The sequence below is a fragment of the Diplotaxodon limnothrissa genome, linkage group LG9, assembly GCF_057381915.1.
Source record: "Diplotaxodon limnothrissa isolate DT_005_m linkage group LG9, D_limnothrissa_male_GT1.1, whole genome shotgun sequence".
In the NCBI taxonomy this organism is placed as follows: domain Eukaryota; kingdom Metazoa; phylum Chordata; class Actinopteri; order Cichliformes; family Cichlidae; genus Diplotaxodon; species Diplotaxodon limnothrissa.
The window spans coordinates 24,165,023-24,309,201 of record NC_140604.1 but is presented as its reverse complement, the minus strand read 5'-3'; the positions used below and the strand labels follow the sequence as shown (position 1 = coordinate 24,309,201).

At 39.4% G+C, this 144,179-nt stretch overlaps 2 protein-coding genes across 3 annotated transcripts; both read left to right on the top strand.

Annotated features, from left to right (window-relative positions):
- Positions 1-60,678: 60,678 nt before the first annotated feature.
- Positions 60,679-65,776, top strand: LOC146625586 (phospholipid scramblase 1). 2 transcript variants are annotated; one of them, XM_085362307.1, is made up of 7 exons: positions 60,679-60,720; positions 61,367-61,460; positions 63,785-63,827; positions 63,923-64,143; positions 64,316-64,477; positions 64,986-65,147; positions 65,540-65,776. In XM_085362307.1, exons 2-7 carry the CDS (start codon positions 61,392-61,394, stop codon positions 65,567-65,569), a joined length of 687 nt encoding a protein of 228 aa, XP_085218433.1. In that variant the 5' UTR covers positions 60,679-60,720; positions 61,367-61,391; the 3' UTR covers positions 65,570-65,776. The 2 variants fall into 2 exon arrangements, with proteins under 2 accessions (XP_085218433.1, XP_085218432.1); XM_085362306.1 differs by lacking the exon at positions 60,679-60,720 and adding an exon at positions 60,929-61,111.
- Positions 65,777-78,084: 12,308 nt separating this feature from the next.
- Positions 78,085-114,196, top strand: plod2 (procollagen-lysine, 2-oxoglutarate 5-dioxygenase 2). Its single transcript, XM_085362303.1, has 20 exons — positions 78,085-78,376; positions 91,291-91,382; positions 92,619-92,755; positions 96,182-96,345; positions 99,733-99,845; positions 100,170-100,233; positions 100,513-100,610; positions 101,580-101,681; positions 103,697-103,822; positions 103,937-104,058; positions 105,572-105,676; positions 106,465-106,590; positions 107,115-107,256; positions 107,981-108,043; positions 109,146-109,259; positions 109,555-109,620; positions 109,843-109,947; positions 111,945-112,091; positions 113,702-113,827; positions 113,995-114,196. Exons 1-20 carry the CDS (start codon positions 78,277-78,279, stop codon positions 114,148-114,150), a joined length of 2,268 nt encoding a protein of 755 aa, XP_085218429.1. The 5' UTR covers positions 78,085-78,276; the 3' UTR covers positions 114,151-114,196.
- Positions 114,197-144,179: the final 29,983 nt, after the last annotated feature.

The following is a 144,179-nucleotide window of genomic DNA, read 5'->3' as shown; positions in this document are numbered from 1 at the left end:
ACAGGCAATTAAATCCAACCTTACCCCTTTCCACCGTTAATAACAGCAATCTCGCCCGACCTAGTGCCTAATTAATATGTGCTATTTGTCACTTTGCCTTGACACATGTATATCAAAGTGGGGGTGGGGAGAGAGGCCTGGAGGGGTGAAGAGGTGGCTTCATAGGGGAGAGTGGGAGGTGGCGGGCAGTGGTGAAAGAGTGGTATGGTGAGCTTTCATTAGGTGGCAAGGTACCGCTTCTCTCTCCATCTTCTCGCTGCTAAGTGAGAGGCAGGTGTACCGTCATTTGATTTCATAAGAGGGGAAAAAGGATATTTAGTGTGGGAAAGACGCTTCACAAAATGCGGAGAGGGTAAAAAGGCAGGAGGTGAAGAAAATATTTGGCCACAAAGAAGAAGAAATAATGATAAAAATGAGAGAGCTGTGAATGCAGCCATGATTTATTCCTTCGCTTCTGATGGTGATTATTTTGCATGTAATGACACATTTTCACATGGTGGATGCTTAATTTTGGAATGAAAATCTTCATATTGTTTATTTGTACGTAATTTTGTGCCTTTTAGGATATCATCATCCTTCACTGGAGTTTGACTGTGGCAAAGTGGTGCTTATAATTAGGCATGTGTTTGTTTGTGTATGTGCATGCATGTGTATTGTGCATTGTGCATGTGTACATGCCTTGTCATTGCCAGTTTCCACTATGGCTCGGCGGGTGGTAGGGCAGCACTGCAACGCTGCAATGAAATCAATGATCCATGGTTCTTTAGATGTGACCAACAAACTAAGTTGTCATCTAGCTCTAAAACAAAAGGGTTAATGGGGGGAAAGCGGAAAGGAAAAATAAGAAGCCAGCGCACCGACGCCGCTAAGATTACATCGCGAATGTGCAGGGTATCATGCCAGTGCAGTTCTCAGTGGGGTCAGCAGACAAACACCAAAAATTCACAAATACATCCACACTGTACATCTCTCTCTCCTAGCCCCCCACCCCATCCATCCTCCCCTCACTTTCCGCCTGAAACCCTCTGCCAAATGCTGCCAGACTCTCACATCTGTGCCGAAAATGAATTGTATCCCAGAGCCCTCTGAGTCAAGGATTCACTTGTAAAGAATGCAGTTTTATTGGATGAACAGACTAATGTACCATGCAATGTAGTTGCACTAGCATTTTATGCCACATTGAAAGAGTCAATTAATTTGCATAATTTAAACGAGCATGTACAGCCACTTTGAAGGCATGGCTAGGCAACTTGGCTAGTCACGTCAGCCCTTCCATTTCTGATAAATTAATCATTCTTGCCATACAATTAATTACATTTATGACAATTTGAACCTTTGTCCCACCCACCGGCCTGACAATTTTACAACCAGGCTGCAATATCAGAGCATCCTGATGAAACCTCGGTGATTTAGTGAACACCTTAACAGAGAGCCTATGCCTAGGGCTGAATAAAATTAATATTTTGTTTCCCATCTGGTGGAATCAGCAAAATTAATGAGGGAAGGAGGCCCGTAGCTACGCAGAATCCAGGGATCAATCTGCCTCTCTCCGCTGGTTGCTACTCTTTGCTGGAGGTGTGTGTGTGAAGCCGGGGGCGTGGGGGGAGATATGAGAGGCGGGTGAGATGGAAGGAAGATAGCGCGTTGTGCACTTCCACAGTTTGAGCATTCACCCACAATGCACTATGGTGATCACTACTGTAAATGAGTGATTACAGCAGTGCCAGTCACTCCTCCTTTCAGCCCTGACAGACAGCACAGTTCCTTACCCACCACCACCACCCTACTGATTAATTTCCAGTTGTGGCTGCCCGTCTGTCTGTCTTTGCCTTTGACACTTGTTTACAGCCTCTAATTGAATTGCAGTAGGGCAAATGTCTATGAGCTCGCTGGCGTGGAGCGCTGGCAATAAAGTGACTACGTTCTGTGGCAGAGCGAGACTAGTTTAGAGCGAAAAGCTCAGCATCCGGGCTGCGTGTGGTTCTTGTCGCCATGGGAATGGCTGGGAGTCAGAGGGGTTTTTGATGCTGTCACAACAGAAACAAGGAATTTTCAAACTCCCTTGTTTTGGGATATTTTACATCGCCGATTCCTCTACACTTTAGCAGATCATTTTTAAAAATATGATTTCTTTGTTTTTTAATATTTTCTAAATTGAAGATTTATTTCTGTTTTTTTTAGAAATTCTTAGAATGTGATTTAAAAGGTTAGTTTTGGCCATTGATCTTGTTTTGGGGATTTTTTGCATTAAAATGCTTTTCAGTCTGTCAAAGCAGATGAGAGACATTTAGGAGTCTAAATGCAATGCAGATTTTTATGGACATATGTTTTGTTGGGGTTTTAATACTGCTGCGACAAGTAGGGAGACTTTATGCACAAATTTAATGCTCGGGATTTGTTACAAATAATGTTTTATAATGTTATTTTTTTGATTCTGTGGGATTTTGATGCTGCCAAAATGGGAAAACTTGGAAATTGAATGAATGAAAAATGTAAATGGCAGTGCACATTTGCAAAATAACACCACACAAACATTTTTTTTTTTTTTTAGACACTGGACACGATAGATACAAATCTTTTCAAAAGTTTTTTGTCCTCTTGGAAACGCGTCCAGACAACCCATTAAACACTTTCCCCATTTTTCAAATGTTTTCAGTTCATTGCAGCTGTACACATCCACTGTTACACTCATCTGTAAGAAGAAATAATGAAGACAACACATGTTCATTTCATGTATTCATTCATTGTCGCTGGACTACAATGAACATTTTAGTCATCCATTTACCAGAGATGGCAAAGAAAGAGAGACAGAGAAAGCACTTGTATGACAGAATAGGCACTCCCACAGTGTCATCCAATCTGGGCACCCCATTACCTCCTTCTCTTGCCCTGTGTGTGTCTGTGTGTGTTTATGAATATGTGTGTGTGTGAACCGGCCCCCCCTGTCTGCCTTGCTTGCTCCATGCAGCGTTTTGCCGCCTAGAGAAGGTGCTAGTCGTCTCTTTGAAGTATCACTTCAATTACAGGGTTTAACCCCACAGGTCAGCCCTTGATTATTTACACAAAGCTGGTGTAATTCTGCTGGAAAGACTCGCCTTTGCCATGAATACAAAGCCAGGTTTCACTCTAATGGAGTGAATTTCACATCAACACTCGTCCTGTTTTGACCTGCATCTGATAGGGTTAGTATGTGACAGAAGTCATCTTGTAAAAAGTAGACACACATATGCAAAGTGGGGAAATATGACAGGGATGCTTCAAACCAAGCATCTGATAAAGGTGAGATCTAATATCTTCTTGTACCCATTTGAAATAATTCCTGTTGGGCATTAAATGTTTTTTTTCCTGTGTTGTTCTGATGGTTACAAGCAACATGAGGTTATCAAAATGTGCCTCAATGATGTTTTTTTTTCCCCTCTGTCTTTTTGTTTTAGCTACACTGAAAGCTTGGTGGCGTGTTTCATCTGCTTGGCTTGTCTGATAAATTGGGGCCATGTAAAAACTGATCTTGCCAAAAATGGCATTGAATAATAGATTGTTTTGTTGATCAGGTTGCTGTTTACTTACCCTTTTAAATCCCTATTCTGTCTCCTCTCAGCTGGTGGCCTTCAATTGACTTCTTGTTATTTTTTCATGAAGTGAAGAGAGCGCAATACCAAGTGCTGCTATCACTCCTTCTTAAATAATATAAACAAGAGAACAACAAAAAAGGTAAAGTCTAAGTCATCTTCCCTGTTAGTTCATTTCAGCCTAGATGGCCCTCGTTCGCTGGAGCATGATGCGTGCAATGAAAATACGAGGGTCCTCTTCTCTCCGTGTCCCTGTGTGCACCACCCCCATAAAAGTTGCAACTGCCAGCTCAGGTGGAAAAATGTTGCAGAGTAAAAGATGTATTCAATAAATAGAGAGGGACAGCATGGGGCCTGGGGAAAGTGTGCATGAGACGGAGGTTTGGAGAGTGGAATAATGGAAGAGAGGGTAGATGGGGCATGAGTGTACATTAAACAGCGGTGCTTGACGCCTGTGAAAGAAAGCATACCGCTGGGAATATAACTCTTAACTAGTATTGTCTCCTTTCAATTTAAAGGAAGAACAAGTGCTGTCATCTATATAATTCTTTCTTTTCAAAGGTGGTTATCAACATTCATTACTATACATTATATCGCTAATTAGAATATCAGCGTTAAAATGTATGTTATGTGCCCCAGGATATTTAAGCACATCAGTACATATAGCTACAGAGTTGCTCAGGCTTTTTTTATAACCACAATAATGCTTTAAGCAAAATGTAAAAGAAGAAAAAGGGGGGAAAAATGTATCAGCACAGAATGAAATGTAGCTCATCAGACACAACAACCTTTTTGGGTATTTTATCTTTAGCGAATATACAGAATATATAAATACACTATGTTTATATGCTGTGTGTGTGTGCGTTTTTGCATATAGCTGAGGTCATTAATACACACATAAAACATTTAAGGGCTAGGGACCGGGGGCAGTTTTGTAAAACATTAGAAAAGCTGGTGGAACATCTCAAAAGTAATTTTGTTAATTGGCAACAGGGGTTTAAAATTGGGTATAAAAATTCCAGCGAGTATGAGTATCTTACATGTAAGGGTAGAGGGGGTGGGGGTTCCATCGCAAAGAAAAAGACTTTGTTAACAAATAGTTCAGCTATTTAAGACGTTTCTAAAATGTAAAATCGAAAACAATTTGGGTATCTTATCACCTGTGGAACATGAAGACAAATTCTTGTAGCATTGCTGAAAGCCAATGTGTAATGGCCATGGTCCTAGGACCCTCAGTCAGTACTGCAATAAAAACAGACATGATTCGGTAGTGGAAATCACTGCATGGGCTCAGGAACACTTTATAAAACCATTTTCAGTGAACACAGTTCATAACTGCATCAACGAACTGCAAGTTAAAATTCTACCATGCGCGGAAAGTAACCGTATAAAACAAGACCCAGAAACACAACCACCTTCCGGCCCTGAGCTTATTTTAGACTGGCTATGGCAAATTGGAAATCTGCCCTGTGGTGTGACAAGTCAGAATCTGAAACTCTTCGAAAATGACTGGCATCACATCCTCCTCCCCAACCTCTGCTATCATCTTTTTCATGGTTTGACTTCATGTATTCCTATTTCAGAGCTGGGCTTACCTTAAACATAAGTACAAGTGGTTTTGCTGCTTTGATGGCATCACAATTCACAAGAGCAATGACCACTGCATAAGAAAGGGACAATTTGGCTTGCACTCATGATGCCATGGGTTTCTTGCACATCTGATGTGACCTCCATTAAGGTGTATAGAGGTTTGGGATAAGGTCAGAGTAGTAAGATGGTCTAAAACACCCAGAGAGCAATAAAAATTCAGCACAATGTATGTGATGGTAAACATCTGCCCAAAATACTTTAAATATTTGAAACTCTTTGTTAATCAAATTGTGTATTAATATCACTAAAATGTGTGGCACTGTGCTTTGTGTGCCCAGTCTCCATAGTACAAATGCTAACAGCCATCCCTCCTTTAAGGCCTATATCTCCATACACCATACATGTGTGCATTGCTCCAACTGAGTGATTATATACCAGTGTACTCTAATACAGCTGAAATATTGTACAAAATACTATAGGTGTTCACTTTCTAGATCAGGACAGGAGGACTACACTGGCTTGCAGGGATTGTATACCTTCTTACTTTGAACTTTGCTTGTTTACAACTTCACATCACAAAGGGAGGGGTGCTGCCATCTGCTGGGTCTCAAGACGCAGCTAGTGCAGGCTATGTAACATCTTACATTGCAGTTAGCTGACATTGTACTGGAGGTGGGTAATATAACCTTAAAATTTTATAAAGATATTTCACGAAAATTTGCAACAAATTTTATTCCTGACAATAGAAAAAAAGGTGAACAATAATTTATCGCAAATTGCGGCATGCAGAGAGCAGCATTTGTCAGTGCAAACAAAACAAACAGCTGCCATCACTGATTACAGACTCTCGACCTGTACTATGTTATTTTACATTTTTTAGCCGCCACCTGTGGTTTTCACATGTACTGTATTCATATATTCTCCATTTCTTTTAGTCAGGCGAATGTACATCACAGCGCTCCTTGGCTAGCACATTTGTGCTGCACTGCACGGTGCAAACAATACACAAGAATGGGTGTCAGAGGGCAGTGCAGGGCTTGCTGTTTTTAAGTTGTTGTGAAACTATAAGCTCTATAGTTTAAAATTAAACATTTTAATTTGTTACATTTAAAAAAAATGTTGGATGTTGTACTTGTTGCTACTTTAAAAGCCTTTCTTCACCATCATGCATTGCATATTTTGCAAAGTATTGTGATTATTATGAAATCCTCTGGAGCAGCTAAATCCTCAGCAGAGGCCAACCCTCAGCTCTTACCTTCAGACATGTCTGTCTCACTGTTGTGCAGAGATGGGCACTAACGCGTAATCCGATTACTTTTTTCAAGTAATGAGTAATGTAAGGGATTACTATTGCAAAAAAGAAATTACATTACTCTTACTTTTCTGTAAGCACACTGCGATACTGCGTTACTAAACCATCATGATTTTGTTTGTGAGAATGTCTCATGACAATGATGTAAGCACTTGCGACGTCCGTGGCAGCAACAGACGTGTGTAGATCAACAATGGATAATATGGAGTGCGGGAGAGAGTATGACCATGCAGGGTTTAAAGCGTGAACGTACTGACATTACTTTGAGTTTGATTATGTGAAAAATTAAACTTCAAATCTGAGCAAGCACCTAGCAAGCCGCCACGAGAATGTGAAATTCACAGAGATCCCCCGGATCCCCCCACTGACATGACCGCTGTGGCACCGGGCAAACCTCCACCCACCCCACTCCTGCTAAACAGGTGAAAATAGATTTAAGAGCGACAGGACGTAGTGCTTTGATTATATTTATTTTTTTGCTGTGTCTACTTGCATCTACTTGAAAGAGTGAGTGTAAACACAAAACATTATTTTATTTCATATGCTGGAATATGCAGAAAATAAGTTTAAATGTTAAAGAATTTCTTTAAGTCAAAGACTATTGCATATCATTTAAGTTTTCCTTAATGCAACGTGTATAAAATTAAAACTAATAAAACAATTTTTAAAAAGAGACTTTTTCATTTGATTCAATTTTATATGATGCATAAAAAATAGAATTGGGCTGAAAGGTGTATTGCTTTATTACGTATTCAGGTTGTGTATAATGTTTTTAAAAAGTAACTAAGTAACTAAATAACTACTTACTTTTGAAAATAAGTAATCAGTAAAGTAATGGGATTATTTTTTGGTAGACGTAATCAGTAAATAGTTACTAATTACTTTTTTAAGGTAACTTGACCAACACTGCTGTTGTGTATGCTAAGGAGCATAAACACGTGGTGTTGCTCTATCATTGATGCATTGTGGCGATCTTGGCTCAAGAGTTGGGAGTTCGCCTTGTAATCGGAAGTTTGCCGGTTCGAGCCCCGGCTTGGACAGTCTCAGTCGTTGTGTCCTTGGGCAAGACACTTCACCCGTTGCCTACTGGTGGTGGTCAGAGGGCCCGGTGGCGCCAGTGTCCGGCAGCCTCGCCTCTGTCAGTGCGCCCCAGGGTGGCTGTGGCTACAATGTATCTTACCATCACCAGTGTGGGTGGATGACTGGATGTGTAAAGCGCTTTGGGCTCCTTAGGGTATAGTAAAGCCATTTACCATTCACCTGATGATGTGACACATTTATATGATGTAAAAATTTAAAGAAGGATTACAATATGATATGAGAATGTCCTACTTTTTTTTTTTAATTAGCTAATTAACGAGTATTTCTGGCACTAGCTAGAGACGACAACATTTAATTATCTAATTTACTAGGTATTACATTGTGGCTTATTAGGAAAAGACTAGCTGATAAACTGGCCTGCCTGCATACCAGACCTATCAGTGGGTGAAAATATTTGGTGCACTGTGAAACAAAACAGAACCAACAACCCTTGAAAAAAATTAAATGAACATGATGCCAAAGAATGGTTGCTTGAGTTAAGATTTATAAAGCTGTAGGGACATATGAGACAAAGAAGGCTGAAAACCACTGATATAAATACATACAGTGTGCGGCTTTAAGAAGACAATGGCTTCCTTGATGGCACTTGAACCCATAAGAGAGCATCTGCCTGCCTTCATGTTTCACAATGAGGCTCATTACAAAGAATATTTGGGTCTTCATGAAAGATTTTCGTTGATGTCAATCCATCAAGCTGATACATACCTGTCAAAAAAAGAACAGAAATGTGCCATTGTAGTCATGTGTTCGTCACAAGATTCGACGCTGCGCGGCTGGTGATGGAGCTGTGATGGGGCTATGAGTGACAGCCGGTCGCTTGATTGTCAGCTCAGCCCTCCCATGACCTCCAATGAGTCTGTTTGTAAGCCACACATACAGTTACATGGTGTCCTACCAGTGAAGGATTTCACACAAAGCACAAATGATTCAGCTGCTATGCAGAGACGGCAGTGTGACTGCAACTACTAGAAAATGACAATCATTATATTCTTTTATCCAAGTTTCTGATGTACACACTGAGAAACTCAAGCAGTGTCATTGAATTTAATTTTAATGTGGTTTGATTGACTAAAATAGCATAAAGAGCAGTTTTAGAAATGCCTGCTCTTGTGCAAACTATTATCCCCGCAACAATCGCAACAGTAGATGGACACAAATTTTCTCCAACCTCTCTTAATTTGAAAAATATAAACATCTGGCTCTCCGTGCTTTAAAAAAACAAGAAAGAAAAAGCAAACCAGTTGGTATGCTTCAGAGCTGAAACCCCACAATGCCCTGATAGCTTGTCTTTGTGCCACAGAAGCACATTCATTACCTCCTTCTGTCTATTTTAGACAAGGCATCAATTTGAAGATGTGAGGTGTCACGGTGTGGAAAATGTTGCATTTTCCTTGTCAGCCAAGCCTATGTTTCTCTTTCTATGGCCCGGATAAAAGGAGTGGCCTCGGCATGCATCTCTGCCATCTTTCCATTCCCCACGGAGATATTTGAGTGCGAGATGAGTCTCCCTCCATGCTGTGTACACACAGAGAAAAGAGAATTGGTGCAGATGCATACTTAGGACGAATAGCAAGTTTTTCCTCACCAATACAACCAGAGCAAAAGTATTCAATTTTCGACATCTGCTTCACTTCAATAATTCAATGCATTTGAATGTTTTATAAGTAAACTATGTAATCTTTAGAAGGAAGGAAGTGGTGTTGTACTGGAAGCTGCCTTCGCTGTTGTCTTTCATAGGATGGCATAACGTATGCTTTAACCCTTCTTGGCTTGATGATTTAGCTTGACATGCTCTGTGTTCTTTAGATTTGACTGATTTGGGCTTTGATGAAACTGAATCATGACAATTTCTCGCTGCATTATAGCTGTTGTCATTCCAGCCTGAAGACAACAGCCTAATAGGATCAAAAATGAGGCAACAATGAATTCAGCCATACAGCCTTGCTTTATTAACATGCCTTTATCTCTGATATCATCAAAAGGCTATCATCAACTAAAAGTTAACAGCATAAACCCTGAGCTCCTCTATCTCCTGAATGCGACGCACGATCATTTGCTGGTTTTTTTTCTGCCCCCTTGACTGATTATCATTACCTTTTCTTGCAAATACCATGCTCATTACGTTAGTGTACAGCCAAAACATTAGTAGAGGGAGCCTATCTCTCTCCCATGAAGGGAGAGGAGAGGAAGAGCTATGGAGGCAGATTTTCCCCTAGCCTCAGCAGCCAGCCCTGGCGTACTTGGCTATTAACCACAATGAACATGGGCTTTGTTATTAACATCTGTTCATCAGGGATCGGGCCCAGGCCTAATCACCCCTCACACCTTCTGTTTCTGCACAAGAAGAGAGGCAATCAAGGGCATCATTTGGCAGCTGGCTGGAACTACTAATGCTTTTCTCCTGCTCTGCTCTGCCTCCCCCCCCCCACCTCTCTCCTTTCATTGCCTTTTCTCTTTTCACCGCCATCATTTTTTCCTCTCTTTTCTGCCCTTATCCTCAAAAATGTCTCTTTCCCCTCTTATGGGATTATGTTATTTGAGAAGAACACACACATACAGACAGACAGACAGACGAGAAACACATAGAGAAAAAACATGGACACACTCGCACACACATCAACAGACAGAGGCAGAGAGTGAACCTTTGATAGCAGTGAGATGGTAGATTTACTGATGGCCGTAACAGTCCGGCGCCATGGGTGGTTCACATGAACTCAACCTCATCTCAGCCTCTACGGTCCGCTCCTCCCACTGTATCGCGGGCAGATGTTCACAGGTTCATATAAGCCCCTGAAACAACATTCAGACTGGGTGTGAGAGAAAAGACAGTCACAGGAAAAGACAGAAAGCCGTGAGAACCAACACTGGCAAGAAAGTAAGAGATAATAGCAAGACTGACAGATTACCAGCGGGAGATACTATATTTCAAAAAGAAAAAAAAATCACTACTACAGATTCGCTCACAGTGCAGAAATAGTTCTTCTGAAGGTTATGTTGGTGCTAAAATATGTGACACTCATATCCATCTAGAGATGTGAGCTATTATTTTGCGGTTTTTCATTCTTTTCATTTTTTTGGAAGTCTCTGGCGCTCGATGCATGTTTGTCTGTGTCAGTTCTGTTGTGACCATATGATATGTGTTTTTCTGCTGCGATTTATGCCAGAAATTTCAGCATTTGTTGTCATCGGATTAATCCCTTTGTCAGCCCTGGCCTCTTGAACACATTGTGTCTCCTTCTGTTACCCACAGGAAGGAAGGACTGGGGCATCTGTGTTTGGGTTGGCTATGTCTAAATCAGCACTCCTTGTCCTATCGTGGTAAAGACATAGACACACACACACATGCACGCACACACGCACACAAACATATACCCCCTTCCCTCTCTCTCTTTTCCAGTCTCTGAATGTCTGTTTCTAGCCGAGAACAACATGTCCTCTTCTGTCTCAGTAGTGGGGCTTCTCGACACAAAGCCCTTTTCATGTGTGGATGCGGGTCTGTGATGGCTGTCACATTTTGGCTAAGTTCTCTGGGGCTGTCAGCTTGATATTATGTTTACCAGGATGCTGCTGTCACTCAGAAAAAGTTGCTATTACTGACAGTGCTATTACTTCCTTGCAGTATTTCTTGACTGTTAAAGGGTTCAGTGTACCCAGTGCACTGAGATGGGTATGATCAATGGCTCATACCCATGAGCCATGGATCATGCACAGTTAGATAGTTAGATACTATCTTTAAATTAGTTTAATTTAGTAAAGCTAAACCAATATATATTGTTAGTTTAAAATCAGGCCAGTATAAACTGTCAAGCTTAACATTCAAACCCCTTTTAAAAGTTCTGTATCATAACTAAATATCCAACTAACTGCTTGTGCACTTGCGGCTTAGCTCTATATCAGTGGGAAGGTCACTGGATCGATCCCTGACTCCTTCAGTCTGCATGCAAAGTGTCCTTGGGCAAGGTACTGAACTCAGAGTTGCCCCTGATTCATCCATTGGACTGTGTGTGTGTATGTGTATACATGTTTAGACATCATGTGAGGACAGAAAATTGGCATGCTACTATAGTTGTAGGGACCAACAGTCACAGTCACGGGGACAAAATGCCCGTCCCCCACGAGTTTGAAGGCTTGTTTTAGACTCAAAATGTAGTTTTAGTGTCAGGGTTATGGTTAGGTTCAGGCTGATGGTTAGAATTAGGTATTCATTTTTGATGCTTAGGATTACGGTAAGCGGCTAGGGAAACCATTATATCAATGAGATGTCCTCACTAAGATAAGAAAATGAATGTGTGTGTGTGTATGCGTGTGTAAGTTTAAGAAAGTTTTTAGGTATAGATAAAAGTGCTGTAGGATCGTGCATGGTTGGAAGACGGAGACTTGTAGTAAGAAAGTTCTTTGAGTGCTCTACTGAGTAGAAAGGAGCTATACAAATAGTGGTCCATTTAATTTGTGAATGATTTTATTGTTTATAAACCCTTTATCACCAATATCTATTCTAACGACAGATTTCAAAGTCATTGCCACAGATTCTAAAGTAGACACATATGCAGGTAGATATGCAGGCTACAGTGATACAAAGCCTGACTGCTCATCACTGCCTTCGATACCTTTTGAAGAACAGGCTCTGGCTGCTGGGCTGGAGTCAGCATGCACTCACTGAAACGCTCTCCTTTGCTAACTTTGTGTTACCGTGCTGTCTGTGCAGATGCTTGCAAAGAGCTGATGCTGTGTTAGCAGGTGTTTCTGTCCTAGACGCAGCTGAAATCAGCGGATTACAATGCAAGTGCAGGGAGAAAACGCAAAAAATGTAATGTGATTACAGTAATGCCTTACATTGGAATGAAACAGATTACACCCACTGTATACACACTGCAGTACAGTAAGCTAGCAGGAAAAATTAAACTCAGAAACATTATTTTAAACCAACTCAACTAAAGTTAACTTAATTAGCTAGCAAGATAAAAGCTGGTATGCTGACTTAGAATAACTAATGAGCAAAATAATCAGATTCATTCAGCATCATTTCACTAACACAGTCATTTTTTAAACGATTTGACAACCAGATGGTATTTTTAAAATGTAAATAGTGAAAGAACTTTTTTATTTTCATTTGGACTGACTTTAACTATTTAAACTCATCTTGTGTCTGTTGCATTGAAAGTCCTACATCTGAAAATGTCAAACCATAAACATTATGAGATTGAAAAGGCGTGGAAACACAACAAACACAAACTTAATTTACTTGTTCCAGCATATGGAGTTACAGTTGCTTCTCCTTCAATGAGAGAGGTCATCATCCAACCATATCCAAAACATAGTGCATCCATATGTCCGTGTGCATGTGGTAGCATGTTAATTCAATGCATCTCTATAACAGTTTGCCACCGTGTTTAACAGGCCTAATTGACTTCAGATATTTGCACTAGAATCTAAAACAAGTTTTTTACAACATTTAACAAACACGCAAACACGATAACATCTCTTGCACCCCCTGCCATGTGTACCGGTGCTATAGTGTGAGCAGGAATTGTCTAATTAGCCTGTTTGCAGGCTTGGAGCATCACTTTTAATGAGGTATCATTTCCTCAAGGTCATTTCCGTGTTCCCAGGTTGTGTGTACGTCTTTGCGTGCATATGTGAGTGTGTGTTTTTTCTTCCCCTCTGTTTGTTTGCATTCTCTTTTTTAATTGAAAATGTTGACTCAGGTTGTCTCCATCTGTTAAGTGAGGAGCAGCATGACAGCAAATAATTATGACCTTTGCAGCCTGTCTTCTCCCAGAATGCTGTTCTTTCTTCGATAGCACAGCTTATGAGAAAAAAAACAAAACTGTTGTTGCACTTCCTTTATGAATAAATATATTACCTGAGGATACTTACTACTGTGCTGCCATTTAGAGAATTGACTCAGAATGTGTAAAGACTCATTTCTTTTCCTTCCATTGTCATACCACCACATGTTCTTCTGTAATTCTTATTTGCTTCCTCTTTTCAACCTCTTTTTCCATTTCTAGCCACAGGGGTCAACGACAACGCACTCGGTTGACAGTAGTCAACAATAGCTTTTTGGTCATGGCTCACAACGTCCACACTTTGCCTCTAAAGACAAGGGTCGTCAATTTTATTGTTTAAAAGTCATTCTGCCTAACCTCTATGACTCCATTTTCTTTCATTTCTTGACCTAACTACCCGTTCAGTTCTCGTCTCCTTCTCACTCGATGGCTTCAGTGCGTATGTATTCACCACGCAACAGCTCTCTCATTTCCAGTGTTCCCTTCATTTTCGTCTCATTCTTCACGGACACTTCTATTTCTGTAATGGTGCATGGTCAACCATTATGTCTCTATCACACAATTGTCTGTCTGAGACATTTGCCCATATACAGATTGAGCTTTTCACCTTCGTGTCACCTAAGCTTACCTTGTCAGGAGCATTTGTACCTTTCTGAAACCTTGAACCAAGCCAGAGCTTGTAGCGCTAGCACAGCTAGCCAAGCTATGCTGCCACCCACCTAAATACCTGTGATTCAATGGGAGGAAGCGTGCCCACAGTGGAAATGATAATAGTGGAACTGGTCTAGGCCTCTATAACCAGGGGAGTTCTAGTGTCCCTCCTCTGTCAAAGTAAAAACAGTGAGGTGCTAAACACCTTCCATCCCAGCAGTGGCAGGGGGCTCACAATGCCATTAGAAAAAGTGTGGAGAAACACTTGGAGTGTCAATTCCTCAGGCTGGTTACACCGCAAGACTCTGTGTGTCCAGGTATGCTGTAGTCATGCCAGTAGGACAGAGTGATGTGGGGGTGGGGTAGGTGCACTAGGAATTACATATGGCGGCTCAAGAGGGATAGGGGGTACGGGCGGGATGTGAAGGATGTAGTGTGCGACTGTATATGTGGTCTGACGCCTGGAATGCTATTTAACTACTTACTGGCAGGTGTGGTGTCCAAAACATACACACATACACAGTTGTGTGTAATCGCAAAAAGAAAAAGAAAAGTAGACTGGGCCTTGATGGGTTAAATGGCCATGTCCCCCCTGTGTTGAGGGGGAATGTGCTCCTGTGCTGTGAGCGATCACTTCCTCTCTCAGGGGCTCCAGCATGGGGCCAGACTGGTGGCTGTTAGCTGGAGATGGATGACTTCTCATCCTGCCTCTTCCGACAAGTAGAGCGCACAGGCAGAAAAACAACACAGGAAACATGAACATGCAGCCAGGAGTAGCATTTTTATATATACAGTAGACAATGCACAGTGCTGCATGACTTTTGTAGAGGTGGGGGAAACTGTTTAATGGAAAAACAGTATTGCACTGGTTTGCCAAGACTAAGATACAGAATTACCTAAGATAACATATTAGTTTACCTAGATAAATTTAGCTAATAGCCAAATTATTGTGATCCTGAATTTTCAGCTGTGACGGATTTAACAGAAGCTCCTAAAACAACAACTAGACAAAATACACAGTAAAAACACGTATAAGCACATACTGTACATATATTGCACGCTCCATATTCTATTGGAATTTTCTTTAGTAGAATAAAATTGAGAAAACTAGCAAACCATGCTGAAAGTATACTCATTATACCATCTCTTTTACAGATGGAGGTATTAAAGACATGGCTATGAATCTATAAACAGGAGAGCTTCCACCCTCAGAACTTTCATTTCATAGGGGGAGGTTTCAAAATGGACCAGAATGAATGTGAAGGTTTAGTCCAAACATCTTGTAACTCATAAAAAAGGCTTTAAAAAAAGACAGAAAATATTGTGTATTTTTTTTATGTATTTATTTATGTGCTGTCTGTAAGAAGGGGATCATAGATCTTATGTCTGAACAAAATTTCTTTTGCCTCACATCATAAAATGTACTGGTCTATAACAGCGACTTTAAAAGACTGAAAACCCATTTTCCTCGGTTCATGTGTAACCACATGAGCTATCGCACTTACACTTGTAGTCTACATGGTCCAAGAATGGAGGTCACCCTCAAAGCCCAGTACAAAGAGTGGACTGATCCTGTGGTGTTGACTTTAACATAATGTCCTGACTCCCCTCCACAGTGTTCAAATAGTCCTGAACAATGTATCTGAAGTGAAGTTCTCTCAGCAGGTGGAGGTTCAAACGGGTCCCAAACCAGAGGCACCTCGGGAGGGATCGTATGGCTGGTGCCGTTAGGCCTGGCCAAAGTTTGACCCGCACTAAAAAACATGCCTGTTCCAGACCATTTCTGCTAACCCCCTACTAAAACAACACCAGGGAAAGTGTGCGCCAGTATAGGTACAGCTTTGGGTGTAAATGATGTGTGTGTGTGTGTATCCATGGTGAAAAGGGGCAGGTGTATATGCAGCTGAAAATACTGACCCAAACATGGGTAAACACACAAATGACAACCTCATGGGTTTTCTTCTTTGAACTCATGTGACATGCGGCTGAATGTGTCAGCGCATGAACATATGATGCATATGTGTGAAGCATTCTTCATGAGGTCAAATGTGAGTATATTTATACAGCACTGCATCAAAGTGCAATACTCCAGTCATCTTTTACGTTGAAGTTCATCATTAAGGGGTTTTATTATAAACACGAAGTTTAAACTTTATTGAGGAAGTTAAACTTCTTGGTTATTTTTCTTTTTCCCAGATGTTCCTAAAGCTAAGAAGGTGCAAGCTTTCTTTTTGGTTAATTAAGGATCCAATTTCTATTCTCACACATCTGTACTTTATTTTTACTTTTAGCTATAATACAAAAAAAAAAGTAAAACACTGACAATAGGGATGAGTCAACATCTTAACAGGCGTTGATGGCCACCAACTGATAGGCCCCGCCCTTTGGTCAGTGAGTGATGGGCCAAACTTGACCTTCTCTCTGAACGGCAAGGGGTATGGGGCTGGAGATTGAAAACATCCTCTCAGAATGATGGCTGTTTCAGGGCCTGCAGACATGGGAAACATGTCCTGCCAGTCACACGCACTCTGTGGTGTAAAAAAGAGCCAAGAGTGGAATGCCAGATATGTCACCCATGCGCCAGACCGACTTTGCAGGCCAAGCTGAGCCAGCGGGATGCCACTGGTCACTAACTTCACCAGACAGACATGGGATGTGTTTACAAATAGAAAAAAGATAAGTATGTCTGTTGCATATTGCACTGCCACGCACTGTAGCTGCAATGAGACTGTGGATTTTTCTCTCATGGATTTCCATCCAATAGTCAGGAGAAAATCTGTTCTATTGACAGAAATGTCTGGTAACTGACAAAAAGACAGAGAAAACATGCATACTATTTAGCCACATGAATTCCGGTCTGCATATTCTATAAGAAACTATGAGCGAAGATATGCAAATGTATCTTATAGCATGTGATTGCTGAATTGTCTCTAAAAAAAATGCCTTTTTAGCTTGGGAAAGCTAAATATTACCAAATATCTCTGTGCTCACAAAGGAGGCAAATACGTCTGGTAAATGTATATGCAGACACAAAGTCAAAATTTTAAAAAGTAAAAGAAAAAGTAGTTATTAAACTGTTCGGGATGCATGAATTTCTATTGAGGATCCAGTAGTATGCACTATTCTGTGATTTTAGAAGGTGCATTAAAAAAGGAAAGGGAGAAAGAAAGAGAAAGACAACAGCAAGTGCCTCTGATTGTAAGTGACAAAGAGACCTTTTTGGGGATATGGGGGTGGGTTTATGTGGGCTGGATGTTTGATTTGCCGTTGATTTGTAGAGCCCCCAATTTAAATCAGCAACACAAACTCTAAAAGGCATCTAGAGGTGATTTGCTCCTTCCCCCCCCCCCCCCTCTTTTGGAACCATGAGGCTGGGGCATGAAGTGTCACAAGTGACATTTTTCTTTTGGAGTTATGACTTTATATTTAGGTGTGATAATTTATATCACATTTGAAAAGTGTGCTATGTGGTAAAGTAGTCGATCCACTGCTGATTACAAGCAGTTGTGCGAACAACATCTCAAAAAGTCCTTCCATCTTCTCCTTTCAGTTTTCAAATATGCATCTCAATCGATAAAATAGTGACTGTGCTTAGTAGTGACCTAACAATTAAAGTAACATGTAAAGGTGTGTTACCCAGGATGCCAGTGAGTTATCTCGCCATAAAAACAGGCGGCGCATCGTCAACACAAGAGAATACAAGATGCTTCATACGACTTGGAGACTTGGGTTGACGTTGCCACGTATAAAAGTTGAAGCGAACATCTCTTGATAGTCATGCTTGAGATATGACATGAGAAAATGATGCGCACCCAGGTGGTCAAATGCTCTTTTTGTCTCTCAGCAGAAAACAAGTGCTGCTTTTGTTGCTGTTCATCACTTTGAAGGAGGACCCATGGTGGGTGTTTACGGTTCCTCGCTTCCTCTTGGTACCACATGCTTCCATGCTCCCCTCACCAAACAAGCAGGAGCTTTTGTTGTAGGAGGGGAAGTGGAAACTTGTAAGAGCTTATAATATATGGTGTGAATATATGGGGGGTGAGTAATAAACCATACATCTATTCAACTTAAACTACTCGGTGGCCATATTCCCTCACAGTCTCCACACTTCTCACGAGGACCCCATATCGGCACCCGTTTAAACTACACAATAAAAAAAAAAATCACTTCATTGTATGCCAAGTTATATTATATATATACAGTTGTAATCCTATTGGGCACACAGGCTAGAACATATTGTTACCAGTCATTAGGCCCAGATTAATACTTGAATACATATATATAAAACCCAACAGAATGATATTACTCTGACTTGCCATCCATAAATTGTGGAGATATAGTGTCGCCAGATAGAAGGCATATGGCCATGGTAGGACACTGCTCCTTGTAATTGAGCAGCAGAGCAAGCAGTCCATAAAGATGCCAAGACATAGTTAAATATTTATGTAGATGAATGGAGTAATAAATAAATGGTTAAATGAATAATGGCTTGAGTAACGTGATCGCAATAGATAAGTCATGTTTTATTCAGGACCTCTAACCCGTTTAGAGAGAAAAGAAGATGTTATTTTAATGAGTCGTTTGTTTAAATTGCCTCTGAGTGAGGGTGGTATTTCAACAAAGTGAGATGTTCAGTGTTAAGTTTAAATAATCTTAATAAAATGCAGGTATGCTGGGTTATTCTACAAAAGGTGCCTACAGAGATCTGAGGCAGTATTTCATTGTTTTAAATCAAATGCAGTTTCCAAAGTCAATGCAAAATGATTGTGCTGTTAAATCTAAGTTAATCAGTGCTGGAATAATACTTTCGCTCTCATCTGGGTAACAAAACCATATCTTCCCTTTACACACAGATAAAAGTCGGACTGTGCTTTTCTCCTATTGGGGATATTGTATGTCTGTGGACTCCCCACTGAGCTTGACCAGATTGCTGTTCAGGCATGCCCTCTACAGGCAGAATCTGGAACTGAGACCACTATCTTCTGATGTCATCTTTTTAAAAATGAGTATGAACAGACATACTGATATTTAAAAGGAAATATTGGGATATTTTACAACCAAATAAACAACTTTATTCCTGCAATGTAAAAAATATCATTTGTTTTTGCTGAAAATTCACCTTCAGTCAGATAACTGAAAGTGGACAGTGCCGTTGTTTTATCACATCCAGAACCATTGAGATAGTTTCTTGAGTGGACACAAGGGAAAAACTGTCAACAACACTGACACAGATTCCCACTGTGAAGTCAGGACCACATAAGATGTAAAGCTGTCCACAGCATGCCATCAGGATTTCCCTCTTTGTCCTTCAGATTGTTTTTTTTCTCTCTTCTCCCTCTGGATGAAAAACGATCCCATTATACTATTTAATAGCCACAAATGTAGTCGTTCATAACCTACCACTCTTGTTCATTTTCATCCTAAACAGATCCACATTAGTCCAGAGTCACAATAATATTTATGTATGTTTTACGGTATGGTTTTCCATCGTATGTTTATTGATTAATTTATTTCTTTTTGTAGTTATGAGACAGAAACAAATTCAGTAAATGTAATGATTTGTGAATAAAACCTCTGTTACAGAATAATGTCCCAACAATTAAATTAGCTGTTTCGCATGTGGCTTGTGGCCATCTCAAATCTCCCTGGCACCCTTGCGTTCTTTTGACGGCCCACATTTTGAGTCGCCTCTTTGAAACCTGCTACTGTAAATAAAATATTTACACAGAAACCATTAGCAATTAGTTAGTTCAGTGTTACTTAAAAAAATCCAGGAAACACACAGAAATTAGGCAAAAGAAAGATGAAGAAAGAGCATAAAACCAGCGTGATTTCATGATCTGTCTGCAGAAACTGCGTGATGTTTTGGTTTGTGAAAATAATTTTCAAGGGACATTGTTTTGTGTTCGTGTGGTGTGCGTTCATAAGTGTGTGTATTTGACTGCATATAACCGAGCGTGTGTATTTGTCTAGTCTTTGAAGGCACTGCCTTCCCCTGTGTGTCTTTATTGTGGTGCAGCTGAGGCCCTGCCTGTAGCTCTGTCCAGCAAAGAGAATCAGACACCAGCTGCATTCAACGTCACAAACCTCCACTGGCCTTTGATGTCTGCTCTGCTGCCCAGCCCCTGACCACAGAAACACAGTGCATCCACCAACCATCTTGAGCAAAAAAGACAGAAACACCTCAGTCCTATTTACATGTTTTTATTATCTAACGGGAGAGGAGAAGTTGTTTGATATCCGTGGACAAAAAACAAGCTGTTCGGGTCTGGGCACTCTGGGGTGTCGGACTGATTGACTGCATGGGCAAAGTTCCCAGGGTCTGTCTTTGTGTCCGACTGCTTTTCAAACAGCCTCGGGCATGAGAGAGTTTTGCCTTGGGCAGAAAAATGATAAATTAGAATTACATTTTACCAAATCAGAGTGTCTAGTTTTGGACTATGAAGGTGCAAGAATGAGATAGGCTTTTATCATGTGGAATCAAAGTACAATCACGTTGACGTGAATGCAGTTGTCCTATGAATATGCAAAAGAAGAAACGGGGCTTCCCGCTGCTGTGTTGATGCAATTGATAGAGCACTATTTGGTTTGTAGTTTACATTTTTGCATATTAGCATTGAGATGCACAACCTAAGACACTAAACAGAGGTATGCTTGATGAGGTGCATTTTGCCTACTGAATGAAATCTGCATGAATAAGAGCAATTATGTGTTTGTACATGTTTTAATTAGTATAAATGCTATCATCTGATTTGCATCTATTAGAATCTATTGTGAAATGCACCTTAGCAAAGAACACATTAGATTCAAAGTTTTAAAGACTGAATTAAAAGTCAGATCAGTATCCTCACACTGCTGTCACTGCAGTATATTTTCTAATTCAAGTGCTCAAACTGGAGCATGCCACCCTCTCCCTTGCCTCTTGCTTCTGTAGTCAGCTACTCAGAGTATATACTCTTCTTTAACACAGTAAGGTGAATACAGAGTTGTCCAGCCTGTGGCTGTGATACTGCCTGTGACAAGTAGAGTCTACGGGGCAAACGGGAACGAGACAATAAATAAAAGGGAAAAATAGGGTAGGGGAGGTGGGGGGAATCAAAGATAACAATGCATTTTTCCTACTGTCTTTCGTGGTTTTACGGCAGAAGCTTTAGACGCAACGTTTGTATCATTGCCTCTCAAAAAATTTCTAAGCAGTGGCATTTCCCTGAAAGGCTAGACAGATGACACGGCACCCGATGTACCCCCGGATAGTGCCTTGTTTCACGATCGTTGTTAGCCTTAAAGCCCCTGCGCAAGCATCTCACAAATACCTAATGGTCTTTATCATAAATATCAGTGCTGCAAAGGTTATAGTTAGATAGATATGTCCCTGCGCTCCATTTAGTTGCATAGTAGACACTTTTGACTGATGCTGCTTTCAAGTAGCTAGAAGCACATTGATAGAGGAGGCTTAGAGCTAAATAACAAGTAGGTTACACTCGGGGTAATCTTAATGCAGGTGAAATATCTGCTCTTGTGTAAAGGTTATCTCAATATAACTTCTACGTTGTTTTCTCAAATCTCAGCAACATCCGCTGTTAAACTAATGGAGGACCTTGCCATTTTGGAATAGCGTGACTTCGAGGCAGAACAGTGAACTCAGAAAACAGTCTGCATCAACGTAGAACCTTTACAGAGAATCTGCAGCTTTCTCCTCTGTACTGGGAGCACTGGAGACAGACTATAAAGGCTATTATAGCTTTGACTAATAGTTTACTTGACTGAATTATAATCACATGATAATATCTATTGACCATCATTGATTTGCTATTAGAGGGCTAGTTTAACCTTGATTTATGGTAGCAGACCTGTCGAGTTCAAGGCCATAAAGGGATCATTGACAAGCAACAATAGCCCTTGGTAACATGCCCCTAAGGTCCCCTTCAGCAGCAGATCGATACCTGACCTCTATAACCATTACTTACCAGCAATAGCTTTTCAGCTTTTACTAAAAATGATGTACAGTATCTGTCTGGAGGGAAAGGGGATACATTGTTCTTAACCTTGTGCTAATAGGCTTTTCCTGTGACTGATGTATCAAGGCAAAACAGAAACAAAAATGAAAACCTGCAAAGAACACTATCATATGTCCCCCCCCCCCCCACCCATTATAATCAACGCTGGGTATTGCTGACTGTTTAACCTCTATGCATGTGTTATATTATGAATTTATAATCCACACTGCAAACAACAGAATTTATTTTTCTCAGAGGAAGTAGGAGGTGTTGCAAATTGTTGTGCTGAATTGGTGTAAACCTTCTAAACATGTCTTAAATTTCATACTGACATAAAGTAGGATATTTGTTTTTTTAAGTATTACTTTGGGGAAAGAGATAAGGAGATATGTCTAGATATGTCTGAATTCAGGATGTGTTGTTGGAAAATAATGTTTCTAAACCTTTATGGAGTATTTAAGAAATGATTCGGTTGATTTAAGAAAAGCATCAGTTAGTTGATTCTGCTGGTTATCTGTATTGTGTAATATTAAACGTATTCTTCTGCGTCACAGGGGCACAGTAAAACACAACTGAGCAACGCTGCACAAAAACTCTTGATTCCTCTTCACAAAAAAGTGAAAATCACTGCAATGTTGTTTCTGGACAGCGAGAGTGGAAAGAGTCAGGTGAGTGCTACTTATCCGTGGGACCTTTCTGAACCAACTTCAGGATCTGCAGGGTAGTTTTCAGAAGATCTTTTTTACAATGAAGTGTTTCACCCAATCAAATTTTCAGTTCACTAATGTGATGGTATTTTCTTAAGACGAAAGTACATACAAATATATTAAAATCAGGCTTTCTAAACACGTGTGATGGAGTAGGATCAATCAGTTGATGGTCTTAGTCTATATTTAGAACGATACAGACTATTACATGATTTTAGATTGTCCTATAATAACAGCTAAGATTTGTTTACAGTGAGTTTACATTCTTGCCATAATATTCAAGTCAGTAGCGTGCACTTGGTAATAAAAGCAACGGTGGCTCCCCATTAAGAAGGACCTTGGGGGACAGAGTATCTCTCACAGAGTGACCTTTATTATGAACAGAGCCAATGGGTCGTTGGATGTGACACATATGTATTAGGCTGATTAGGAGCACAGCCTTGACTGGGGTCTGCAGGTGTCCAGCAGCACGACACCAGCAGCCTTTCTCTGTCCGAATTAAGAGGAAATAGTGAAGGCATGTGACCTTTTTAGATAGGAAAGAACTTCACTTTACAAGCTATCCCATATGAAGAAAAGCAAATCTATTGTGTAGTGTTTCTTCGTGACAAAGAGCGAAATGTCTGTTTTTCATTATTACACCAAAAAAAGCCAATGATGCTGCTCATATTGCACTTTATGGTTGATTTGATAAAGGATTTTCTTTTCTACAATATCAATCTTCCAACTTTCCTTAGAGGTTATAGTGCACGATTACATGTCTGTATGCAGCATGTGTCTGTCGGTCAACAGAATCCACTCAGACAGGTGATGTGGGTGAGTAATCCATTATAAGGATACAGAATCCCTTCCTCAGCAGTGCACAGTTTGAGTGCACTCAGCAAGACCTTGATGGGCCCCAGAGCCAGGGCCTGTCAAGCCAGGAGGCAGAGTGATGGAGAGCCCCCACCATGGTGCAGTGGACCCTGGCTTTCACCCACGCACTGCCACTGAGGCTGCACACTCAGGGGCCTACGGTCACTGCAACACAATCCAGATGTAATCTACTGTGTGTGCAGGTATGCACGCGTTGGGCGTACGTGCACATGTTCTTCTCACTAAGAGTATGTGAGAGTGCCAGCAAAGGGTCAATGCAGATTGAGATATTTCCTGCCAGTCTCCTGTCTGTCTGTCTCAAGGGCTTGGGATATTTCCATTATTGAAGGAAAATTCACTCAAATCCCTCAACCTTGTCAGCCAATGACATGCACTCCCAGAGGACATTGGGCTTTAACTCTGAGGGACATTAATGAAAAGGCTACCAGCTCCCTGAGGAAACACCGCACCACAGCACATAGTGCTGCACCAGATAATGGCCAAGAGAGACACTAAAAAGGAGAAGTGTTACTTATATGGAAACTTATAAAAAAAATATTTGTCTTTTTTCTTTAGTTAGTTTTGATCCAGTATATATATAAAAAAAAACAAAAAAAACCAAACCAAAGACGATTTTGTTCACTAGATTTCATGAAAACTACTTTTGACAATGTGTTGGACAGACTGCTGTGAAGACTTTGTTTATGCAGACGGAATCCAGACAGAAAACCAATGCCCCTCCTGTGGTGATCATGGTTATTGTCAAACCATTAATGATTAAACATAGAAGTTTGTTGTAGTTATGTCTTTCTTTCTTTGTGTGTTTCCCTGGCTTTATACACTTGCAATTCTGTGCAAGTATGCCTGTGTACATAACTGACATACCTAATATATTTCCTGAATGTTTGGTTATATAGTAAATGACTTTAAATTTGTAATACAGCAACACCATGGTGAGCATAACACAGTTTTTATTATAAATCAAATCTTACAAGAGTTATTAAAGCAAAAGGCCTCAACTTCACTAATTGGTGCAATGATTTAAAAAAAAAAAAACGCACGTGTGATTTCTTCTCAACCAACTGCAGTGAATAAAGACATTCCATGTTGTTATGAAACTGAATCAATAATGTAGAGCACTGCTGTGTCTTTATTGCCTATCTGGGGAGCTACCGATTCATTAAAAAAAAAAGAAAAAAAATACAATATGGGATTTGCTTGCCCAGGGGTTTAGGTTATTGCAATTAGAAAAAAAAACATGCCATCAAAGTCTTCTGTAAATATGTCTGTTAATTTATTGATGCATGCATCTGCAGTAATGACTCATTAAAGAGTGAAAGTATAAAGTTATTGAGAAATGATTCTTAGTTGCTGACACACTGCAAATCGCAGAACTGTCTACATAAAAATATGATAAGAGGTAAAGAAATAACTGCACAGTTGTGTGTGACCGATTATGTGACATACTGGCATAACTTCAAAAAATAGAAAAACATAAACAAATTTTCACCCCAGCACCATGTCATGATATATATTTGTCTGTGTTTTTTGATATGGACTCGAGGGTGTGTGTGTGTGCGCGCATGTGTGTGTCTCTGTGTGTGAATCCCGCCAGCCTGAAAATCAGTTTGGGCTGTGAAATCCCTGTCAGTGCCCAGGGCTTATGCATTCTGATCTGCTTGGGAAAGCTGCTACACTAATATGTGGCATTAAGCTGGAACGGTCACATTGTCTCACTGTAAACGTTCTATTCATTTTTCATACCTCTTTGTGCAGCAGTCTAGTGTGTGAATACCTGCATGTCTATTGGATTGAAATATAGCAATAAAAAATAAGTTGTGAAAAGAGCCAAAGACATGCTTCTTTTACTAAAATATTGTAAAATAGCTTGGATTAAATCATTGATACCCCTCAGAAGGGGCAATAAATATGGATTGTAGTGACATTTCAAGCAGACTATTGTCTTCAATTAGTACCGCAGGAGGCTTCTATCAAATATATTAGTCATTATCTTATTTAAATGAATAAAAGTACCCATGGTGCTTTGGCATCACTGTGTGCACCACACTGAATGTGGGAGAGTGAAAGAATACGATTGTCTGAGGAGATAAGTAAGAAAATAATTACAAATTATGTTCAAGGTTAAGACTACAAGACCATCTCGAAGGAGCTTGGTGTTCCTGTGACCACAGCTGGTAATATTATTAGATAGGAACGTCTGAATGGTGGGAAAAGAACCAAGAAAACTTCAAAATAGATACAAGCTGACAAATTGACAGTATCCAGTTGCACCATTTGTTGCTTTCCGAATGAAAGTCAGCTCCTTGGAAGACCCAACTTTTGAAAAAGGAAATAAAAGAGGAAGAACTGGGATTTGCTAACATGAATGCTGATAAGAACCAATGCTTATGGGATGATATTTTGGATGAAGTTAATTAGAGCTTTTGGAGAAGTCACATAAGCTCTGTGCTCACAAAACAAAAAAACAAAACAAAAAAAAGAAGCTTTCAAAGAAACACCATGCCCACTGTGAAGCACGGAGGTGGCTTGGTATCATGGCGCTGCTTGCTGCATCTGGCACAGGCTGCTTTGACTCTGTTTGAGGTCCAATGAAATCAAAAGCTAATTAAGGCATTCTGGAGCAAACCATAGTACCCTGACTACACTGGCATTGTCAGGGAGCTCCATCTCAGTCACAGGTCACAGCCACTTCAGGAGCATAATGATCTGAATCATGCATAAACAGTGGAGAAGAAACAAAACATCAGCTCTTTCTGATCTTAATCCAATTGAATACTAATGGAAAGAACTAAAACTTGTTTTCCTTCGACTAAGCTTGTCAAAGGAAAACAAAACTATAAATTCAAAGGTGGTTGTAGAGATTTCCTCAAGGGCGCCTATAATTAAATATCAGGATTATTGTAATATAGTTTTTATACATTGCATTTTCCTTTATGTTTTTAAAATCTTAATAGCAATGCCATTTCAGTTAAATATGGAAGAGAAAATGATAAATGCCAGTTAATTGTGTCAGTTTCAAGTCACATGAGGAAAAAAAACGTGCTCTATAATTTTTTAAGCAGAAGGGAACCAAAGATTTAGCCACATCTTGGTGGTGAATATAAATCATGGTCAAAAATGATTTATATTCATATTGTAAGTTAATATAGAGGCACATAACGAAACCTTAATACACAATGGTGCTTATTAGTTGTTAGGTTTACAATCTCTACTCTATCACATAAGTAGATGTTCTAGTAATTAGTATCTTAAAAGATTAAAGTAGCTTGAGCGCTGATCTACTTCTTAACTGAAGTTGTTTGAAGGGCTACTTTCCTTGATTTTACTTCACAAGCTGTGTTTTATTTGTCATAAAGTGCTTTGTGATTTTTTACGTCTTTGAAAAACTCTACATAAATAAACTTTACTTACTTTACTTAGTGACTTCCATACTTAAATTTCCCTTGAACTGTTTTCTGTCTGATCACAGGCATTACCAAAATATTGGATTGTGCCTTTAAACCTTTAAGGCTTTATACCCACATATCCACATATTGTAGATTTTGAATGTTTCACTATCAAATATTTGTACAGCTGTATACTGATGGTTGCATAAGTTAACCGGCTACCATCAAAATATCATTAACAGTAATTGAAACTCTCTGTGGATCTCTGCCCTCTAGGTGTTAGGACCGTCAGAGTTGGTTATGCAAAGGAGGACACGATGACAGTCGATGATATGTGTGTTTTTGTGTGTGTATATGTATACGCGAGTGTGTGTGAAAGGTGATTGTTGGTGGTAGCTCGGACAGTTCGCGGCCCAGCGGGGACATTGGCACTCCGGCTGGGTAGGTAATGATATCAGATGCCACGCTCGACAACAACAGGTGCCTTGGCACTGCCACCTTCTAACTCCACGCTGTGTCAATGACATCAACACCAACTCACTGGTTAATTATAGATCACCAATCCCCTGCTCTTCACTGTTCAGCAGTGACAGGAGCATGAGGTTATGGGGAGATGTTCTGTTGAAGCGGGATGACAGGCTTTGCAAAGAACATGACACAACAAGTCGTTTCTTTCTACCATGGGCTGTTTAAAATTAATCTCGCAATGTGCTGCATACACATAAAAATGCACAACTAATGTGGTTGTTTTGACTGATTTTTAAGAGGCTGCAAATGTTATTAACTGATGTCATAGCCTGCTCAGCATTCATGGTTATCCATTAACTGTCACTGGTGACACAAACCCAACTGGGTTGCGAACATGCTACTTTTTTCTTATTAATAACAGGCAATATCATAGGTATTATGAGTACATCTAAAATATACCTAGATCCTAAAGGGTATGTTTCAAGAAACAACTAAATAGAAATTATTTTTTTCATTCACTACTTTCTCATCTTTTTTCATGAAGGGCATATGCTTTTTGTTGTCTTGTACCTCATATGCTCAGAAGCCCTTGTGACTAATTCAGTAGAAGTGCTCAGCTCCAGGGTGGAGATTGGGAGCAGATTTAGGTGGAGCATTTGGATGACCATATGGAACTCTTTGTGGCGCCAAGAGACCATGCAGCTTGGAAACCTGATCACCATCTCCCTGGTGACAGCTGGAGCCTTTACACCATCAGAACATTTGTAGACTTCTAATTTGTCATAACCACCTCCTGTGGCAAAGAAATATGCTGCAAAAATTAGGTAAGCAAAGTTTGGAATTTCTGGGACGGAGCAAGATTTCGGGAGCAGCGCCAAGGAAGAAACCGGGGAGAGGGTTAAGAGATTTGGGGGGGGGGGTTGCAGCATGTACAGGAGACGTATCTTATGCTTACATAATCCCGCCGTGTTATTAACTGAGTCACTAGAGGTCTTGCTTTAAATTATGAAGATGTTTTCACTGCAGTGCATGCACAGGTTGCTCTCAGTGTCTGCTGTAGGTATGAAAGTAGGTATGAAATGGGGTTTCCTTGTTCCTGCCCAGTCATAATTTCCAGTCACAAGTACACATATGAGTGTGCTTCTGTGTTTGTGCTCGCAGGTCATGCACATGTACCTCATGTATATAGTGGCTGTCAGTCAAGCACAAACTCCCTCTCCCTGAAGTCCCTAAAGAGGGAGAGCTGCTGGTTATTGTAGCTTGTCAGTAAACATATCCCATTAATATTTCATGGAGCTGTACGTGTGTGTGTGTGTGTGTGTGTGTGTGTTATTCTTTTTTCAGCTTTCTCTCAGTGTACCTTGTTGTTTCTCCCCATTTGTCTGAATGAACCGTGTACCTTATGCTCATCAACCAGAAAATCCTCCCCCTCCGTCCATTCTCCATCTCCAGTGTGTAAAGTGTTTTCTGCCTGAAGGCACAATTCTCTTGTCATTGTTGTACACTCAGGGCCTTGTTGTAGTGTGATGTAATTGTTTTGCTCCGAGACCCTACACATTGCAAACTGAAAACAAAGAATAGTTTCATGATCTGTGCTGCTTTGAACCTTTTAAACTCACAGTTTGAGCGCTTGAACCATTATTGTTTAGCTAACAAATTAATGACTCTTTAACAAAGCCTCACACTAACAGAACAGTAATTGCCTGCATACAACTCCCATATCTGCAGTCAAATTGGTGTTGTGGGCCTGTAACGCCGGCATGAAACCGAGACTCAAACTCTCATTGCACTTAGAAGAGCTCTGGGAAAGGCTTGTAGGCTAGCATTTTCTAGTGGGAAATAGCCTGAGTGTTTTTTTCATTGCACAGTAGTAATGCTCTCTAATGCTGATGGTTGACTCTCGGCAGGCAGTCTCACAATTCTCAGGTGGGTCTTTCTAAAGCAATAGCTGAATTAAGTGGATATGGCTGCGAGATTTTTAAAGTGCGTCACAGCGTACAGACTGCTGGTCTACCGTGACATTAGTTGGTTGTTAAGTGTTCTTTAGCGGATTACAGCAGGCTTTGGCATGTTTCTGACAAAGCAAAATGGGGCTATCAAATCCAGTTGGCCTGATTGTGGACAGAGAGGTGATAGAGTCTGTTTCTGTTAATTTGGTTCAAGCTGGCACCTCTGGGAGAACAGCAGACAGAGGACTGTCCAAGAGAGCATTAGGGATGGTTTTAAAAACAATAGATGGGAATCCAGGCATTAGAAAACATAAAATGGAATATATGTTGTTGGGTTTGATGCACAATTAAAGGAACTGCTGCACACATAAAGCCCTAAGGCTTGCTACTGTATATCTGAATGGTACAGTTTGTCAAGAAGAGAAAGCTGTATGTGTGACAGTGACCACTGCAAAAGGCAAGCTGTTTCAAAGCTTGAAATAAAACATTCTTGTTTATGGTTAAATTTGCTCCATGTGATGAAACGCCTCAGACACCAGCTGGGTAATTCTTTATTTATCCTGAATGAATACAGTTAAGCAGTTGTCTTAGTGAGTAAATTCCTGCAAAAATAATAAAAAATAAATACATAAATAGTTCAGTGTTAGCAGCCAGGTACAAAAGTCGGGGTGAGCATGAAAGAATAAAGGGTAAGAAAAGGAATGGCTTTAGAAATGCTCGCCTTCAGCAGAAAGCTATCTGGACTGTAAGTTACATGTAGTTTGGAGAGTGAGAGAGAAATACAGAGAGAGCGAGGGTGAGAGGGAGCTAGAGAGAGGGGGCTATGGATTTTAATCCGTCAGTCGATAAAGGTCAGTGCTCGAAAGGGCTTTATTCCTCAGCTCCACATCAAAGTGTAAATCCGCTGATTGCAGGCCCTGAATGGGGAGACAACAAGGCTCCATTTGTGGTCCGTTTCTATGGCTCAGTGTGTGTAAGACCCCGCGTGCGCAGACCCATAATACGGGGGGTTTCTATCAGGGGCCCCCTAGATCAATGGGCTGCATGACCTTTGTATTGTGCTGCCAGTTTGGCCCGTGATGTCATGCCATCTATCCGGTGCTCCACTTAAAGGGGTGAAAGAAAAGCAAGGCAAAGTCCCACACCTTCCTCCCACTGAGCCACAGAAAAGACAGCATGAAAGGCATCATCTGCAAATGTATCCACCTGAAACAGGATTTATTCCCTTCAAAACACACCTTTACAGATTAGGGTGCTTTCTGAGAAGGTGCGTAGGCGTTCAGAATGACATGTCTGCTGGTTAAATTCTGACTGTTACAATGACAGTTGTAGGTTATTGCTCAGTCACTGTTTGAATGCATGTTTGCGCATGCTAACAAAAGTCTTGTTGGCTGATTCAGATAGCCCCGTCTCTTCTGGAGTGGTGTTCAGCATTGATCTATGGTAACTGAAATTAAACATGGTGCAGCAGAGATTCTGGGCCAAGAGAAAAGAGAAGCCCTCTCATTGTTCCCAAGTGAAAGGTCCTCTTTATAGTGAGGAGAGACGATGGCAGCTGGTAGGTTCTTCCCTCTATAGAAGATAGAGCACTTCCACAGAGTTGTGGAGTGCATTTGAATGGAAATCTAAAGAGGTAGGCGTGAACCATTTGTTTTGCTATGTTTGTGTTTGCTGTCAACATGTCTGTCTGTGTTGTGGGGCGGCCCCTTTTTACTGAACAAAGTGGCTAACCCTCCACCCCTGCCCCAACTCCAAGGCACACACAAACATGACCTAGACATAATCACAGGGGAGGAAGAGTTACCCCAAAGGAGAGTGCCGGAGCCATCTTTGAGGGGCAGCTTTGTCATAGTGACAGATGTTGTAATTGCCAACTGATAGATCACTTGTCAAGGACGTCATTAGGACTTTGGTGGTTGGGGCCTTTGGAAGAAGAGAAGTGGTTAAAGGAAGAACTGGGAGGAGGCGGAGCTAGCACAGACGGGAATGGATGCAGACCAGGTCACATATATTAGCCTTTTGACTGGAGCCATGGAGATTAATAATGTGATTGGCCACGCATTAGAGGAGACACCATTGAGAATAAAAGACTCTCCACTCCTGCCTTCTTGCTACAGCATGAAAAGTTTAAAGGATGGGGCGTATAAACAAAACAAACCCTCTATGGTTCAAACTATAAAGCACTATGGCCCACTAGCATTGTGCTGAAACGGACAGTCTTTGGGTGATAAATGGCATGCACATGTACATCCTCCCACACATCCTGAACTTTTCAGAATTCTGTGATGAGATCCAAAAAATACGCCGTTTTAAAAAATCTTACCTATATCTCTCTAAATCCGAACAGTGATGCCTTAATGTAAAAGATAGCTGGGGTCCTCCATAAGAGCGTGATGAGGCTTCTGAGGGGCCCAAACCAGAGAGAAGGCTCTATTCTCTGGTGGCACATTCAAGGTCATTTAAGCAAGTGTCCCCGCGTTCTACAAAGTGTCACTCTACACCAAAGTAAATTGTCAGTTTGTTTATACTTGCCAGTTGATTGTGTAAGGCACCCCTCAATGCACACACACACACACCCACACATACACACACAAATGCATACACCAAAGGCTCCCCAGAGGTCAATTAGGACAGACAAGGGGCTTTCAAACAAAGGGTGCTAGTGGCCCAGAGCAGCCAAGGGAACCACATAATTAACAGTTATAAAGTACTTTACTCTGTTAATTTAATTAGTTAATCCTTTTATCAGTGATGCTTTGTTGAAGAGAGTCATTACAGGGCTCCTCTTCCAGTGTAAGGGCTGAATGGGTGGTAATAGCGCTACACAACTGATCTGATCTCCAATGGCCACAAAGACACTCAGGGGGCTGAGAATGGAGGTCTCTGGACTTCCATCAAGAAAATGTGGTCATATGTTATTTCTCCTCATTAATCTTGGCAAGGTGGTGGGTTGTTATATCAAACGTGTGTCTGTGACGGTTCGATTATTTTACTTCTGGTTGTAGAAAGAGTCAACGAGAAAAGAGACAGATCAAATACATTTGAACGCACAGGTTTGTCATCTCTGATTGAATGTGGATGTTTGAAGTCAAATGATTGTTTTCAAATAAATAAATAAATAATAAATAATGTAAAAAAAAAATTGCTTCTTCTTCTTCTCCCCCAAAACCCATATCTACCTTTGCACTCTGGAAATTATTTAAATGAGCTGATCTTGCCATTACATTTATTTTGCAGCACCAATTGAAGAGGTAACAATAACGGGCGTGTAATTGTACATGATGTAGTTGCATGCAGTGTCACTTCTTTGCATGTGCAGCACCTTTGAACATCAAATCATGTTTGAAAATGTTTTAATAATCAGTTCCGCTGCCCCCTGTTGGGCAGTGAACCTGGCTTCCCAGATTTGGACGGAGCTAGAAAGGCGCCCTCTGGCCCTTGCCTTCCTGTACTCACACAAGCATTTAACTTGGACTTAAACATGGAAATGCTACTGTTTAACTTCATATAACATCTTTAAATGTGTGGTGAAAAAAAAATCATCAACTGGCTCTGTGTGTGCCGTTACGCCCATTCCACATTAAAGTGGAACACAGGGTCCTGCTGATTGCTACAAGCCCAGCATAACACCATTACAAATGCATGTGCTGGGCTGAGAATAGATTTCATAGCTACTGTATGCAAATACTCTAACACAATTAGCAACACCATCATGTACATTATATTAATAAAACACAGGCAGTAAGTGTGTGCTGAAATGAACAGCTAGTTCTTTCTGATGTACATAATTCATCTAATTCTATTCAAACAATGCGTTTCTTCAGTATCTTTATCAAGAGTGCCTATAATTACTTTTCAATCTTTTAATTGTGGTAGGCCAGTGCCAAGAAAATTGGTATGGAAGTCACAATCAAACAAAAGTCTTAATCTGACCAGATGGCTAATTCTATACTTGTGGGTGGGTTTGACAGAAAAAAAAACCCATATCTCTGATTGCAATCATTCTCAAACATCAGAGCTTCATTAGGGAGACTAGAGGAATTGTGATGATGCAGATGTGAAACACCTGTTAGTAACCATGTTAACGTCAGCCCGGACCATGGGCATCTTACAGACATATCAAGATGTAGTCTGGAGACATGTCATTCTTACACTGTAACAGAACACTGTGGAGAATTAGCCCCTGGTTAATTAACTGCACCTGCTGGAGCATCCCCCAATGCCCGGCAGCCCTCTAGCCTCTGCTTAACAAAATTGATGAACCCCTCCCCTCCTCACACACACACAGACACAAAAATCCTCTGGCTTCCTTCCTTTAGCTAGCTTCCTGTTTTATCAGTGTCGTTGTGTAGTTTAAACAATGCCCAAAGAGATAAAGAAAAACAAAAGTACTAACAAGGTAAAGTTCTGAATTTTTTAAAAAGGTAGCATCAGTCTTTAAAGCCTGAATATTTCATATTCACTTTGTGAGGAAACAAAAAAAAGAAAAAAAGAAAACTCTTCAGTCTGTCACACACATGCAAGTACAACTCCCACTCAATGATGAAATCATAAGAAAAGAGCACGTACTTTAACTGTCAAAGCTGCTATGACCGAAAAGTTGTACTTGTACTAAAGTGAAATTTTGAGGTATTTGTAATTTGTGTAACTGCCTTCATTTTGTGAGTAATATTTTCACTTTGCTGTACTTGGAAATATTGGATTTTTTTAAATTCTGTACATTTATTTGACAGCTGATGTTATGATTTATTTACATGATTAAAGTCTGTAAATTATGGCAACTTAACCACAAATGAGGTTATGTAGCTGCACTTTACATTTGACACAATATACAAAAAGATGAGCAAGAAGTGAGGAGGAGTAAGTTTGGCAAAGGGTTCACAAATCCCCAACAAAAGCACACTGGCAAATCGTTTAGCAAGCAGATAATTTCTTAGCATAAAATTGCAAATTTTGGTGATTCTTTACCATCATCTTCATCATCTGGAACACGGTATCACTGAAAGATTCAGAGAATGAAAAAGGTTTCGTCAAAAGACAATTACAAACAAACAAACAAAACACAGATCCAAATATGCAGTCCTTTTTCTCAGCCCTCTCTCCTTTCCAGTAAGATGGACAGAGGTAAAGCTGAAAACTGATGGCAATGGATCAGAGTTGTGATAGCACACAGTTCAAAAGCCAGCATCGATGATACTACACAGAACATTAGTGCATATAGTATGAGCATGTTACAGATCGCTGATGAATACTAACCATTATATAAGGGATGAGGTGTCTAAAGGAAGGCCTTGCTTATTTCATCAAGACTGGGCTAAACTACATTGAGTATATATTACCTACATGCTAAAGGAATTTGGGTGTTTCATAAAAACTGACACCTAATAACATTGGTCAAGCTGTTAATATGTCAAAAGAAGGCCCAACTAGTTGAGGTCCTAAAATCCAACCAAGAAAGAATGGGGAAACGTTTTACTTTAAAAACTGCAACTACTGGTCTCCTCAGCTTAAAAATAATTTTTAAAATGTGGAAGTAAATATACCTCTATCCCAGCTTTACTGAAATGTGGTTCTGGTATCAAATTCCAAATCAGCACATACTGTTCTTTTGAATTTTCAATGCTTCCTTAACTCTACTAAACATGTGCTTCCCATTATGTGTAAATTGTTACATTCTGTTTTATTCATTTTGAAAAGTTTTGTACTTTTACTTGAGACTTTGAATACACGACTATTATTGTGATATTTAATCTTGCATTTCATCTTTTACCTAAAATCAGCGATGATATTTCTTCCTTATCTGGATCTTAATGTGTATTAAACCTATTTTTCAATATATGAACTGTATTAGACAAAGTCAAACTAGAGACCGCATAACTGTATGCTCTATTAGTAAGTTTACAAACTCCCCCAACTGTTAAAAAAATGGCTCCTTTATAATTTCTGGCAGTCTTTGTGGGGATTTGTGCCCAAATGAAAATGCATTCGAAATGAGCAGCCCTCTGTGGCCCCCACAGTGTGCAAAGATGGCATACAGCAATAATCTTAAAAAAATGTAATTAAACACAGATAAGATTAATACAATCAGGGAGAGATGATTGAAAGATGCTGTTGTTGTGTAGGAGGGTGGTCAGGCCCCCGGGCCCCTGGGCCCCAAAACGAGGCAGCTAGCTGTGGGGAAGGGGGCCCTTCGCATTGGGATTAGCTTACCCAGGTGGGGGAGCTTCGTGGTTGGAGCATTTAAATTAGCGGTGAGATGACAACCCCCATTAGGAGGGATTAAAGGCCTGCTGGCAGGCAGAAATGCACTGGCACTGGCAGGGGCATCCGTCACACAAAACCCAAGGCGATGTGGCACAAGTCAGTCACTCAACAGCCACTGTCATTCTTCTCATTACAATTGCACAAAACAGTGTAAATTCATTTCATAAAATTTGCTTGTCCAGGAATTGCTTTTTACCGTAACTTTAACAAAAAAAATAAAAGTACAGGTGGCTCCCTGAAACATTTTATCACAAAGGTGACATCAGTGCAAAGTTTTGTTCTTACAATGCAGCAGCTTTGTTCTTGAACCTTTTGCTTCTGTTCTGAAAACACATTTTATGTTACAGTTTTTATTCCTTTAATGATTATAGCTGCGCTTTTTATAATTCCATTTGAAATGTAAAAAGTATAGTAACCTGAGTATGCGGTCTCTCTTTAAATTTAATTCAAAAGGACAGCGTCCAGGTTCAGGGCTGCATGCAAAGAAGCCCAATCACCATGGAGGTCCCCGCAGAGACTCTGTCTGTCAGTGGGATTGTGGTAACGTCAAAAAGCTGCAAGAGGAATTACTGGCTTACTGCCACCTGACAAGGGCACTTTTTTGTTCCTGATGCATTCCTAAGTTCTCAAGACAGAGGAAAACAAAAAAAAAACAAAAAACAAAAAAAAACAGCAATCCGATTAAAACAATCTCCTTGCGTGTTGATTAGCATGCATTTACATGAGAATAGCTCTCTGTGATCAAACAGTAGTAGGTGAGTGCAGCACCCTATGTGGTGTTATGGCCCCTCAGAAGGAAGTCCACAATGCACGCCACGAGCGCAGAATCTTCCCTGCCTAGACTGTATTCAGCCTGTTTGGCCTGCGCTGCTCATCGTAAATGTGTCATCTCTCCCACGGCAGCTTACAAACAAGAACTTTTAAAGTCCACCACCTGCTGAACTAAGAACTGGGATCAGTATAGGATGAGAGGATTGTATCTCCATGCAAACTAACTGATGACAAGTTCCAGATAGACACAATAACAGCTGAGGGTAGAAACAGGAACATCATGCAGAGTAGCAGCATAATTTAGCAATATACAGGCTTTTGTGTGATGAACACACAAATATTAATGCTATACTCTTACCTTAATAGTGAGGTAAGGCTACGAAACAAACATTGACAAGCACTGCAAGGGTGGCGGTAACAGTTGTGATGGTGTAGGGGGAAAAAGGGAGATGATAAAAAAAGAACTGTAGACAGACAACATCAGATGTCACCGTTTGGTATTTCTAGGAAGCTCCAGAGAGAAAGGGTAGCCTGGAGCCATTGCAGTATATGAGACAAATGAAGTGAGTGTGTGCAAGCTCCTGTGCCAACCTGGGCCTTCTTTCTTCCTCCCTTACTGTAGGCTGAGCTCTCCAGCGGCAACAGGAAATCAAACAATTAGCAGGAGGGAAATGAAAGGTCCTTTTTTGCCCTGTGGCACTTGTAAACATGGAATGAGTGTTTGGAAAATGATGCCATCATCATGCAAACTTCTGTGTCCTGCTGTATCTCTCATGCCGTCAAACAATACAACCTGATAAAGGCAAAAAAAAAAAAAACTGTTCTGAGATAAGGGAAACATATTAGGAGTTAATAAAATGATTATTATTTATAAATATTTAAAGTAAAGTTGAACTTTAAAAATTTAATTCCCAGATCTGTAAAGGCATTTCACAATTTGTATATTAGCACACATAAATAATGTTGAAATTACGTAAAACATGTTGAATATGCAGTTGTATATGCACAATACCCATTTAGCACAATTTGACAATAAAATGTGAAAGATGAAAAGAGAAAGAACTTGTGCTACTAATTAAAAAAAAGATACAAATATAAAAAAAATGTATTTCTTGATGCCACACACCCCAGAATTGTAAAATAATAGTATATATAAATATGAAACAGGTTTTTCACGTGTCTTCTAATGTACACACATATTTATTTACCTTATAAATAAAAACATTGATCAAACATAATAAATGGATATGACCCTAAAAGAGAAAGGAGTTTGTGACTTAACCTAAAGTGTTTATTGTACTTTCACTCAGCCAACTGGGTATTACGGCTACACTTAGAGCTACATGAAGTAGCTTTAAAGAGTAAAGCAACGACATGACTCGCCCCATATTGCAACAGAGTTCAGTGTGCTCTCTAAGTGGAATTCTTAACTATGGGACCCCTTCACAGCAAGGAGTTTCTGTTTACATAAAAGAGCCAACCAAGGTCTGGGACATTGCACTCGGGACTGGGGCATCCCAGTCCTCTGTCGAGGTGGAATGGAGAAAACATGGATGTTAATGTAAAAGGAGAAAACAAGGAACATGTGTTTTTCTTTCAGAGATGAAAGTTTCCAAGCTGGCTTGTTTTAAGTTAACCAAATGTTGGATGATGAGTAGGATGCTTTCTTGTTTTGTTTTTTTCTTTTAATTTAGCTAGATAAAGGAACATCTATATAACATTTATTTTCACATTTTTTTCTTACTCCAAAATGCATTTTTTCTTCGAAATAATCTTCTGTACTTTTTTTTTTTTTTTTTTGCGAAATGTTGCAAGTAACATTTGTAAAAAAAACAAAACAAACAAAAACAAAAAAGACAAAAACAAAAAGCAAATGTGTAAAATGTGTAAAAGAAACGAAGAAGAGACATAAGATATGAGTGCAATATTATGGATAACCAGGGATATTTATATTAAAGTAAGTTAGGAAGAACAATAGTAAACAAACAGATTTTTTAATATTTAGGAGTATCATCATTAAATGCTTTACTAGAGAACAAAAATATGTCAATACTGCAAAAATACACAGCCAAGGTTCATGGGATCGATATCTCTTATTCTAAATATAGCATATCTGAGAAACATTTCTTTGTTATTGTTGTTATTAATTTGGACGTCATGCTTTGTACTGCAATTTTCTGTGATATGCCATATCACAAGGTGGTAATGGTTTTAAGTAACTTACACTTTTGCTTAAGTTTAAGAAATCTATCATTTATTTGTCTTGATGCATAATAGTTATGTTATAATCTGAAAAGCACATTTAGACCTCAACATGTCCATGGTACTACTGCAAAAAAATACAAATGAGGAAATTTAAATTAAACATAAATTAGTGAAGCTAATGGCTCCATATCCTTACACTTTTGACCTGAGAAAAAGGATTAAAGGGTATATGTCCAAAAATTACCGAAATACAGCCAAGCCCCCCCCCAAAGGTCCCTTAAAAGATGGCATTGAAAAGCACTGACTAATGCTGTATGAACAGTGCTGACCTTAGATGTCCTCCTGGAAAAATGATTCAGAGTTTTTATTCAAAGTATAGAGCCTATAGCTTTAAGTTTAGGGAGGATTAACTGTAAAATCCTAACATAAACAACATCTAATCAGATAACATAAAATATAATCACATTTGTGGCAGGTCTGTAAATGTGTATTTTGTTTTGCACTCACTTGTAAGGGATATAGAGTAAACCAAATAATTTGCAGTTTTAATCCGTGTAGTTCTATAACAGGTGACTACAAATAATGGGATGCACAATGATTATATTAATATGACTGTTAAGATGCGATCACTGCTAAATGTAAAAACTGAATGTCATATTTTGTTTATTACCATGTAGCACTGACTGCAACCGTTTCCTTTCTTTGCAGCATTACTACCCCCTTCTCCGCACACTTGTTTCTGTCTATCTCTTTATATGAAACTGAGCATGCATACTGCACACATTCCATAGAGCCACTGGAGTCCAATGTTGGCCTGACCTGTCCACATTTTCCCCAGCCTGTCTCTGTGCTCCCAACATCCCTCTAAGTAGTGCTTTACACTAGGGCACCCTCTGGGGCTACTGGGGCCACTTTGATAGAGATGGATGCGCTGGTGCTCTACTGCCCTCCAATGGCAGCTGCTACACACACGTACACATACATACACAAACACACACATACAGACTCCGCACCGCTCTGCTCCACTCTGTTTGGCAGTGTTGGGCACTTAGCACTCAGTACTGAGAGGATGGACTGGAGACCAGGAGACTGACCAAAGTGAGGCCAAAGGAGAAGGCCCTCCACATAGGAAAACTAGTTCAAGCAGATGATGCCATGCAGGAGAAGCATGTAATGGAAGGCTGTGAACAGGTGTAAAGAAGCGTGCTTGTATGATGGATGCTAAGACCTGCCACTGCTTCCTCCAGCATTCACAACTGGTGATTGTTATGGTTTAGAAAGCAATACAGTATGCCTTTTGCTTCTACTTTCCACTTATCTTTCTGTAAAGGCAGCTACACAAACACACAAATGTATTGCACACATTCATGCATACACACTGTTACAGTCAAAAATACAGAAAAAAAACCACAGTATACGTATAGTTCATAGAGATAAATGTACACAGTGTGCTGAGGCCCAGATGGCTTAGTCACAATGGCGGTGCAGGGCAGCCTTTGATGGGTGTGAGTGATTGATTTCAGGCTTGACTGGCTCTGATAGAGTCACCTCAGGAGGCGCCTGGCAACCACAGGCCCACGCCAGAGCCTTTCGGCAAGAAACAAGATGGAGCTGAAATTCGCTGGATGCCCAGCAGCTTCATTCCCGTCCCCATAGAAGTCCAATACATTCTGGGTACTTACAACCAGTGGAATTGGATAGATTTTGGAACTGTCTTCAGCTTTCAATGGAAAAGCAGTTTACAGTAGAGTAATTGGTCATTCAATATGTCACAGCATGTTACTTTCAACACAAAATATTTTTAAGTAATTCTTATTCGGATTTTTAAACTCTTTTTCTGCTTCAGCCTATGAAAAAAAGTACATGCAACTGTGAAGTCCTGATTGACTATCAAATCCAGAGATGACATAAAATTTGTGGTAGCTATAAAGCCCTCACAAAAAATAAATCTAGTTTATTTTATATCCATATGGCTTTTCCTTTGTTACTTTATGCTCTGTTGAAACGCTGTAATTTGCCCTGCATGAAGATATTGAGCGATAGCTGTAATGGAATATGACTGTCATCTTGGGGTGACATTTTCAGCACTGCCACTGTGCTGCGACTGACTCCGCTGAGCTCACTGGGCAGGAGGGCACCGTGTTCACGAAGACATATTTGCCCCGGAGTCATCTCAGTTACCCGCTACAGTATGACATGATTCGACAATCAATTAACCGTCCCCTTACTAAACAAGACCTCTTGATTAGAGTCAGTTCATGACACCAACAGCAAAAGATTTTCTTCCGCTGTCTGCTGTAAGGATGAAATAGGAGCATCTGACTTAGAAAATAACAAATCCACAATTGCAGATGCCATTAGTGTTGTGCTGGGATATAAACTGCTAAGCCAAAATAGGGTTTTATTCTTATTTCCGGTGCTTTAATTTCCTTTAAATGTACAAGCATTTACACATACACACATATAAATAAACATAACACCTGAATGTGATTATTCCATCCTTTATCTACACTGTACTACACCCTAAATATTTAGTGAAAAATGTAGAGGTTTCAAAAAAGGTGTCTGGAAAGAATAAACGGGACAAAACACAAAAACAGCCCACATACAAGAAAAATCTCATTTGCAATTATGTTTGTATTTCTAATCACAACCTAACTAAATAAATCACACTCTGATTCACCATGGCAATGCTATGGTAATAATTACTACTGTGATGACACCAGCATCAGGCAGGTAGACTTTGCCTCATTTAAATAATTAACATCTTAAAACGCTATGCCTTTTTCTCCTTTTGCCTCTTTCCCCCCCATTCATCCTCCATCCCTGCCCCTAATTGTGAGTTTATTAAAGAAGGGGATTGATGAGGCCTATGCATAATTTACCAATTAATTTTACACATTTGTAAAATTGCATCTTCAAACAACACGTCACATTTGTTTAGGATTAAAGTTTAATGCGTCTTGTTGCTTATGACTAAAAAATTAATTTGTATAAATATGTCCCCCAGCTATTCTGCAAGAATATAAATCATTGGTTGGTTTATAGAGAAAACATTCTGCAGCTTTACCCAAATTCACATATTTATGAGGAGTGCGTTAGAAATGTCTGTAGACATAAATGGAATCTCGATGCCTTTTCTGAAATAGAGGTCAATAAGAAAAAACACCCCAAGGTTTTTAACTAAATTTCTGAAAATCACTGGAAACCTCTTGAGTTTTAGGCTTACTTACGATAGAAATAATGCTTTTCAAATATGTACCATAAATAATACAGTCAAAAAATATGTCGAAGAATCCATTTCAAAAGACAACATTAATATCCAAATATTGTTTTAGCTGAGACACACTGTCTAAATCCAGATATGTAAGAAAACAGAAAGGGGGTATCGTTGCCAGTCATGCAGCCCTAGCTCCAAACACATATATCTAACTGGAGACAGAGGGGCGGGCAGAGAGGTGAGAGAAAGGGCAGGGCAGCTCTGCCCACCTGGGGAGTTTGGCATGTGCCCTCCCTGGGCCTCCTGCAGACCTGGGGTCAAAGTAAATAAAGGGGAGATGTGGACCGCCTCCAACAACCCCCTTACCAACCGCTTTTCCGCCTTTCATCCCACACCCCAGTAACAGGAATCATTCTCTTTATCCAGTGACCACGCCCTTCTGAAGCCATCCATACCTCCACTGCCACACATACCATTTCAAACATTCTCAAACTTCAAGTCCAGACATCAGGCCACAGTCCAATCTCAGTTTGTGACAGTCTAGTGCTGAAACATGGCAGAATGGCCAAAATATACATACAAGCTATTCTTTATGCATGTAATGCAAACTCATATCAGGCAAGGTATATACTTTTGCATCTGCACAAATACTTATAAAGTGTGTTGACGACTCCATCTTGGACACACAAATCAATGTGCACACACACACACACACCTTAAGCGTTAATGAATTCCAGAGCTGCATTTCACTGAAACACGGGTGGAAGAACAAAAAAAAAAAAGTGTCTCTGAATTGAGGAAATGGTGGACAAAGAGTTCAGATACTCCTGCAGATTTAAAAGTGTAAAAATGCTTTGCACGTAATTAAAAAAAAAATAAAAAAAAAAAAAACGTAGCCATGGAGCTAGCTGAGCTCATAGCAGGAAGCACAGGATTTGCTGTGTGTATGAGCAGGGTCTACAAGAGCTTACCAGGCTTGGAACCACATGTTAATTGTGTATTAGTCTTCAATTGTTTCAGAGGTTAACACATTCACACGTTGCTCCCCTAACAGGTTTAATGTACCAGTACCGAAATCATGTAGCCATTCCAACAAGACACTTTTGCCATGTTTGACAGAAGGACAATATTCCAACATCATCTCCAAGTTAATGTTAGGGCAGAGTAGACACATGGAGACAGGCTCTCTTTCGCCTCCTCCTCCACGTCGTCCATGTCTCCATCCCCTCATCCCTCCTGCTGCAGGAATTCCCAACCCTCTCTGCAGGTAGCCAGCCAGCCAAGACCAGCAGAACATGTGTTTTCCTCCCTTGGTCGGGTCAACATGAGGTCGTTCATTCACTCCCAGTGATACAGCGGCCCGATTCGCCTGCTTGTATGCTTATCATGTGCCGCGTCCTCACAACAGATGATGAATTCCACTCAACCGATAGATAGATAGAGGAAGGGAAAGGGATGGAAGAGAAAGATGGAGAGGGACCCCCCTCTGGTGCCTCCAGACGCAACTCATCCCAGCCAGTTTGCAACTCAATCAGTGACATGTGTGATTTTTAGAGAGGAATAGTATGTTATGCCTTTTTTTCAGATGTTCAAGCAGGAGATGGTTTTGAACTTTGACCACACTGTTATGAATTTTCTTTTAAGGCTCAAAGGAACTTAAGGAAAACATTTCTGGGATAGTGTACACAGGATATTCAGGTTTCAAAGCAAGTTTTGATTTCAATAATGTCTAGCTTTTAACCATGCTGTTTCCACAAGTTTGTTTTCTTCATTCTTTTGAACATTCATAATATTGGTGCAAGGAGTTTGAACACTTAAAAAAATATTGTTATATGACGTTTATTACCCTATTTACTCCGTAAACAAAAGAATGTGGTTCAAGATTATTTTTGTGAATTTTATGTAGACAAAATCACAGCAAACAGAAGAACTTAGAGGCTTATTATTGATCAGATAGTCTTTGATGTACTTACCACATCCCCGTGGCCTGTGATCATGCCAGAGGCAGTGACTCAGGGGGTATGGCAATGATAGAAACACAGTAACAGAGTTCATTTTTGTTTGTTTTTTTATATATATACACTTACCGCCCCTTGTATTTCATACACCTTGTTATCACCAGATTGAACCGCCTTTTGCGTTGGCAGAAATTCAAGGTTTCAAGGTGCTGGAGACATTTGTCAGAGAACTTGGACCAAACTGATATCAGAGCATTATACAGTTGCTAAAAAAATTGTCCATCCATGATCCAATGTCCCATTCCACAACATGTGGAAGCCATTTGAATACTGTGAACTCATTGTCGTGCTCAAGAAGCCAGTTTAACGATTTGAGCTTGTGACATGGTCCCTTATCCTGCTGGAAGCAGCAGAAGTACTCAGGTATGCTCAGTTGCTACTAAGAGGTCCAGAGTGTACCAAGAAAACATCCCCCACACAATTACACCAGAACCAGCCTGACCTGCTTCTACAAGGCATAATGGATCCATGCTTTCCTGTTGTTGATGCAATGCTCTGCCTGTACCATCTGAATGCTGCTTTTCCCATCATCTATTCACCAGTTTGGTGAGCTTGCATGAACTGTTGCCTCAGATTCCTGTTCTTAGCTGGCAGGAGTGACACTCGGTGTGGTCTTCTGCTGCTGTAGCCCATTCGCTTCAAGGTTTGAAATACTATGTGTTCAGAGATTCTCGTCTGCATACCTTGGTTGTAACGAGCGCTTGTTTGAGTTACTGCCTTCTGTTAAGCTCAAAGCAGTCAGACCATTCTTCTTTGACCTCTAGAATCAACTAGACATTTTCACCTAAGAACTGCCACTCGCTGGGTATTTTATTTTCAGACAATTCCTTGTAAACTGTAGAGATCAGCAGTAGATCAGCAGTTTCTGAAATACTCTGAGCAGCCAGTCTCACCTTTCTTCCCCACTCACATATTATTTACAGGATATATTTATCCTGTGTCTCCAGTGCCCTCCTTCCTGTCCATTTCACTCGCACAACACTGTGACATAAATTAAACACGTCCTGTAATTTTATGTATTTCCATGTAAAAACAGCTTTATGACAAGAGCAGTGTCTCTTATAGTTTTGCCTTCTGATGGGAGAAATGGAGAGTTATCGAGTGAGAGGGGTAAGAAAAAAAAGAGCGCATTTCATTTTTCTTGTACCTAGAGAGCCAAGCAGTATTTTTTGTATCCTAAATTACAGGAACATATATTTTATATTTTGAAGAAAAAAAATAAGAAGTTACTTTTAACCTGGTGGAGGACACATATTTAACACTAAAATCCCTAAAATAGTACACACAACATAGTAAAGAAGTTATCTGGCTTAATGAGTTACGTTAAATCTGGAACCTGGGATAAGAAATACAGTTTTCCTGCTTTTCTGGTCTAGAAAAAAAGTTACCTTAAAAACATCTATCTTTCCCTTTTCTTACTAGAAAAAAAAGACAAGCTGAGGACACTGTAATACTAAGGAGATATAAAATAAATAAACAAAAATAATAACACTTAGGTATCACAGCCTGTACTTAATGTTTATCAGGTGTTGTGGCGGCCATGACACCGTGCTGAGTAAGATTCTCAACAGGAGGCATCCTTTTGGCCCCATCACCAGCATGTGGGCACCGACGGGAGCTGAAAAGGCGAGACAAGAGATTAAGGAGGCAAGAAGCTTTGTCTGTGCACCCTCCCCGACTCAAGCACAACCACCTCTCTATACACCCGCCTCCTCTCTGTGACACACATACGCATACACACGTTCTGCTCCCATTTTTTCTTATTACTGTAAGCACAAAGGGAAAAAGGACAAAAAAAAGTACTTACTAATGGAGCAAAAATGTTCCCAACTCCCTACCTTTTCACTCCCCCAAAGCCAGAAAAACCACTCACCAAATCTGTTCTGTGTCCCACTGTTGAGAACTACATTTAGTCAATCATATAGTGCCCTATAAGGAATGAATTTTGGGACATCTTGTGAGACTGGGTGAAATGTGAGTTAATGGGAAGAGAGTCAGTGGTTGAGTGAAGAAGCCAGGCAGAGTAGGTAGTTAAAGAGCAGAACAGTGCCTTAGGGGTACTCAGTGTATCCGGACTCACACTGGGAAAAGTGTATTTATCAACTTAATAGCAGGTGTCTGATTGAACATGACTATGATTACAGTAAGTTGTTCCTTCTTTTGGCTCCTCTTCCCCTGTTCCTCCTCATCATACTCCCCTTCTCTGCTTCCTCCTGTTTTCCACCTTACCATCCTCTACCTTCATTTTAAAAATACAGGAAGGTGTTATGGTGGCATCGCTGTCAATGCAAATTAATTTAATTATGTTATAGGAGGATAATATATTAAAGGAATGGATTGTTTAAAATTCATGTAAATATGTCGTAAGTATACAACAGCAGTCTTCTCCACATTCCTATATATTTGTTTTTGTTTCTTTAAATCAAAGAATAATATATGAGAAGACAAAGTTTAGCAGATCTAGAGCTCTAGAAATATAAGTAGAAACAAGATTCTGAGAAAGAGAGACACGTGAATAAACAAGAAGTAAAATCTGACTTGTGGAATAGGGGGAGTGAGAGCCATTTAGCTGATAAGGCAGGGAAGGCCCTTCAGGTGTCTCCTGCTCCACTGCTGTGTAAATGAGCTCCAATTAAACAGGCGGCCGCTAGCTCTGGGTCTCCCTGCAGCCCTCCCCAGCCTCCTCAGCCTCTTCCATCCCCTAAGCTTCCCTCAGCCCCTTGCTGCTCGCCGTAAGGCCCAACCCACCCCATGGCTCCTGCAGCTGCTCGCTCACTCCCACTCTCTGTTTTTCGCTCACACTGCGTGACCCAAAGGCCTGCTTAACTTGTGTGTGTGTACACAGTTGTCTGTCGATGTGTGTGCGCTTCTCTTTGTGTTTCTGTGTGTTCGCTAGCCCCACAGCATTTCAGCTTATTGTAAACTCTCGATAAGTGACAGCATGGTGGAAAAGCTGCGTCCCAGTGTCGCGTTGATTTGTGTGCATTGCAGTAATTGCTCTGAAACTCAAAAACTTATTCTCGCAGTCAAATTTCAAACATAAAAACTGAGAAAAAAAATGTAGTTTTACTCTAGAACTTGAGACCCTTGTGTTTCAGACTACTGGAAGAGTCTCTGAACACTGACCAAACACAACGCTAACAGTTTGCAAACATCATCTGAATCCTCAGAAGGCCTTTGCCACATAGCAATGAGGGTTTGTGAACAGCGGGTGATTTAGCCAATTAGATGAGGTGGTGATTTAGGTGGCCAGATTGGAAAGGCCACAGTTGGCTGCTGGCCAGGATACTGGGGTTGCCACCCCTGATCCTCAAGGAGTCATGTCACGAGTTCCTATATGACCACAGTGAGAGCAGAGGAGGGAATGAACATTGGATAAACAGTGCTGCGCTGTTTCTTCTTAAGTTAACCCTTGTAGACATCAAGGCTGATTGATCTTTAAGTAAATTAGTTAACTGCTTAAGGAGTAATATGGTTCGAAATGCCTAATAGTCTCCGAGTTCTTTAAATAGCAGTCCAAAATGTGGAAAAAAGGCTCAAGCTAGCCTATGTTGACTTCAATTATTATCAAAAATGTGGGCATCACGCCAACTTCAGCTAATTGTTTAAGCACTAAATTCTCCAGTCAGCAATTGCACAGCTTATTAAAAGGACATATTTTTGTTACACATTAAATATGCTCAGTCCCTTATATCATGGTTGTTGAAATTCAATCTAAGTCGTCTGAAAGGTGCCATTGTTTACGACGGATGGGTCAGAGCTGCAAGTCAGCCTGTTACACAGCTCACTCTGTGCCTCCCACTGTAAGAGGAAAGCACAATTACCTGTTCTTGTCGAGGTATACAGGCCCTGCCAGCAGCGCCTCGTGCATAATGCATACCTGACATTCTGCTAACGTTACCTGCCACATGTAACCAGTCACACTGTAAAAGGTGTTTGTCTGCTCCCCCGCCACTCCAAATGCTAGATATTTAAAATTAATGGACGTGATTAAGATACTTTAAATCCCGCAAATGGTATATTTAAATATTAAGTCACATGTAATTAAGCAGGGAGAAATATTCATCCCCGTTGTTAGGGCAATTATAACAATTTCCATCAAGGGATTTCTCAGCTTGACTTTTGTTCTGAGCAATAGTGATTAACATTATGGTTAATTGAAGTCATTTTCCAAGACTAGGGGTATTTCTTATTTCGTGGCCTTAGAGAAAAAGGAAACCGGACAGAGAGGAGGCAGCGTGTCTGGTGTAGAGTCTTAACAATGTGATTTTCTCCTCCCTGGTTCCCTTCTGTGAGCATATTTAACAGTGTGTAGGGGGGTCTTCCCCAGGTGGCTGAGGAGGTCAGTATCCCCTGTGGGAGCGTCGAGTCAGTGGACAGTCGGAGATGAGGGCTCAGTGGGGAAACGCCACTTGGGTTAGCAGCCATTTCCTTACATCGCTTAGAGGAAGGAGGGGATTGGATGGTGTGATGTCCACCTTGTTTGGTGATAGCAGCTTTTCCTAACTGAATGTGTAATGTTGTTCTACTTATCAGACAGTCCAATTAAAAGTTGTATAAAGCTATTAACTGAGCGGTAAGGGAAATACTACATGACATAGAAATAGCACAGTGGGTTTAATAACTTAAAGTCAAACATACAATCAAAATGTGTTTAGCTCATTTTATTCACTTTGACTTTCTCTGTGCAGGAGGAACTAAAGACAATTTAAATTTATCACTTTTGATGCATTTAGGGGGTTTGATTTTGTGCCATCACAACCAGTTTGAGAGCAAACCAGTGCGAGACGAACTAAAAATGGATGAAAAATTTCAAAAATACTTTTGCATGCGCATAAAATGTCTGTGTGGGGATTTAATTGAGCCACTGGAATATTGTATTTAAAGGAAAATTCAACTTCCACACAATTCATGTCATTAAAAGTCTATCACTGCCTCACGTGGTAATACTGCAGGTGATATCATTAAGTTTTAGCAGTTACATGAGGCATAAAACGGGGTAAAAGTAAGCAAAGCTGATGCTGTCAATCAAGCGAACAAATTGTTGCGCTGCATTTCTCACCTGTTTGTGCGACAAGTTCACCTCGACTGTTCATCATTTCCCAAAATTGCCGCTTCGTTACTCTGAATCTGTTTACGTGACGATCTGATGTTGTGCCTCGATATCAGCTAATTGCTCTCGCACAGAAAGCGAGCAGTCAAACAGTGGCCCCTCTGTTAAGATTCCCAAATCAAGACATAATTGTCACCCAGCATACAGAGAGTACAGCTCCATTACCAACTCTGTCTTAGTGTAAGTAATATGCCTGCATACTGTCATGAGTGACACGGGCCTCTTCTCTTCAGCTCCGTGACCCGTTTTAAAGATCAGCGCCAACCCATGAGCATGCACCCAGCAGTTGTCCTCCCTCTGAATGTTATTACAGAGGGAAGCAAGGTCAGATTGCAGAGATGATGATACATGGGAAGCACTTTTGAAATAAGAAATTCTTCTTTTTTTTTCGCCGCTGTGTCGCATATTGACCTTGGCATTTTTGACAATAGCATCCATCACACACATGAAACCCTTCCAACAGGCAACACTGGTCTGCTGAGCAGCCAAGTGAATCAGATTAAGGAATAACACCAGTAGATGGATGCCGGATGTCAAAGCGGCAGAGGGATCAACCTCCCTGTTCCTCGTGCATTCAGCTTCCTTCGCTCTCCCGCACACACTGCGTGGTTGGGTCATGTTTCTCTGATTTTGACACAAATGATTAACGGCCGCAGGTTTACTGAGTTTTTGATCGATGCTACAGCAATATGGCGGTATTTAATACAGAGGACAATTGAAAGGTTGTCGATTGAATCATCTGCTGACACGAATCCATCAGTGTAGAAAAAGCGAAAGCTTCGAGAGAGTCGAGTCAATTACTCGTGCATAATTGAATCAATCCCTCCATACATTCTGTTTGTTTTGGTTAAACATTATTTTCACTGCAACTTATTTCTGTTATTGCCATAATGTGAAAAGTCTGCCCTGTAATAAAGTAAACTTTTGTGCCTTTATAGGGTTTCCAGCTAATCACTGCAGGGCATCTCTTACAAGACTAATGAAATACCATTTCTCTCCGCAAGCCTTATTTTCAAATACGTTGTATATCTGCTTTTAATTTCTCTGAACTTTAATAGTTCCACTTATGTGAAATAAAAATAAAATGGATCTCACAAAGAAGTGACTCATTTTATAGCGATGGCAAAGTAAGATTCCAGGCTGACGGCAGCTTTGCTATGGGGTCGAAAGCACGCGGTATCTGATCACAGTGCTGCGCTAGTTTTAACACAGAATATCCTTCCAGCCCATGTACAGTCGGAGAATATCATGGAGAATGACTCGATCTCATTACATTTTGATTAAATTTAGAAAGCAAGAACTCTTTTCTTGCTTTTTTCCCCTCATACACAAAACAAAGTCTTCAATAAAATTTATGGATGATTTGCTGAGAGGCACCATTAAAAACAATTAACTGCCATGGTTATTCTTTTTTAGCACTGAAGGAGCCAGAATTACCTCAAGTGTAAGAATGCATTTGTGAAACAGTTGTTCCTGATTAGAAAATGAATAATAATAATAATAATAACAGTAATAATTGGGGTTTTTAAAAAAACTAACAAAAAAACCATCCAATTAATGGTAGCTTTTGTGAGAGAAAAGCAAACTACGACACCACTGAAGCTTTGTATGGGGTGCCTGCATGGAAAAAGACATTAACAGAATGTGTGTGTGTGTGTGTGTGTGTGCGCGCATATGTGTATGTCTCAGAGAAGAGCTGCACTGAAGTACTCAGGCGGGAGCATCCAGTCAGTGACCCCTGTCTTTCCAACTGTGTGGAGAGAACTCTTCAGTGTGCATGCAAGTGTGTGTGTGTGCGTGTGCGTGCATGTGTGTCTGCAGCACAGAAAGAGCAAGACAGGGAGGCAGTGAGATAGAAGTACAGCACAAAGAACAGAGGAGCATTGTGCAGCGCCGAGCCTCCTCAGGTCCACTCCGTGCACGTCGTCCACATGCTGTAGCTCACAGTGCACAGCCTGAGGAGGAGTCCTGAACCGCACTGGCCTTTGCACTTTGCACTGACACTGACTCACACAGGGCAATGTGGCCACCTCGCTGTATCTGTCTGGCCTGACCAGGTTCAACACGCTCCCTAAGCCGTGCAGGAACAGTAGACTCACTGTAGGCACGGAGCTGTTTCTCATTTAGCAATAAGCACTGGCATGTTAACCTTAGCATATTAACCCTTATAAGTTGTTGTTTTTTAATTTTTATTCAGCAAAGATATAATAATTGATATTTATTTCAATTTTTCAAATTTAATATAAAACTTCACCAACAATGTTTTTATATTAAAAAAATTTGCAAAATGTAAAACATGAAACCTTTAAAATACTAGTTACAAAATGTAATTCAAATTAAAAGTTGGTTTGTTTTTGTTTTTTTGCTAAGCATTCCTTCAAAAATGAACTTTTATTTTTCTTAAACAGTAAGTATTATCATTAACAATATTAAGATTATTTTTCTGATAGTTTTTTTTTTGCAAAACTAAATTGCTTTTTTTAAATGTAAAAAATATTTAAACCTTGACTAAAGTTTACACATTTATGTGCAAAGTTTTTTTTAAGACTGACAGAAAGAAACAATAATTTAAAGTATATGTTTTGTATTTAGAAAAAAATGTATATTTGTTATTAGCAAGCCTTAAGTTATACTGTAAGAAAATGGTTAATGTTTTATAAAAGTTTTTACATGTCAAAATTCAACAAGGGTTAGGGGAGAAAAAAAACAAACCTAAAATAATAACTATATTTGCAAAACAATTTATTTCCCTGTCTGCTGTTACAACCAAAATTTGAAAATAAAAACATGCGCTATTTTTTTCTTTTATCAGCCTCAGCGTGAGGGTGTTTTCCACAATCAAGTTTTACGGTGTGCCAGCAGGAAACCATGTCCACAGGGACTCTCTGGAGAAAGAGGTGAGTACCAGGTGCTGTGAACCCTCTCATGCTATTACCACCATACTGTCATGGCTTTCTGTCCCATTTCTACCTTGCATACACCCTCCCCCAACCCGCCAGACAACAGGATGGCATCACAATAGCTGCACGTTCGGCAGCTTTGTCCATTTACAGCATATTTCATAGTCTATACGCATGTTTTTCCTCCCTTAGTTTTGTGAAGTGGACACTGCTGTGTGGCCCAAAACACAGCAGACTCATTTTATGTTGACAACTTTTAAGCACATGGGCACAGAAATAAAACGGTGAGGATGATTTAATTTTTATTTTTTATTTTTTTTGCAAGGGGAAGCCGGTAGTGAAAGGTTTGCAATGCGCTGAACAATATTCTGGTGAAATATGGACTTGGAGCACCCTCTACCCATCATGAGTTAAAATGCAGGCCGACTTTGCTCCAGAGTCCTCCCATTCCTATGTCTGTAATTGTCTGGGAGCCAGGCCTTGGTCCTGCTCTCCAGAATTTTAACAGAAACCATGAGAGGGGAGGCTGCTTTAAAGGCTTCATCAACTGTGACCAACCGCCGTCAGCAGTAACCCATGTTATACAGGCTGCAGTTATGACACCCTCAAAGGGCTGCCCATGAGGAGGCAGGCGACAGGGAGGGGGAAACAAGGGGAACAGGGCCTCAGAAGTTTCCCACCTTCTCTTGAACCGCAGCCGCACACCCTCAGCAGGAGGTGGACAGGGCCAGCTTTGAAAAATAACACCTTTGTGATCCCCAGTGTTTGGGGATGGATCGTGGTCTGCAGATGGCTCCGGATACTCTCTGTGTGGATGGTTGGGAATGAGAGCGAGCGAGAGAGGGCTGAGCTCTTTTGTATCCATTTTTGTACCTGAGGTTTAACGATTGAAGTCTGAAGTTTCCAGTTATTCACAAGTTACCTTAATGGGTCATTTAGTCAATGTTCTATTATTTTTGATCAACGGAAAGTCACAAATGAAAGTGCCGCTAGATACAATTTTACAATATGCCTCCCCCAACAACATCATAATGATGAATACGGCCTGCAATTAAGTTATACAAAAAGCTGCCATCTTCCAGAAAGTTCACACGCGGCCTGCATATGGCTAGTTAATGGGTGCGAGTGGAAAACTAAGAAGCAGACGTGGGAACTGGGAGCCAACTGAGTTTTGGACAGGGGAGAATAAATTATTATAGGCCAAGCAATAGTGACAGCATTTTCCCCTCAGTCAAGGGAAGAAAACAGTATGCTGAACTTCTAACCCCTGAATCCAAAATCATTTTTAGCTGCAGTTGACAGTCAGTAACCGGCACTTGACAGCAAGCTCACGAAAGCTGGTGACACTTTCCTGGGGCTCAGCGGGGTCCCCCAGTGGTCCAGCCCTCTGTAAAGATGATCGGCTGTTGTGGTGTTTTTCTTTCCTTCGTCTTGGCTGTTTCAATGTGCAATAAAATATAGAGTGTGTTTCATTCCTCTCTCCACTTTATTTACATTTCGCTCCTTTGCTCTGTTTGCTCAGTTGCTAGCACCACATTAAGAGCCAGTATGGGAAATGCCAGTTCAACGCAAATAATCATTTCAAAAAAGGGGGAAAAAAGATGGGTTTTACATTTAAACAAAATAGTCTTTTGATCAAATTTTTTGCCAGCGTTTAAACTTTAAATTTCACATGCACATCATCTTGTAAGGTTTATTCTCCACAGACATAACGTTACAGTATTGGGACAGAGCTTTCAAAGTCAGCATGAGTGCCAGTCTCGGAGCTCAGTAGAGAAGACAGTGCCTCACGAAGGCTTGTGTTGCCTCCAAACAGCTGTGGTGCCTCTTTTGTATTATTTGGAGGGCCTGTTGCCCCTGCTCTATTCAAGGCTTTCACACCAGTCTCACTCACTTCTCACTCCCTGGGTTCCTCCTCACAGGTCATAAATTAAGCGGAGGGAAGAGAGGCCTGAGATCAGAGAAAAAAGATCAGTCAGGGCCTTATTTCAGTTGGTTTTTGCCACATATTCTGTGCTACAACAGCACAGAGAGAGTCTGTTTCATAAGCAAGTGTAAGAAGCAAACCTGCTGCTTGGTGAGAGGTTCCCTAATGTACAGACAAGTCGGTGGATTTGTGAGTTGGGATGGTGCATTTTGGGTTCATCCACTTGGGGCCACACTGCTGTTGACACTATATGTTATTTTAATGAGTGTTGCAGCGCAGTGGTTAATGTGGCCACGGCTCGTGGCTCAGAGGTGCTGCGAGGAAGCGTGTGTGTGTGCGTATGAGGGAGACAGAGTTGGTGGGGGATGGGGGTGGAGGGGTCACAATATGGTTAAGGTGACAAGCGCTGGAATAACTCATACACCTCTCCTGTCAAAACAAAGACTACTTGAAGTGAATGAGGCCAGCAGTGACATATTTTATGGTAACCGGAAAAGCTTTTCTTGGCACCGATTTTTCTTTTTCTTTCACGAGTTCAGTTAGTTCTCATTTTCACAATTCAAATTTTAAAAAAGAAAATCAACATCGTGATGGACATATTGTATTCAGTAAGGTCACCAAACTCAACCCAGTTGTGCATACTGCGACAATGACTTAATGACATGAATGGGGTAAATACTGCACAGTTCAGTGGGTTGCATTGCGTGCTATTATTCCTTTGTGATACAGGGAGATCAAAATTATGAAATATCATGCGACACATGTGGGATCTATTCAGTGATATCACAAAACTCCCATTGAAAAACGGGTAAATGGCTTTGCATGAGGCTGTGTACAGAACCATATGGACGCCTCCACATCTCCTCATTTCATACATGTTTCTTTTGACATCAATAATGCCTCGGTATCCAGTCGCGTTTGGAACACATCCAAAACAATTATAAAGTTGCCGTGGAAACTGAGGTCCTGTGCCAGGGTGAGGCATACTGTCTCCGCTCAGATAACCACATGGAAAGTCACAGCAAACAAAGCACTTGACAGGGGTGCAGAAATGGGAGAAATAAAGAGAGGGAGGGAGGTGAGGGATGGGCAGAGGTGAAGAGACAGCGATGGAATAACAAAAGCAGCGTTCTTGGACAATAAACGTACAAAATAAATCTGTATTTTTGGGAGGTTTGTTTGTTTCAGGGTGTGAATTATAGACATTTCATGCTAGACAAAAAAAAAAAACCTTGTTGTGACCAATTTAAAGGCCAGTGTTCAGAACATAATAAGGCAAAAAAAGAAAAAGAGATTTAGAGATCGAGGTTCAGCAAAGGTCTTAGTTTAAGTGCGGAACAATGCACGTGTATGTGCTCTTGTGTGCCTGAATGAACATTATCATGGCAAACTAAAACACAGCCTCTTCGGTGACACATGCAATTTTGTGTGCGGAACATTGGGACTGGAGTAATGTATTGTAACCTTATGCTAACCTAATGAACAAGAGGATGAAAGCGGTGTAATGGAGGCATTTTTACATTTATCTTTAGGCTCCTCATTATGCGGTGAATCTGACAACCTCGTTAGGAGTGCACGAAAGATTACCCATGCGGATAAAGAGCACCACCTTCACATAAAAAAAAACAAAACAAAAACACACAGAAGAATTCTAGAACAGGTAGGAATGTCAAGAGCAAAGGGTGTACAACTGGTACGCACACACACACACACACACACACTCGTACACAAACGTGCAGATCATTCCCTGGTGGAAGTAACTCGGCTCTGGAAGTCAGAAGGACAATCTGACTGGCTTTCAAAGACCCCTGACGGTCTGTTTATTTAAATGGGAGTAAAGAATGCCACCATTTCAGAGGCAAAGCATTAGTATGTTTTGATCACACTGATGAAGACATTTCAGTGCTCTGTTTGGGCAGCTGGGATGATAAATGGGATCACCGATGCTACAAATAAGTCTGCTTTATTTCACATTAGATCCAGGGTCTACAAACTCATGCTACGTGTATAGCTGTTGGAGAGAGAGGGGGGGGGGGGGGGGGGGGGGGGGGGTGAATATTTAGGTTTTATAGCAAAACATTTATTTACAGAACAGAGAAAACACAAAGCAGCCTGTAGATTCAGCGCTTTTTAGGTTACATCAGGTCAGCAATCGCCGTAACGTGAATCAATTAAAACATGTTTTTAGGTGTTTGCGCCTGAAGTGTCAGCAGATCTGTGTGTGAGTCATCATTTGTTCTCATTAGTGTTTCTTGGAGAAATCAGTAGCGCTTGAGGAAATCAGGTAATTTGTATTCACAAATAAGCATACTCGACCCAACGACGTCATGTCATTTGTAACAGAGAAAATGTTTTTTGCGCGTGTGTGTGTTTGTAAGGACAAAAATATCTTCTTTTTTTTCACAATGAAAAAGCAATTTCTACATTGGTCTTCTTACGAACGCCAATGAGGCCGGGCATCATTAGCTCAATACTGCTCTCCAGTGGATGCAAGGTACATTGATACTCTCGAAGTTCAAGCGCACAGGGAGGGTTTTCTACTATATTTGTAGAAATTGAGTCTCAAGGTTTTGAAATGCCAGTGCTTTGCAGCTTAAGATTGTATAAGTGAACCTAAACCTAAACCTAGTTTTAAAGGACGATTAAAAACATGACTAAGAAAAAGCTTTTAATAATTTAGGTCTGGGATTAATCCATGTCTAAGAAATCAAGCCAATTTTTTTTTCCTGCATGTCTTGGATTATTGAGTTTCACTGTAAGGATGACATATGTTCAGAGTTTGACAAAACAAGACATGACTAAAACAAAGGTCTCTACATCAGAACAGTATCTTAAAATCATATCCTTAAGAGATAGGAAGAAAACAAGGAGAAAAGAAGATTACATGGGAACTGGACTGAGAATTTATGAAAAAAAACAAACAGATTTTAAGTGTGTGAATCCAAATTTGAAACTGTCGGTTCAAATTGCTGTCAGTATGTACATTACAGGTCAGGAGAGAGGTGCAACAGTGAGTGTATAGCCATGAAACCACACTGTAAAAGACAGAGGTGTTCGATGTTCGGAATATTAAGAAATGATCAACACAGAAAAGAACCATCAGATTTTGATACACCATGCAATACTATCTGTAAAGGATGACTGTGATCCCAGACTCAGTGCCAATTAAGTAAAAGCACAGACAATTAAACACTGCCAGTGATGGATTACCCTCTACAAAACTCAACATTATTGAAGCAGTGTGAGATCATCTTGACAGAGAACAGAACAAAAGGAAGAAACATCCAAAGAAGAGCTTTGAATGTCCTCCAGTAAGCCTGGCGAACTATTCCTGAAGACTACTTAAAGAAATTACAACAAATCTTGCTTAACAGATTGCAGGCTGTGCTGATGAATAAAGGCGGCCATACTAAATATTGACTTGCAAAATTATTAGAACTGTATAAAGTCTGTTTTGTCCTTATATACTGTATTTTCATCAATACTGCACATATTTCAAAACAGTGCACCCATCATAGTAAAATACAGTATAAGGAAATGAAGGCTGACTTATTTGGACTTAACAAATTCATGCATAGTAGTTTGATATTCTAATAGAGCTTAAATCAGGGAGATCAAATCAACTCACACAACTGTTATAAGTCAATTCATCTTTCTCCTGTGTGAAGGACCTCAGTCTGAGACCTATAGTCTGACCCTATTCAATCTATAAAAGTTGTGCTCCACTGTCAGGAGAGGACATTTTGGGCCTTCTATGGATGCCAAGAGCACATGGACTTTCGTGAAAATGACAAAAATGATGCAGTTTCCACATTTTATGGCCTCTAGGGAGATTAAATAATAATTTTCTGGAGACATTATAATTTTTATTGCTAACAATCACATTACTTTTCAATTTAACAGAATTTCAGAAGTTCTATGCCCCTTTGAGCAAGCACTTGGCAACTGTGGAAACAAAAAACTCCCTATAAACAGGAAGAAAATCTCAGGCAGAACCAGGCTCAGGGAGTGGCAGCCATGACTGATTGTGTGTGTGTGTGTGTATGCTAAAAGTGTACTAACTCTTCTGTCGTGTTGACAACCCAACCATCCATCCATCCAACATACAGATATTGATTACATCACACAGAAAACAAGCAACCAGGTTTTCAGAAAAAACGTCAGACCAAACAAATCAGAGGCAAGTGCTCATCCCTGAAGGTAGCATTAAAACTGAAAATATTCGGGAGCCAAAACCATTCTTTAGCATATCTGTGTTCATGTTTGACACTGATAACCTTGGATCCACATTTATTGGTTCATAGTTATAGTCAAGACAGATTCTTCAAGATTGGCCATGAAAGGAACACATTATCTTGATGTAAGGGAGGTCTCTGTAAGGTGAGACCTCCCTTAAACAGAATGCAATGAGGCTGCTTCAATCTGCTGAGACGGTGTAAAGATGATTCCCTTCACAGGTCGGTGTCTCGTATACCAGTTGTGAAACAAAATCCCACAACTTCAGAGCTCTAGTGGTGTCAACACACCATCCCTCTGTCATACTATCCATGATCATTGTTAGTGCCTTGGGTGACATGACCATACAACCCAGCTTTATGTGCCTATTGCCAGTGTTGGGGTTGGCACTCAATAAAAAAGTGATGAATTACAAACTAACCATTACTTTCCCTAAAAGCAGTTCAGTATGTTACTTAATTACTGTCACATGATTACCAGTTAGCAATATAAACCTTGTGCTTCAGTCCCACACACCAACACAAATCCCCAAAATACATAGAATCTTTCTTTTAGTGTTTACATATGAACACAAAACCCACAACAAAAAGCAAAGATGAAACCAGCTCAAAGAAACAAATGCCACAGTATTTAAGTGTTACTGTAGAAACATGAACAGGCACAAACAGGCTTCAAGCCTGACTGCTCATCACTGTCTTTGTTACCTGATAAAGATCAGTCTCTGGCTCCTGGGCTGGGCATGCACTCACCTTTCAAATCACTCTGGGTTCTTGGCTAGCTTTGTGTTAGCATGCCGTCTGTGCAGGTGCTTCCAAAGAGCAGAAGCTGTGTTAGGACTATAAAGCAGTTGTTTCTGTTCTGGACGATTTACACTTTGCCATCATTCAAAACTAAAACTAATGTTAAATTATCTGTGGTAAACCGCTCCACCATTTTCCTGCTCCGGAACAGGAAATGAAATCAGCTGATTCCAGCGCAAGTGTGCGAAAAATAAAATGAAATATTTTTTTTTCTTTTCTTTATATCCACCCAGCATGTAGATAACAAGAAACATTGTAACACAAGTAATGACATAATATTGAGTTACATTACTGAAAAATGTAATGTGATCCAGTACAGTGCAGTAATGCATTATTACTATTTTGTGTGCAGATTAGAGTTTAATTAAGTTTAATTAATTTAGTTTATTTAAAATAAATAAATTTAAATGTTAAATTTATGTTTTAGAGTTCATGTGCGTTTCCTTCAACTAACTGTTTTAGTAGTCATGAAAAAAAAAGGAAATCTTACCAATAATCCACACAACACAAATGGAAAAATTATTATCAATTTCAACTTAAATTGAATTGATGTGATGTAATGTGATGTTCAGCATATGTCTTTCAACCACATGACCAAAACAAAAACATCTCAACTTCTCAGTTTCAGTAGAATATAACAATAAGAATATATAATATAAAATTATTTCTGTATAGTGATTTTCAGTATAAAAAAAATGTTTTTCAAAATAGAAGGAGTTAAGCCAAAGACAGATAATCAGGGTATTAATGCCAAATGAGTGAGTTTAAAGCCAAATATACTGCAGGGTACTTACCCTTAAGGAAACAATCTTAATAAATGCCATCCATGCTTAGGAGGCAGCATATGGTCTTAACATCTGAAAGTCCTCTGGACATTGCACTATTAACTTTATTATCAAACAACAATTGCATCATAGCACTAAAACACAGGAAGACACAAAAATAACATCTGAGAGCTTAATCAAAGCACATAAACAAGGGATTGTAAAAAAAAAAAAAAAACGTTCTGTAGTAGAAATCACTGTGTGAGATCAGGTCTGATAAACTGTTGTGACTGATTATATTTTGTCTGCATTCAAAAAAAGTTTGACCTTTACGATGCAAAGAAATTAACATATATGACCAAGATCCGGAAAGGCTGTTGTATTTTTTTTTTAAATATAATATGGATTGAGGCAAAGTAGAAAACTGTCATGTTACTCTTACAAATCAAATATTTACATCTGGGGGGGGGGATTGCTTTTTGCGTTTTGCTAAAGACGGAAGAAACTATCGGCTTGTTATCAGCAGGCAGTTCAAAAGCACACATATGCGATGTGATTACCATACATGGCAAGGGTTGCTTTCTATGAAGGCACCATTAATATTGGTGTAAATAACCTAACTGCTCGAATTTATTGTAGACTGCTTTGTAAAATCCACAACAAGATGCACAGGTAACAGGATATACTTGAAACCGTTTCACAGAGTTGCGTTTCCTCGTATTTATGGTGACATCAAGAGGATGGGAAAAGAAAATACCAGGAAAACCGATATGCTGCTAACGTGTGCATAATGAATGAATAAATTAAATAGCATTAATTATTAATGTTTGCTTTTTCAATTATACTTATCTATTTTTGGTTTGCTTTTGCTTTTGTGTAATGCAAACGCTCTAATCGTGCAAGTTATTCCTTTTTTTATTTTGCTCTATTTTGTTCAGTTCTACTCAAATCTATTTGCTTCTGCTGAGTTCATTTCTATACTCTCATATCGCCATTGGTGCATGAAGATGGGAAGTACAACCACGTCGACCAATGAGATTCGAGTTTTATTCCATTGGTTTGGTTCCGGAGTGGCCCGTTATTATTTTAAGTAGCAGGTTAAAATCGGTGAGTATTTTTTGTCCCTCTTGTAACATCTGGGTGTCTCGCGTCTAGTTAGCACTGCGGAGGGCGTGTAGAGACACTTTCGTGTTGATTGTAGCGCGTCGCTTTGAACGACTGGCTCTGTCTGAATCCCAAAGTAGGCAGATCGGGGTGCGCTCTCTGCACCAGCTGACGAAACATTCACGGGTAGTAAACATATTTAACGCGATCGGTCACATAAATCTGCGCTGACTCGATCTGCTTGCTTGAATACGGTTAGTGTGGCTCACACGGGCTTTAGGCCCGCAGTCTTATGTGTAAACAAACGGACTAAGAGGATTTCTCCAGCTGGTGTCTCCCCGTCAGAAGCTCGTCACTTCCAGAACCAACCAAGAATGTCTGTGTCGCCTACCATGTAGGTCTGCAGCCGCTCCCCCACGCTCTGGACTATAACTACATCGCTGTTGGTTAACAAAAAGCATATACTGGACCTTAGAGAGCACAACGATGCCCCCAGGCTCTTCTATCGACCTCAAAATACTAGATAGATGTCGAAAATATACGGATCGCTGTCCATTTGCTTCGGTTTAGCAGCATTTGTTCACGACTGTGATTATACATAAGCAGAAGATGGCGCCATTTCTCAGTTTTAAACACTTTTCATCAACAGGTCTCATCAACTCCCTCTGGACGGTATGAACATGTATGCTGTGCCCAGCCCGGGAATACCAGGCTGTCCCCCAGGATTAGAGTACTTGACGCAGGTTGGTAAAGTACAAGTGACTCTAAATGGAGCAATCTGCATAGCCAAAAGTCTAAATTGATGCTCAAGGCCAGACATAATGAGCAATATTACCTTCCTTCTGGTTCCTAATATTAAATAGCCACCTGACACAGCAGAAAATCACATAGCAGTGAAAACTATGGAAACATACCCTGACTTACTCATCCTTTGTGACTACATAGATTAAAATGCTGTGTAGCATTGACAATATTTCCTCTAAATTAAATAGCTTAAATTGAATGCTTAACCAAACTGACGTAACTAACAACCCTACATATAATGATCACCACTGATGTTCACACAGGCATTCAGACATGTCACAGTAGGAGAGTGTGAAAAATTAAAGAAAAAGTGACTGAATTCTGTGCAAGCTACACTTGTTACACTTGTTGTTAATAGTGACACTTTTGCTTGCTGTGATAAGTCAACATCTGCCCTGTGAATAAGCTCTGTTGGAAAGAGTTGCTAGTTAGTTGAAGCCACCAGTCTTTTTCTTCATTCCTTGCAGCTTTAGGTCCATTCATTAAAGTTGAGAAGAACATAATGAAGTCCATGGTAAAAGTATATTGATCCACTTAAAATAAAGTGAGATGCTCTGCATGTGTTTATTCCAGAGGGTAAGTTGTTATAATTAGTAAAAGATGTGAGACCGGGCTGTTCTGATCCAATCAAAGGCTGTCTTTCAGAACAAAAAAAAATCAAGTCATCAGAGATAGATTGGTACTCATATGCTAGACTGTTTGTTCCCACTGCTTTGCTCAGCTTCTAGAGCTCCATTTAAAGTTTGACAAATTTGAACAGTGACAAAACTTGTCTAGATTAACTGGCTAGCAAAAGTTTGTAGATGAGGCAGTGGCTCTCACATCCTTACTCTGCTGCCATAGCAACAACTCTTTTCTCTGATCCCTCTGGCCTCGCCTGCGCCTCATTGCCTTCATCCTTTTTTTGTTTTAGAAAAAGCTTCTTACGTTCCAGCTTAGTTACCACCAGAGGCCAAAAGTGACAAACACAGTAATGGGAACGCTCCCTCTGTCTCTTCTGGCCTCGCTCTCATAAAATGAGTGTGTGCCAAGTGATTTGAAGTTTATCTGCTGCTTGAATGACCCAAAGAGGGGAGAAAAATACCCTACTACCATTTTTGATAAGAGTTATCATAATTCGGGGGGAATGTATTGATCCAGGGCTATAATTCTTCTATTCTATTGATTATTTCTATCTGAGATCCAGGGCTACTCATTAAAACAATGAACTATAAAAATAACAGTGAAACAAACTGTTTCACTGTTATTTTTATAGTGCCAAATCACATCAACAGTTGAGTCAAGGCAATTTAATAGTAAAGTAAAAACCCTAAAATAGTGAAGAGAACTCCCCCAAAATAACACAACCCCCTATAAGCAATCACCTGGCAACAGCAGGAAGAAAAACTCCTTTTAATAGGAAGAAACCTCTGGCAGAACCAGGCAGGGTCAGATGTAGAAACGTTTTCTTAGAGTTGCATGAGGGTGGCATGGAAATCAGATTAGGTGGCAAAATCAAAGCCATTTCTTTACACATATGCAGGTGTTACCTTCTATAATATGTACTATATATGGATAAATACATTAAATGCAGTAAGTATACACATGTTTCATATAAACATAATCTGTATCTTTCTTAGACCAATAAGTATACAATCCAGAAAAGTACACAACATGACATGGATCAGTTAGAAATTTCTTCACTCTTCTTATTAGAAATAATCAAATTGTCCATCCATCCATCCATCTTCATCCGCTTTGTCCGGGGCCAGGTCGCGGGGGCAGCAGCCTAAGCAAATAATCAAATTGTTACACGCCTAAATTTACACAAAACGTCAAAAATGTGCCGTGGGTTGCTTCTGACAACAAGAAACAAAGCCATTTTGGTTTAGGGGCTGAACCATTTTTAATGAGGGGGGCGGATTATACAGTATATTTCATTTTAGAATTGATATTCAATGCTAATTGAAGCTAGGCTCAAAGTGTTAATGATAGATTATTTTAATAAACAACTGTCATATGCAAATCTTGGGTGGTACTAGAGGTGGGAAAAGATTATTTTAGGGTGGCACATGCCACCCCAGGCCACCACAGTAGATCCGCCCCTGGAACCAGGCTCAGGGAGGGGGGGCTGTTTCCTGTGACTGGGTGGCAGTGAGGAGAGGGAGAAATAATACAGCACCTGTTATTTATGTTTATGCCAGCATATATAACACTACGCCACCAACAGCTGCTCCTCTCAAGTGTTACATAAAAAAATAACATTGCTTATGTGGTTTTCTAGGTAGATCAGCTGCTCATCAAACAGAAAGTTGAGTTGATTGAAGGTATAGTACGTAAATAGTTTACTACATGCATATTTTAAGGATGTCTTTAGCGACAGTTGTTCAGTGTTTTTTTTTTTTTTTTTTAATCCATGCAGCTCTTATTGGTTTTGAAAGCAATAATAAGTATGAAGTTCGTAATGTCATGGGCCAGAACGTCTTCTACGCTGTCGAGGAGAACGACTGTCTGAGTCGACAGTGTTGCGGTCCCCTGCGCTCCTTCACCATCCACATCCTTGACAATTTTGGACAAGAAATCATCACTGTCACCAGACCACTTAAGTGCATGTCATGCTTCTTCCCTTGTTGTCTACAAGAGGTGAGAGTAACTACGTTTAGAGACATCCTCTTTGTATATGTTAAATTACAGTATTTCCCTTTGATCACCAAATCACTCATTGTTTACACCTTGCACCACATCTGTGATTTTTACATGTATTTTTTAAAAGCTGACTAGAAATGAAACTGTTCTTTAATAACGCTTCATTCAGCTGGAGGTGCAGGCTCCCCCCGGCAACACAGTGGGCTATGTGATACAACAGTGGCATCCCTTCTCCCCTAAATTTATTGTTGCTAACGAACACAACGAACCTGTACTGAAAATTCATGGGCCTTTCTGCGGATGGAGCTGCCTTCCAGATGTTGACTTTGAGGTGGGTTTACCCAAACACAGAGAAATCTGTGAAATTTGTGAAAACACAACATGACATGGTTACATTCACACCCACTGGACATTATTTTTTTAAAGGAAGCCTCCTCGTGCTCTGAAGCGAGAAATGTGTTTCCAGTAACACAAGCCCATGGCTTGGATGAAGCCACTGCACAGGGCATGCTCTTGTGTGGCATAGTGTAGGCTTTGTTCCATGGCTCAGCTAGTTTTATTAGATTGAGCTGTGAAGGGGATTTGGGTCAGTGATACAGGCCTTTTGCCAGATCCAAAGAAAGGGTAACTGAAGCATGATATTACCATCCCCTAGCTGCTTTGAACTCATTATGGAGCGTACAAATCTCAGATTTCAGTGGCAGCGGGCAAAAAACAAAATCGAATTATGAGCTGTTCGATGATCCTGTTCCAGTAAAACCAAACAAGTCCAGGGCATGACCTTTACGCTAATGCAACACATGTGCACAATCTGTTTTCTTATGCAACTCTTTCCACAGATTTTAACAATCGATGAAGTCAGCAAGATTGGGAAAATCAGTAAGCAGTGGACAGGGCTTCTTAGGGAGGCATTCACAGATTCAGACAACTTTGGTATCCAGTTTCCCATGGATCTGGATGTGAAAATCAAGGCTGTGATGATCGGCGCATGTTTTCTCATTGTAAGTTCAACCTTCACTTACCTTTTAATCAAAATGATTATATGATGTATTAACCTGTCATGTTAAGGCTTTGTAAAGGATATAATTTTAGAGTTCTTGAGCTGCAGATTAGGTGTAATTTTCAACACAGTCAACCAGCAGCTGACCGACTGACTTAATGTGTAACTTTGCCCTCATTTAGTGGGAAATGTGGTTTAGAATCACCTGAATTTCAACTAATAGAAAACAGAGTTTGCTAAATTCTTTCAATATGTTTTTACTTTTCTAGAAAATTGGCAGTACAAATTTTATATATGCTTTGGCTGATGCATTTTAACAGACGATTAAGCATTACATCGTTACATTTTTAAACATTTTTATGAACGCTTTCTTTTTCCTTATTTTGCATACAGGATTTCATGTTCTTTGAGTCAACTAACTAGGAGCCAAACCGCATTTCCTTGTACCTCTGCAAGAAGAACGAGGCCTCAAAGCCATGATGATTAGTCCCAAATGCCCTAACATCGAACAGCCTTCAAAGGAATAGTTTAAAGAAAGTACCAAATGGTACCTCAACGTCAACACTTTGCATGAACAAAGAAATAGAAGGTTTGTTTTAGTCTTAGCTGCTCAGGTTTGTTGCAAAATCATGTCATTGGGCTGAAAGTGCAAAATGCAGTTTTAGTTTAGCCAGTGTTCATGAAGATTTCATTATTATAATTATTATCTTGTAATTATTTAAAGGAAATGTTTTTTTTAATATATTTTTTGCTGTGTGTTTTACATTGTGACCATTAAGTCAATCTGGAACCCGAAAAAACTTTGCTATTACTGCAAAATAACGTTTAGGGTAAAGATACATTTATATACAAGGAAACAAAAACGGAGCACAGTGGTGTAGGAAAAAATGGTTTGGTGTTAATATGATTAGTATGAAACCCTCATATGCAATTTGGTCACATTACAAGTAAAGATACTAATTTACTTAATCTACTCTGCTTGTATCTACTGTGTGAGAACTAAGGAACTCGTTTAATTCAGTTATCTGTAGTTCTGATATCCAGTGCCCTGTTTTTTATTGCTTTATGTTTTGGTCATTTGCCACACATAGCGATGTCTGTGCGCACTGCTTTGAACAAGTGTTTGTGTGTCTGTGAGCTATGATTGTACTTGTCTGTGAACAGAAGTTATAATACCATAAAATATTTTTTTCCACAGTTTTTTTTTTTTAAAGGAAAGGGTGGGTGGGAAGTAGAAAGGATGTGCTATAAGCTTGACATACTGTTCTTGTCTTCCCCACTAGAGGGAGCTAGATATTCATTTAAGAATAAGCAGCCCAGATGAACGATATAAATACTTGCTAATGTTATTAGTATCTGATGACATTGTATATTTTTTTGATAAACTCAGGTTGAAATGCATGCTACTACTGTATTACAGTGTTGGTCACTACTGGCTCTGGACGTTACACACCTGCACCTGATACTATGAACATAAAGCGTTCACTGGTTTGTTTTCTTAAATCATTTTGTACATTATATGATTTTAATATCCATATATTGCTTCCATTTTCTTTTATATTACATTTAATTTTGATTATGTTTACCTTTTACATTAATATCCTATATGACAGTTTTACATGTATCACAATATTGTAGTTTCCAGTACAATAGAGTAATATTTTGCAGAAAATGAACATTGGTACTCTTTCACCATACTTCAATTTAAAATTATAATACATATTAATTGTGGCAATCGGTGTGATTAGGGGTGGTATAAAGTATTGTAGCAAAGGCGTTATGTGTCAAACATTCTTTGTGAAATATTTTTTTCACCATGACTGTAATCTGTGACTTTACAAACCTGAAAAATTAGCCTCCATCATAAGCCATTTTTACATATTAATACTTAAGCTTTTATTTTTGTAAAAGTACTATATACTGCCAGTTGGAAGAGATAATATTACTGGTGTAAACTTACATTTTTTTTTTGGTGTCCAGAGTGTTTTATTCTGCCTTTAATGTATTGACACTTGTTTTTAGAATAGCCATAAGTGGATATATTTCTCTCTTTATAAACATAATTTTTTAAACCCCTTAATTATGCGAAACCTAAATAAAAACTTAATAGATGTCTTTTATGAAGTCTGTTTTTTTTTCTTTGCATACAGTTGGTTAAGATAATACTCAGTTGAAATAAAATCCAATCCCATTCTCGCCACTAGCATGGGCCTTTCCTTTTCTTATAATACAGTAGTAGTATAAGATGCTGGTGCTAGATCCTCTGAAGGCTCTTTGATTGTGTTTAAACGCCAAAAAATTCAGCCAGAATGTGATCTTAAAAAAGGGAACTTTGCTATTTTCAGTCAGTTATATAACAAAAACAGTTAGAGTCCTTATTCTTCTACTTTTGCACTATTACTGTAAACTGATAAACTGTTTAGTCACGCAATGAATGGAAATGAGCTACGCTTAGATTGTGCAAATAGTCCATGGAAAAACAATAAAAAATAAAAAGAACCGTGATGTGTGATGTTCTTTTGATTTCAATACTAAAATGAGTAGAAACTGACCATTAACAACCACTGATAGTGAAAAAGTTCAACTTTAGTACTATGAATGAACTTCTTTGTTATAGTCATTTCAATATGTTTAATAACAATGCTCAGACCTTGTAAACGGTTATGTAAAGGCACTGTGCTTGGTAACCACCTTCATCTGGTCTTTCATCAGTTTCCTTAAAACATCTTTGTTAATGTTTCTGAATGTTGAATTTTTAATGGAAAAACCTGATCTGAGGTGCAGAATGAAGAGGGAAACGAAAACTATTCATTTTCTCCCTTCTGAAATAAGCTGCAAACCTTCATTGGATAAGTCCAAGTAATTCTCATTTACAACAGCCTTTTCAACAACAGCACCTTTTGTTATGACATTTATTCAATGGAAAAATTATCTGCTGTGAAAATACTCGTATCTTTTGATGAGCCTGGTGTTTATGAAAATTATCATTACTAAGTTATATTAAGAGCTTCCTTATAAGGTAACTATTTAAGGGCAAATTTCTCTTATATATAGGGTTTGTATTATACTTAAGGATATGTGTGAATCATGGCAAATATCAAGTTTCAGCTATTTTTGTGGTGCAGATGGTTTTCATGTTATATGGCAATATTTTCCGGAATACATGATGTCCTACTTCTCTGAGTGGTACAGATAATTAAGCTGTGGTTGGAAAATAGTGTGGAGGAGTGCACGTGGAGGAGGGAGGATGTGATTAAAAATAACACTTCATGCCATTTTTTCCTTTTTTTCTGATCATCAAATAAAATTCTTCTCATGACATAGGTATGGCAGTGGTTATATTTGCAGTAGTACTGAGGTGGATAGATGGTCAGATTGTTGTGGACGGGCGATGTCTATGATAGAGCAAGTCACATTTTCTGTATGTGCAAGTAAGCCTAGCTCTTCTAGGCTTCAAGTGACATCCATTCTTTTATTAAAGGGTTTATGAAAGGGCTGTAACACACACACAGATTCTAGATCTGACCAACCTTCTCAGCCGTGGGCAAAAGATGACAACCAATAAAATTCTAAAAGATAATTTATTAGTACACTGATCATAAAAGTGAAGGGACAAAATAGTCCAGTGTCCCACTTGCAAAAGGGATACAACACACAGTTCAAGCTATGCCACACTTCACTATGGTGACAACTTTAACAGGAAACAACAGTTGTCCTCCAAGACCCAACGCCCTGTAAGTAAAGGGCTGATAATCACTCTAGCCTCAGTAAACCAACTCTGCCTTTAGGCTGTGTCACATAGTAGGCACAGAGAAACAAAATATCACAGCATTGTATTGGGTATAAATAGACCAGAGTATCAGTACAATCAAATAAACTGCCTTCAATGAATCCAACCCCATAACAACCACTTGTTCACAGCAATTGTGACACACAAAAACCTCCCAAACTAGTGCCCAATACCCACAGCAAAGATGGAGATGAGTAAATATAGGCAATACTAGTCCACCATATTACAGGGGCATCACTATGGCAGCTCAGTATAAGCCAGTGTAAACAAGCCAAGTCAGTCTTTGTATATTAGAATGCTAACTTTAGCATTCTAACACAAATACATATACAGTATAGCTACTATTAGCTGGTCTCCTGTTCATAAGGGATTGCTACAAGAATCAGGGATCAGGAATCCTTCATTGGTTTGGCAGATGTATAAACCAATACACTACAGAGACACTGTGACTGCACGATTATTTGACTTCATTAGTCTCTCACATTGTTGTGGAGAAATTTTGACCCACTCTTCTTTACAGTGTTGCTTCAGTTCATTGAACTTTACAGACATTTGTTTATGTACAGCTCTTACGGTACTGGCATGTTAATTAGGTTAAGGTCTGGACCTTTACTGGGCTATTTACTGGGCAACACCTTGATTCTTTTCTTTTTTAGTAATTCTGTAGATTTGTTGCTTTCTTGGCTATCATTGTCATGTTGCATAACTCAGTTTTGGCCAAGCTTTAGGTGTTAAACAGATGACCTCACATTTTATTCTAGAATACTTTGGTATACAGAGGAGTTCATGGTCACTTTAGTGACTTTAAGGTGACAGTTGGTATGAGCTGTGTTTGGTTTTCACCAAATGTGGCAGTGTGCATCAAACATCTCCAAATTGTTCCAGTGTTTAGCTTTGTTCAAAAGCAACTTTCCAAAGACATGTAATTTTTAGAGAGTGGAGGCTTTCTTCTGGCAACCCTTCCAGATAAACCATATTTGTTTAGTCTTTCTCCAATTGTGCTTAATGAACTTTTACATTTAATATGCTAACTGAGGCCTGTAGAGTCCAACGTGTAGCTCTGCAGTTTTTCGGAGTATTGTACAGTCTGAACTTGACGTGGATTTACTGGGATGTCTAGTCTTTGGAAGATTGTGGCACACACCTGAATGCTCCAGACCAGCAAACTGACAAAACATCTGCTTTTATAGATGTCCTCATACTTGGTCATCATCAAATTAATGAGGTATATTTGATTAGCAGCACACGGCTGCTAATTACCCTGTTAATTCCTATGGAAACAGAGAGTGTGTACCTAACTTTTTAAGTACATAACCTCACTAACATAACTAAATATAATCTATTTTTCTGACAACTGTAATTCTGTACTTAAACTTACCCTGGTTTTCAACCATGAAAAATGAGGAACAGTTTTTTGAGATTAACAATGTAGCGCTATGTAGATGCCTGCAAAAATGGTAACACACACAGCTAACATTTCACCACAGCTTGTTACAAATATTACCACCAGGTGTAAAACTGTCACCTTTGAACTCTTTGTGACCCCACATTTCAATCAACACCACTGGGAACTTTACTATCTGTTGTGAGGAGCAATCCCTTTATTGTTGCAAATTCAATTTAACAAGGATTTAGAAGACTTCCTTAGAAAAAAATCACTCTCCTTTGACATGTACTGTAAAAGAGCACACATTACAGAATTTACTGGAGTTGTTACTGCTGTTACTGCTATAAGCTATCATGTTTCCAAGGAACATTCCACATTTGTTAGGAATTACATATTCAGACCACACAGAATGACCTCACTGATGTCGGTGCGGCAATTTTGATGCCTGACATGTTCCAGACTGTGAAAAACATTCTGGAAAAACAACAATGTTTTGTGCAAAACATTTGAAACTTCATTATAATTAAACACATTTGCTTTCGATAACTGTGTAATATTTTGCAATACATATACTTAAAAATGACACAATTGGTTACACAAAAAATAAACATCTGTGAGTCAAACATATTTAATATACTACAACAGTGGTGGGTTAAGCAGACGTGTCGGTTCGGGAAACTAGATGGGCTGAATTATTTGTATTCCTGACTTGTGATTTACAACATTAAAAGGTTTTTGAAGTCAAGCTGTAGTTCAATATTGACGTTGCAATGAAAAAATACAAACTCAGATCAAAAAACATTTGTCAAACATTACAAAAATATAACCGTATTAATTCGAATGAAGTATTAACAATCTATACTTTTAAAACTGTATTTGCAGATTGTGATTTCCTTTGTTAGAAATCATAACTGTGATATGAAACAAATTTATTCTTCAGCTCTAGCAACAAGCCAGCATTATAGTAGTAATCGATTCACAAGTTTGGCTGATTATTTTATATTAACTGAACTGCTTGGTGTAATCACTCTGCATATTTTTAATGATGTTGAAAGATGTTAAAATTCATTTTAACATCTGTTAGCATTTGTCATGCATGCAATAAGCATATCCTATTAGTATTGTGATAAATCGGCGAAACCCAAGCTGGAATAGAAAACACGTTTTCTCATTACATTTGCTGTTCTGCTCTGAGAATAAAATGGAACGCAGATTGCTCTGTGTTGCAGTGACTACAATTGTCTCCCAACAGTATACAGAGAGTGGAATTTCTGGTATCTGTATTTTAAACCCAGGGTGATAAACAAATGGCTGAAGCAACATCTGTGCAAATGGAGCCTAAGAAAACACTATATACCCACAAGGGTAGAAGAAAACAGATGTAAAGTATAAAATGGGGGATGGTTGTTTGCTTTTACACTGAAATAAGAAAGACTGGACTGGAGTCAGTTTAGACTGGACTGGAGTCAGTTTAGACTGCCCGTGCCTATGAAGGTAAGTGTATCAGAAACAGCTTGTTTACAAAAAAGATTTAGAAGCTGTTTTAATTTGTAAATAAAAAAAGAAAGAAAGATTTTTGACAAACTAGTCAAAAAATGAAACAGACATTTGTGTTTTAGAGAGATTTTTTTTTTTTTTTTTTTTGCCGCCTGTCCCGTTTGGCTCTTTTGCCATCAGAATTGAGAGAGATTTTTTTAAGACCAACACTATAATACATGTATATACAGAGCTGTGGAAAAAGTATTTGCCTGCTTCTTGATTTCTTATTTCTTTGCAGATCTGTCACACTTAATGTTTCAGATCATCACACATATTGTAATATCAGACAAAGATGATTGAATGTTAGTGTCAGTTCTTATCCAAACCTACCTCACTCTGTGTGGAAAAGTAATTGCCCCATTGTTAAATCCTGAATTAAGTGTGGAAAGTCACACGAGAAAGTCAAATCTCAATCACTTGAGTAGAAACTGTCTGAGAAACTGAAGTAGGCTGAAAGATCTCAAAAGCAACAGATCATACCATGATCTAAATCAGGGGTGGGGCAACTTCAGGCCTCAAGGGCTGGTGTCCTGCAGGTTTCAGATATCACTCTGGGTCAACACACCTGAACAAATGATTAGTTTGTTACCAGGCCTCTGGAGAACTTCAAGACATGCCGAGGAGGTAATTTAGCCATTTGAATCAGCTGTGTTGGATCAAGGACACATTTAAAACCTGCAGGACACCGGCCCTCGAGGCCTGGAGTTCCCCACCCCTGATCTAAATAAATAAAGAACAAATGGGAAACAAAGTAACTGAAATCTATCCGCTTGTAAAGGGTTACAAAGATGTTTCTAAAGCTTTGAGATGTCAGAAAACCATTATCCACAAATAGAAAACACTGAGGAAGGTTCCCAGGAGTGGCTAGCCTACCAAAATTACTCCAAGATCACCTCAACAGCTCATCCAAGAGGTCACAAAAGAACCCAGAACATACTGTAAAGAAGTGCATGCCTCATTTGTTTTAGTTAAAATCAGTCAAAGTTTTCATGATTTAACAATAAGAAAGAGACTGGGCAAAAATGTCATCCATGGATTACGAAAAGGGTTAGGGTGTAGAACTAACACAGCATTTCATTAAAAGAATATCAAACCAGCAGTGAAACACGGTGGTGGTAGTGTGATGGTCTCCTGCTTCTGCTGTAACTGGAACCATGAATTCTTCTCTGTACCAGAAAATCCTAAAGTCCAGTTATCGTTTCAAATCTTCAAGCTCAAGTACACTTGGATTATGCAACAGAATAATGATAAAAAAAAAACATAAGCAAGTCCACCATTAAATGGCTAAAAAAAGAAAACAAAATTAAGGTTTTGGAATGGCCTAGTCAAAGTTCAAACTTAAATCTGATTAGGATGCTTTGGCATAACATTAAAAAAAGCTATTCATGCTAAAAATCCTCTAGTGGGACTAAATTAAAACAATTCTGGAAAGATAAGGTGGCCAAAATTCCTCCACTGCGATGTTAAACACTTGTGCCAGTTATTGCAAACGCTTGATTGCAGTTGGCATATATAATCGGAGACATATCAGTACTAAATGTTAAAGCTAGGGAAGTGTCTGATTATACTCCCGATCCAGAAGTGGGACAGTGGGGATAGGCACTGTCTTGCTGAAACAGCCACAGGGTGCCGTACTGCTTCTACCTACTATTGAAGCTGGAAATCTAAAGACTAGAGCACAGTGGGAACAATAGTAAGCAGTATAAACATAATGAGCAAACCAAGTAAAAACAGGGCTGTTTAATATTTCGTAAAATTTATGACAAAACCACAACCCTTTGGTAGTTGATGACATCTTAAAATCTGTGGGAAAAAGGACCAAAATCCTACTCTACACTTTCTAAATTGTGAACTTAACCACACACCCAAGCTTCCCTTGTGACCACTGAGATATAGATGTCACATATCAGATGCACTGAACCAACTACTGTCAGTGAACAGAATCAAGGCAAAAATTACTTGTCCTCCAAACTGCATTTGGAAAACCAAATTAGTAGGGTATGTACACATATTTATAGTGATGAGGTGGCACTATATTGGCAGGTTTACTACAAGGTTGAATCTTCTTTTCCTTAACCCACTTCTGGTACACATTTTGAGGCCTTGCGGTTCTAACTTTGCAGCCTACTGATGACATTCAAATGAAAGTCTGGAAAAAAGAGCTTATTATATGTGTCTCAAAACTCCAGCTTGTCCAGTAGAAATGGACATTCATAAGACTAGAACTCACATATATTTAAGAATTGCAAGAAACTATACACTTGATAAATACAAACTGCTGCCTCAAGTGGTTACAGTAAGCTGTGGCCTGTTTTCAGTAGATAAAAAGCCATCCACGTAAAGAGGGAATTAATCCATATCTAAACCCTTTCCCCTTGTGCAGCTAGACTCTGTGACTATAACAAATGTGCACGCTGTGCTATTTAAAGGTCTTTGGTCTAAGATTAAATGCAGTGTTACCTTCTAGCACTTCCTTCGAAGAATCCCTCAGCCACACCCTGGGCCAATGGAAGCCCTAAAATCCCATAAATGTGACCACAGGAGCCAGGCGATGACGTGGTGACGTACTGGGTGCTCGGGAAGATGACCTGCTGAAGTAAGAAAAATGAGTTTTACTCTTTCCATTGATCTGGACTAGTAATTACACTTTCTGTGAAGTGATCAAAGCATTGGGATAAAAATAAAACCCATTCTTTTACAATCACAGTGCAGTTGCGGGTTCTCATGAATGCTTTAGGGGTTTCTGTTATATGTGACTCACCAGTGCAATTGCAAAACCATACCAGAAAAAGAGGGTTGTGTTAAAAATAGAGCACAAAGTAGAACAAAATCCAGGGCCAACTGACAGATAGTCAATATTCTGGTTTATATATTTCCTAAACTATTGCACTGACATGAATTAAATGAGTAATATATATTATTCTTTACATTTTATTCTCACTATTGTTTGTGTTAGTTACCAGTTAATGAGCAGTTTTGTCTTCAATTGTCCCTGTTTCTCTCATCTTTTTAAGCCATTTTTGCTGTTTTCTGTTCAGTATTGAGCATCTTCTTTGAGACCTGTCTCCCTAATGAATCATCTGTTTCTTCTTGCAGCTTGATTAAATTTAAGCAGCGCTTTTAAACCCACTGTCTCCACAACACTGCCAAAAATAGAGGATGGTCTGCTGTCGTCAGGGAGCTACAACACTATTTAGCCTTTTACTCACTTCAAGTGACAGTGAATGCTGGAGGCTTGTGTGTTCTTGTTTTCCACAAAAATGAGCTTAAATTAAAAGGCGGGCTTAAGAACACACCACCTGTGCTGCAGGAAACTTTCAAACAGCCGGCATTCCTTTTAAAGGTTGATAAACAGCTGTATTTAACCGTGTTGCCATCCAAAGTCTCCAAGTATCCCCTGATACGCAGGCAGATAGAGTGGGGATAATGAGGTCCAGGTGTGTCTTGTTGCAACGATGAGCTAATGGCGTCTCTGCCATTACCCCCGTCACCGCAGCCATCTCCCAGTTTCTGTACCCTGCACTTGCCCATTTTTGTGTAATTAAATGCAATTTTCTCACCCACACCACATACCCAATGTTTAAACTTGTCAACAGTGCTACTGCCACCACCGTGGACTCTTGACATGTCATTACTTCAATCTTCAGTGCAGACAAAACTCTATAGATGGCCTCCTGCTTTTTTTGCAGCTCTATGGTATGTCACATTTCCAATTACTGTCTCTGGCAGAAAATGAAATACCCTGTATGACTTCTGGACATTTTTGTCAGGGTGTAATCAAATCTAAAGAACATTACATTAGCTTTTTCAGATATCTAATGGATATTTAGTCAGTGAACTGAAGCAATGGTTGTAGCATATTCCTGTCACAAGCTTCCAAAATAAAACATTAGGTTTTGCACCACAAACACTTTTATTTTCCAGCTGCAGAGAGTTCCCTCACAAACCCACAGGGCAAAAATCCCTGTTATAAGTTATATGTTTGGTGCTGAGCTGTCAAATTGCTTTAATCCTTCTTTTGGCTGTGAATGATTGGACTGAAATTTTTGCAAAAGTGCAAAAGCAAGGGTTGTTCTACTGTTATAACTTGGTCTGCGTTAGTTTGAGTTTCCGAATAGGAGGAATCTCTGTTGTTGAAAGTATTTCTATTCAAGACAGACAGCAAGATTTAAAGGGGTAATTTTCTCATGACACTAATGACACACTAATTTCAACAAGCGTGCCTGCCCAGTGCTTGCTATAGTGTCAGTTACACACTGACTTACCAAAAAAGAAGAAATTAAAAACAAAAACAAGAGAACAGCTGAAATCAAAGTCAAACATCCAATACCAACTTTCTGGCATGACCTCACTGGAAAGAAGTAATAAAGGTTCTCACTCTAAATTTAAAACCACGATTCTGGTGATGTCATTAAGCAAAACAATCTTCTGGCAGTGATTACAACAGCCATGCAAAGTGTTTACCAGGAAGAAATGGTCTGAGCTGGGGGACAAGTCTGTTACTCTTAATAATGAACCAGGGACACAAATCACAGAAGGCATTAGTTTCAGTGTCAACTAAAACACAAGGAAACACAAATACAATGTGACAGTTAATGAAAGCCAGATTTATCATCTGGTTTCTGCTTTCTCCTTCATTTCTTCTTGTTGAGGGCATACAGCAGCTCTAACATGTGTAGTATTGCATAGCTGCTTCATATATGTCGATCGGCTCGATTATGTTACAGGATTCCCTACTGTATATCATCACCTGGATGAGGATCTGCATTTGATGGGACCAGTTGGTCCTTGGGAGGATGGTCTACTCAACCAACAGGACATATACATGAAATGATCCATAGCCAGGAAGATCGCATGGGATTCCAGCAACAACCGGCTGCTGTCCGTGCTGCCATCAGGGAGCCTGCAGCCTGCCAAGACAGAAAGGACGAAGAGCTTTTATCCTACTCGTAGCTGGACTGTCACATAAGCTGCGCATTCTAACTGTATAAGTTTACATGTCTAATCGTATATGTATTCAACTCAAGCTTGTGCTATAATACCAAATTATTTACACTCAATTATAAGGATTATTTAACTATTCAAGTAAGTAAAAAGGAAAAACTTTCTCATACTGTAATTTCTCTAATGGACAAAAACTGATGGCCAAACAGTCTCCTTCAGGATTTTGCTTTTCTGGTAGAGTGCAGAATTCCTGGTTTCATCACTTATGGCAAGCAGCAAAGCAGCTTCAGCCACACTGCTACCACCATGTCTGATTGTTCTCATGTTAATTTTATGAAATGTGGTATTAGTTTTATGACAAATCTAATTGGACTCAAACCCCCCAAAAATTAATCTTTTGTCTTTTCACTCCACGGGATATTTTCTCAAAAGCCTTGGGGATCATCAAGAGTTTTCTTTTGGGAAATATGAGATGAGCCTTTGTGTTCTTTTTAATCACAGTGGTTTTGGCTTTGAAACTCTCCCTGTGGATGTTGTTTTTGGCCAGTCTATTTCTTATTACTGAATCATAATAACTGACCTCAACAGAGGTCAGTTATTTAGACATTGTTCTGTGTTTTTCTCCCGAAAAATGTGGTTAATCACTGTTAAATAATTTAAAATAAGCATCAGATAAGTCTGTATAGCATTTTTTCCCTTGAATATTGAAATAATGATGCAAACAAACAAACAAACAAACAGCTTTGTCTGGTTTTCTTTGTCTAATGATATCCTAATAATGTATTATTATTTTTGTTTTTTGACCATCTGAAACGTCTAAGTGTGAGAAATATGCAAGAAAGTAAGAAAGAAAACAAGAAGTTGAGATAATAAATAATAAATAAATAAAATAAGTAAAACTTATTTTTTATTATAGTTATAAAGGAAAGTAATTTCTGGAAACGGACTTTTATATATATATTTTTTTTTACACTAATGAACTGTTTCAACTTCCCTGCAGAAGGGGAGCAGTGTTGGTCAACCAGATGCCATGTGCTCAGGGGGGAGGGGACAGTTAACAGCCGACGGGGTGCGGGGTTCAAATACAGCTGCGCTTACTCACACTTTTCGCGTAGGACGTCCCTGTGCCAGGGGTGAATGAATACCGTTATCTTTTCCTCTGCACCGTCTCACTTCATAGGCTTTACCGGGAACTCAAGCTGCAGCTGCAATTAAGGAACCACGCCTGTTGCTATTTAATTTCCCTGAATTGTAGCACTTATACGACAGCTCCCTAGAGCTAAAAGAATAGTTACAGGCTCCCAACCAGAAATCACACTACTCGTTGATTTTTTTCCCTAAATCCTCCCTTATTAATTGTATTATCGCGAGAGCCAATAGTACGAGCCTCCTGGGCTGATCTTGACCACTGCTGCCGGGCTGGGAGTTAATATCCCAGCTCTCTGACCTGGAGCACGCACTATAGCAGAGATGGAATACCTCATGGTTTTAGTGATTTCATCCTCGATCAAGTTTGCAACTTCTGTCTTGTCCAATGATGTTCCTCAAGCCCCTGTGCCAATTCCTAAAGGTAAGAAACGATTAAAAAAACAAAACAAAACAAAAACTTTCACTTCTTGTTTAGATACTGGCAAATATGGCTACTTTGACACCGCCACTGGCTACATCACATTTTACTGCGTTTACATGTTGCTGTATTTTCCTGCGTCTGAGTTGTCATGCCAACTGTGCAAATACGAAGTTGTGTAGGTTATTTTTCTGGCTGTAATTTCCGGTTACATGATGTCTACATGAGACGCAGGTTGCCTGCCTGCGGCTCCCTGTGTGGGAAAGTGAATATGTCTAGCGCGACATATGTCGGAACGTAAAATTACATGATGTTGCTTGACAGAAGAGTCGTCTGCGGTTTCTCACAATCCTGTTTTTATTTGTTTGGCTGCACACAGCGCTGGCTTTTCATAAAGATGTCAGGCTGTAAATTTCACTGCGAGAAATAACTAACCAATTGCGGGCGAGTCTTTGATGATTTCACTAGTTTCCCCTTACTCTGCATTAAGACTAAACATTCAAATCGTTATTGACTCAACCTAGATCCTAGTGAAATCCCCGAGTATATCATTTTATTTATTAATTTATTTATTATACAGAAAACAAGCAATTGTGTGATTGAGATACAGAGAAACGCCTGTAAACGTGTTATAATTTAAGGTTTATGGAACAGAGCCAAACACTGCTCAGATCTTGAGACAGGCTTTATTCTGATGTAAAGGGCTAAGCTCCTTGAAGCAAATCGTGTCACATTTTTATTGACTTTGGGAGGGGGAAATCCACCCTCTGCTAACACGTAGCTGTCGTTAAACTGCTCTAAATTACCCTCATATTATTCCCGTTTAGCATGACTTCTTCCATAGTCACAGAGCACCTTGTAAAACCTATAGACAACATAAGCAGATGTTGTGGCTCGTGTTTTAGTTAAATCTGGAAATCTGATTCTTTTCAAATGATGCCTCTGGGATCATTTGAAAAGCTGGGAGATTTGACTATCAGGACACAACAGCTGCTTTCAGTCTCTACAGGCTTGTTTTGTCATCTGCTCTGGACTAACCAAGCGCCTTCCACACAGTAGCCACATTAACTTTACGAGGGATATAATGTTTTATTGTGAAAGCCTTCGATCACTAAACTGATGCAATATGTTGGCTAAATTTGTGACAGAGAGCAAACTTTCAAAAACCATGACTAATATTAAAATTGAACCCGTAAACTGTAAACTCTACATATAAAGTCATTTAAAATGAGAGCACTGGACATTTCATTTTACACATTGTATATAAAGGTGGTGCTTACTAAAGTGATTAAATGAAAAGAACTAGGAGGGAATTCAAAGCTGTTTTAGTTTTGGGTAGTTCTACGTTAAAGATTCAGTACATGGTAGTGGATGATTGCAAGACTTTCTTTTAAGCATCTGAAGAACATCAGAAAAGTATAAAGTAACTCCATTTGGGGGCAATTAAGTGTTTAATACACAGTCACCCATTTCCAGGCATGCATTAGATGGAAGAAAAGGCCATGAGAAACATTTGTTCTGCTTGGCATCAACTCGATGAGTATTTTGCAGAAAGGCAACATTTCCAGGTGGACATAAATATGTTTCATTAGAACAACTTCAAATCACATGCTGCTATGAAAGAACAAGGTGTCACCACTGTTTAAGTAAAAGTAGAAATGGTAGCTAATAAGGCACCAATGAAAGGACCCTAAGTCCCTAGGTGTTCGTTAAACACTGGTTGTAGCACAAGATGCAAACGGTGTGATTTAGCACTGAAAAGGGTTCAGTAGAAGAGGAGGAATTTACAGCTCTGCCCATTTCTCACCAGTGTGCACCTGGCCACTCATGGTGAACAACGGACATGGCTGTTTGGTTTGTCCGTTTTGGAAAGTTACAAAAATTGGGGCTGCGTAGACCCCCACTGTCCAGCAGTCTGAAAGAAGCCTTTCACTTATGTCTGAATGACTGTGTGAACTTCGGACGGAGCATTGGATTCAATATGCAGGTCTTGCTAATCCAAGTTTGAATAGTTTGCTGCAACACATAGTTTAAAATAACCAGCCCACTGTTAACCTCTGACAGGCATCCTATCAGAACTAGTATCATTTAATATGACGCAATGCCTGAAGTTTAATAGTAAATGCTGGCTAGGTTAAAGGCTATTTCTCATGGCTTGTACTCTGTCCCCCTATTCCATGGATAATGCATCTCTCAGCCTTTTCCCAGACATCATTGACGTGTCAACAGGCAGCATTTTATAGAGAAGAAAAGGAAACCCCACCTAAGGTTGTCCATGCCTTATATACTGTATAATAGCGCTCTCTATTGCCTGTAATTCCAGTCTAACAAACTTAACAAACCTTGTTGCCAAGCCAAGGTTGTAATCATGCCTTAGAACGTTGTCACTATGTCACCACAAGGTTGGTTTCGTGCCTTCTTTATGCCAAATATGTGTTGTGTTGTCTGCTTTTTTGCATTGCCTTGTTTTCTCTCTGCTGTTTCCCAGGGATTTTATGTTAACTTGTAAATGTATAGATACATGAAAACTGCAAGAAGCACAGTTCTCAAGGAGAACTGAAAGTCAATGACACTTTAAAAATGTCAAAACACTCCCTATTGTACAAATAATCAATTATTTTAAGTCATTTTAAATGGCTTTCTGGGAATCAAGCAGCTGTTGATCTTTGACAAAAGACATGCTGGCTGAACCTTATATTGATGCAGCTGAAAAGACTGAAAAGGCAGTACTTTTCAGACTCCTGCATATTCGTCAAAATTTCAGGACTCATTTAGATTGTAGTAATATTGGCCAGAATGTCAAAAATACTGAGGCTGGAAAATTTACCTTCACTTGCCAACAAGTTAGACATTGGGGCCAGTTTGCAGACTTTGCCTCTGAAAGTCATTAATGCATTTATAGTAGAGAGAAAAACAACAAAACTTTTTTAGTTATTATTTATTTATGCTACAAAGTCAGAGACATGCTCATGTGCATTCCTGCTGTTCTGCAAAATTAAACAAAACTGAAAAGATCAAGGTGTAACATGAACAATGAGACAGTACATTAAGTTTTGATTTGTACTTCATAAAACTGCAGGATAAGTCATTAGTCCGGGTGAAGGATGTGCTCATCAAGTGCCTTTTGTAGTTGATTATAATGTTGGTTTAAGTAATTGATACACAACAAAACCAATTTTAAAAAAGAAAAAATCAAAAGTAAAGCCATGTTTGTGCTATTTAATGAGGCAGTGATTCAGTTTATATGAGTAATCATTGATTCTTGTTAAAATAAATTTCATAGCTGAGAAGAAGCCAACCCATGCTCTTAGGGACCCGCTCATTGTTTGCCTTAAACAAATCATTTCATTCCCTTTCCAGGTGCAGCAAAAGAAGCAAATTTAATGTCCGTTTTTCTCTCTGAAAACTGTGTGACAGTTCTGACAAATGAGAGGAGAGAATCAATATAATTATGATATAAGGGTGAATTCTTCTGTTAGAAATTACTTGGGACTCTGTGTTGTTGGTTTATTACAAATTATTCCTCTATGCAAACCTGAAATCTATGTGTAACCGCTGATATATATATGTGTAGAAGAACATAAAATATTATTTGCCCATCAAATCCTGAGCCATCATTGGTAATGAAGTCACTGTTACGTTGCCAGAAAACTAAATGTTCACATCTTTTGGTTTTTCTGCAGTACGTACAACTAATTGAATTTATGCACTGTTAGAAAACCTTGCTATGAGGGCATCTCTGAAGAAATATTTCAAGCACAGTTCATTGGCTTTGCCACTGATGATGCTGGAGGCATGATGGGCCGACACTCCTCATTGAAAAAAATCGCCAAGATGACTATTATTTATTGAAACATTTAGAGTACTTAGAACTTGTGGTCCATAATGCTGGAAAACACGTTACAGATTAATTTTCACATGTTTCTTAACTCTTAAAAGTTTGAAGTTCTGCTGGCGACCCCTCCTTCTCAGGTCAGATATTTACAGATTTGGGTAAAAAGAAAGACTCAATCACTGTAAAAACTACTATCCAGGAAAGTAGGAGAAAATCTGAAATCAAAGCAAGTATTTTCTTAGGAATCTACTGCAGTGTTATGTTAATTCTTTTTTTAAACTAAAAGCATTTTATACTGTTGCATTTTAACATTACGGTATGTCTTATTAAAATACTGAAGTTAAATGGCACAACTACTCAAGTGGAGATGGGATGTAATCCTGGCATGTTTGCATTGTTGTGTTGGCTGTGAGTGTCTCAAACAAATTGTCAGACTGAGAATTGTGCATGTTAATTTAACACTAAACCTAACACGTTGCAACAGTAAGACATTAGTCTAACACACATATACAGTCCTGTTAACAGCTTTATTTTGACATATGGCGATTAATTGGAGGCCTTCCGCAATCTGATTGAGTGATTGAGTGAGTCCGAGTTGGACCAAGACAGATTGCCTTGCACTGAGCTTGCAGAGGTTGAGGATTTTGCATGCTCAACCTCTGGACAACCAGCTGGTTGTAATCAGTCTAAAACAGCAAAAAATTAAAAAAAAAACTGAAAATCAGCCGAATCACTTACACATTTGTCCTGGTTGCACAAAGGCTGACATTCAATTTCTACTCTAATGTGATTGAGACCTAAGTTGTGTTTGTTATTCCTTATACAGCAATTCAGCACAGAATACATTAGCATATTGATTGAGTGCTTAACCTGCGAGTGCATAATGTTGAACTGGACTATGTGTTCCTTTCATTACTGAAAGTCTATAGTATAACCAGCTTTTTGGCAGAAGAGAAAATTACTGTCCATACTGTCACAGCATGACAAAACCTAAATGACAGATTAGCTTTTTTTCTAGTTTTTATTTGTTTGTGTAAGGAAAGGTAATGAGCTATTCCTGATTCAAAATGATGTGTGACGAGACTACGAAAATTGTTTCCTGGCCCACTGTTGGTGACATCATGCCACATCCTACGCCTGAAGTGCCTGTGGTTTGAAATGTGTAATTGAAAACACAGCCGTTTCTGTGGATGCCCTCCGTGGCTCTTGTGTTATGGAAATAGTGTGTTTTATCAGTTATGGTGACTCTGGTAGTCACTAAAAAATAAACTCTTTATTTTAGTTGTAGACAACAAAAACAAGACTTGTTTCATCAATTCTGTAAGCAAAAAGGTTTACTAATGCCTTGCCTATCCCAAGGCTACACACAGGTCCTCGTGTCTGCAAGCTCCAGGTTTAATGCATGAAAAGTAAAACTTCTGTGCGTAAGCCTCTTTGTGGTCACATTAAAATTCTAAATCTTCCAAAGCTGGAAAAAGCCTTACAAAATAGCTGTGGGCTGGGTAGTATGCTTTATGTGTATCTGAAAACTTAGAGATGAAGGGATGTAAATGTCAGGGATTAACAGTTTAAGAGTTCATTCATTTTTGTGTACATGTATTCTTCTTATATTGTACACATTCATATGGTCATCATTTTCTAATTTTTATCAGTGCCAAGTTATCAGTATCAATATACACAAGTCATAAAGCTTCAGAAATACCCTACTCTCTCACATTTTAAACAAAGGTTTTGAAATGTCCAGTCAAGATTGGGTTTGAGCTTTTTCTTCAAGTCCTCTGTCCCTTCAATGTGTTAAACCAAATTTACTAGCCTTCTGAAGGAGACTGACTAACGCTGTGTGGCATTGTTAATAATGTGGGTGAGTTAAATAACCAAGTTTGCATTGATATTCAGATCAACACCTTTCTCATTCCAGCTGCGGCCCGGTATCTCAGCTGGGATGCTGGCTGATTGCAGATTCTTGTGATGGCTGAATTTGAATAATTTCGGTAACTTTGGCAACTGATACAAGTGATGAAATATTCATCCATCAGAAGCTGAAGTATACATTCTTCCAGGGTTGGAGTTAGCTTTGCAGGACACAAGAAAATACAACAACCTCGTTATCTTCTATCTGAAAATTCTTAATAACGCTGAGGAATGTCATGGTAGACAAAGATAAGCACTGTTTGCAATGATTAACGCCAAGAACACCTGGCATAGCTTCGTCACTTCCCAGCACCAGTATGGCCTCTGGAGCTAATCTTCCTTCATGCACTCAAAACAAAGCTTCCTCCAAGCATGTCTCAGCACATTTTTGAAGCATGCCAAAAGTAGTCTTCTATGTTAAAACTTGGTTGGGTCCTTAAAACAGTGTTGTTATATTTTGTTGCTAAACCAACCTTGCTTCTCCAACTTGCCTTAGGAAAAATGTGCTTTGGCCAGCCAAATGATTCTCCATTGTACTTTTCTTTTATATAGTTATATTTTCAGCAGCATTACCTTTAAAAGAGAGATAATTGTATGTGAAGGACTTGTTACTTTAAGTAACACAATGAAGGGTTTCAGCTATACATAGTGCTAGTATAAATCAGCGTTAAGGTTCTGGTTATGCACGAGGAGCAAAGCCATACATTAAGAGGAATCTTTAGAAATCCATTATACTCAGTTTCTTAACATGTTCCATATACTCAGAAATGCAGGAAGTCAACACAAACCTTAATTAAATTTAAATTTACATCACAGACTGGCTTTTCAGGAGTTTCTGCAAGAATATCTGAAAGTTCACTATGAAATCCTTGCATGAAAATCTAAATGACCTCTGGATGAGGTTATAAGAATTCCCTTTCTAGCTCAGTAGGTCTCTTGTTCTTGCCATCATGCTCTGGTTAATATGGACCAATTCCAGCAGACTGTGAATGAGGCCGATTGTTTCTCGTTGACATGAACAGCGTCCTCAAGCCAGTAAATGCAGATAAAATAAGTGTAGGTCATTGACTGCAATATTTGCGAAGTATCTTTACTTACTTGACCAAAATAGAACTAAGGCTTGTGTTCACTGGCCAGGACCATCTCATCAAAAAGAATCCTGTTATCCTTATGTGCAGGCCAGGGCACATTCCCACGATACCCCTTTCCTTTCTGCAAGAAATGCTTACTTAAGCCTAGCCCCAGCCAGTGAGTCAGAACTTTTGCTCATCCAAGTGTGAAAGTTTACCTAGACGGCTGAGCCCCATGTGGTGCAGAGGAAAAGTGCAAAGGAAAGACCACTTGGCGTCCATGCCTTTTTTGGAGAAGAGTTTCAGCAGCACTGTATGAGCTACATTCCTCTCCTCCTGTGGGCTGTTCATACACTACTGACAAGAGAACACGCTGTGTTTACCCTGACTAGACACTAAAACTCTAAAATCACAGCTGTATGAAAACCTCCTTTATAAGTGTTACCATCTGCCGCTCAATTATGCTTCATTATGGGTGTGATTATGGTGTTTGCATAAAAACACATCAAAGGACTGCTGGTCAGTTGCCCTAAGTTTCAAAATTAGTGTTAGACAAAAAAAACAAAGGAAGATGTGTATTTCTATTACCCTGAAAAAGTCCCTCGGATTAAGTCAAATAATGAAGGAAGTGCGTCTTCTATTAACACCCTAGCTCAGGGGTGTCCAACTCCAGGCCTCGAGGGCCGGTGTCCTGCAGGTTTTAGATGTGTCCTTGATCCAAATGCCAAATGACCTCCTCAACATGTCTTGAAGTTCTCCAGAGGCCTGATAATGAAGTAATCATTTGATTCAGGTGTGTTGACCCAGGGTGATATCTAAAACCTGCAGGACACCAGCTCTTGAGGCCTGGAGTTGGACACCCCTGCGCTAGCTCATCACCCAGTTATTTAGTTGGTCTAAACCAGGGGTAGGGAACTCCAGGCCTCGAGTGCCAGTGTCCTGCAGGTTTTAGATATCACCCTGGGTCAACACACCTGGATCATAGTTCATTCCCAGGCCTCTGGAGGACTTCAGGACATGTTGAGGAGGCCATTTGACATTTAAATCAGCTGTGTTGAATCAAGGACACATCTAAAACCTGCAGGACACCAGCACTCGAGGCCTGGAGTTGCCTACCCCTGGTCTAAACCAAGCCTATAGTAGCTATCATTATTATATTAAACATGAATAATATAGGTTATGAATGTTGCATAAAAGGATATTTATTTCTAAAAGAAAATGTAATATTTGGGGGAAACAAGTGAGATGGTATAGCTAGATTAGATGAATAATTTAACTATTTCTTTTCACTGTTATAATCTGTTTTAATTTAATAGTCTGTTATAATTTCATGGAGCCCTATCCTAGAAGCTTACACTAATCTAATATGACAGTGCTGTTGCTCCATTAAATAATGAAGAGTGAACAAGTCCTCTAAATGTAAAATAAATAGGCAGATTTACCTGGATTTCTGCATTAATTGGTAGCAAAATGTGGTCTGGTTTTAATCTTTGTCACAATAGCAGACCACATGCTAGTTAAACTAGGAACACATGAATGGCTTTACTTTTAATGTTTCTGTTGAGCACATTATATAATTACCCAAAATGCTGACTGGAAATGTGAACCCTTGAATTAGTAACTTGTTGAGACTCCTGAAGCAGCAATAGCCTCCATCAAACGTTCCCTGACAAATTGGCTTGGCCCATCAGTTTTCTGATGGAACTTTGGCTTGCATTTGAAGACAGTTTCACAAATTTCTAAGCAAAGTTAACATCAACAGTTCACATGAGGGCACTGAAACTCCTAGGGGATTGCCATAAATGTTTGAAAAAAAAAGAAACACTTGGAATGTAGGAAATAAAAGTGTATGTCTCATTTCTTTTAAATCAAAGGTGGTTTGCATTTCCAGGCTATACTTAAGTGGGAGCTTGCTTGTTGGGATGCACTCATGTGGTCTCCATGTTTATGACAGGAGTGAAGTATGTGGTTCCGAAAGGTCACGCCAGAGTCACAGAGGAGTAATTGGTGTTAGCTGTCAGTGCGTTTCTTCCTCATGGGAAATGTCTCACTGACATAACAGGAAAGTCACTGTTTTTCTTTTCCTTTTTTTCTCAGAGTATATACTGTACTGAAGCACAGCTCTTCGAAGTGAAAATAGATGTCACCGTGCAGATATCACAATATGCAGCACCCTGTTATCTTTCATCGTAGAAATACAAACAAACCTACTTGAAGTCTTGAGTTTATGTGTGTGCAGAAAAAACAAATGGAGTTAATTTCAAAAAGAAATACTAAACATTTCCCCTGGCTGTAATCACAGCCCACAAGTAAAAGAGACCTTTCATGGAGGTTTCGGAATTTTTCCAAGACATATTTGTGTGCGCCTTTTCTGTCTGCAACACTATGGCTAGCTTCCAAGGTACACAGTCTGAAAGTCTGTTCGTTTATCCCCATACCTAACCTGGCTGACCTGTGAGACATCAGCTTTGCCTCTGTGTCTCACAGGTCAGCCAGGTTTAGGGAAATGGGCAAAATAGAAGCCTTTCCTGCAACCGTTTAAATAACCTGTTTTATAGAGCGGTATGAGAAATGTGTTTCTCAGCTGCTGGAAACATCATCCCCTGGCAGCACTGTGCTCCAACATCTTCTTGCTTCAAGCCAAGAACAAGAACAGGGAACACCTGTGGTTCAGAATAGTCATCCCTTGCCTCTTTACAGTGATTGACGTGAAACTCTTTCTTTTAAATGTTTCTAGGTTTTGTTGGGTGACATAGCATTTGGAACTGTTTGGAAAAAGCAAGACAGGGCATTATTTCCACTTTCGATCAGGACTTTTACGTCACACTAATACTGGAATGGCTGTGATGACGGAGCCACAGACTAGACAGAGATGAGAGCTAAGTCTAAGCTAAGTCACACTGACAGTAAAGGGATGGAAAAGAGTTGCAATGAGGTTTCTGGACAAATACAGCTCTAGAACAGGACCTACCATGTGAACTAGTTCCTTACTTGACAGTAGAGCTGGGCGATATAAGATTTTTTCATATCACGATATGTTTTTTTCATTTCAGGCGATAACGATATATATCACAATATAAGCCAAATAACTATATTTGTAAGCTTTAAATGTGCCGTTGCTCACAAGTAAAATGTGAAATAATCAGCAGCTTGTTTTGATTTAAATATTTATTTCCCATAATAAGTTCAACTGGGTAGATGTAAGGAACATGAGACTTTTTCAGATAAATAAAGGCAAATATTGCAAACTACACAAAGGGCAGCCGCTAAAGCGTTTAAGTTTCAAAATAGAACAAACAAAACAGACTACTAAATTGTCAATTCCACTTAGAAACAAAATATTAATTCTAAAAATAAATCTGAGTTTGTTTTACAGAAGAACAGACAAAACTGACTAACTTTTGTCAATATCAAATAAACTGAGAACTAAAAGGAAATTCTCAATCTCTCCTTGTTGTATAGCTTAGCTTTTCAAACAGTTTTAACAGTTACTTTAGTCTGACAAAAGCCGAATGACGAATCAGCGCTTCCAGTCAGAGATTGAGCATGCACCGGTTTATTGTATTTCCAGACTTGCTTTCGGCACAATTTACAGTGCGCGCTACTCTGTTTTTTGTCAGACTTGAAATAGCCGAAATACCTTCACACTACGGAACTTCTGTGGCTCTTCCGTTCGACAATCTCTCCGGCATTGGAACCATCATCTGTTTTCTCTTCGGTCACCTTCGGTCACGCTCTCGGTTGACTTTTCTCTAGTCGGCACACTCATTTCCTCCATTACCAGGTGGCACGGCGGCTGGCTGCTTCCCAAACAAATACACATGTGCGGCTTGGCACTTGTGCTGTACGTAACAAGTCACGTGACGTGATGCTGCGGCTGTGATTGGTTCGGCTCTGCGCTAGTTAATTTTGATTGGCTGTTCTTTTTTTTTTTAAGAGGACAAGAGAGATGAGGCCTATCGCAATAGTTTAACTTTTCAATCGAGAAAAAGTTATTTCGCAATACATATCGTTATCGTTCTATCGCCCAGCTCTACTTGACAGCATGTTTAATTTTACACTAGTTTCGGAGGTTTGTTTACATATATTCAGTTGTTTGTGTTTTTTGTTCACATAGTGAGAAGTAGTAGATAGCTGTTAGTATGTCTGTGTCAGTTCGTCCCCAGTTAAACAGGCCTAGAGAATGGTTGGTGTCTCCCTAGCAACCTCCAGTCACTAGGGAAGCATGTGTACACCCCAACTAGTTGGCGAGGGGTCGCTGGAGGTTGATGGCTGTCACTAAAAAATCAGTTGCTAAAACTCCAATTGGTCACTCAGACTTAGATACTGGTCTGTGGCCCCTGGTAACTACTGGTTACTCGGGAAAAAGGTTTATTTACTGATCAGTCAGTGATTGATTGCCGAATGCTGCTGTCTCGCTAGGTGAAACTGGTCTCATGGACGTCTGTGGTAGTGTTGCAGTCATCCACAGTTTGCTTAGAAGACACAGACTTGCCTGCAAACACTCGCTAACTACTAATAAAATGGTAGTGAAAATGTGAAAAGTGCAACACAAATGCAAATAAGACTGTTTGCCTTCAGAGTAAAAGCTGTGCCATACTGCTGCAGCCAACAAGTTTCAAGAGCAAAGGGTCTCTGTTTTACCTTTGTTTCACATTTTTTAAGTTACACTATCACTTGTTTGCAGACAAATCTTCTGTTTTCAGGGTAGTTGTTCAAATGTTTTAAAAAGCCCATGCTCCTCCAACTGTTCATTGTATGGGGCAAGGGATGGAACAGGAACTAAGGTCTCTGTATCTTAACATTGAACAAACATTACATTTTAAAAACTAGGGTTTCATAAACTGCATTTAAATTATATGAAATAAAACTGAAGCAACAAATGTATCCATTTAACTTGTATCAGCTTTTTTTTTAGATCCACATCAAAGGACAGCCATGTAAGATTTATTTGGCCAAGATTAACAGGTCTCTCAAGATGAAAACGTGATGTCCTTTTTGAACTGTCTAATAATTTAACTCTTTATACGTCTAGTGAGGTTTGCATTGCAGTCAAAAAGACAAGAAAAAGATCAGTGATGATAATCGTGTTAAACTTTGCACTCCAAAGGAGAAATGGAAGCTCTTTAACTATGTTCTCGGGCAGGCTGCATTTTTGAGTTAGGTCCTGTGGAAGCGTTTATAAGTCCCAGATATCTACTCTTTCCCACTCCCAATTCCACTTGCCAATGTCCAATAAATATTTTACAGGGGTTTAATGGAACTTTGTGCTGTATATTAAACAGAGGATAGTCTGGTTTCCATATTTGAAAAGCAGGAATAGTTCTCAAATAGTCATTTAAAACCACATAAAAGCATCATTAACTTTTTTGTTAGCTTGTCTGATGGCTAGCACAGAACAGCACATTTTAAAATGTAAGCTAGGAATTAATTAGTTTCCCCCCTTTATGTTGTAATAGCATTTCATGAAAAAGATTTAAAGATGTGTGGTCCCCCCCCCCCCCCCAACACACACACACACACACACACACACACACACACACACACACCTCGTTTTACAAAACATGACAGAACAAGTGAAAACTAGCTCAGTGAGTTGAGCTTTTGAGGAATCCAGACACACTACTGTGAAAATTTGCATTTGGTTAACCCTTCTTCAGACCTCAGTTTTCAGCACTCAAGGCCACTAGAAATATCCTGGAGGTTTGTGGGAGTTCTTCTATCCCAAAAAGGAAGAAATTATTTTGTCTGTCTTTGAAAATACACTTCCGTTTTGGGATCAAACTAAAACTACAGTAGTCCCTCCTAATTTGAGACATAGGTTTGCTTAACCAAATAGTTACCAGTATGTTGACATAGGTTTGAGGTTTACAACGATCATGGTCCACAAAGAAGTGGGAATCTCAATGCATATATTTAAGCTTAGAAAAATATACACATTTTTGTGGATATCCTTCAATGAAAGCCAAAAATTTTGCAACCTAATATGTCTTCTGCAAGAGTATATCCCTGCATCCCTGTAATTTCACAGGAAAGAAAGCATTTGATGACTTAAAGTCAAAATAAGGAATATTTAACGTTCTTTTTTTCCTCTTTTTCAGAGAAATTGCTCGTCTTAACTGTTGCAACTGAGGAAACAGATGGTTTCCTCCGCTTCATGAGGTCTGCTGACTATTTTAACTACACTGTGAAGGTAAAACTTTCTTTTTAAATTTTGAAATGACTGCATATTCACAAATCCAGAGTTAAGGGCACTGCACTGACACACACAGCAGCAAAATGTTTTAACACAAATTTCCATGGATTGATTGCACTTATTAAAGGAAACAATGGAGTGGAGCAAGCTGCAAAAACATTCATGGATAGCGTTTAATCTGGATCCAGAATTCCCCTCTGTGGTTGAAACAATTGTTAAAAAACGCTTTTTCCTTCTTTTTTTTTCTTGCTCAGGGTTCAGTTCATGCTCTGCCCTCATTTGTATTCTTTTGCGTGTAATTGTGCTGCACCAGTTTGTTTTTGTTCTCCAGGCAGACATTTTCAAGATACTTTGTAAGCCTTTTGGGCCAAGACAATCCATTTTAGTGGTTCTTCTTGTGTATTGTTTCTTATTATGTGTTTGCTTATATTGTTTCTGCAAAATGCATACAATAACTTCTGTACAGAAAGCTCATAAAAAAGATTAGTAAAAAAAGAATATCCAGAAAATGTAATTGTATCTCAGGAGTTTTACCTGTTACTGATGGTTATTATGCTAGCTTTGGCTATTATAGTATTATAGTATCACACTTGCGTTGTACGGGATCAGGCTGCAGAGTAAACATGGCTCCCGGATCAGTTTTGCACATGTTGTTATCAAGAAGGAGGGCTAGATGGATGTTTCTGGGAAAGGAATGCAACCAGACAGTTTACAGTTGTACACAGAAGAAAAAAAAACTCTCAGAGGCTTTAGTCATACTGATCAACTTCACAAAAGTGATGGAGCTGCCACTTAAGAATCCAGAAAACTCTTAACATGCTTTTTTGTCTACTGGGGCATTTTAAGGCTTGCATGCTCCGGATGCAGCGCTGGTTCTCATCACAAACACTATGTAAGATTAAAACATCAGCTGTCTTGCAACGCTCCCATTTTCATTCCCATCAGACAATGATTCCCTGTGTCCTCCAAATCGAGCCATAAGCGGGCTGATATCTTGTAGCAGTTGTGTAGACTGAACACAGCGTAATAAGCTCTTCAACTGAGCAATATTAACCCATCAGCTTTAAAGAATTTGAATTATTTTATCATTAATCAAGTAACCAATCTGACTGTGCATTTTAGAGTTGTGTTTTTTTGAAAACTATACAAAATAAAACTGACAGACAAGGCAGGGCTGCAAGGCCAGTTTTGGTGTCGAGAGGGTTTTGGGACTCATTCTGTGTTATGTTTTAGGTGTTGGGAATGGGAGAGGTATGGAAGGGCGGCGATGTGGGTCGTTCTATTGGTGGAGGGCAAAAAGTCAGACTACTGAAGAATGCCATGGAGGCTCTGGCTGATCAGGAGGATCTTGTTGTCCTCTCTGTGGATAGGTACGTTCTGTTTTTTTCTGAACTTTTCTTTAATATTCAGATTCATTTTCTGTTAAATAAACACATTTAATTACATGGGAAAATATATAAAAAATATGTCTGATTGGCTAAATTTATTTTAATCTAAGCCTTGACAGATGTAAGATATGCAGAATATTCCCAACAGACAGATGTGCAGACAAGCAAAAGCCTTTATTCTTATGATATTTACAGTCAATAAATATAATAAATTTAAAAAAAGAATAAGTTGTTTGATCATGTGCTTTTGCTTCCTTACACTATATCTTTGTTATTTCAGTTTTTTGTTGTTGCTCAGCTTCTGTTTAACCATCAGCTTTGATCTGATTTATGTTTTCTGTTTCAGTATAAAAAAGAGATGCAAAACACCTTTAATTGCTACGTAGAGCTATAAATGAGATATTGTAACTAATTTTCACAATCACAGAGCATAATAATTGCTTTGAAAGCCTTATTTCCTGAGTGAGAGGTGTTTCTGCATATTTACGTGTGCTCCACTTCTTCTTGTAAAGGCATTATTATAGAGCAATACCAAATACATGAGGAGAATAATTCTCCCATGCAGGTAGGTGAATTATGAGTTTTGCAGTCAAATGGAAAGTTTCACTGAGTAAATGTGAGTGGTTAAGAATAATAAGAGCTTTGCATGCCACGTTTCCTTAAATAGAGCAACAGACGATGATACTTGCCATACCATGTGACATGAATAATGTTCACCATAATTACTGTGCAGAGCTGTCACACCCTTGAAACAGGTAATTGGAATGTATTTTTTTTCCTTTTAGAGGAAGTGATTGTAGTATATTCAACTGCCTCTGCATTTCAGAGGATTAGGAGCCAGTTAAATGTAATTTAACATCTATAATCCTGCTAGACCACCTCGGGTTTTTTGACAGTTTCTGCCTTCGCTACAATCACAGGCCTATATTTTGTCTTCTGATGAATTTAGTCATTAAACTGTAATTCACTGTGTTTTTGTGCGTTTTAAAAAATGTGCTGAATTTTCAAAATCAAAACGCCTACATGCATTTAAAAAAAGACATGCATAGATAGAAGTAATCACTTCAGTGTTTCACGTTGCACAATATAAATTGATAAATGTGTTTTCTCACACCTTTGTAAAGACAGGACGGAATGGTTTTTCCATTTTTAAATTCATAAGACAGGAGAATAACACGTTTTCTGTAATTGCTGCATAACTATGTCCAGATGTACTTTTTACTGGGTACTTTATTATTGTTCAGCTGCTCATTAGCACAAATATCAAATCAGCCAATCACATGGCTGCAACTCAGTGCATTTAGGAATGCAGACATGGTTACAACAATGTGCTGACGTTTAAAGTGAGCATCAGAATGGGAAGGAAAGGTGACTTTAAACGTGGCAAGGTTGTTGGTGCCAGACAGGCTGGTGTATTTTAGAAACTGCTGATCTAATGGGATTTTCCCACACAACCATGTCTGGGTCATACAAAGGTCCAAAATAGAGGTCAGAGAAAGAGAAAATATCCAGTGAGTAGCAGTTCTCTGAATGAAAATGCCTTGTTAATGCCAGAGATCAGAAGAGTCAACAGAACCTCGAAATGATCACTGGTAACAACCAAGATGTGCAAGATAGCTTCTCTGAATGCGCATAATGCTGAACCTTGAAGCATTTGGACAACAGCTGCAGAAGACCACACTGGGTGTCACCCAGTGAGGCCACAATTTGCAATGGTTCAACAAATTTGGAAAACAAATTAATTACATGCTTGATATCTTGATTTCTGGTGCAACATTCAGATAATAATCATGGCTCAGGGGGTTGGGAAGCGCATCTGTAACCGGAAGGTCGCCGGTTTGATCCCCGGGCTCTCTGTCCTGGTCGTTGTGTCCTTGGGCAAGACACTTTACCCTACTGCCTACTGGTGTTGGCCAGAGGGGCCGATGGCGCGATATGGCAGTCTTGCTTCTGTCAGTCTACCCCAGGGCAGCTGTGGCTACAACCGTAGCTTGCCTCCACCAGTGTGTGAATGTGAGAGTGAATGAATAGTGGTATTGTAAAGCGCTTTGGGTGCCTTGAAAAGCACTATATAAATCCAATCCATTATTATTATACTAGAGTCCGAATTGGGTGTAAATAACATCCCTTTTACCAATGGTTCAGGATGTTGGTGCAGTAATGGGGCACAGAATATTTTCTTGACATACCTTGGCCTCTTTAGCACCAATGGAGCATGATTTAAATGCCACAGCCAACCTGAGTATTGTAACTGAGTGAACCCATTTTCTGATGGCAACACACCATGTCACAAAGCTCAAATCATGACAATGTTATTGACAAATTTTCTACTTACTTCATGGTAAGTAGGTAACAATAGAGCACCTTCGAAATGGGATATTTACATCGTGGATATTTAGGTATCACGTGAATATGGACCAAAATCTCTAAGGAATATTTCCAGCACCTTGTTTAAGCTATGTTAGATACTGGTTACATTCGCCTGCTAGTTTGTGTTGATGAGTCTAGCAACCTAAAACAATTCTTGGTACCAGCAGTTAATATTCACTAGTTATTATTACACAGTGTTCAATAACACCAAAGTTTGGAATTGTAGCAAAACAATTTGGCATTTCACTACAGTGATGGTTAATTAAACATCATGAAAAGACATTTGAGTAAGTTTAGGTAAATACGAGAAATACAGAGAAAGAAATCTAAAAGACAATTGTTTTAATGGACAAATTTGTCTTTTGCACCTTTCTTGGTTTGCAAACTACATGAATAGTTACAATTGTTTTGCAATTGCTTTGCTTGGCATGGTGATAAACTGTCATTGCACAACTCGAGCTATTATAAAAAATGGGATTTAGTTCATGTCAAATCCCCACAAGTACAGACGAGTGTGGCTTCATCACAGCCACATCTATTAGAAAATATTTATTAAGCAATTATTTTGGGAATGGTGTCACTAAAATGAATCGCCTCTTTTATTGTTATGATTTCACACCTCCAAGTAATAAAATCACCAGAAATATTACGATTTTCCACATACTAAAACATCTGACCTTTGGGTAATAGCATACTTTTAAACAAGTCACCATGAGGCTTATGTAATGAGGTGGGCATTTTCCCCTCAGTCTGGCGCAGAACTGTATAGGCCATGCATGCGTCAGCACAGTTAAAGTGCTTTTGTGTGTTGGTGGCTGACAAATCACAGCATTTTTTGAAATGCCTAGCAGTGCAATCCACAGTGCTTGGCTAAACAAGTGTTCCCACCTGAAGAATGTCTACTGTTTACATTGAGATGTTTATCAGTCTCAGGCAAGTAGAAGCCTAGCAGGTGTGTCAGATGTAAGATAAAAAGATGTTGATGAAGTTGAAAGGTTAAATGATCTGTTGCATTTCGTCTTCACTCCTCCCTTTTAGCTATGATCTTATCTTTGCTGGGGGACCAGAAGAAATTCTCAGGAAGTTTCAGCAGGCCAATCACAAGGTGCTATTTGCTGCAGAGGGACTGGTATGGCCAGATAAACAGCTCGCTGACAAGTACCCCTTAGTCCGCACTGGGAAACGCTACCTCAACTCTGGAGGTAGGTTCTGAATATGAAAAGCTGCTTTGACTTGTTCAAGTCCAATCTCTGAGACTTTGGAGTAATAGTAACCATAAATTGTGGTTAAAGAAAGTGAGTTCAAAAGACTAGAATAGCTCTTCCCTAGAGGTACATCTACACAAAAAGCATTGCAACTTTGTTTTTTAATCCCATGTTTGGCATGCATCTGACAGAAACAATTCACTTCTATTTTAACCAACCCAGCTGTCTGCACGAGCTGTATACCAGCTTGCATTTTACTCAAAGAAGAAAACAAAGATGTGAGGTCTTCTTTTCTGTGTTCTTAAATGCACAAGTAGAGGGATTGTATATTAGACTCAGCACAACTACATACTCTGCCTGAAGGCATTCTCTTTCTGCTGCTGCTCTGCACCTCCTGTGTAAACATAATGTTTCTAATTCAACCCTGTCACCCATGTTTTACCCTAAGTGACAAAATCCAGGCATCTCCAGAGAATAAAATGTATTAGTTAGGGTGAATGGTTCCTTGTGTTGGACAACTGGACGCTGCAAATCTGAAGGCAATATTAGGATCATTACGGCAATGGTTTCCACTGAAACTGGTTCCAATGTTACCCACAGTGTTTATGTTATGTGCCTAGATATTTTATGCTTGACTGTAAACACACCTAGTTTCTATGTGTGCAAAGGGATTTTGAAATTCCACCATCAGCTGTCAAAGTTTGAAGACCTGTAAGCCTGGCTGGAATTCGGGAATTTAAGCCGCACTGGCCCTTCAGAGTTCTACAGTTATGAGAGGTGGAGAAGCTGCGAGACCTGCAGCCCAGTGTTAGTTTTAAAAATACAATACCACTTAATGTTTTTTTTATTATTATTATTATCTTTTGCTGCGAAATTCAACTATATTTTCCTTGTAATCTTGCTCCGTCAGGTATTTCCTGTCTGCGGTACACTGGAGGTGGGTGAATCCCATGGCATACTGCGGTTTCTTTTCTTTAGTAATGATTCTCTCTGCTACATGAGGGGATGTGAATACACACCTGAAGATGTGAAATGAGAGAGGGGGAAGACAGTTCAGAATATGTGCACTCATGCAGACATTTTTAAGAAAGTAACAGTATGTTCTCATATATAAGCCGTATGGCCTGGTCATTTGCATTAGGGCTGGGCGATATGACCCAAAATTCATATCTCGATATTTTTTAGCTGGATGGCGATATAAGATATATATCTCGATTTTTTTTTTAAGCCATAAAGTAAGAACAAAAAGAGAGTTCTTAGTCAAAGCTGTGTCCCAGATGTCACACAGGCACTTTTATTAACATACAGCACAGATGTACATGAAAAATTACTCAAAATTAAATTATGAGCATTCATTAAATAATAATGCTCCATAAATAAAAGAAAACAAGGTTGTTTTTGTGCTAAACAAAGAGCTCACAATTGTGCAGTCAAAATGTAAACTAAAAGACGCTGAGCGTAATAACAAAGACAGACAGATTTCACAGCTGCTCTGTTCCCAAGTTTTACTGTGTGACTGATAGCCTGGAGTTTGAAATCCGCTTCATAACCACGTCTCTTACAGGTGCCATTTATGGTCCTTATCCACACACAATACGGTAATATTACGTTGATGCACAGTACGTATCACTCCGCGAAGCTCCTCGGTAGCCGTAATGCGCCGACAATCTATCAAGCGGTGCAGCTCCGTAGCTTACCAAAGTCGTACTCAAACATTTTTGACAGATTGCTGAGCGCCGTGTACCACATAAAATCAGTTCGCGGCCATCAAGCACAACCAGAATTCATACATAAGGCGCGCTATCAACTTTTGAGAGAATGAAAGGATTTTAGGGTTAGCGCTGTTAGCTCGTTAGCATGTTTAGCTCGTTAGCACGTTGACGCCGTCCAGCCCCACGCATGGGGCGATGCGCAGTAACTCGTTAACGGAGATTTGCCGTGTCCGTCTTGTCGCTGCCTGCATGTGAAGCGATGGGGGAGGAGGGGGAGTTGTCTTCAGTGAAGGCGAGGCGGAGTAACGTTGCGTAGAGACAAAAGTGGACGAAAGAGAGGCAAACTTGCGGCTCCACAACTATAATTATAACGTAACATAGACTATATCGATATAAAGGATATTGTCACATCTTATATCTCGTATAAAAATATATCGATATGTTTTAAAAACTCGATATATCGCCCAGCTCTAATTTGCATCCTGCCAGTTCTTCAGGACATTGAATTACTGCCTTCCTTGTGGTCATCAGTGTGGTCTGACCTCCCATATTGGAGCCCGGCTGTCTCAGACTGATCAGAGGCTGTTTTTAGCATTCATTGTCATTGACATGACATGTGGATTTGTCTTGGGCCCCTGAATGTGCCACAGTTTGTATAAAATTGTAGGCTTTGTTTGTGTTCCTAACGCTACCGCCCAAGTGACCATTGGGGAAAGTTTTATAGCATCTGGATGCATACTTTGTCACAGAGAGTCTAGTGTCTTTGAGATGCAGTCAAGATAGGGTTATGTTTGTGTGTGACTGCATGTGTTTATTTAAGTAGAGTGAGGGGTCACGCACACTAACAAAACTACTAATGGTTAAAGCTAATTACCTGAAATCCCTGGGATCTGGCCATTAAACCCTGTCTGTCCAAGCATATATATCATAAAAAATGTGAACTGTTGTTTCATATTATGTGTTTTCATTCCTGAGAATGTTTTATGCTGCCTCATCTAGTAGAGCAGTACAAGACACTGAACGTTTCCAACAGGCATGCAATTCGCAGCATTTGAGGTGGACTAGCTATCAGGAATAAAAGCTTAAAAACATAAAATATGATTTCTTTTGAACATTTTTCTCTCATTCCTGCCGCTTAGATTATGTCATGTCTGTCCATCGACTTGTTTACAGTGTCTGAGGCTTTTTTCAAATGATAGGATGCAAAATGGAGCAAACCAGCAACACAGCCAAACCCTGCAATCTGTTATCGTGGTCACTGTCCTTGAGCAACACAGTGAGGAAAAGAAGAGGCGTGGGGGGGAAACTGGAGTAGAGATTGCCATGAGAATGTGCATTTATAGTGTGTAAGATACCACCAAATATAGTTTCAGAAACTCACCTAGCAGTAAGTTGTGTTGTTCTAAACATAAAGATCCTTCTTACTACCCATTATTACTCTGAGGGAAGAGAAAGTCCCTAGCTATTTCTCGTGTGTGCTTGGGATTATTGCCAAAAGTCACACTCTGTGCTAAGACGTCCAGGCTTCCCAAGTATTTCGACCTACACCACGGAGCCAGCAGTTGTACTGTAATTGTCACCAACAGCCTACCAGCCATGTATACGCCTGTAAACATTTCTCACTCTATCTTTTACTGCTGGATTTGTGTTTCACACTGTTTATTACTTTCAGGTATAATTGGCTACGCCCCGTACATAAACAGAATAGTTTCACAGTGGAACCTTCATGATAATGATGATGACCAGCTCTTCTACACTAAAATATACCTGGACCCATTACAGCGGGTGAGTCCTGCCAAGAGAGCAAAGATTCTCTAAATCTGTGGCTTGGTTCATGTCTCCATTGTGTTTTTTTAACCACGGGCACAGTGACTTGATCGTGCCTGCATCAACATCTGCCATGTCTCAATTAGTAATGTAATGGGAGCTCCACAGCTTGGCAACAGGTTCAAATTGGATGTGGTTATTGCAATAAGAGAAGACAGACCCAGAAGAGTAAACTGTGCACCACTGAATCCCAATGGCAGCATCTTAATTTAAAACACATGTCTGTGTTTTAAATTATGGATAGCTATGGATGGCTAAATGTAGGTCTTTGTCTTCTTACAGGAATCTCTCAATATGACTTTGGACCACAAGTGCCAGATTTTTCAAAACCTGAACGGGGCTGTTGGTGAGAATTTAAAGATATTTTATTTTCTAATTGAATAATCTCTGAATCTTTATAATTTAAACTCTGTCTTGGATGTCTAAGTGGCAAAAAAACAACAACCAAAAAAAACACTTAAACCAACATTTGATGTTGGTGCTGCCGCCAATCTGTGGATTACTTTCAGTGAACATGTAGGATTTGCAGTTTATAAGTTCTAAATCCTCGCAGCTCTTGCCCATGTAGTATGTCAGCTTTCAAAATATGGCCTAAAATGTCTTGTGTTCCCCTTTTTGTTGGCAGATGAAGTGCTTCTCAAGTTTGGAACGGACAGAGTGAGAGTTAGAAACACGGCGTACGACTCTCTGCCAGTAGTTGTCCATGGCAACGGAAACACCAAAGTGAGCAAGAAATTGCAGTCAAGGACACACCTAATGTAGCCTACTTAAGGGACAGAACAGATACTTTTAAGATAATTATCCTGACCTATGACACTAACCTTGAATGTAATTATCAAACTCTTTCCTGCCATTTGCAAATGAGTTTCTGTTGGCCTTTTAGACTTTTAGATTTTATCCAGCAACCATTCATCACTGCTGCTGATGTTCTGTTCGTTGTATAAATTTGACTCTACTTACTGGTAACGTGATACTTGCTAGTTACCTAGGCATAAAGGGCAGTGAATATAGCTACAATACTCTCATTTTGTTTTTGCCATCACTCAATTCTACATCATGGTGTGGAGCTGAGGAAACTAAAAAGCAGGATGCCCGCTATAATTCTGTTGATTTTTCTTCTGGTCTTTTCCTTCTCCTGTCTCATTTTTTGGCCAACTGTTTATGTTTGGTCTTCCCTGTTAAAGAACCAAACCCACCAAACTACTGAGTCATTCTTCCCAGAGGGCTCAACAGCTGAAAGAAAAGCTTTTAATGAGAGATCACAGTATGAGCTGACTAGCGAGTTGTCAGACCATTAGTTCATTTTATTTCCCAGTTATCTCGCCAAGTTGAGTTTTGTGACAGCTACATGATCATGGCGTTAACGTCTGCAATAACAGACTGGCAAACGGTAGCAACTGGTAAATTACACGTTCTCACACTAAATACAGAGCAGCAATGGTTGTGCTAACAATATGTTGAAAGTTATGAAGAATGATAACATTGTTGCCAAGCCTTGGCTTCTGTAGACGACACATCACTCTGTGGCCTTTAGTCTGACCTGCAAGTGAATGTGTCCAGTCATGACACAGTCGTACAATAAATCTTTACGTCCACAGTTGTATTCCAGGTTAGGATTTTCAAACATATCATAAGAATGTGACCTCAGCTGTCTCAAGTCTTTTATTTACTTTGAATGCTTTTTTCTTGCAGATGTACTTGAACTATCTGGCCAACTATGTTCCCAATGCATGGAACTATGAACACGGCTGTAGCCACTGTGATGATGACGTCGTAGACTTTTCTCAGTTAAAAGTAGGTGCACCAGACTGCTTTTTTCCATCTACTTGCCATCCTTTTTTAGTCTGCTTTGAAATAGCTGCTGTGGAAAGTTCTTCTTCATCCTCTCTTCCGGACTCCGGAAAGGATGACACATACAGACCATTTCCCAACATCAACCACCCATGTATCACTGACTGTTTAGACAGTAGTTGAAGATCCCAGATTTTTTTCCGTATTTCAACAGATAAGCAATTCTGTTGGTACTCCACTGTCTTTCCAGCGATAATAGGTTATGTGCCCATTCCGCATTTCTGGACCATTTTAAAAGAGCATAAGTGCAAGGGGAACTACTTGGGCAAGAGGAAGCACTGCACATCTGCGGTGCAGGATATGGCTTTTGAGGTTTTCTGAAGGGCTCATTTAAAGGGGTGTCACTGTCGACCAGGCTGTCTTTTAGCATGCGCCGCACTGTGGGTTTTATCCACAATAGTAACTTACAGTGGTTGTACTGAAAATTTGTCACAGAGTTCAACCCAGGCTGGCAACGTATAGCCGGCAGGAATGGCAGGCAATAGGAAATGTCTATTGCTGTGTGGTTACGTCTGTCAAGAATGATGCCAAACTTTACTTCTGGGTCCTCTAGGCGAACACTGTAACCAACACAAGATCTCAGTTCATCTTTATTTATTTTTACCTTAAAAATAGTTTGAGGAAAATCTGTCTATTGTAGAGCAAAATGTGTTTTTACTGTTCACTAAAATTGATGTTTTCACATTACACAAATAAAATTGCTGTAATCCAACATGCTGCATGGATACACTTCAATAGTTTAACTGGAGCCGATTCAGTACAAACCAAGCTACATGAAAGGCATCACTGTGAAAGTTGCTATTGGTGACCTTCCACAGTGAATGAAGAAAACACTACTCCTTCTCAATAATAGGCACATTAGAAAGGACATTTCATTCCACTGTGCCCCTTTGTTTATGTGGGACAGAAACTGGTGGGAGCTCAGGTCATGTGGAAAGTTTGGTCATACTGTCCAGGCCTTTCCTGTGGGGTAAACCCAGTTTGGAGGAGGTACTTGTTGGTTTTTAGTGTACTTGTGTTTTGAGATTGAAATTAAGCCCTGCAATGACACTGAGAGTTACACCACGAAAGACCAAACAATCCCACCCAGGCCATTTCATTGCTTTTCTTTAACTGTTTCTACTGTTGGGTGTTGCTTTTCTCTGCTATAAGAAATGCTAAGGGTAACTTTTTGCTTTCGTTTTAATGTTTCTGTCTGCTCCTGCTTTTCTGTGACAATTTAAGCTCACATTGCCTTGATGGATGAGCTCCCATTCTTGTGCCTAAAACACAGTCATTGCGGAACTTGCAAATTAGATGGTTCTTCTCGGATCTCTTTTCATCCTTGGCCCAGACCTTTGCCATGAACTGGTCAAGAGGATCAAGAGTCCAGACTGAGCTGTGTGGGCTGGAGCTGAGTGTCATGGGAAAGTCTTTGCTCTTCTCTTCTCTATTGCTTCATTTTTCCATTTTATCTTTATTTCCTCAACTTTCTGCGGAATCATTTTGTGCACGTGTTTGTACCGTGGTTTTGGTTACCCACTTCATTAGATTACAACATATCAGCTGGTCAGGATGGAAGATGTTCAGGAAATTAATGCGAAGGGTTTTGCAATGTGTTAACAACATATTTAAAATGTTAAAGCCAGCACCAAATTCTGCAAAGACAATAGTCAAGGCACAATTCTAAAGTCAAATCAAGAAAATAGAGTTAATGCAGTGACAGATGTATTGGCTTCATGGTTTGCTTATGTGAGAAATGAAATGTTAAAATCATCCATGATTTATTTTAAACAAGTCTTCCACTGCCAGGGACACTTTTATGAAATCTAAACAATATGGATGTATTGGCTTCATGGTTTGCTTATGTGAGAAATGAAATGTCAAAATCATCCATGATTTATTTTAAACAAGTCTTCCACTGCCAGGGACACTTTTATGAAATCTAAACAATATGTCTTTCTTTCGAATCTAAACAGGAGTATCCAAATGTGCTGGTTGGAGTATTCATTGAGCAGCCAACTCCATTTCTTCCTGAATTCTTTCAGCGACTGCTGACCCTGGATTACCCAAAGGATAAACTCAAACTCTTTGTCCACAACAATGTGAGTACATGCGGCTGCATGTGCAGTTTTTTTTTTCCTTCCTAGATCTCTACATGGCTCCTTACACAGTATGTGGTGTCTCTGTTAATCCATTAATATTGGCTCCCTGCTCAGGAGGTTTACCACGAGAAGCACATCCAGAGGTTCTGGGAAGAGAACAAGAATGTGTTCAACAGTTTCAAAGTTGTGGGACCAGAAGAAAATTTGAGCCAAGGAGAGGCCAGGAATATGGCAATGTATGTATAACTATTATAAATGTATCATTTCTCAGAATCTGAAGTTTCTTAGAATTTTTGAATGATTATAAAGGATATGGTGTTTTCTGACTTTGATTAACCATGCAATACTTTCAAAACCTCTAAACGAGTTTTCATGGTTTCTGTTTGGGAAAACGGTCATCTTTGTTGCTAGAAGCATGAATAATTCAGTGCATTCAAGGTCTGTATTAAGAATAACCAGAGAGACAAATACACCTTTGGTGCTGCTTTGTAGTCTTTCTGTATTGATTACTCATAAAACGTGGTCTTAGGTTCAGCTAAATCACAGATTTACAGATAAACATAATATGACTAAACTAATAACAGGCAAACAGTTGTAGTTTTTGCTTCTGAATATCATTCACAGTCAAACCTGGGAAAAGGTGCTAAGGAAACTGGAAATGTGGGCTGTGAGCTTCCCCTCTCTATCAATATAATTGCTTTTAGATAAAAGATGGTAGTAGGGGTCCACTCCTATTACAGAAAATAAAGTCGAGTTATTTAAGTCTTAGTAAGCTCTTTCTTAATGGGTTCATGCTCTAAAGTCTAAAGTTTTTTAACTATAACATAATGTTTATTTTGTAAATTATCGTTCTAAAGGATGTCAAGGCAGGGTATGTTTTATTGTAACTGTCAACCCTCTTCAGCATCCCAGTCAGGCTAAGGCCAGCAACTTGGTAATTCAAAAATATGAATTTTCTTAATTTTCAGCCATTCTAATGTTTTTGATTTTTTAAATTTTATTTTTAATTATTTCCTTCCTCTATCTGTGAAGCCTTAGACCCTATTTTTGAAAAGCAGCCCCAAACATAATGCTCCCTCTGCCATACTTTATATTTGGGCATGCTTGATTTTTAGCATGCAATTCCATTTTCCTTCTGACATTATGGATTTCTACAACTAAGTCTGAACTCTTCACATCTATCTACAATTCATCATAAAGGAATTGTTGTAGAAGGAAAACAATTATTTAAGGAGGACCAATCCAAAATGTCTTCTCATAGTTTAGCAGGTGTCATAAGCATCTACAAACCTCTGATGGAGACTGAGACTGTCCTCAAGAAGGTTGTAAATGTTGCTAAATTAAATTCATTGACTTATTTTTTTTCCAGGCTGCATTGTGACTGATTTAAAATCCTCGGCAATGTGTAAGGATTCACAAACTCACACACTCAGGTGTAAACTGCAGCTTTATTTGGACCAAAACGTTTAGGCACAGCATGCCGGGAAGCATTGGTCAGCACAGCCCTGTAATGAAGAAGTCTTAGGTTTATTAGGAGTCTCTAATTTTCTGAAATCTCCTTATCCACTGGAGGTTTAAAGATAGCAAGAGTCAGACTCCACCATTGAAAATTACACCTTATACTTTGACGCTGATAAATCTAAAGCCGTGACAGTGATTAATTCCAAGCCTTTTATTGACCGTAATCAGCTCTGGGTTGGAAAACAAAAAATCATTTTCTCCGCCATGTCTGTGTTTTAATTTCATTAGGGATCTTTGCCATCAGGATGCCACATGCGACTACTACTTCAGCATAGATTCTGATGTCATGCTGACCAACAGACAGACACTGAAGCTCCTCATTGAGCAAAACAGGTAATCACACAGTAACTGGAATAGAAGCCACAACTGAGCCTGTTTGGACCTTCTTGGTAGCTGTTGTGATCATTGAACCATTTAGTTTATCCCGCAAGTGGCAAAACCACAGGAACATTACAGCTGAGTGAATTAAAGTTTTAAAATAGGCTGCGTTGGCTTCCTGTTTTTCTCTGGCCACATGGATACAGCAAAAGAGTCTATTGAACTAACTCAGAAATGCCACTTTGCATTATACAAAAAACAAACATTCAACCTCTTTTTGCCCTTCTGCAGCTCACGATCTTAAAGAAACCTTCCCATAAACTAGATGTCACTGTGGCCGTGGCATGGTATTGTGACTGGCGTTTACGGATATTTAAAGACAGCATGGGAATTCTCAGCTGGCACAGAGGTTGTGGGAGCAAAAGTCCAATTTATCTCAACCAAGAAAGTTTACCATTAGCATACTGCAGTATATATACGAACCCACACTGTGATTTATGGTGGTGTTATTTTGCAAACTTTTTCCCAGTTTATTTAACAGAAAGAAAGTACACTTCTTTGAATTGAGTCCAGCATGATGTACTGGTGTGGTTCGAATCGTGGTTTTCTGTGATCTGTTTCTGACTTTGCAGTGTAATATAAAGTATACTATCCAGCTAGAGGTTGAGACTTTAGATAGAGGCCTTACCCCAGTGGCAAGTGGTCTGGTGCAATAGGTGGCTGCCTGCTTGGGAGATTTCACTGAGTTTTAACTGCCCTGACAGAGTTACCATCTCTTCACTCCGTCTCTCACTTTCCAACAGAAAAATAATTGGCCCCCTTGTCACTCGTCACGGCAAGCTGTGGTCCAACTTCTGGGGAGCCTTGAGTCTGGATGGGTATTACGCCCGATCTGAAGATTATGTTGACATTGTGCAGAGGAAACGCGTGTAAGTCACAAGAGCAATAAGGGTAAACAAAGTTATGGCTTTGCATTTCATGGTTCACAAAGCAAATGTGGGTACTGGATCTCTGAGCATGTCCGTAACTATGAATAAATCTTGCACGGTTGTGCTGGAACTATTTTCCTTCATGTTTAGCCACAAAAAATAAGACCTGCTAACTTAGAAGGCCTATGTGAAGAGTCAGAAAAGTGATTTGATGAGAAAAACACTAAGTTAAACTTTTATTTCTGACTGACTTTGCTTAAAAATAAGTTAGTAAGTTAGATTTGCTCTAAGATTGCACGGAAACACTTATTCACCCACAACAGTTGGAACTCAGATTGACAGCATGCAGAAAATAAATGGTTGTTATGTAAGTTTCAAAAGATTCTAAATGAATATGCTGAGCTTTTTTTTCTTTTCTACCACACAGTTCACTACTGCACACTGTAAGAATACATTCTTACATACATACATACTGGATTAATACAAAATAAGCACTTCCTGTCTTTATGTCTTGTTGTTTCTAGGGGTGTGTGGAACATTCCTTACATGGCACATGTATACCTGGTCAAGGGCAGTGCCTTAAGGAATGAATTGAAAGAAAGGAACTACTTTGTTCTGGAAAAACTGGACCCAGATATGGCTTTATGTAGAAATGCCAGAGACATGGTAAGAAGGAACAACCGCCATCTTTAAGGATTCCTCTATTAGCACTACTGTCCGTAAAATATTAAGATTAATTTAGCAACAAGAATGTATAAGGTCATACTAACTTTAGGTATATTTATGATAGTTAGTTTGGTTAAGCAATGAATTTGCTACTAACAAAAGTCAACAGCTCAACGGAAACCAAAGACTGGCAAGTATCAGTGTTTGTATGTATGAGTATGTATGAGTGTCTTCGTCAGCAAGTCATGACCGTCCTGTGTTTACAGTGTCTCTTTGGTCGTGCGAGGTTCTCTGCTACACTTGTATCCCATCATCCTTTACCTTCTTTTAACCTTACGTCTTGAGCGCAGTCAGTACAACCGATGCCTGGCTGGCTACCAGACAGAAAGGGTCTTGTCTCTTGTGGGTTTTTTTTCCTTTTCACTTGTGAACTTGTTACCTAGTCTTGCTTTGCGTCACTTGGACTTGGCAGCTGCGGTGTCTGATTCAAACACAGTGTATGTTGTCTGGTTTGCTTGGCCTGCTCCCCCAGCATGCATTGCTCCCATGTTAACCTACAAAAACATCAGCTTCAGAGGGAATCTTGCTTCTTTTTCATGCAGGCGTGTTTCCTCTCCTCCTGAATTCCTATGTGTGTGACATATGTACTTCCTCTGTCACCCTGTTTTTTATTTTGAATTCACTAATGTCACCTTATTTACATGATGCTTCTCCTTTATTTTAGACCAGTCACAGAGAAAAAGACTCCCCTTCTCCGGAATCATTCCATATGCTCAGGCCCCCAAAGGTTTCCATTTGTTTTGACTACTCTGCTTTCTGAAACATCCATTTCCAATGGGTTAGCACTCAGAAACCAATCTAAGCCATGTAGCATGCATAGTTTTAGGTACAGAAATACATTTTCCCTTATACTGAATTTAGTATTGGAGGTTTTGTTTTTTGAAAATGCGCAGTTACAAATTCTTAATAAATTCGTACTGAGTTGCCTACTTGTTGCATAAGAAATTAAGATGACCGGCAACTTTTCGAAAATTGATGTTGACTTTTTGCTTGTGATAACTTTAGGTCTAAAAGTAAAATGATCTCAGTCAGACAGAGAAAGACTCATAATCTTTTATGTTTTTATGATTGCTTCTAAGAGGAGATCACGGAGGAGACAAAAAAGTTCACACAGTGCGCAGTTCCCCTGTCCTGATGCTTTACCCTAAACAACCAAACCCTACATCACACACATGTTACCAGCTGCTCTTTCTAAACACACTGACTAATCTCAGACTAGGCTCAAACTATTTTTTCCCGCAGTCATGCTAAACATCTGGTGCAAATCACAGTTTTTCACAGAATGCATTTGTACATTAGCAATTTGGAATCTTGTGCAAAGAGATTGCAAAACTATCCTTAATTTTTCATTCATCTTCATCAAGCACAAAGCCTAGTCTGATAGTAAGTCCAAACCACTCCTACACATCTCCCTCCCCATGCTTCACTTTAGAGGGAATATAATTCCTGGATTTGCTTTGTCCCGACCTCCCTAGCACCCCTCTGTTCCTGTTCTCCCACTCCTCTCCTGCCCCATGTTATCCAGTTCCCAACCCTCTAGGACCCTCCCCCAACACCCATAAATAATCTAAGATTATTTATATGACATCTGTGTCTGTTTGAACATAGAGTTCAGTAATGATTTCAGTGTGTTTAAGCACACTTAAATCCAACTATATTCTCAGTTTTGTGCAAATGAAGCTTTTAGTAGTTTGCCACAAGTATCAGTTTGTCAGTTTCATTGCCAGTGATAACTACTCATGAGTATTCATGTGTTCTAATACTGCATGCATGATGATTATGTAGACAAGTAAATCGAAACTTACTCAACTTTCTCCTGCTTGCTGCAGGGAGTCTTCATGTACATAACCAACCGTCACGAATTTGGGAGGCTCATTTCCACAGCCAATTATAACATTTCTCATTACAACAATGACTTGTGGCAGATATTTGAAAACCCTGTGGTAAGTCATTATGATCTCTCATTATCCTTCAACCACAAAAAAGCTTTTTTTTTCTGAATAGCTGAGATAAACAACAGCCACCTGTAAAGGTTATTAACAATAATGGAACGATTACAAATGTGAGACAATTTTGGAATAATGACTTTGGTGTGATAAGGCTCCTGGCTGATGATTTACTACTGTATTTGACAAGCTGGGATCTGCCCTGTGGGAGATGAGATTAGCTCTGTGAGGTATGCAGGTCAGAAAACAGTTCAAAAAATGGGCACTAATTTGAAGTACTTTCTGCTTGCAGGACTGGAAAGAGAAATATATCCACTCAAACTACACTCGAATTTTCACTGACAACTACTTGGAGCAGGTTTGTATATATACATGTGTATCTGTATGTCTTCAACATACTGATACAGACCGAGGGGGGAAATGGGATGACATAATGTCGCAGCAAAAAAAATCCCAACATCTGGTTTTACCATATCTGGGTATTACATTACAGTTACTAGAGCTCAACATGAAGGTGTTATTCAAGTCTATTCTCAGTGGCCTCTTTTTGTGTGTCAATATGTGTGTGCGTGTTTTATAGCCATGTCCAGATGTGTTCTGGTTCGCAGTCTTTTCAGAGAAGGCTTGTGATGAACTAGTCGAGGAGATGGAGCATTACGGTTCATGGTCTGGAGGCAAACACCAGGTGTGTATTGTTAGCTCAGTTTCACTGAACATAAAGTGCTAAGTGTAATCGTCACACTACAGGCACAGTGCTCTTCTTATTCTTTGTGTGTTTTATGTTTACACATTTTAATAAGGTGACAAGCATAATAAAATATCAGTGGTACTGGATTCAGTTTAGAAGTATGAGCCAAAAAGCAAAGGTTATTTATTAGAGAGGCCAGGCACTGAGATGCAACCACTGACCTCTTCACCACAGGGACAAAAAATACATTAAATGTATCCAAAAGTATAGAACGTAAAAATTCAGCACTATGATAAGAAAGAAGATGGCAAAGATTAAGGCTACGTTCACACTGCAGGCGAAAGCGCATCAAATCTGACTTTTTTTGACCCTATGCGACCCATATCCGATCATGGTATGACAGTGTGAACAGCACAAATCCGATATTTTCAAATCCAACCTGGGTCACTTTCGAATGTGGTACTGAATCCGATACATATCTGATGTTTTAGAAAGCGACTGCTGTTTGAACGGTCATGTCGCATTAAATCCGTCTTTTACGTCACTGACACAAGACAGACGCCAATTATCAGCCCCCGAGAAGTCATCATGAACGCTTCCTGGCCATCCAGTGTAGATGTTAGTGAAACTGTTGGGAAGACAACGTTGGAGAAACGTGAAAATTTTATTTGTACTGTATAATCTGTAGATTCTGACAGAAATCTGCAACTATCCTTTGAAGCACCGCTCCTCTTTAAAACAGCAATAAGGATAATTATTAGGCCAAATGTAAATAACAAAATAACTTTATAACTTAAAGCAAAATTGGGAAACGTAAAGTCTGAAGTCTTTATATTAAGGGCCATCAGTCAAACAATATTGTTTGGTCTGCATCTAAACACAGCTTGTTGTGTGTGACGTCTTCTTTCGCGCATGCAGGTCGCTTTGAGCGTTCACACTAGAGTGCGTTTGCTGTCACATTTTATTTGTAGTGTGAACAAGCAGGCAAAAAAAATCAGATTTGATCAAAAAATCGGAATTGAGCATTAAGACCTGCAGTGTGAACGTAGTCTAAGTTAATTTAGTTAGCATAACAGATGTGCTGGGAAAACTGAAATGTACTTATAGTTTGATATGTCTGCTTTATCTTGCTTAACATCTTAAAGTTTTTTAGGGCTAAATACAACCAGTGTACTTTAAATTCATCAACTGATGGTTTCATTTATGTTATATAATGACAAATACCCATTGTGTGTTGCCAGAAACAAGAAGACACTCTTCCCATCATTAATAATGATTAAAAAGCCTGCTAGTGAAGCTGGTTATGTGCAGCACCAGCTTTAGCTCACAACAATAGTGTGAGGGCATGCTACCATTTGCTAACACCACTAGCATGACTAAAAGGTTTATTGATTTTTTTTAAATTATACAGTAGAAATTTAGATTTTTGAAATTACCCCAAAAGTTTACATAAATTAACTGAGTTAACTATTGCTGATACTTCTAAGCACTCTTTCACTGTTTGTGGGTTAAATGGCATCCAGATGTAACAAGTATCAAACAGACTATTCTTGGTTAGCTTGCTAGCTTTTAAATGTCAAAGTTATGTTTTGGTATGACACAGAAAGTAACACACATGCAACTATGATTAATGCATATAGTGAAAAATGATTTTAGTGCTGTCATCACAAGGTTGGCCATTTGAATACAACCAAAAAACCCCAGCTGTGTTTTAGTTTAATGGTGTCTAATTCCCAGTGGCTCAAAGTTGGCCTGGGAGATTAATATATTACAAATACTTTGACTCTGTTTGAGAGACGACTGAGCTGGATGGGTCATTAAGTCTCATACAGGCAGACAACAGAAGAGCCTGTGGTTTAAAAAAAAATAACACATGCACATCATCACAATCACCATCACTTTGAAAACTGTGGACACACACTTTGAGGATAGTAGGTCATTTGTTCCATCGTTAGTCACACTGCATCGGGCTCTGTTTCTCTCCTTTTTCTCAGGACAAGCGGATTTCTGGAGGCTATGAGACTGTGCCGACAGATGACATTCACATGAAGCAAATTGGGTTTGAGAAAGAGTGGCTGCATTTCATCCGAGAGTTCATATCACCTGTCACGTTAAAAGTTTTCTCTGGCTATTACACAAAGGTTTGTGTGAATCTGACCTTTTTCTAGTAAAAGCTGAGTTATAACAGCAGAAAAGTTTAATCATATAATGAGCTGCTGACCTGCTATTCATGTTTATGTTTGTGATTCTGATGTGAATCTTAACAACTGATGACAAATTTTCCAATGGATGACAAATTGGTAGAATTTCCCATCACCACTCGTTAATATTGTGGTAATAATGGTAATAATGGGGTAGTAAGGTGGAAAGAAAAAGGTGCCAATATGGAAAATTTAAGTTATTACCCCTTAGTAATCCAACTAATCTCTTGTGTCAACAGTGTTTATAATAATTTAATGTGACACTGAAATTTAAGTCATTTGGTAATAAGTACCCAGAAACTAGGGAAAACTATGATACCGTTTTAGGGCCGCTGAAGATCAGAAAGACAATAAGGTGCATTTATTTATGAGGGAAAAAAAGGCAAAGCTTCAAGATTAAAGTGGCAAATTTCTGAGACGATTCCCCTTCCCTCATTTTTTTCACCAATCTTCAGTGGCCCTAAAAACTGTAGTAGGAAACATACATATGCCTTTGTATGTATGTCTAGTAGGAATACTATAATATTATACTGGAAACACTATCAGAACTTGCTAGCAATAAAATTGACATCCATCCATCCATCCATCCATCCATCTTCATCCGCTTTGTCCGGGGCCGGGTCGCGGGGGCAGCAGCCTAAGCAAAGAGGCCCAGACCTCCCTCTCCCCAGCCACCTCCTCCAGCTTGTCCGGGGGAATACCAAGGCGTTCTCAGGCCAGCCGAGAGATATAATCTCTCCAGTGTGTCCTGGGTCTGCCCCGGGGCCTCCTCCCGGTGGGACATGCCTGGAACACCTCACCCAGGAGGCGCCCAGGGGGCATCCTTGTCAGATGCCCGAACCACCTCAGCTGGCTCCTTTCGATGTGGAGCAGCAGCTGCTCTACTCTGAGCCCATCCCGGATGGCCGAACTTCTCACCCTATCTCTAAGGGAGAGGCCAGCCACCCTTCGGAGGAAGCTCATTTCTGCCGCTTGTATCCGCGATCTCGTTCTTTCGGTCACTACCCACAGCTCGTGGCCATAGGTGAGGGTAGGGACGTAGATCGACCGGTAAATTGAGAGCTTCGCTTTTACACTCAGCTCCCTCTTCACCACCACGGACCGGTGCAGCGTCTGCATTACTGCAGCTGCAGCCCCAATCCGTCTGTCGATCTCCGGCTCCCTTCTCCCATCACTCGCGAACAAGACCCCGAGATACTTGAACTCCTCCACTTGGGGCAGGAACTCATCCCCGACCCGGAGTGGGCACTCCACCCTTTTCCGGCTGAGAACCATGGCCTCAGATTTGGAGGTGCTGATCCTCGTTCCCGCTGCTTCACACTCGGCTGCGAACCGTTCCAGTGCGAGCTGGAGGCGACATCCATGTATTTTAAAAAAATTTTATACAGATTTTAAAGTGATAGTAACCTTATAATAATAAAGTAATACTGGTGGACAGGTTCACTTATTAGAATAGTATTACCATATTGTAAACACATTGTAAGCATAATTCTTTATTTGAAGGTAACATCAGTACTGTCAGCCAATGCATTTCTATCCTTTTGTCACAGGGTTATGCTTTGATGAACTTTGTTGTAAAATACACTCCTGAGAGACAAGCCTACCTGAGGCCCCACCATGACTCCTCTACCTTCACCATTAACATTGCTCTCAATAACAAAGGCATAGACTTTCAGGTAAGGACTTGTATTATGGGGCATAAGTCACACTAATATTATAGCTGTTATATATATTTTTTAAATGTAGATTTTATTTTAAGCTTTCCAATTAGATAATCTGTCTGATGAGTATTGTTAACCCAGTGATTTATTTCACAATTATAAATCCAATTTACTTTTTTTAGGGAGGGGGTTGCCGTTTCCATCGGTATAACTGTAGCATAGAATCACCGAGGAAAGGCTGGAGCTTCATGCACCCGGGACGACTGACTCACCTGCATGAAGGCCTACCCACAACCGGCGGCACCCGCTATATTGCAGTGTCCTTTATTGATCCTTGAACTACCTGACGGCCTTATGATGTCAAGTCTTTCAACCACGCTTCGCTTTTTTTCATCCAATTTTTTTTTTGTTTGGTTGTATGATTTGAAGTTTTGTGCACAAGCTGTTCTTCTGATGCGATTCTTTTTTTAAAGCAGATGCTTTAAAATCTTGAAAAAGTTGCATTCAAATAACCTCTGTCAGACAGAGAATAGAGAGGCCAGGGAAGTAACAAAGGCAATTAACAGTTTTGATACACAAATTGAAACAAAAACCAAGCTAGCAGGGTAAGGATTTCTGTCACATTACTGCTTCATTTTTTGATTCAAAACAAAAATCTTTCAGGAAATCGTCTATGCTGTAGATTGTCATGATTTTCATTGCTCTGTCATGGTAACCATCATTCATCCACCCTGGTTGATTTGCTAGCAATTAGCTCTACTGTGTGAGGTTGTGCAGATGACCATTGTGTATAAAATTGTGTTTCAGGTAAAATGTGACTGAACTTGCGTATTGCTTCAAAAGTTACTACTGGTGCTAATAATCATGTTTCTGCAGTGTAAGTTACATTGTTTTCTACCCTGAGTCAGTCAAGGTTTTATTTGTGATTTTTTAATTACATTTCCATTTGGTTTGTGCCCCATTAAAAGAACTTGTGCACTGTAATTTTGCACAGCAAAGAGAGCAGAATTCATTAAGAATTCAAGCTAAATGAAGATCGATGTGTCATTTTTACTTGAAAGGTTTTCCTTCTTTCTGTACTGAATATTGGCAACACTGATTTGCTTTACTGAAAATATTTCTGCAAAATGTTCTTCCTTTTTTCTGACAGATATGAGTGACTTTATTTTGAAACTCAGCAAACTATTTTTTAACTTATTGTCTAATTCAATTAAAAAAACCCTGAATACTGAAAAATTAATGTTTTCACATTTACTCTAATTTTGCATTTAATATACTAAAGTATGCTGCGGTATAGTCAACACATTGCCTCATGAGTCTCACGAGACCCTGAAAGGAGACACAAACCCAGCTTCAGGAGGTCATAAGTGTGGGTAAATGTGATGGTTGCATCTGGCATACCATGTGAATCCATCCACTTTGATGACCTCGTAGGAAATAATGGAGCAGCTGAAAGCACATTCTTTCATTTAAAGCACTCGCTGTCCAGAGAGAAAACCAAAAAGTCTCCTCGTAGATTGTAGAAAGTCTGGATGTAGTTACCACTGCATACAAGCTTTCATTGTCTTATCGCTTTATCAGTTCAAGTCTGGACGCATCACATGTTAAACCCATCATGGTTGGTTTGGACTGAAGTACTCCTCTGCACAGGGAGTAGCCCCGAAGTGTTTGGGCGCGGTGTGATGATGTATATCAGTGCAAATGTGGTTCAGTTTACCTTAGGGGCTAAGTGTAAACATGTACATGCAACTTCATGGAAGTGGTACAGATGGTGCTTAGAAGACTGATGACAGAACAGAGAGGGGAGGTGTTAAAAGCACAGCTTACAGAGGAAAAAAAACATCCAGTGAAAACTATGATTTTTACCCCTTACATGACTATATGTTTACCATCTAGAAACTTAATAAAATATCCACCTTAGATTGAGCCCTAGATTTTATCCAAGTTCTCACCTTCTTATCAAATCCCATTTCTTTTTATTGCCGACAGCCTCTGGAGCTTTACTTCCCCCTTGAGGGCCGTGTATTTACCTGACCAGATGTGCATTTTTGCTCCCCGTAAAGCCGAATGAGGGCTGAATTTCTGAGTAGCTGCTATGAAGCAGTAAAGACGCGGGGAGCGGAGAAGGAGGAGATTTAGGTCAGACTAGGAAAGGCTCTCAGCTGCTGAAAGAGCCCTTTGTAGTCATCATTTCCCTTGAACTGCGCAGTGTCCAGACCCTGTGAAAGGTGACATTAATTACAACCAGGCATGCAGGAAAAACCTAGGAGATTCTCACAGCAATGCCTTTATCAAAAGGAAGAAATGGTGACACATATCCGAACCTTGATTTATTCGAAAGTCGCAAGTAGGATACAGTATACTCGGTGTTTTGGAGGTTCAAGGTCATGTCCTTCTTTTATTAATAAAATCAACTCTAGAGTCTGTGTTTTTACAGTTGTACATGGTTGTACGCACCATGTTTAACCTGATGAATACCCATACTTAGGGTAAATGGTTTTTGAGATGGGAATTTAGTTTTTATACCAAAGTCAATTCAAGCGCACCACTAACTGCAGGGTGCCCAGTGGCAAATAGTGATTTAGACATTACCCCAGCAAGCACTCTGGTCTTGACCAAACAAAGGATTTAAATTAAGTGTTTACAACATTGTAGGATTTTAAGTGCCTGGGGTCAGTCTATGTGTGGTCATATCTGTAGCTGATGGTTTAGAGGCAATCTTGCACCACGGGGATAATAAGAAGTTTCCAGCATATTTTGTCTGCCTTTAATGCACTATTTACCTGTTAGTGCAGTCACTCATTTACTGCCTGGGGTAATGAATCAAAACATTAAAGCGTACGAGCCTTGTGACCTGGCATGTGCCACAAGGCAGAAAATCTATTAAGGGGCAAAATAACTATTCCTAACTGTCCAAGTTCAACAAGATACATCCTCTCATACTTCTGTTTATGCTGTTGAGCCACCAAATCTAACTCTCTTGAAAAAAGGCTACAGTAAGTCACAGATATACAGTTTCAGTTCTTCTTAGTTTAATTTCCCCACTTTTTTCCCTACATTTTTCTTCCCAGTTAATTTCCTCGTGCACCTTAGCACTGCTTGTTTTTACTAGAGTTAAGTTCCAGCTGTAGATTAATAAACCTTTGGTGCGCTATACTATGAACTTTTGGCACCAAGCCAGCCTATCCAGAGCCCACGTAAAACACTGTACGTAAAAGTGCTTGTGTCAATCAGAGTAAAACAGCATGTTATCCAGTGCAACACACTCACTTATGATTGTGGGTGTTGAATCATTTTTGGACAATGAGAGAGGAGGCGTTTGGAATGAAACCAGGAGTATTTCCATGGAATTTGTTTCCAGTGAAAATATACAAGTTATCATTAGCCATATGCTTTAGGTAATTCATCATCCTCTTGACAGAATAGTTTTGTAAGACATGGTTTGTGTGGATCCGGGAAATCCATGCAAAATCAGTGATCATCCCTGAGGAATATACCACCTCTGCAGGATACAGTGCAACATTTTCATCCAAACACATCATGGCAAAAAGGCCAACTGCATGAGTGTGTGTGTGTGAGAGAGAGAGAGAGAGATACAATGTAGTGCATGGTTATTTCATTGTAAATTTCTCAAATTACATTTATAGAAGAGGGCGGAGGGGTCGTAGGGGAGTTGTATGATTAGTGTGGTTTGGGGCCAGGGAGAAGGTTCAGGCGCAGTGCAATTGTGAGTGAGGCATCAGTGGAAAAGTACTGTGATGGAACACAGATACAGCAGGAAACATTTGATGCCACTGAGTCGGCATTTTGTGCATTAATGGATGCGTGAAAATACGTTTGTGTCCATTATTTTCACTTGTGCACAGTTCAAAAGATGTTAAATGAATTTAATCTCACGTTTCACATAAATGGGACTTCGGGGACCAGAAGTCTTTTAGGAACTGTGTGAGCAGAACAGACGCAGCTAATAAAGGCATGCTTAAAAGCTTGGAAATGTGACCTTGTCTGTATCATTTGTTAACAAGCAGTCTAGGATCTCCACTATGGAGCAACATCTTCAGCAGTGGAGACACAGAAGTATGCAGGCCTGCTGCTACTTGTTTGGTAAAGGTACCTGTTATAGAAAGAACCAAAAACTCGATCATCATCGTCACTTTTACATTTGCATCATTGGAGCGCAAAGAAGAAGAAAATGACTTTTACATTTTGATTAAAACCTGGTTTGTGCCAGCTGAAGAGTGGAAGTATTTACTGCTAATTCTTTTTTAACCATTTAAAAACTCCTGTTTGAGGCAAGAGCAGCAGCTCTAACACATTGTAAAACCTTTATTGGGTTGTATAAAAAGAGCTCGAGACTCTGAGTCTGCAAATCCCTGTTAATATGTTTTGTTTGCAGTCTCACATGTGAGGCTAACATCTATAACATATATGAAACAAACAGAAAAACAAAAAGATTCATGCCACATGTTAGGTAAGACAAGATGATCCATATTGAACATGATCCATAATGTTGGTTGTAACCAAAATAGTACTTATTATTACGGGCCTATCATCATGCCTAACTCCCAGGTAAGTAATGAAATACATTGAGTCCACAATACCAATTATGTTGATTGTATGCTTCTAGGGGAATCAACACCCTCACTTTTTACCAGCCAGACTGTTTACCATCTCAAAGTAAACTGGGTGCAAGTACCATTTAACAAAATTACACAGCAACGCTCTGTAAAAACAATCAGCAGCCCCACACTCTCAGCAGATATTGATTTATGGAAAAGACAAATGTGGAATGGAAGATGGGTGGAGGATGGGGAGTTTTCTAAAGCCACAGAAGCTCTGTTTATAGAAAGCAAACAGCAGTCACACAACATGTCCTTTATGAGCTATTTTGGAGTCCTTTGAATGATCTTTTAGTGTATTTAAACCTGTATTTTGTCATTTGAAGTGCAGACAGAAGACTAGTGTTGTGCAGTAGGGCATTCTGGTGTCAGGGTGTGTGCGCCCAAGTCTACGTGGTGGCTATGTGTCTAGGTCAATGTGGTTGCATAAAAGGAGCAACGAGAGCCTGGCATTTAGAGCCCCCCTGTGGGTACAGACTGTTTATGCCACTTCTAAAGTGGATGTCAGAGATTTTTCATTGTAAAGACAGACGGTAAGACAAAAAAAGAAGATAAAAACAAGTTCATTCTTAGATGTAAGAAAACTCAGCCTTTGTTTTAAATGTAAATACAAATCCAAGAAATCAATCAGTCCAGCCAAGAATATATATTGACTGCGATTTGGCTGTTATGCTAAATTGAATATATTTTGATTCTTGATGGTGTGAAGAAATTAAATTGATTACTTTTTCTTACTTGTGTAAATGCACATTTTTTCTATATTGTCTGCTCACAGGAAGCTGTAAATCTAAGCACATTCAAGGTATTATCTAGGGCAATGTTCACGCATTACAAATTAAATATAATCTACTTTTTTTTTAATGCTGGCAAGCAAAGAGAACAAATCAAATACCCTGATCGTTCTTTTAGACAGGCAGTGAAATTGCCTGAATACCAGCTGACGCCACTTGCTGCCGTGTTTGTTGATGACTGTCGACAAACGTCAAACAGTCAATTTCCCTGCTACTTTCATCAGCTAGTTTGTAATTCTTGGCACAGTACTGGAGATGACCACCCACGCTCAGTATGTCCATAATGATTCACGAGATAGGAGCTGGTGAGAGTGGGCCGTAATGAAACTAAGGCCTAAATATATGAATCTTTGATGGGTCTAATTTTGACTCCGTGATGATAGGAAGCATTTGAAATAGGCTTTGAATCATAAATGGAAATCTAACAAAGATTTCAGCATAAAGTAAGGCAACACTAATAATAGCATTGCTTCAGAATGTAACAAGAATTACACTTATTGCATGTAAATCTATATTATGTTGGACTTTTGCATCTCAGAGACTTAAAATGGTTGATGCCCCACTAAAAAAGTTTTCTTTAGGACTGGCAGTCTGGCAAGAATATGGATATTGTTATACCTTATGTACAGACAAACAGGCCCCTCTAAAATAAGAGGGCTTGGGACTGCTGGATAATAATAACAGACACTAGCCTTTCATGGTAACGTTTCTGAAAAGTCTTTGAGGTGACTGGTTAACTACCTAAAATCAATAACCATCAGTATAGTTCACTAATAGTGTCATGTCAGTTTTAAAAGTAAGAAAAATCCCTCCCAAAAATCAAGGTTCTTTCTTAAAACCATCAAAGATAAGCAGAGAATAACAGGATTTCAACCACACACTGACAGAGCAACAGCCTATCTGAAGTTGTGATGAAAGGCAGTGAGTGAAATGTCTCATTCATGCAAATGTGCCATAAAGTATCAAATGTATTATTATCCAAAAGCACAAGACACATGGTAAAACATAACTGTGTACTAGGTGTTATATAATTGTACAATCACAAGGGAGACTTTAATTGTACAATTTATTCTTTAATTGTACGATTATGACATCTGACAGCAATTCTAAATTTCCTGTAAGTGTTTAGCTTAGCTTTGGTCATTGTCCCTCTCTGTGTGGGTCGAGTGAAAGAGTGGTGACATGTCCTAATCTTAACTATTACTAAACTTAAGTCTCGTGGCTACAGAGGCTTCTCTGTGGCAGGTTCTAGACTCTGGAATAGCCTTCCTCTTTATATTAGATCTGCACAAACATTCGAACATTTTAAATCGTTACTAAAGACACATTTTTATGGCCTGGCTTTTAACACACTTTGATGTAAACATTTTGGGTTTTAACAGCCTTAGTTGTTGTTGTTGTTTTAGTTGTTTTTATTGACTTATTTGTTTTCCTACATTTTACTGTATTATTGTTTTGTATTAGATTTATTTTAGTGGCATTTTATATTTTTAGCACTTTGTGCAGCATGGACTGTTTGGAAATGTGATGAATAAGCTCCAGCTTCAGGTGACCCTGAATTGGCATGGATGGATGGGTGGATGGATGGATGTTCAAATTTAAACTTAGATCAGTTTTTATGGTTGCTTCTGCCTCCACATGCCAACATTTTGTTAAATAAAATGCTGACATTGAGGCTCCACAAATAAATGAGTGACATCACAGTGGCAAAATTTAAGTTTTATATGCAGACTTTTGCTACAACAGATGCGATTCTGCATTTTCCATCCACTATCTCTTACTTCAAGACCATAAAAATGATGTCTCTATTGCCAAACCTCAGCAATCTTTGAATGAAAGATTCTGTCCTCCCTTGTAACAAAGTCCCACCAAGCTAAAATCTGTGTGCCCAACTGAAAATCTATATTTGTAACATTTAAAATTGTACTTGGGTATTACTAATTGCTTCAGAAAAGGTTATATGCAATAGAAATGATTGATATTGCAGCTTTCCCATAGTTTCTCTTGTCTTGATTCCATAGAAAGCTTTCCCCAGTAGCTGTCTGTCTGTTGGTATGATATAATTGCATGTTTCCAGTTGTGTGGCTCTTGTTAGATTTGTAGTTAGCACTTCTTTATATCCTACCAGATACTAAAGACGAAGAATCCCTCAGCACGGGTGTGTTTGTTTTGAGCCATCCATATGAACCTAATGCCCTCTGAGGAGCCAGAGGCAGCAGCGACAGGCTGGCAATCTGGTGACCACAGCACATCAAGACAAAACTAGTGGTGATCCACCCTGATCCTTCTAATTGGGTCTTTGGCTCCCACTTAAAAGACCAACCACAAGCAAAGGGGTGTTTTTTCCCCTTGGATACCTCTGTTGTATGTACAAAGGGAATCTTCCACACTGGACATTGTGGTCTGCAGCTCTGTGCTGTGGTATTTTGCCTTCATTTGGGCACTCTGCCCTAACCATCTTTTCGTACTGACTTTCACAAGTTTCTGTGAAAGGAGAATTTAATATCTAGGTCAAGTCTAACTAACTGTGCAAAACTTTAATATTTCATGAGGCAGACTTGACTAAAAATGCATATACCATGCATTTAAAATGCTGCATACAACTGGGACAGGTTCTGAAACAATTGGATATACTGCAAAAGATAAATGTTTTCTGCATAAACGGAGCTGGAAAGACAATAATTTGGATTCAGATCCCCAACACCCAAAACACAGAAGGCTAAAGATGCTACAGTAAAGCTGGAAGACTATTACCAAAGTCGTTAGGATTTCACTTTTTAGAAACAAACTCCATATTGATTCATGCCTGTCACGGCGGGGTGCGCCGATGTGTGCGGAAACAGGACCCAAAAGCAGATGATGACGAGGAATAGTAATGATTAACAGAAAAGTGAACCTTTATTGCGATGACGGCAGGAAATGAACCAAGAGACCAAAGCAAACAGGCAAAACACTAAGAAACAAAACACTGAGCTGGCAAAACACTAAGAAACAAAACACTAAAGGTACTAAGACCAAAAACTATAACTATGACCGAGGTGGAAAATAAACAGGCTAAGACTATGACTGTGACTGTAACTCTGGTGAGAATAAACAGACGAACTGACAATGGCATGAAGAAAACAAAAGGCTTAAATACAGACATGAGGTGATCAGGGGAAGTGGCGACACATGGGGGAAAACAGCTGACAGACATAAACCTAATGACAGGACCAGGAGAGGAAAGCTAAATACAATGAACAAAGAACACATGACATTGTCAGAATAAAACAGGAAATGACAACACAACTTAACAGACCTAATACGTGATGAAATAAATAGAAAACCCCAAAACATAGAAAACCCAGGAACAATAACTGCCTAAACTAAAGGCAAATAGGAAATAACACAAACTAATAACATATCAAAAAATACAAAGAAAACTCAGAGTGCTGGGTCGGAGACCCAGCCTGTGACAATGCCATAGTTGTTGAAATATTCCGGTCATCCATTTAACCATCAAACTTGCAAGGATCTCTCCAGTGATGTAATGATGCATTGCACATGCCTCTATCAACAGTATCTTAAATAAAATATTACTCGATATAACAACTTAATTAAATCTTTTGGAAAGAATGAATGAAACTGACAAGCTACTCAAAGCCCAGTGGCAGGTACTTTTTTCACAACACTTGCAGTAGCAAAAAATTGCATTGCTGTTATATCTGTCAGGTGCTGCTCTGCATAATATTAGGGTTGGCTTAATAGAATTACAGAGTAGACCTGAACTTAGCTGTGGGTCCTCTGTGTGAGATGGCAGAGTAAATTTAGCCTCAGAAGGTAAGGATTTGATTGAGAAACATGTGCAAAGCACAATGCCAAAGTCAAGTGGTGGTCATTATAGAGCACACTCGGGAACCCCACCCTCACTCTCCCTCCCTTCTTTCTCCAGCACACGTAAACACTGAGGTTAGAAACCATGGGGAGTTGTGAAAGCTAGAAATCCCTCAGATCTCTCAGACAACACAGCCTCCCAGGAATGCAAAGCTTAAGACTGGCTCACAAGGTCAAAAGCTTTTTTGTATCTTGCCTGGTAGGTATCTCACAGGGGAACCTTTTAAAGCAAGTGAGACTACTGATTAAAAAAGGTTTAAAAATAACATGTTTAATTATTTCCCACCATGCAGCTTGGGAATAGTAAGAGAGCTTATGTAGAGACACATGCATGCTTAAATGCTAATACATACACGCTGACTTTAGGCTCAACCTCCCTCCCCCACTTGTCTCTCTCCAGTTACCAAGGTTTTGTCCCGGGAACTTAGCAGCACTTGCCTACAGCCTCTCGCTCTGAGCTGCTTACATACTACAAACATGCTCAAGGTCTTCCCCTGGGCCATTCAGACTGTCAATAAACACTTTCCCCACACACCCCACCCCTGCCCACCCACCTCACTAATCTGAGCCATGGTCTGAGTAACCCCCATAACTCAGATAGAAAAAAAAAGAGTCATATACTAAAATTAAAGCTACTTTCAGCTGCTCCTTTATTCACAAGGGGTCCCACAGAAGGTAGCATCCACACATTTGATTTGGGATTTTTTGTTTAATGCTGGATGCCATTCCTGATGCCACTGCAAAGGGATTTGTGTCTCTTAAGATTGAGCTATGGATCTTTTCCTCCTGTTAGGCAAACATGTAAACCACTATATAATGCAGGGACTAAAAAAGAAATCTTGCCCATGTTTATGCCTTGTACCAGGTTTTCTCCATCATGTACTGTATAAAACACACACAGAGCCTCTTGAGATAGCCTACATCACTATCTCTGGCTTTTATGCTCACATGCATCAAATACCCCCCAAAATCTGGAAGAGTTTAAGTTGCTGATGGGAAACTCTTCTTCTAGGCCAGAGGTGATCTGGAACATCCAATATCTTAAAAACAAACCACAACTCTTCTTCTTTGACATGAATGTACTCAAAGGCCGTGTTGACCGTCTTGATACAAGATGTCGCAAAAAAAGAATTAAATTAAACCACAGGAATGGTTTTGTGCACTGCAAATCATTCGGGAGCACGTATTCAGTATTTTTGTTAAAAGACTTATACTTATTCCAACCAGACTTGCGATGTAACTACTGAAGATCAAGATTTGTGTATAAAGAATAAGAAAAGCAGTTTTTCTCCCGTAGACAATGCATGTATTTCCTGGGTAAAAGACTACTTTCATCACAAAGTTACAAAAACTGCATTTTGCAGGGTTTTTCATGGCTTAGAAGTGGGTTTTGGGGGAGGGTGGTAGGGCTATGCATGTAAGCACAATCTGCCTGTGTATGTTAACAATGAATCTGTTCTGCCTCATTTAATGAAATGTAAACATTTCTCTAACATTTCTGCATTGTTGTGCTGATAAAGTGGAAAAAATAAACTGTAAAAAAATAACCTAGTGTAAGGGTGGTTGACTTGAATCCCCCCAAATAGTTTTTGTAACGAAATGAATGCATTCGATTTAATTTGAAGAGATTCACTGCTTGGGTATCATAACGGATTACATAGACTTTCCCTTGCAAAGAAAAAAAGAAACTAAATATAGCTTTCCTTGAGCTAATCATAAGCTCACACAGGTAGAAGTGCAGAGGCATGATCATTTCCAGACTATGCTGCACACTACACCTACTCATATACACAGGTACTCTTTCAAGGCCCTCATTTGACTTAGTCACTAGACTAACTTGAACCAATCAGTGGTTTGCGTATGTTTGTCTACGTGCACATTCACACACACAGCTTCCTATAATTTTCACTCTCATGGGAAGCTATATAAAAGTACACATATGGCCACCCAGCTATGTACATTTGTGTGCTCAGTGCTGGGTGTGTTGATTGCTTTCGGTCCAAACCACACTTTACTGATGCATGCTGCTAAAATCTTATAGTCTGCTTCCACATATTACGTTGCATAGGTTTAGTGCTTTGCTCATTTGCAGTCTCATTATGCATATCACAGAAAATGAAATAGAGGGGTGGGGAGAGGGGGGCTGATAACAAGTCAAATGTTAATTAAATGGTGTTGTTTTTTATACTCCCTGGTACTTTTCAGTATTTATTCTCCGTAACTGCAGAACTCACAGTATGTACCTCAGCAATAATGATCTGGCTCCCAGTGAACAATGAAAGAATGAAAAACATTTACTTCCTGTATGACGTTGGAAATGTGTGCCACACTCTCCTTTTTCAGAGAGGAATGTGTTGCGACAGGTAAGAAATTTGAGAGCTTAGAATAAGAACATAGTATGTAGTCTAACAGAGATCTTTTTTTTTTTAATTAATTAATTGTTTTAATGCCGGGAACAAACATGGAAATATGTGTCTAGAGGGTCCCAGGTGTTCTTCCTTTTAAAGTTTCCATGGCACTGCCAAGACAGTGGAGCCTGCCAAGGTTCCAAATGTAGGGCAACATGAAACCTCAGTTTTAAACTAATGAGTCATGGTCTGGGCAAAGGTGACATCATTTCCTTTTAGCCACAGTAGGTCTGGAATCTGAACCCCCTCCTCGCCCACCCTCCAGCCTTTATTTAGCAAATCTGTGAAACTCGTCTAGAGTGGAAACAGTCACGATTAACTGATCAAAACCACTGAGTCAAAATCAAATGTGACGCAAGCAGGCTTGTCTCTTGCATCAGAGGGGTCTTGAAGTAAGCAGGCACTATGATAAGGTGATTTTACTTGTGGCATTTTAACTAGCACAAAGAAAGTAATAGGATGACAGTGTGATTTGGGTGTTTTCCCAAATGCTATTTACACTGATGCACCATAATCTAGGCCTTAAATTGCAGGGTAGCGGCACAGAAAGTAAGCATTAAGCGAGTTCTTCCACCATTGTGTCCCACCTCTTGGATAGAACATTAAGCTAAATGCCAATATGAATGGAGTCATTACTGTGCTCCGATGAAATTCTTTTGAATTTAAAAGGTGTCATGTAGCAGATTCAAATGAAAATACAAATGCCAAGAGTTCAATACCCCGAGAGCAATGGCAAGAACATTGAGGATATTCACTGAGAGACTGCAAAAATTCTGAGAATGATGCCTGTTCCTAAGAATTACATCACCCACACTGATACTGAGACTTACTGCTGATAAAGACGTATAAATTCTCTAGTGGCTTGAAAGGATAAGTGAGGGAAAGCTCTGGGAGCAGTCATGAATTATTGTTGAAATACTCCATATCTTCACAGCTGTGTGGGAGAGACATTTGGCCAGTGAAGTACAGTATGGGAGTGGATGTTGCTAAACAAGCCGCACTGAAGGACTAAACACTCACAAATCTACACAGCACTGAGTAAGTCTTGTACCCACCCTCATTTCATTATAGATAGGAACATTTATGACAAAAAATAAATGCAGATGCAGAATATGAGGCAAAAACAGAGTTTGTACAATTCTAATTCCAAGGTTGAACATCTATATTTGGTATGACCACCCTTATCTTTCTACACACCCTGAACTCTCTTAGGCATGCTCTTCTTTGGATGTTGGCTGCCTTTTTGTTCTGTTCTCTGTCAAGATGACTGCACACCGCTCCAATAATCTTGAGATCCAGGCTCTGGGGAGACCAATCTATAACTGATAGTCCTCCAATGTGTGTTTTACTGTTCCCTGACATCACTGACTGAAAGGCAACCCCAAACTGCCATGTTTCGAAGCAAAGACAGATGGACCCAGAATGCAGACACAGCCAATGAGAGCAGCTCAACAGATATATTTACAAAGACGATGATGACAAAAGAGTCTGAGAAAGGATATTTAGTCCTTACAAATTCTGAGGCAGGCGGTTAAGTAGCCAAAAACACTGCCCTTCGGCTGACTGATTTCCTGAAGAGTGGGCAGGTGGGTCAGAACAGTATCATTCCAGAATTGGGTCTACTCCATCTTACAAGTTCTCAGGGGAGGAAGCACTAGCAGGCAACGTGCCAAGTTGGGGAAGGGTTAGGAGAGTGATCAACGCAGCTGGCGGTGACGCACACACACACACACACACACACACACACACACACACACACTGGGAGATTTCCTGGAATAGAAGACAAAATTAATGGTAAGTAAAGATTAAAGCAAAGGCTATTTCCTAAGAGCCTGACGTTACCACTTAAACAGTTGAAACAAAATGGCAAAAGTGAATAAGCACAGGCTTTTCCAGCTGGTGGCCACATTTTCAGAGTCTTTGGCCCAAGCAGATGCACAGCAGAGATATAGGACCAAAACTACCAAGGAAGGAAAGAAACCATGATAGAGCCTGTACTATGTTTTACAAACTGGAGCCTTTCAACGAGGTATGTTCTCCTGACCTCCATCCTATATATTGGCTACTATCTGAACCAAAGTGTCAAATTTGGTTTCTTTAGACGATAATACATTTCCCCACTGATTTTCAGGACAGTTCTTGTATAATTTGGCACATCTCAGCCTTTTCTTCCTCTTCTACTGACACTATTTCTGATGAGACTTTGGCAAACGGTTAACTGACGAACTCAAGGGCCAGATGCATCTCCCAGTTTCCAAAGTGTTTTTGAGGGCACACTGCACACCACACTGTGATCTGCCAAGTTTTCAGTTAATGGCTCTTTGGAAATCACCTTTTTTTTAACCTGTCAAACTTGTGTTATCTTTGGCATTCTCATAGGCTCAATGGAAGAAATGGGAACAAATGATGTTCTTTAAAAACATGCTCTTTGCTAAGTTATCTGTCACATGTAGACAGATCACTGGTTCATCCCTTGAATTAGCTGCCTTTTTTATGCTTGAATGATTAGGCAGGTCAGTGTTAAGTGGATTAAAAACAAACAAACAAACAAACATTCCTTTGAAAATGCTCTGGTACAAGGACTGGACTATTGCTAAAGACCTTTTTAACAAACTTCAAGAACGTCTAGCTACTTGTAACCCAAATACAAACAAATATAAAGAAATGAGTTGTGGCTCAAGACTTGTGCACAGACCTGTATATGATAATGGCACACCTTTATACAAATGCATGCCTCAGATATGTTATCTTGTTGAGTCTTGTTTTAAACTGCATAGAGAAGAAGCACTAGCCTCTGATCTGGAAGCAGAGAAGGTCTTTTTATTATATTTTAAAATGAGTTCATGGGGCTGATACCTCTTTCGACATGTGGGAGACTCAGTACAAACAAGGTCTGGTTACACAATGCAAAGTAAGACGACTCATAAGGACTCAGGAGACAAACGTTGCAGCAGCTCAGTTTCTTCCTTTGAAACATACTTTGAAACCAGATCAATCCAGATTCATTTAGACTGCCTTCAAACTGTATTAGACAGTGTTCCAGTGCATCCCGTGTGACCGCCTTCATCATGTTTCAGTTTACCATCAATTTGACTGAATATGTAAATAAACTGAACCCGCTGCTAAACATGCAGCTAAAGGAGCACTTACTATGCCAGCATGCAAGGCTTTGACAGCTGCTGGTTGTGTTCTTTGTGTTCACTTAGAACTTGTAAAGGAGTCTTGCATCATTTAGGTCTGTCAGCTTGATGGGTTTCTCTGTTGTAAAACAAAATGAATTCAAAAGATGTGATTTTTAAATTTGGGAGTGTTTGCAAGCACATGGTTAGAAAATTCTCATTAAAATTCTAATTCTAAAATGCTTCACTCAACCGCTACAGTATGGTAGCTTATTTGTATCTTGCTGTGTTCTGAAGGGAGATTACAAGTGCTGTAGGTGGTCTAACAGCACAGTCAGAGTGATGTTTGTCTTTATTTATCTCTAAAGGGAAAAAATATATGACAAAACACCCTTAGTTTATTTTAGGTCCCTTGACTTGCTTCAGTGTGGAGGGTCAACACAACAGTTTAAGCTCAGGCAAAGAAAACATTGCGAGAATTACAGTAGCAAGTTTCTTTTAAACATTATACAACTGCACATCTGGAACTGGTACCATTTGTATGTAGATGCTGTTTGGTGTTGGTTAGACTCTTAATGTTGGTTTGTATAACAAAAAAAAAAAGGTATTTTGAAATTATATCATCACAGGACTATCAGTGTATCTCAAGTAAATCAGATTTCCTCACAGCTGAAATGATCTGATTTAGCTGAAACTCAGTATTTGGCCACAGATATTAAATGCACAATGTCCTCCACAAGATGTCACTGTGAGAAAGACCCTGCTCCAAGTAAGAAATGCCACAATTCTCATGCAAAATAATCAGCACACTATAGGAAGAGAACAGAAATTTTTTTGCCTGCAATCGGTTTAGATTGAAACACACACACACACACACACACACACACACACACACACACACACACACACACACACACACACACACACACACACACACACAACTAATTAAAATTTTTCTAATTTGCATTTATCAAACACTCAGCCATCAGAAATATCAAAAGCCGACTGAAGTTGCTGTCAACATCATTAACAACAAAGCAGAATTTCAAATGAAAAAGAAATATTTGATCACTGAGATGAGACGCTCTGCGTCATCCGCCTGCATCCGCTCCGCTCTCCTTCCCCCTTGTGGCTAAATCCAAAATCGGCATTAATGAAGGAGTCGCTTTAAGATTTGCAAGCATGTTTTTTTTTTCAAGTGTCTTCATCCTTACGTTTAGATTACTTTTCCCCAACAAGCTACTGAAATAAAAATAGATTTTTATAAAAGCAAAATAAGAATACATCATTTTTTTACACATCCATTCATTTTATGAACAATTCAGCGATTTCGAACAATAACACCAGTTAATGTGAGTCTGCTAAGAGAGCAGGTGTTTGCCTTCACACCACAAGGGTGCGCCAGTGAGCTGCAAATGGAATTTTCAGAACTCAAAAAAAAAAAAAAAAAAAAAAAAAAAAAAAAACAAGAAAGAAAAAAAAAGAAGAGAAAATCAGTTTAAGTTTAACTAACTAACTGAGCAGGCTGGCTGTGAGCTTTTAATTGATGATGTAGGTTTTGGGTTTCCATTCATAGGGACCAAACTGGGTCATAATTTACAAACATCATTTAATAATAATAATGCTAATTCATTAGTGCAAGACCCAAGCAATCTCTTTCATCAGTTGAATAGGAGAATGCCACTGGGGCTTGAAAGCAGGTCGGCGCGGGGGGTGGGGGCAGGCAGGGAGCGAGGGTAAACAGCAGTACACATTCTCCAGCTTAATGTGGCTGCCTGGCGGATTTCTGTGCCTTCAGTGAATTTGTGATCACAAATGAGCTTCATCTGCAAAGTATAAGTAAATGTTTTTTTATGAGACGTTGCGGATATTCTAGACTTGGTGATGTCTCTGACAAAAGAAAAAGACACAAACATAAACATAAAAAAGAAACAAAAACTCTTCAAAATGTTCTTTGTAATAAATGTAAATGCCAGACATATTTCCCATTGAAGATGCAAACGCATTTGGTGTCAGTATTTTCACAAGCAGAAGAGAGAGAGAGAGAGAGAGAGAGAGAGAGAGAGAGAGAGAGAGAGAGAGACACTAAGTTTGAAAGTGCTGTCAACAAGAATTGTTATTCAGTCCATTCTTCTTTACACGCGATCAGAGGAGACTACAAAAGTAGAAGGAGAGAAGGATGGCGATGGAGGAAGCTGGGTCTCTCTATTCCGAGTCTGTGTCCGGGGAGATATGATGTATGCCTGTAGTAGCTGTGACACTAGATGTTCTCAGGATGGCAAAGGCATAATACAATTTGAGAGATTTTTTTCTTAGTGTGGGTCCCGTATCACCAGAGGATAAGGACACTTATCTAGCAAAATTGCAGTCCTGAGAGACAACATCAGGTGGCAAAGGAACGGAATTGTCTCTCATCCTGCTCTTTGTGTCTGAAGAATGACGGCAACATAAGCACTTTGCGCGCACATTATTGAACCAGCTTGCAAATCTCGGGGACTGACTCACAGCCACGGTGAATGTTAAAAGAGAACACGAGCTGCAGACAATAAACAAAAATGAAATTATTGGCAGGGGTTAAATGATATTTTCATATTGAGGGCTTACATGATTTATTCAATAATTTCATTTAGTCTCTCTGCGGGAAAATAATAATAATAACAATTATGATTGTCAAATAATTGATCCAACGCAAAAATAGAAGTTTTTCAGCTTCTCTAACTCCTTGCAATTTGCTGATTAATCTTAATTGTTTTCAGAGAGGTGGAGTCTATCCCGGCTCTCACAGGGGGAGGGCGGGGCACACACTGGAAAAACTGCGAGTCTGTTGGTGGCTGGGTCGCGTCACCGTAAGCACGCCGCATAATGCTTACCTTCACCAACGAGGTTATTAAATTATAACTGAGTTGGCGGAGAAGTGTATGGGCCAAGGAAGAACTTCTTCACTTTTGATTTCTGCCCCCGGAGAACTGTACTGCCCCCACTTGTTAAAGGCTGGAAATGCATGTAATATTTGAATCATGTGCCCAATTTCCAGAAATGCCCTAGAACAAACCCATATTGTAAACGGGATAATGGATATTATATTTTCTCTTGACACAATTTAGTTTTCACCAAATTCGGTACAGATAATCTTCAAACGAAGGCTCACAAAAGCAATCATATGGATTTCTAGTTTTCCAAAGAATTTGCCTGGGGCAGGCAATCCAAATCAAAACTGGGTCTAGCTATTAAAATCAAACTAAGCACATGGACTTAGGACCACGTTTTTGAGACATTCGCATTTATTTCATACAGAATTGTATACTACATCCTCCAGTTTTCAGAATCAAATAGTATTTAAAAACAGGACTTTCTTAGTATCTGGTAAATAAAGTGTCAGAAAACAAATTGAAACAGCCTGCAAACACACAGTGTCTTTTCTGTCTCCACTTTAGTTTACTTTGCCAATTATACATTATAATCATATAATCATAAAAATCATGAATTTTAATCCTGTTATTATATTGGCATTATTATTATCTATTCATTCTTCCATTCATTATTGTTATTATTGGTTAAACATTTTACAGAAACTTAGAAAATGAATGCCATAGCTGATCCAGTACATTGGAAAGTTTGTCAATGGCTTTTTACTAGATATTCAGGGTCAATTTGGTTCAGACCTTGTCTATTAAGTCATCTGGTAACAACTCAGGACATTATGCCAGTACCTCAATGTTGGAGCACATTGAATTTTGAAGGTATTTTAGACGGTCCGTCCCCTCTTGAGAGCCGTACAATGGGGAAATGCAAAAGGTGAATTAATTCAGCTGGGAATAAAAACCTTTTCAGTCCTCAAAGACACCTTTCAGTATCTCAGATAAAGTGCCACACGTGACAAAGATTATTACAGTCTTTTGTCTGTATAGCACCCATCTGATTCAACCAACAGAAGAAGAGGTTAATGTTGCCGAAATTAAAATCCCTGAATGTCATTAAGACCTTTGAGCTCTTATTTTAATTTTTCTAGAGTGGGAAGTGCAAACATTTGGTCTGATAAGACAAATAAGACCTTGCTATAACACATGCTTTTTTTCTATTCCTTTGTTTTAAAAAAATTAACTCTGTAATTACAACATCTCTTGGTTCTCCAGAGTAATAAAGTCAGTTTACCTGTGTGGGTGACAAAGGCATCAGTAGTGGCAACAGGGCAGCAGGTGGTATCTGGATGATGCATTTAAAAGTGTGGGTGGGTGATCATAAATTGAGCCATCACCTTTCTTCTGCCGCTGCAGGCTGCTGCCTTTAGTTCCTTATCTACCTTATTCTCATTACATGCTCCCTCGGTGTGTTTTTCCCTCCTTTCTTTGGTGAATCACAGAGGAGTGGTAAATAAGAGGGACATAGGGAGAATTTAAAAAAATTAAAAAAGCAAGGAGGGAAAGGACCTGAAATACAGGCATCCCTACCTCAACCCTACCTCCATAAACGCTGTTGTCAGTGCTGGGTGCAAGAGCAATTAATCTCAGCCAGAGGAGGGAAAAAGGAGAGATGCACAAGTACAAAAGCTATCAAGATGACAAGACTTCGTAGTGCAATTTACTAGGTTTCTTCTCCCGTCAAGGATATAAATGGATGTTAAACTTGTTATTGTGTGTTGGGAATTTATTGCCGATGTGAGCCCTGTGTTGTAATTGAGATTTTCAATGACATTTGCTTTGCAGCTGATGAGGGTATAGTAAACAATTTAGCACACACACGATGGGACACATCTGTAAGATTAGTTAGATGTTATTTAAAAAAAAAAAAATAACTAGGAGTATTGTTGTCCTTTGAGAGTCTTGAACATTAAAATCCAGTTTCCACCGGTGAATTTCAGTGAGCTTATTTCTCTCTCTCTCGTTCCTGTTCCTTTAATGTATGCCACACTCCTGTGAGTAGCCTTTTCCGCAATAATGAATTACTGAGACATCAGCTCTACAAGGCCAACTGAAGTGACGCTACAAAGACAAGTGAAATGAGTCTTCAAGTGGTTGGCCCTCACGTGGAGAATAACATTATAATGGCCAGAGGAGAAGGAGCTTTGATGTAGCACCGTCTTCATTTTTACAACCACCAAACAATGACATAAACTAAAAGGACACTAATTATAGACAATGAACACATCAAGAAGTAATCCCTACCTCATGCGTAAGCGCTAAGTGTCGTCTTTATGGTGCATTTCAAACAATGCATTAACATTTTATGACCAAAATACTTCATTGTACACCACAATTCTGCAAACAGGCTCTGCATTATTTCCTAGCACCTACTTAGTCTTGGCCTTTAACTGCATTGTTGTTTGTGTGGCTACATTGCATACTGTCCACTCTAAATTTGGTCTTTTCATTGTCTATTATGATGAGGCTATTAGAATGTCACAGAGAAGCAGGATCAAGGTCGCTCGCTACTAAGCCGACTGTGGTTCCTCCCCATTGCATATTTAGACATGATTCGGTGGGATGCTTGTATCTAAAGAACCCAAGCACGGGATTAGACATGTACAGCACTTCTGTAACAGATGGCATGAGTGCTGTCAGTGATATTTCAAAGAAAATACAAGTCATGGACTCAGACAACTTAGCGCAACTTTACTCCTCATATCACAATGACAGCTGAGTGTGTTTTCTTTAACATTTTCGGAAGTGGTTGATGACTGCGGCATTGACTGACTATATTCACAGGACATCAAACAGGCCTTGAGTTTGTTAAGTACAAGCAGCAAACAGACTTGACAGCAACTGGGTATGAGTAGAGGAGCAGCACATAGGTAGACAGATTGAAGACATAATATCAGTGTAGTCTCTCTCTTACTACTCTGTACTGCAGATATGTCAATGATACAAATGAGAATGGTTCTGAATTATATGGTTTTACAAACAATATTACCCAGAGGCACAAAAAGAATCCATTTCATGGGCATATGGCATTCAATTAGTTTTTTGTTTTTAATTTCACCATGCCAGTGCACTTTTGTTTCTATTGCTGGCATAAAACAAGCAAACAAACAAAGAAAAATTGCACTATCATTCACAAAAAGTTTGAGTCTTGAACACTTGGTCAAGATGTGGCACAGACAGGAATTAACGTAACACATATCAAGACCATTGTTGCAGACCAGACTGTAAAATGTAGTCAGTTCAGTAGCCCTAAATAGATCGTGTACGCATAGCACGCATGAAAAAAGAGAGAACATTATCAAGCGGGAGAATAATTACAGCTAACAAAGGAAGCAAATTTCTTATTATGTTACAATGCATGCGTTAATGACAACTGAATGGAGAAGAGAAAAAGATGAAGGACAGATAATGTTCTTTTGTTTAGAACAACTTTATATATTTAGACTTACAGAACAGCGATGTAGCAGATTTATAAAAGCAACTTAACTTTCAGGTATATTCTTAACTCCTCAATCTACAAAATACTGTTTATACAGAATTTGTTTCGACTGTGACATCATCAAAAGAATTAGACTGATTAAAAATAAATCTCACAAAATTTTTTTAAAAATTAAAGGCATTTTTTTAATAGCAAACTAATATTTATTGTTACATGGCAGACCAGGAAAGAAAGCATCCAGTGGGAAAAATGTATCGTCATTCATCCAAGTGACTGCTTCAGTCTCAGCTGACTGCAGGTTTCCCCAACTTTATAAACATTTGCATAATGACTGAAACTAGCCCAGTGAATGAACATTGGGCTGTGAGGTCAGTTTCTTGATGCAAATTGTCATGACCACTGATCAAAGACCATTGGTCAATGACATTTCATCAATGGCCATGAGTACCATTCGCAGAGATCTGGGGAATGGCTACCCTGAGGCCCCCTCCTCGATTCAGATATGGTCTTTCCCTTTTCATGTACAATGCCTCCTTGACTCCCCACTCAATTCAATAAGGTTTCCCCGGGTTCACCAAAGTTGGACAGCAGAAATCGGGAAAAACGTTGCCTGGTCTGATGAGTCTCAATTTCTGGTGTGACATTCAGATCATGGATGTAACAGTTTGGAGCAAATAAAATGAAAGCCTGCATTCATGCTGCCTTTAATCAAAAGGCTGTGGTTTCCTGTTCATATAAGCAATGAAGTGACTTGTGAGTCTATGCTGTTTGTCTTTTTGTTAAATTGTACTTTTGAGCTCATGAAGGCCTTTCTATACTCGTAGTGAAGAACGTAGAAGGAAGGAGTCTGTTTCATTATTTTTATTCATTATTTATTTAATGAAAGAATAAAAAATAGTGATTGTAATGTTGTGGATAAGAAGTTGGATTTACTGAGCTAGTACATCATATTTTGTCATGCAGCAGCACAGCAGAAATAAGACATTTTTAGAGCTAGTTGTATCTTAAATTTTCTATTAACAATTGGATCTAAAACACGAAGAGAACAAGAACTGAAACCAAAACAAGGATGCACAACACAGCGTCCTTTGGTGAGATTTTAATGTGAACAAATGGTGCTATTTACAATTTTCCAATTTTTATATCCACGAATTAAAGTAAGACTGATGAAGTTAGAATATAATCATCCAAATGCATTGCTGTATATAGCAGCTTAATCTGCTTTATATTTACTAGTCATGTTTTCTCTGGAAATAAGAGGTTATCCCACAAGGCCCTGGATCAGCTGATTGGAGTCTTCCCATAATTGGGTTTATGGAAGAAGCAGTTTACTTTTTATACTGCTGAGGTACTGGATGTCCCTGGGACATGAGCAATGGAGGAAATGATGTTTACAGAAGGATCCGAGTGCCCTTCTCTCAGAGGTGCCTAACCACTTTACATTACAAAAGAGAAAAACAGCGACAGGGAAAGCTCATTATGCACCTGATATTTACCATTCAGCCAGACAATCTAACACATTGGGTTGTTTTCATAATTTTTGTTTCTGTATTTGATAAGATATGGAACACAGAGCTGACTTTTAATAAGGCACATGTACCACACTGCCTTTTCTGCTCCCCAAGAATCAACATTCCACCAGAGAGAGGCAGAAAGATGCATACCAAATAGGAAATCATTATTTCTGCCTTTCACAATGCGGAAAATGAGGGGCATAAGGTTTTTCTTTGGTAGCAGAGTAGATGGAAAACATTTAATTTAATTTTTTTTCTCTAACTTGGAGCTCAGCTCTCATATCAAATTACTGTAAGCTTCAGACAGATCGCCATGCTTTCACTTGTGCTATGTGTATTCAGATGCAGACACCCAAAACAAACTAGAAGTCTCTCATTTATATGCCATAAGGCCTATAACCTCAAGCATAACCTCAAGCACAGGCTGACTGATATATGAACAGTAAACAGTGATTTGTGTCTCTAACAGTTTTACGAACTGAGAGAAAAAAAGAAACAAATACTAATTAATAGCTTGAACCTAATGCTTCTTTCATGTTGTGCATAAACGAGTCAGTGTCACCTGGTCTTGCCCATTAAAAAATATCATTATTTCTAATACAATGTTGGATCCTATTAATGATGCTTTTTCAAATGTTTTGGCCGATGGCAGCTCTGTGGATCCTTTTTAACAAAGTTTTCCCAAAACTTTATTCATCACTGCTGAGTTCTTTTTTCTTTATTCTTTTTTGCTGGTTTGATAGCTTCATGGTCAGACACTCAAACTTATTGGCAATATTCTCCTGTGTCCTGAGGAAATGAGCCCCTCATTTGAGTGACTGTTAAGGAATAGCTAATTAGCCTGATTGTGTTGAGCTGGGAAGTTTCTACTCTGTAATCTATGTCCATGCAGCTGACCTGACGCTGATCTATGGTCGAGTTCAGTTATGGGTGTTCCAGTTCCAGGTTTTCATCATTTCATCTGTTAAACTAAGCTTTTGCGTTAATACTATTTTCCCACTTAAATGGGTTTGAGTGATTTAGGTGACTTTGAATGTGGCATAGTTGCTGGTGCCAAATGGGCTTGTCTGAGTATTTTGAGAAACTGCTGATCTGGTAGGGTTTTCCAACCATTTCTAGGGTTTACAGAGAATGGTCAGAAAAAGAGAAAATATGCAGCTTGCAGCAGTTCTCTGGGGGAAAATGCCTTGTTGAAACCAGACGTCCGACTGCTTTAAGCTGATAGGAGGGCAGTGGTAACTCAAAAAACAACTGCCTCCAACCAAAGCATACAACGTTGAAGCAGATGGGCTACAGCGGCAGAAGACATTTTGAATAATTAGCCCTCTGAATTGTTTCCTCGCTTGGATTTCTTTTCCTTTTCTCTGCAATTAAGTTAACTACAGTCCGCTTTACCTTTACTAATACCTCTGAAGTCCCTGCTTCAAGAATCTTAAAGAGGTGGCTCTGTTAAGTTAAAGTGCCAGTAAATTAAAACAGTAAGATTTACATTGGATCACCATATCAATAATTTTCCCACCGCTAGAACTTTAAGATATTTGTTAAGTTCTCACTTGCACTTTCCTTATACAACATTATTTTTATTTGATTTATACTTAGTTCTTATAATTATCTTGTATGAGAAATGTCAACGTTAACACAAAACACAGAAGTAACATCCATCCATCATCCTTTAACCCATCCCTCCTCTTTCGCTTATCCACTCATGAAAAACAGTTTCCAAATGTTCGTTCACCTGTGTAACATAAATGTGTGCTGCAGCGTATCAACAAAAATAAAAAATACACGTATTTGCATAACTTTTCTGCCTCAGCTAAATTATAGTGCATGCAGAACTGTTTATGCAGCAACCCCAGTTAAGGTCAAGGCTGTAATACAGCATTGGTCCAAAGTTGAGTGTATTCACATTCGGCTCGTCAGTACCAGATCATACAGCAGGTCAAAGTGCATTTCAGATTTAAATACTAAAGCTTTGTGGTTTATAATAGCTTGACTTGTAGGCCAAATTCATTTTTTCATGGGAAAAAAAAGAATCTTTTCAAGTTTCATATAAACGTTTTCTCCAGATTTGACGTGGCAATATAGACAGTAATAAATTATTTATTATTGTTGGCAGCAGATATTGTTTTACGCCACAGTTTGTAAGGGTTGAAATGAAGTTTAGCTTTATTCCCTTTCCTTTAGTAAGACAAAACCGACTACTAATAACATATATGTACGTCATACATTCATACATGCAACATTTATCATTAAAAACATTAAACATCCAGGGAATTTTGGTCATATAAAGAATTCACAGTCAATACACTATTACTGAATGTGCTTTATGAATATGCATTTATTTTTCTACCAACAGTCACCGTGCACAGAAAACAATCCACAACATGTTATTTGGAAAACTGGCTTAATGCACGTTATTTCTGCATTAATAGAACAACAAACATGGAAAGCAGGTTATTTTTAGAGGGCTAAAGGCAGAGGGATTACTGTTGGGGGTCTCGTCCACCAGCCACTCTGGCTTGCTAACAGATGGCCACTCTGTCAGACCTGGACCACGGGTCAACATTATTTGCATATCAAATCAGTCTCTGAGCAGGAGTCGCTCAGCTTGCTTTCACCTGTTCCCCTCTTCCTCAAAGACCAGTTGGAATACCTGTAAATTATGTTTTTATGTACAAAGCAGCAGACGAATAAATAGTTTATAAAAGAAAAGAACAATTCTCCTACAGCATCCATTTTTATGTGTTTCACTACATATTTCTTAGATTAGCTTCTATAATAAGCTGAATTCTAACAGTGGCTTCCAGTGGCACCAGTACAGAACAATCAGTTCATCTTGTTCTTTACTGAATGTTTTAGTGTCCTCCTCGAGCTCTGGTAAAAAAACAAAAACTGAGCGGCAATGTTCCCTCTAATTTTTCATGTGTCTGAGCGAACACACAAACTCCCTGAGCGGTCCCTTGGACCACTGCGAGCGACATCAGAGGTGTGCACAATTTTGAAAACACAACTTTTTTTTTTTTATAAAGCTCTGACTTGTATTATGAGTATGAGTCTGTGGTCTGGGAGAGAGTCCTGTAACTCTCTGTCTGCAAAATACAGTAAATAATGACCAATGCTGGGCAATTAATTATATAGTTACTTGTTCAAAAAAGTTACTGAGTTTTGCAAACAAAGTTTTTTGCAGCTGTTTACCTAAAAATGCAGCCAAGGCGTTTTTTATAACAAACATTTCAAGCTATTTACAGAACAATCAGCTGTTCTGCATCAATTTGATGCCACACAAATTATTTGTGCCACTCCAAAAAATAATTTCTGTCCACTATGAGATAAAGGAGAACAACAGCCTGATACCTGCAGGCCTGACAACAGGAGATGTATCACTCCTGTAACACCCGTAACATTCAGCAGTCGCCTCATTGTTCTGACACACACAACAAAACCATTGACTACAGTACACACTAACTACACAAGATTTGCGCTAAACGTCGCAAATCTCTCACATCTCAAAACACCGCCGTCACTCCTAAAACTTCCCCCCTCCCTAAACAACTAAATGCCATGTTTTAATTGGTCGACATGGTACATTTTTCGACCAATTGGTTTTGTTTTTGCTCACAGGCGGAGAACGCTTTCGAGCATTTTCCTTATAAAACGCCGTTTTTACCGTTTCTTCCCGCAGTAAATATAAACAACGATAGTATTCAGGAAGAAAACCAAACATCAACATCTACATCAACTGTGGAATGAAATGTCCACAGTTTAAAAAAAAAAAAAAGGGAAAAAAAAGCTTAACAGAATGATAATTTGTTCTGACAAATGTTAAAGTTTTCTGCAAAATGATTTCTCCTGTCTGAAAGAAAGGCCTTCAGTTTTCATGCCTCGTAACAATGATGAAAGACAAAACCTTTGCAAGGACTTAGGTGCAACATATTTTCTACCTTTTCTCCAGGATTTCTTCTCTGTCGTGGTTACGGACAATGAGGTTTGTAATGAACTCACTCACTTATCCTGCTCGCAGGGAGAGATGCCGTGCATGACTTCGTCTTCCCTTTCAGGTTTTCCTCCACTGCTTTTCACCAGCGGTGTTTGCCGGGACACAATTTGATCATATAACACCGGCTCACCTCCATAAATTAAAGCAGGGAAATGTGATTTATCTTCTTTCTCTTGCGGTTCCTTTCAGCTGACTCTCTGAAATAACAGCAAACATAAATAGGGGGTATAAAAAGGGGGCTCTGAACGCTCGAGAGAGTGGATTACGCCATGAATCAGTTTATTAACGGTGGGCCATGGAGCGATGTCGGTGCGAGGGGAATTTATTCATTCATAAAGCAGTGTTTACAGCATTTATCTTCACCCGAGAGCAGGGCCCTAAAATGTAACAAAGCACACTAAGACAATGATATGGCGTGATGGATCTAGGGCTTCCTGTGTCAGGGCCGCAAGCCGACTCTGAGGTATTCCTCTGCTGCTCTAGGTTTGGAGAGGAATAACATAATCTTCGGCGCAATGAAATGGAGCGGACAATGTTACTATTGTTTCTGAATCATGACTGCATCTGGTTAACACAATATAATCCTTAGTCAGAATGACAAAATGAGAATGAATGTTGTGGGACATACACAGAAACACATATCCAAATGCATGCCTCACATGAAGAGACTCACAGACTCAAATATTCTTTCACTACAGTGGTTTCAAACCTTTTTCCACAAGCTACATCTTAATGAGCTAAACCCCTGGAGCGTACAATATGGTCAGAAGAAAACTGTTGACTTTGATTTTGGATCCAAACCATGCGTTTTTTTCTTCTTCTTCTTAAGTGAACACAGTTACTGGAGGCAGACTTTGATGTTCGCTCAAGCTTGATAGCTGACTCTGGTTAGTGCTCTTTAGTGATGGGACATTCAAAAGAGCATTAGGATGTTTGAAATTTCAAAAGATAAATGATGTCAGTGTCAGGCCACAGACTCAATCAGATTCCTAGCTCAAAAGCAGAAAAGCCAAAATACCCCAGTTCCTTTCAATGAAAGCTAAGTGCTTTATACAAAAGAGTTTGGTCTCCTATCAGAAATATAGAAACACACATTAAAAATACTCATTAAATGTAGAAATATATAGAAGGTCCTGTGTTCAATACCACCATCAGGCGGGGTCTTTCTGTGTGGAGTCTGCATGTTCTCTATGTGTTTACGTAGGTTCTCTCCAGATACTCCGGCTTCCTCCACAGTCCAGACACATGCAGTTAGTGGGGATAGGCTAATTGAAAACTTTAAATTGCCCATAGGTGTGAATGTGAATGGCTGTCTGTGTAAATGTGTTAGCCCTGCGACAGACTGGCGATTTGTCCAGGGTGCACCCTGTTTTGCCCTAAGACAGCTCAGTTAAGCCCCCCCCAACAAAAAAAAAAAGGATAAGCAGAAGAGGATGAATGGATACTTCACACCTGAAAATAATCACCAACAAGAGCAGCTTGGTATGGCTTCTTGAAATTGTTTTTCAAGGTCAACTTTGACCTTGGCCACTAATAGTGAAGGTCAAAGTCAAGAGCTTAGCCAAGAGAAGTACTCATGTCCCCCAAGGCGTAATATCTTGTTGTGAAGTTTGAAGCTGATAATCATGTTAGGTAGCTTGAATTTATCATTTGGTTTGACGCTGACCTCAATCAAATTGTCACCAGAATTAAATCAGCTGGAACTACCATCACACAAAGTTTGCAAATGATATCTTGAAAACTGTGGATGCTAGCCTGTTAACAAACAGACAGAATGCAGCAGATATTCAGGAAACTTGGAAAGTACTGAGAGACTCAACAGATTTTAGTAGGGTTTATAAAAACATATAGGATTTGGGTGCAGAAGAAAATATACATTAACTCAGCATTCTTTTATAACACCCACTAATATCACTGCACTGTCGTGCAATCATATATATTGCAGTGAAATGATTATTTTCTCAGTAAACATTTTGAGTGATACTGTAGATCATATATTGTGGGGAGAAAAAACATCAGGTCCCTAGAGACTAGACTAGCCCCATAATGTCAAAATCTAATTGCTTGCCCGACTCCTCCGAAAGTCCACCAAGTGTACACCAAGCAAGCACAGAGATGGTAAAGGCATTTTGAGATGAAATGTTGAGCAGATGGCATCTTGTGGGTGGTACCGGCCATCTCTGATATGGGCAGTCATGCTGGGTGAGATGAAGTCTGTGGCTGATTGGTGTCTGTCTGACCCACTGGTTGGTTGATTACTAGCATCACACACACCACAGGATGCAAGCCTAGTGTTTGTGCAGTGACAGCTCCCTGAAACAATCATTTACTATGTATTGACTTCATTGGTCATCAAGAAACACAGCAGAAAAAAAAGAAAAAAAAATCAGACAGAACGGTAATCTGTGTCACATAGCTGACAGTCAGAGGCAAGTGCTACATTATGTGTCCTCCTTGTACTAAGGAGAAATTCATTTCAAAATTCCAGGCATGAAATAATCATTTGTGCTGCCTGTTTTGTAACATTTTCAGTGTTTTCACAAAGCATTTCCACTATGTCACTTTTTCTTTACTCACACAAAGGTGCCTCGGCATTGTTGCATCATTAGATCCAATTTAGTAAACCATATGACCCAGCGATATTCTTCTATAGCCTTGATAAAAATAATAGAAAGCAAATGCATTATGTCAAACAACATGTCAAAAGTGCATTAACTGTGGCCAATTTATGGGTGCAAGCCTGTATAAGCACTGAACTCTGCCTCTTTGCTCGCCAAATTACTGTCTGCAAAATGAATGCATTACACACAAAATTGCATTTTCCTCCGAGCCTCTGTATTTAACTGTAGCTGAAGTCACAACACTGGCCTGCTGTGAGTAAAATACTCAGGCTGCATCAAACTCAATTTGTCGAATTATTGCCAGATCTTTTCAAAAGGTTTTTGCCACAACAGCATTTCAGTCTTTGTAGCTCAAACAAGACCTTCCTGTGAAATACTAGAGCAGGGACAGATATTAATTCATGTATATATATATAAATAAAGACAAATGTCTTAGTGCCCTGTCCAGGGTGGACCCTGCCTTTCACCCAGTGTCAGCTGGAAAAGGCTACGGCCCAGCAACCTTGAATTGGGTAAGTACATTTTAAAAAATTGATAGTTGCATCTAAAGATACATAAGAACAAACTTGTTGTAGGTCTCTTTGTCACTAGTTATTCTTTAAGCCTATGAGTAACACACACAAACTGTAAAGTGATTCCAAGTAAAACTTTAGTGAATAGTTATTTTAAAGAAGAACAAAATAATAACGCTAAAAAATTGCTAATAAACTGATGATTGATGTTACTTTGTTTCCATTCATTATAATATGAAATATTAAAATAATAAATTAGCACTGCTGCCTCACAGCAAGAAGGCCCTGGGTTTGAATCAACCATCTGTGCAGCGTTTGCATGTTCTCCCTGTGTTTGCATGGGTTCACTCTGGGTATTTGGGCTTCCCCCCTAAGTCTAAAGACATGCAGTTAGTGAGGTTAGGCTAACTGATTATTCTAAACTGTCTGTAGGTGAGAATGTGAGTGTGAATTGGTTTCTTGCCCCACAACAGGCTGGCAATCTATCTGGGATGTACCCTGCCTCTAGCCCCATGGCAGCTGGGATGGTCTCCAGCCCCTCCAGTTACCCTGAAAT

What these genes read in the sequence shown, in the direction of transcription:
- LOC146625586 (XM_085362306.1), top strand. Translation starts at nt 61,092, where the DNA reads ATGTCTGTGTCGCCTACCAT. An exon ending in ATGTCTGTGTCGCCTACCAT is followed by an intron (nt 61,112 to 61,366) that starts GTAGGTCTGCAG and finishes TTTCATCAACAG; the next exon opens with GTCTCATCAACTCCCTCTGG. An exon ending in GATTAGAGTACTTGACGCAG is followed by an intron (nt 61,461 to 63,784) that starts GTTGGTAAAGTA and finishes GTGGTTTTCTAG; the next exon opens with GTAGATCAGCTGCTCATCAA.
- plod2 (XM_085362303.1), top strand. Translation starts at nt 78,277, where the DNA reads ATGGAATACCTCATGGTTTTAGTGATTTCATCCTCGATCAAGTTTGCA. An exon ending in AACTCTTTGTCCACAACAAT is followed by an intron (nt 103,823 to 103,936) that starts GTGAGTACATGC and finishes CTCCCTGCTCAG; the next exon opens with GAGGTTTACCACGAGAAGCA. An exon ending in GTAGAAATGCCAGAGACATG is followed by an intron (nt 107,257 to 107,980) that starts GTAAGAAGGAAC and finishes CCTTTATTTTAG; the next exon opens with ACCAGTCACAGAGAAAAAGA.